Below are 144,179 nucleotides of genomic sequence, written 5' to 3'. Positions count from 1 at the left end.
TCTTTCTTTGCTAAACTATTGAAGAACATAAAAGAAGAATTGATCAAGGATTTCCCCACATTGGGGTTTGTCCCTAGCTGGCACCACATCTTGTGTCCTCTTGTCTTGGCTTTTCTTCTGCGGTTTATATTTATGTTCTATCTGCAGCTTACTTTAATGCTGATGTGATTGCTAATCTGGGAAAGATATTGAGCTAACTATGAAAATTTAAATAAATTGCTCTAGCATAGAACATACCTAAAATTTAACAATAACTAAAGGTCAAAATTTTGTTTTACAATATTTTTTGTCTTAATTGTGATTGCGAGTTTGTCTATTCCATTTTGGGTTATGTTTTATGTGTTTTATCGATATGTTTTCTCTATGCCCCATATCATGAATTTTTTCTTTTCTGTGAGGGGTTCCAGTCACAATATTTATTATTAATTATTTTCACCTACAGATTAGAGAAAAATAATGAATATGCATGTATCTAATGCACATATTATGGTTTAAGCTTGGCGAACAATTTTCTCGTTAATAGTTTCTTGTTTTTATCTTTTGTTTCTTTCCTTTTCTTAATGATCACTATTATCCTTGTCCAAATTTATTGTTACTTCTTCAAATCACTTGAATTAGAATCTCAGGATTCAGAGCCATTAATTTTTGTTCCTCCCTTCTGTTAATGCCACCACCTATTACAATGATCAATTATTTATAACTAGTCCAATTCAGTTTGCTAATTGAAAATCAGTTAGTTTAGATTTCTAGGGTCACCCCTTGTGGTGTGCCAGAGGTAAGCAGTGACACCTAGAGCGAGAGGACTCATTATTCTTGAATCCTCAGTGAATGGGAAAGATTTGAGCACCAACAGGTTCTTTGATGTTTCCTTTTCTTCAAGATGATGGAGTGCACTAGAGAGCCTTCACCAAGAGCTAGTATCCTTCCTTCCTACAATGAGAGCTTTATCCTTCTTCAGATGATGAGGTCTTCAATGAAAGCTTGATGTAGTTTACTTCCTTCTAGGTTAACATTTATTCTTCTTCTTTCCTTGTGTCCTTTTGCAAATGATTTCCCTTGATAAAAAATACCCTCTTATGTCAACAAGATGACCTTCAAGCTGCCTTCTCTTTCTTCACCTTAGGTCTAATACCATGTTGGATAATGTAGTAGGGAAAATTATTTAAACAATTCTCCTTATCCTTAATAATTTCTTGTGAAGTATACTTATCTTCTTATTGTTATTTATTAGATTTTTTTCTTCACTCACTTATCAAGAGCATAAACAATAAAGATAATAGACATAAGATGTAGGCTCCAAGGTAGGGCAAAACCCCTCCAAGGGGAAAGCCTGGAAATAATATCTTCTCTTCTTGTAGAGTATGATCAAATGATAAATCCAAGACCAAATTCAAGACCCTCTCCAAGCACTAAATCAACCCTCCAAGAATCAATTTCAAACAAGTCAACTATTGACCAAGTCAACAAAGGTTAAACCTATTCCAATCTGCTAAACTTCAAATTTTCAGCTTTCTACTTCCAATCTGCAACTTCGAATCCTAGAAAGAACAGAAACCCTAGCTTTCTTACATGTAGTAGCCTTCCAAGAGATCCTTCCTAAAGCAAGTCAAGGTCTTCAAAGTCAACGAAATTCAACTCCTTCAAGTTCCACTCTAATCAAGTTTTTGAGCCTCAAAACGAATCCACAACATTGACCTACAACTTTTGGCCCTGCAAGAACCCTAGAATCTTCATAAGATTGAGAGAGAATGCTCACAAAACTCAGATTTTGGGTTTGTTCTTGAGATGCTTCCTCTTCTTTGATCTTCACATCTTTCTCCTTCTTATTTCTTGCTTGAGATCTAATTGCAGAAGTTTGTGCGAATAAATCGAACTTGCTTCCTTTACATAGCCTTCTCATGAGGCCGAATATGCCTCTTCTAGGCTAACTTGTCACTGGTAGGTCCAACTTGTGCTTGGAGGTCTTTTTGACTTTCTCAGCACAAAAATAAAATATTTTTCAAGTTACAACTTGCCAAAATGGGTCTTATACAAATGATATTGACTCTCTTGACTCATGAAAAAACTTCTTATGACATGAAAATCCCTAGAAGCATGAAGAACATGTTTGACCTAGTTGACCAATCAAAAAAAGCATGCAACCCATGCTTGAAAATAATATTTTATTTTTTTCTTTTTCTTTTTACATAAGATATACATAATGACAATTATGAAGGCCAAAACTATTTATATTTCCAACAACATGCACTTCTAGCTTCATGGATATCTCTTCTATTGGATCACGATGAATGTGAATAAACTCATTGACCATGGTTAAGATTTTGGGACATTTTGCTTAAATTGCTTCTTGGATCCCCTACAAATTCCCATGAAATTCCCTAATGAAACCCATTTTGATACCAATATGATCTATAAAGTACTATGGAGATTCCACTCGATATTACAACAAATCTAATAAAATAAACCAAAATCTATATCATAAAGCTTAAATTCCTTTCGATTCCATATTTGTTAATTATTGATTTTATGCTTACGCATGAAATAGATAAAATGTAGAAAATAGATAAAAACAAATCCAAAGTAGTGCAAACACAACTTGTTTCTTCTATACATAATTGATTTTCATAGATTTGATTCTCACATCCTTTGTTTTATCAATTCTTATATGCACACTAAAGGATATCAACAAAAAACTTTGAGTTCGAGATTGGAGGGGCTACTCACAAGAATGATATCATTAATGATGGTGATGGTGATTATTCTTGCCCAACAAAATTTTTATTCCAAACACACCTCTAATATGTTGTGTCCAAAGGTGTTGTCCACAACTAACTTATGATAAAAGAAATGTGCTTCCTACAACTTAGGATGGGGGAGATCTAGAGAGGTGTATGTTAATGTGGCACAAATAAGACAAATATAATACTTAATATTAAAAGAAAATGCAAAATACACATGCACACACATATCATTCTCAACCTTGAATATTCCAAATTTCAAAAAGATAATTATTTTGAACATATAAATATTTCTCTAAATTTTTAAACTTTATAAAAATATGTATATTTTTAAAATTTTGGTTTCTCTAAATTTTTTATAAACCTAAATGAAAATATATATGTATATCACTTTATGCATACCATTTTTTTTAAGTTTTTCAAAATATATTTAATATCTTCACATATATTTATATTTATAGAAATATTTACGTAATTATAAATATTTATAATTAATTTTTATTATCTTTATTTTCTTTTGATTAAGTATTAAACATTGTGATTTGTGAGTTTATTAAAATCTAGCTATTTTAATTTGGTTTGGTTTGCTCAACATTTAATTTGGTTTGCATTTTGAGCAATTTGAAATTCCCATTTAAATTTAAGTTGAGTGAATAAAAATGTTGTTTATGATTTCTAAATATAAGATTTTGGTTAATTTGAAATTTCTATTTAAATTAAAGTTAAGTGAATGGGATGTTGTTTATTTATTGATTTCTAAATATAACAATTTGCATAGTCTGAAATTCCCATTTAAGTTGAGTGAATGATCTGATATTCCCATTTAAGTTGAGTGAATGAAATATTATTTATTTATTGGTTTCTAATTATAACAATTTTACACCTATTAAATTAGTCAGCTTTGTGTCATTCGAAATGTCCAATTGATTTGAGTGGAGTGATAGAAATGTTTGATCAGAGTTATAATTTTCTCAACATAAAAATATGTATATTTTTAAAATTTTGGTTTTTCTAAATTTTTTATAAATTTAAATCCACAGAAATTTGCAATAATCATTATAAAACTTTTAAATTTTTAAATTTTTTTATTTTTTAAATCACCTAACTCATATATATATATTTTTTAATTATATTTATTCTCTTCACATATATTTGTATTTATACAAATATTTACCTACATCTAAATATTTATAATAAGGTTTATTATTTTAATTTTCTTTCAAATAAATATTAAACATTGCAATTTGGTCAACATTTAATTTGGTTTGGGCTTTTCCAGAAATGCCAGTTTAAGTGTGAGTTGAATAAATGAAATGTTGTGTAATGAAATTTGAGTTAAGTGGAGTGATGAAATGTTTTTGTGAGAGTTATAATTTTTAAATATACTAATTTCAGAGTTTCTTTTCTAAATATATCAATTTGTGTGACATTAATTTTGGATGTAAATATATCAATATATCAATTTCTGTGTGATATTAATTTTAAATATAAATATATCAATGCATGAATTTTCTAAATATATCTATTTTTGAGTTTTTAAATATAGCACATTTAATTTTATTATTTTGAATACAAATTACAAAATAAGGCAGCCTAGAGGAACAATTTGGACGTTAATATTTCAAATGCAAATTACAGAATAAGGTGGCAGAGAGGCACACTAGCGGGAGCTACAATACAGTTTCTGTGACTCAGGATTCCGTTTCTACGTGGGTTCAAGGGATTTGAAGCAATTCCAAGTATGTATTTATATTTCGTTTCCTGCGAGAAAAAGTCGAACTTTGATTAATTTTATATCAAAGTTTTTACATTAAAGTTTACATAGTTGGTGTTGTCCAACAACATTCTATAGAAATTATATATACCATGTTAACATAATCGCATCATTTATAACAAAAAGATAAAACACTGGTCATAAATATAAATATAAATAATAATTTTATTATTATTATTTTTTTTAATTATATAAATAAAACAATATGATTTGCTCGTTTAATTTAGTTTTTTTGGTTTACTATTCAATTTCATTTGCAGATTATGTAATTTGAAATGCTTATTTAAGTTTAAGGTGAGTAAATGAAAGGTTAAGTTGAGTGAACGAAATGTTCGGTGATCAACAATTTTAGACTTGTCCAACTGCCAAAGAGCAAGAGTGTATGAATCCATGTTGTGTTATTAGAAATGTTCATTTGATTTTTACTTAAGTGATGAAATGTTTTCTCCAAGTTATAATTTTTTAAATATATTAATTTCAAAATTTCCTTTCTAAATATATTAATTTCTGTTTTACAATTTTGAATGAAAATATATTCTAGATTTTTCTAAATATATCTATTTTTAGGCCGATAGGCCTTCCTATGCATCAACAATTGTCAACACTTTTACCCTGCTCCGTTGGATGAGGTAAGACACTTTCAATCGTTGATTTAGGCCGATAGGCCTTCCTATGCATCAACAATTGTCAACACTTTTACCCTGCTCCGTTGGATGAGGTAAGACACTTTCAACCGTTGATTTGAAGCGTTACTGCTTTTTCCAAATATGGTTGAGTTGCATTACTGCTTTTTCCCATTCTTTTATGTCACTCTTGAAGATATTTTTACTGCTTTTTCCCTGCCAGTTGTTGTTGCCATTCTTCTTCCCTGGCTTTGGCAAGCACTCTTAGTGACGTACCCTGGATATCATTATTATACTTCGCTTATGAGCGGTCCTCGTGTATCCGTTAATTCCACATAATTAATAAAAATCGTAAGCATTTGATTTCGGTATGAAGATGTCTTGCCTTCGATTCTCTTTAATTCAACATTATCATCAATTTGCAAGCGGTAAGGGTTCCAACTCCTCTCAATTCGCTGTCATTCTTTGAAAAATTTACAATAAACTAATGCTTATCACCATTTGGCTCCCTGTGCAAGTGGCTCTTGTTTTCCATTGTTCTTAATCCTAGATCCTCCTGTGTACTGCTTTTATTGTTGGTATTGTTTGTAAAACTCTGCTTAAAGCGGTTTTGTTTCACATCCTGTTTATTCCACACCGATCTTTTTTCATTTTTTAGTCTTGAGTTTATTGATTTTCATTGATGGCTATTTGTAAGTGGCTTTTGGTTTCAAACCCTGGCAAATCTATACCAGTCTTTGATTTGGAATTAATATTCTAGTTAATAGTAATAAAACATCTTGGCAGTCTGTCTTGGCTTTGAATCTTCTCAATTCCATGTTCGTCCTTTTGTTATTATGATTACCGTTATTGAGCTTCTCAAGGGTGTTGGTTTTGATTCCATGTTGCTGTTTGTATTGTCGTTATGCTAATTCTAGTGAAGTTACATTTACTAACTTATTTGACGATTTTTTGATATGTGTGACAGTCTCTCGCCGAGGAAGCAAAAGCTAGGTATGATAAGGCTGTCTTTAAAGTAGTGGATCTGGTGAGTAAAGCTGTCGATACAAGGCTGTTATATTACTTTTTAAATTGATTATATCTTTCAAAATTTGAATCGCTTGTTACTTGAATGACTGGAATTAAATAACGTGAAATCTTATTTGGTTGATTTTCACTAGGATGATTATGCAGCAGATGATGAGCTGTATGAAGAAAAATTAAAGAAGGAAAAATTAGCATTTTTTATGCTAGCAACGTAAGATACAAACATTCTTTGACCAGCAACATTTATCCAGCTGTTTATGTCCAAATGTTTAAGCATGTTGGGAAGCCTTTGCATATTTTTCGTTGGGACAACATATCCTAGCATATTCGTTAAGATAATTTTCAAAGTCGTTTCGCACTGCATGCTGTTTTTTTAAACTACAGCAGATGCTGCGGCAGGAATGACATCACAGTTTTGTTCAACAGAGGTCAAATAACCATTAAACAGTCCCCAAAAAAATCCCAGCGCAGGCCCAAAACAGATTTCGGCTTTGTCCTTATACAAAACCATCCATTACTTCTCAACCTTATATATTCTATAATATATGCCTAAGATTCTTATAGTCCTGAAAAGCATAGAAATTAACAAAAAGCATAGGGATGAGCTGCTTCTTCCAAACCTGTACTAATTGGCTCAGGGTCCTGATTCACGTTTTCCATTTCCTTGTCAAGCTGGTGCAATGTTTCATCCTCCTTTGTCTCACCCTGGGATGAGTTGGCCGAGAGTCTTTGATATGAGGCCACAGACTAATCCACCCATGCTGAAATTGAGTGCCAGATTTTGTTGGAGATTGCATTCTGCCTCCAAAACTGCCAGCTGTTGCTTCAGTTCCACAGGAGACCCCATGATTTCTGCAGTCTGAGGCGTAATCTGTCACTATTATTATCTCATGAATTTTTGAAGTAACATTGAGAAATTAGGATCTGTTGCAATGGATATGTTCCTTATGACTCCTGAGGAGTCTGCGAATTTCTTGAAGTTCTCTAAAATCGATCAGGCACCTAATCTGACCAATAACTTTTCCTATTATAAAATGCTCCATGTCGCCTGCAGTCCCACTCCCACACCACGTTTCCTGGTTCTTGAGGGTGCTCCAATATCCCATTTTCGAGAACTGGGAATGCTTCCCTGGATTCAGATCGAAGAACTGCAGATTGCCAGGTGGCACAGATGGGTCGGAGTGAAATACTGCTTTCTAGAAACTGACACCAGCCTGAAGCCAGCAGTATCCCTGTGTGCCAATATACCTCCAGCACGAAGGCTCCTCTGAAAACTTCCAAACTAACCAGCAGAAACCCAAACAACAACCAGAAGAAATCGATGAAATGTCTTACCAGGCGAGAACAACCGTATTCTCCCCCCTGCACTTCTCAAACAACATTGCCATTATTCCACTGTGAGCTGGAGAAAACCATAAACATGGACATAAGCATGCACATTGCAAGCCTAATGCATGCGAAGGAGGGACTCATGTCCCTTCACATAACTGCTTGGACACTTGGTGAAGTTACATGGGTTGTGAGCCATGTGACGGATTAAGTGCAGGGTTGTGAGCCATGTGACAGATTAATGGCTCCAAACCTTTCTAGTACTCTCCATTAATTAGGGAGTGACGGATTAAGTGCAGGGTTGTGAGCCATGTGACAGATTAATAGCTCCAAACCTTTCTAGTACTCTCCATTAATTAGGGAATGGTTTGTTGTACTTTCTAGTACTCCCTAAGCAAAATAGGTTTCTGTTGTACCTCTGGGGTCCATGATGACCTTCCAACATCTGCCACCCCAGTGCATGCAGTTAACAGTCCTGTGTAGTTGCTGTTGTCACATTTGACAGAGTTTGAATGAGTATGTTTCTAAAGTTACTTTAAAAGTTTCTTTATGAAGTCCGCTTCAACATATTTAGTCCAAACGTTGTTGGGTTTATTTAATCTTTATCAACAGTGTGTGCAAAATGCCCCGTATTAGGTGGTAGACGTTTGTAACTATGTCTTACGGTCCAATATTTTCTAAGCACTGAAGTACTTGTGCAGGTATGGAGATGGAGAGCCAACTGATAATGCAGCAAGGTTCTACAAGTGGTTTACTGAGGGGGTAAATTGTTAAACCTTTAACATTTGTTTAGATTACTGGTTCCTTTGGCTATTAAGTTGGACTCTTTTAACGGGCTTATTGCCCCTTTTGTATGTTTGACCAGGGAAAAGAGAGAGGGCCTTGGCTTTCCAACCTTACTTATGGGGTATTCGGTTTAGGCAACAGACAATATGAGCATTTCAATAAGGTTTTCCTTTTATCTCTATTGCAAATTCCCATTTGAAATTTTCTTAAACATTAAACATAGAAAAAGATGATTATATCAAATGAAATTGTTGGCATTTTGAATCTTTGGACTTTAGTTGGTCTGTATTGTTGTATTGTTACATTATGTATGAAATTGGTTTAGGGTTTGCCTGTCGTTTGTTGTCATTTTCATTTTTAGATTGATCTGAAGATGTTAAAAGAATGGTTGTGTCAAATAAAACATGAATATTGGTCTTCTATTAACATTTCATCTTTTCTTATTATCATATTATTGCATAAACATTATTTTGCGGTTGCTTTCTTCTTCACGGTATGGATGGTTATTTCATGTTTTAACTTTTGACATAAAGTTTCTTTGGATACTGTAGGTTGCTTGCACAGTAGATGAAGCATTAAGTGAACAAGGTATGTTTGCTTCATGTTTGGATATGTATTTTTAGTGTCATCAAAGTTATCAACTAGCGTCCTTTTGGTATATGACTCAAAACACTACAGAGCTGTCCCAGGAGTACGAGCATTGTTGTGATTGTGGATTTTGGGGCAGAGAATCAAGAATTAAATTTGTAATTACCTTTCCGCAACAGGAGGCATTTTTCCATCCAAAAACTTTTCTGTGTAATGAAAAGTAGCACCTCTGCGCTTGAAAGAAGTGTATGACCATATGATTTATAACTTGCTTGTTTAGGTCCAGCATATTTCTAGGGAAACAATTGTTCTTTTTCTTTTCGTTTCTTTTTCTGAGCAGTGAGGAAAATGTTGTGGGATCCCTGGAGGGTTGTTCATCTACCAGCCATCCACAATAGTGGCTGGTAACCCTGACAAACTCAATGGCCTCCCTGTCAGCAACATGCCTTGGGCATATGGTTTAACCAATTGAACTGACACTTGGGGTTTAGGGAAGCATTGCTTTTATCCTCTTAAATGACAAATTACATTATGAGGAGTTAGTCATGCTGAGGAAAGACCCTGCCTGTCAAATTCAAGTCCTTAATGGGATGTGAATGGCTATTTTGTTCCATCATGTTGTGCTAGTGCTAAACTAAACTTGACTTTTTTGTATTTACAGTTTTAGTTATTTAAAATTTTCACTTTTTTTTTCATCTCATCATTTTCTTCAATACTCTACATTGCATTGGCTTGCCTTGTTTCTTGTTCAAGTTTATTTTCTTTGTTGCATGGCCATGCATTTTGGATTTTACAGCGTTTTATTTTCGTTGTTGTTTTGAATTTAATTTATGTTTTTTTTAAAAGAGTGTTTGCATGGTTTATCCTGGCGATTCTATTTTGTTGCTGTTATGTTGAGCAAAAGAATCGATAGAGCTGAGAGCTCGTTTTGACTATACAATTTGTTTGTGCGATGTCATCAGTTGATCATGCATGACTGGGGCGACGAGGACTGTATCAAGATACTGAAGAGCTGTAGGAAGACGATCCCGGAGACGGGGAAGCTCATTATTGTTGACAGAGTGGTGCTGGACTCTAATCACAGAGGCGGTGATAATAATAATGGTGGCCAGAAAGAGAAGCCGGTTTTGGATCCTAATTTAGTTTTAGTATTTGATCTGGTAATGGTGGCGCACTGCTCTGATGGGAAGGAAAGAACATAGAAAGAATGGAAGAAGATTTTATTAGAAGGTGGATTCGGTTGTTATAAAATAATCACCATTCCTAATTTCCAGTTTGTGATTGAAGCATTTCCTTCTTGATTATCTACTCTTTATGGGCTCATTTTTAGTATTTATTGTGTTAAAATGCAATAAAATTATTGTATTTACAAAATAAATGAAGATTTATCAAGGCCTTATGGAGACATGAAACATCCATAGCTAGTGATTTTCTTTAGTCTTATCTGGCACTCCTTAGAAGACAATGCATTAATGGGTCACGGGATGCTCCTCATCTCCTTTGGAGACATGGAGGATCCTTAGACAGTGTTGTCCTTTTGTCTTACCTCTCTCTGAGTAGATAATGTATTAACGGGTCAGGGGGTTTTGTTTTTTGTGGTTCTGTTATGGCTCATGAATCAATGTGTTTATGGATTGAAATTTAAGGAAAATATGGGTTTACTGTAGCATATGAATGGGATGCATCCAAGCATTGAAATTTCAGAAATTGGGTTTATTGTGCATATGAAATGGCATGTGTTCATGTTTTTGAAATTTTACTCAGAGAAAAGAAAAGATGGATTTGGTATTGCATATGAATGAGATGTATTCTTTTTATATGCTTGGCCATCTATAGAGGTTTCTTGATTTTGGGTAATTAACTTAACCTCTTGATTTTGGGTAATTAACTTACTCTAAAATGAAATAAGACATTCAATGTGTTCCTTGTAATATAGATATAAACAAAACATCTAAAGAAAGGTAATTGCACAATGATCCAGTCCAAGAAAAAGAGGTTTTCGACAAACCAATTAACTCTTCAAGAAAAATTCAACAATTCCAATTTTATAATCCTATCGGCCTCTCTTTGTACCTTTTAGGACAATTGCTAGTTAAATATAACAATTAGAGTTTTATTATTTTGAATGGAAATTATGAAATAAGGCAGCGGAAAGGAACAATTTCAATTTCAGCTTTAATATTTTCAATGCAAATTACGGAATAAGGCTTCTAAAAGGAACACTTCTCTGTGTAATTGAGGGGGATTCAAGGTTAAAAAAAAAAAATACTATATAAAATTTTGTTTTTTAATTTCTAGGCTTTATTAATATATATATATATATATATATGTTTAAATTTTGATTTCTCTAATTTTTTTATAAATTTAAATCAAAATAAATTTACAATAATTATTATAAAAAAATTCAAATATTATTTATAAACAAATAGAATTAAAAATATGTTAAAAGATCTAGATATTGTTTTATGAATTATATTTAATATATATAACATTTATATTTATACACATATATAAATATTTGTAATAAAAATGACTATTTTAATGGTTTTAATTAAATTTATACAAATATATCAATATTTATAATAAAATTTATTATTTTCAATTTTTTAATTAAATATAAACATTGTGTTTTGCTAGTTTATTTAAATCTATCTCTTCTAACTTAGTTTGGTTGAATAATTTAAAATGAGAATTTAAGTTGGTTGAGTAATTTAAAATGACAATTTAAGTTTCACTTGAGTGAATAAAATGTTGATTTCTAAATATAAATGATTGAAGCGTTAGTAGTAGACTTCTCAATTTACTAGTGGAGCAATAAGAAGATCCACCTTCTCCAATCTTATCGTCAATTATGATTGAAGAAACAGAGACAGGTGATTCAGTATTGAGGGGTTGGAAGTCATGATTACCATGATAGGAATTTGAAGTAGAAGAATGTGTTTATCATGTCATGTATTCTTCTTGTCAGGCAGTTGGAGAAGCTTTGGCAGGGGGACACCACTTTCACCTTGAAGTTCTCCGGGGATTGAATCTGCCACTGAGTTGCACACCTCTATTTTTTCCTGAAAGTCATGCTGCACTTCCTTGTCCATCGGCTCTTCTGAAAACCTTCCATCAAGAATATAATTTATACTAGTCGACTTGATAATATGAGGCTAAGACAACTATTTTGGTCTGTTTAATTTCAAACATAAAAGTGGAGGCGGGCCTTCTATACCTTTCAATAACGTAACGCATGTAAAGAGGGCAAGCAAGACATTTTATTTGAAATAAATAATTAGAATACCTGAAATAGTTATGAAACATGCAATTCTCTTTCTAATACATAAATTGGAATCCATAATGGTTATATTATACTAAAGGTAAGAATGGATTGCAACATTGTTATGCATTAATACCTTTGTTCTTCATCTCGGTCTTCTTGTTTAAACTAATGAAGAAATTCCTGTAGCAATAATTCCTTTTGTCTCCTAGTATTAGATTATGGACAATTTATTTTCTCCTATTTGTAACCATTTCTCCATCTTTTTCCAGTAATCTCATCCATGAATTCGACCTTTGAAAATAATCTAACATCTTTTCCAATCCATCCAATTGCATGGTCCAATCATCCATTTCGTATATCTCTTCCTTTAAAGAGGAAAGACGCGTCCAAAATCTCATAGCTTCATGTTCTGAAAGAATCAAAAGAGGTATGCCTTCCATATTTGACATATCTGGCATATATGGCTTTTTCAAAGGACAATACTGCATGCTGAGTAATAACGATTATTCATCTTTCCAATCAAAATTAAGAATATAGATAATGTGAATCACATTCCACAACTTTGTTATTGCACTTAGTGTCATGGAACATGTAAACTCGTTCATCCTCTGATTCCCTCCATATAAGCATATCATTTTTCTTTGAAGTAGTATCTCTTTCACCTTTTGCACAAATGATAACATAAAGAACAACAAAAAAAAAGTCAAAACCACTCATGTCATTTATTAACTTGAGTTTATAGCTTATATCCATTGTAGATTCAAAGATCGAAAGAATATGAAGCAAAATCAACAATTAACTTTACTATATACCTCTTAATACTAAAAATAATCTATATAAAATGGAAAATTTTATATCATTATGTAAAAACATAAAAAAAATGAAATAGAAAAGAATTATCAGCTTTCTTTGACACCTTTTCCACATATCATCTATTGATCAATAGAAAAGAAACATTAAAAAGGAGAATAGAAAAAAATTACCTACATATCATGTATTTATCAATTTCCCTTTAATTTTATATAGTTGAGTAAAAACATAAAAAAGAAACCAGAAGAATTACTGACCTGTTTTGATACATTTTCCAAATGCATGAATAGGAACTCTAAACTGGACATATTTTTCTGTTTTTCCCATTCTTCCTTTCTTAATTCTTTAATTTTTCCATCTTCAAAAGGATAACATTTTGCACCCCACCTATCCAACATAGGGAATACACTAGCATTTGCACCTAATGTTGCAAAGAAAACGCCGTAAGGCAAGCCAATAGAAAATGAACTAGTAGCTTGAAGTGTCTTGTAAAATCAATGCAATCTCTGCACAACATTATAATGTTTCAAAAATGATATATTTACAATGTTCAAGATCATTTAGTCAACATTTATTACCATGAAAAATAACAATATAAAGGCCTAGAAAATAGGCTTTTGATCACCCTATGAGGACACAAATAATAATGTTGAAGGTACATTTGAGATAATTTCACAAAATGGCTACTGAAGATGCAATATCCACCTGCAAAAATTAAATTAACCTGAATAAGCATAGAGGAAGAGTGGGTTATGTAGATGGAAAAATTAAGAAGAAGCCCAAGATCATAAAATGAAGGAGAAATAAACTTCAAATAACAATGTTAAATTGACCCTGATTTTCTGAATACAACCATGACCATGAACAACAATGGTGTGATACACTCCATTCCTAGATCTCAACTATAATATTCTATACAGAACGTTTGTGCCCATTTTCACTGAAGAAAAAACCATTACATATAATAAGGTGACAATAAGACAAAGATATGATAGATATGAAATGGGAAATAACCAATAATTGGCGACAAGACTAAAATAGCTATGATACTAAATTTGACAAATAAACTTCTAATTATAATAACAGTTCAATGAATGGAAAAGGAGCTCTACAAAATCTAGAAATAGATGTTGACTTATGAACTTCCATTTAATAAAAATATCCTATTTACGTTAAGAACTTGTAAAAGTACGGAATCAAGTTGTGGGTGGAAATTACATGCATTGCTTCCCCCTCCTTATCACTAGATTTTGGGCCTTTCATTGGTCCTTCTTCACCAAAAATCTTTCCCTCATCCATAGCAATTTTCTGATTTGTTTCTTTCTTTGTTCTCACTTTAGCCTTTGCTAATAGATACAAAACAACCATTGGCATTTTTACTGCAGAAGTTTTTTTTGGAGGTGTTGTAGGATGAGGATACTCAAATAATGAGGGTGTGGCGTGTGAAAGAACCTTAAATTTTGGCTAAAGAACCTTTTTGCCCATTTTCGTTGAAGAAAAAACCATTACATATAATAAGGCAGCAATAAGACAAAGATATCATAGATATGAAATGGGAAATAAGCAATAGGTTGTGACAAGACTTAAATAGCTATGATATGAAATTTGACAAATAACCTTCTAACTATAATAACAGGTCAATTAAAGTTAAAGAAGCTCTACAACAGGTAGAAAGAGATGTTGACTTGTGAACAGCCATTTAATAAAAAATCACCATTTATGTTAAGAACTTGTAAAAATATGGAATCAAGTTGCAGTGGAAATTACTTGCGTTGCTGCCCCTCCTTATCACTAGATTTTGGGCCACTTTTTTTTGGATTTTTACCTCGACAAACTTCATGTCCATTTGAATCTGTTCAAAAAATGCAAAAATACAGAAGATGATCTAAACATGGTACTATCATTTAATATTCGGTGTGCACCCTGCATTTAATTTCAGTCTCCTTTTATAGTATGGGTATTAACCTATTTGTGATAACATAGTTTCTTGAGCTCTCCCAACCACGTTTTAAATTTATTTCTTTTGTTTCCAAGCACGCATCTTGCTACCTGAGTTGTCTCATCTTCGTGGGATTTCCCAACTGTTTATTGAAAAAAGTACGCATGGCACAAAATTTTGGAGCAACTTTAAGAAGATATTTCATAACAGTAACATTATTACTTCAAAATGAATGTCTGTCAGTAGTTAGTGGCTCCTGAGATTTATTATATTTGACATGAAATATATCTACGATGTACAATAAGAATTCAAAAGGCTAGAATACCAACACTATGCGAGCCCTATTATGACCAGCGTTTGCAACAAATCTTTAGGGCACCTCGTAAAAGTAACAAAATTTGATCTCTATTATAGTAAGATTAGAGGATTAATTTCCTTGATAATTTGATTGGTCTTAGCTGAGAACCATGGATGAATTCCAATCTAAAATCAGGATTTGAAGCGATAAGCACAAAAAGATGAAATTTTAAATGTTGACGATTTAGAAAACTGCAAATCGAGTTGGATAAACATATATTCTATATAATGAAAGAGATTTAACAACGGTAGTTCCCTTTTAGCATATTATATATAACACTTATATTTCATCTTCGGTAGTTCCCTTTTAGCACATTATATATAACACCTACATTTCATCTTTGTCATATCCTCATCGGTCCTGGGTCAGTGGTCATTCAATACACTTCAGCAAGTATAACGATAAGTATTCTCTTACATTGAGAATGTCTGAAGATCGTTTGAGACGAAATGGTAATGGATCTCGCAATTATCAAAACATTCCTTTTTCTCCATCTTGGAATGATCATGAAAAGAAGTGGATGGAAATGGAGGGCGCGACCCCTCTTTTCCATTGTTCATAATCTGCATAAATGGAAAGGAAATCGCCACAAATAAGAACCAGATATGAGATAAATAAAAAAAACACTATCTCTTGTGGACTAAGACGTGTACCCACATCACAAGTTGCCACAAAATCAATCACAACGAAGTACTAAAAATCTTGGAGTTGAAGTTCCTGGGCATTCCCTTGAGGATGCAGTTTGAAAGGTAGTTGCAGTTCTGGGGCATTTCCTTGAGGTTGCAATTTAAAAGGTACATTCTGAAGACTGCTTCCTGGTGGCACCATGTAGTCCCAATTCCTTTGACTAATAAGTCCTTACTTCAATGTATGTGTTGGGTATGTATGAAAACTGAAAGCTTGTGGAAAGTACACAAGGGCATCTGGTACACTCATAGACATTGCCTTTATATAACCTTCATTGAAAGGTAGTACATATCCATGGGGATTTAGTACACTGTCAAAATCTGGTATGCCACATGAAAACAAATCTTTCTCACTCTTTATTGCTATGCAAACTCCAACAGTGCCATAAAAGTTAAAACATGCAATTCTATTTGGTGACCACATTATAGGAACCTCGTGGTTCCTTATAATTTGTTCTGCATTATCATGGAGAAAAAGTTAGAACACATCAGCCAAAAAAACAATTATTTAATACTGTATATTCCTAAGTCAAACCTAGTGACCTATCATATCTTTATGTTTAGGCTTGTAGATGGGAGTTTGGGTATCACATCCTTTTGATTTTTGTTAGTCTTCTTCTGTGGGCTGTTTTGCATTCTCAACTTTGGATTTTGAAGGTGTTTTTTTGGCAATTCTGGCTTTCCTCAAAGTGGTACTCGGTCTGGCAATTAGAGAACTTTGGGCCTGGAAGACTTTGACTTATCCTTTTATATTTGTTTGCTCAAGGGATTCCTTTTGGATGTTTGCCATGTATACTCCATTAGGGCAATTCTGGGAGCTTTGGGATATGGATTACTAGGAAGTTCCGTAAATGCACAAAGTTTTGTGAAGGCATGAAGACTTCATTAACAGCAATAGGACATCTATATTCTTGGTAACATCTAAGGCCCATGAAAAATGAGCACCAATGAATTAGAATAAAATGGCTATTAGATAAAAATAAAAACAATACAACGCCAGAATCTCACAAAAGAAATAATAAAAAGAATTTGACTCTTGCAATACTTGCCAACTTTTGTTTTCCATTTTGACTGTAAATGAAGATTATAGAAGTGCTCAAAACCACTTATGTTGCATGCTTCAAGACATCCTAAATTAAAACCTAGGTTAACAAAGAAAATCCTCCATAGGTTGCATACATATGATAAGTCAGTGCTCCAAGTACTCTGGATGTAACAAATTTAAGGATGTTCAATTTGAACTGGTGATTTTTGGCAAATTTTTAAAGTTGTGAGTGATCTAATTATAAATTACAATTTACTTGCATCAAAGCAAAGCAAACAAATTAAACAAAACTGAAAACCTGCAGCATTATACATTGGATGCAAAGAGGTACACCTTAAAAATCAAATAACTACAAAGCTTTAAACAGTCTACAGTAAAATAGCATGCATCTTAAGCTCCACTAGCCAGAGCTAGCCACAGACTTGACAATCCATAGATTCAACCTACTATTGCAGAAGAGCTCAAATGCTATTATCTGTGGTTATCTACGAAGAGATATCTACAAATCTAGCGTGTACTTTCATCTCTATAGCAATATTAAGATTTGAAATAATTGAAGATAATGTACATGTGATGTTGAACTCTGCAAGAGACGACCAGATAAGAGAAAAACGCTTAATAAAGTGAGATGTGAAGACTATACAGAGTTTGCTTTGCTTCTATGCCAAGCAAGTTGCCATCTACATGAAAGATGTCTTGCAATATCAGAGAACATATTTAGACAGTTTAGACACGAAATATATACAATGTAACCGGATATACTTTTACATCCCTTATAGATTGGAGTTAAAGGGGAGATAAATTCTTCTTAAAACTGTGATTGCTTTAGTCCTCGTGTAGATGTTCAGGGATTTCCGTGGATGCTAATAAAATTTCATTTTAGATAAATGTCCACCTTACCACCCATCACCTTTCAAGTAAAGAAGGCATGGATCCAATCAACTTAATTGACATGACAAAATTGTAATAGAGTTATAAACCTATTTCCAGTCAACAATTCCTTTAAGGGCAAATAACGTCTTCAGCAGAAACACTCCTCTTGACTCTTGATATGGATACTAGGATTCATCTTTGTCATATCCTCGTCGGTCCTGGGTCAGTGGTCATTCAATACACTTCTTCAAGTATAACAATAAGTATTCTCTTACATTGAGAATGTCTGAAGATCGTTTGAGATGAAACGGTAATGGATCTCGCAATTATCAAAACATTCCTTTTTCTCCATCTTGGAATGATCATGAAAAGAAGTGGATGGAAATGGAGGGCGCGACCCCTCTTTCCCATTGTTCATAATCTGCATAAATGGAAAGGAAATCGCCACAAATAAGAACCAGATATGAGATAAATAAAAAAAAACACTATCTCTTGTGGACTAAGACGTGTACCCACGTCACAAGTTGCCTCAAAATCAATCACAACGAAGTACTGAAAATCTTGGAGTTGAAGTTCCTAGGCATTCCCTTGAGGATACAGTTTGAAAGGTAGTTGCAGTTCCGGGGCATTCCCTTGAGGTTGCAGTTTAAAAGGTACATTCTGAAGACTGCTTCCTGGTGGCACCATGTAGTCCCAATTCCTTTGACTAGTAAGTCCCTGCTTCAATGTATGTGTTGGGTACGTATGAAAACTGAAATCTTGTGGAAAGTACACAGGGGCATCTGGTACACTCATAGACATTGCCTTTATATAACCTTCATTGAAAGGTAGTACATATCCATGGGGATTTAGTACACTGTCAAAATCTGGTATGCCACATGATAACAAATCTCTCTCACTCTTTATTGCTATGCAAACTCCAACAGTGCCATAAAAGTTAAAACCTGCAATTCTATTTGGTGACCACATTATAGGAACCTCGTGGTTCCTTATAATTTGTTCTGCATTATCATGTAGAAAAAGTTAGAACACATCAGCTAGAAAAACAATTATTTAATACTGTATATTCCTAAGTCTAACCTAGTGACCTATCATATCTTTATGTTTAAGCTTGTAGATGGGAGTTTGGGTATCACATCCTTTTGATTTTTTTTAGTCTGCTTCTGTGGGCTGTTTTACATTCTCAACTTTGGATTTTGAAGGTGTTTTTTTGGCAATTCTGGCTTTCCTCAGAGTGGTACTCGGTCTGGCAATTAGAGAACTTTGGGCTTGTCTCTTACTCAAGCCTGGAAGACTTTGACTTGTCCTTTTATATTTGTTTTCTCAAGGGATTCCTTTTGGATGTTTGCCATGTATACTCCATTAGGGAAATTCTGGGAGCTTTGGGATATGGATTAAGATGAAATTTTAAATGTTGACGATTTAGAAAACTGCAAATCGAGTTGGATAAACATATATTCTATATAATGAAAGAGATTTAACAACGGTAGTTCCCTTTTAGCATATTATATATAACACTTATATTTCATCTTCGGTAGTTCCCTTTTAGCACATTATATATAACACCTACATTTCATCTTTGTCATATCCTCGTCGGTCCTGGGTCAGTGGTCATTCAATACACTTCAGCAAGTATAACGATAAGTATTCTCTTACATTGAGAATGTCTGAAGATCGTTTGAGACGAAACGGTAATGGATCTTGCAATTATCAAAACATTCCTTTTTCTCCATCTTGGAATGATCATGAAAAGAAGTGGATGGAAATGGAGGGCGCGACCCCTCTTTTCCATTGTTCATAATCTGCATAAATGGAAAGGAAATCGCCACAAATAAGAACCAGATATGAGATAAATAAAAAAAACACTATCTCTTGTGGACTAAGACGTGTACCCACGTCACAAGTTGCCTCAAAATCAATCACAACGAAGTACTGAAAATCTTGGAGTTGAAGTTCCTGGGCATTCCCTTGAGGATGCAGTTTGAAAGGTAGTTGCAGTTCCGAGGCATTTCCTTGAGGTTGCAGTTTAAAAGGTACATTCTGAAGACTGCTTCCTGGTGGCACCATGTAGTCCCAATTCCTTTGACTAATAAGTCCTTGCTTCAATGTATGTGTTGGGTACGTATGAAAACTGAAAGCTTGTGGAAAGTACACAAGGGCATCTGGTACACTCATAGACATTGCCTTTATATAACCTTCATTGAAAGGTAGTACATATCCATGGGGATTTAGTACACTGTCAAAATCTGGTATGCCACATGAAAACAAATCTTTCTCACTCTTTATTGCTATGCAAACTCCAACAGTGCCATAAAAGTTAAAACATGCAATTCTATTTGGTGACCACATTATAGGAACCTCGTGGTTCCTTATAATTTGTTCTGCATTATCATGGAGAAAAAGTTAGAACACATCAGCTAGAAAAACAATTATTTAATACTGTATATTCCTAAGTCTAACCTAATGACATATCATATCTTTATGTTTAGGCTTGTAGATGGGAGTTTGGGTATCACATCCTTTTGATTTTTGTTAGTCTTCTTCTGTGGGCTGTTTTGCATTCTCAACTTTGGATTTTGAAGGTGTTTTTTTGGCAATTCTGGCTTTCCTCAAAGTGGTACTCGGTCTGGAAATTAGAGAACTTTGGGCCTGGAAGACTTTGACTTATCCTTTTATATTTGTTTGCTCAAGGGATTCCTTTTGGATGTTTGCCATGTATACTCCATTAGGGAAATTCTGGGAGCTTTGGGATATGGATTACCAGGAAGTTCCATAAATGCACAAAGTTTTGTGAAGGCATGAAGACTTCATTAACAGCAATAGGACATCTATATTCTTGGTAACATCTAAGGCCCATGAAAAATGAGCACCAATGAATTAGAATAAAATGGCTATTAGATAAAAATAAAAACAATACAACGCCAGAATCTCACAAAAGAAATAATAAAAAGAATTTGACTCTTGCAATACTTGCCAACTTTTGTTTGCCATTTTGACTGTAAATGAAGATTATAGAAGTGCTCAGAACCACTTATGTTGCATGCTTCAAGACATCCTAAATTAAAACCTAGGTTAACAAAGAAAATCCTCCATAGGCTGCATACATATGATAAGTCAGTGCTCCAAGTACTCTGGATGTAACAAATTTAAGGATGTTCAATTTGAACTGGTGATTTTTGGCAAATTTTTAAAGTTGTGAGTGATCTAATTATAAATTACAATTTACTTGCATCAAAGCAAAGCAAACAAATTAAACAAAACTGAAAACCTGCAGCATTGTACATTGGATGCAAAGAGGTACACCTTAAAAATCAAATAACTACAAAGCTTTAAACAGTCTACAGTAAAACAACATGCATCTTAAGCTCCACTAGCCAGAGCTAGCCACAGACTTGACAATCCATAGATTCAACCTACTATTGCAGAAGAGCTCAAATGCTATTATCTGTTGTTATCTACGAAGAGATATCTACAAATCTAGCGTGTACTTTCATCTCTATAGCAATATTAAGATTTGAAATAATTGAAGATAATGTACATGTGATGTTGAACTCTGCAAGAGACGACCAGATAAGAGAAAAACGCTTAATAAAGTGAGATGTGAAGACTATACAGAGTTTGCTTTGCTTCTATGCCAAGCAAGTTGCCATCTACATGAAAGATGTCTTGCAATATCAGAGAACATGTTTAGACAGTTTAGACACGGAATATATACAATGTAACCGGATATACTTTTACATCCCTTATAGATTGGAGTTAAAGGGGAGATAAATTCTTCTTAAAACTGTGATTGCTTTAGTCCTCGTGTAGATGTTCAGGGATTTCCGTGGATGCTAATAAAATTTCATTTCAGATAAATGTCCACCTTACCACCCATCACCTTTCAAGTAAAGAAGGCATGGATCCAATCAGCTTAATTGACATGACAAAATTGTAATAGAGTTATAAACCTATTTCCAGTCAACAATTCCTTTAAGGGCAAATAACGTCTTCAGCAGAAACACTCCTCTTGACTCTTGATATGGATACTAGGATTCATCTTTGTCATATCCTCGTCGGTCCTGGGTCAGTGGTCATTCAATACACTTCTTCAAGTATAACAATAAGTATTCTCTTACATTGAGAATGTCTGAAGATCGTTTGAGACGAAACGGTAATGGATCTCGCAATTATCAAAACATTCCTTTTTCTCCATCTTGGAATGATCATAAAAAGAAGTGGATGGAAATGGAGGGCGCGACCCCTCTTTTCCATTGTTCATAATCTGCATAAATGGAAAGGAAATCGCCACAAATAAGAACCAGATATGAGATAAATAAATAAAAAAACACTATCTCTTGTGGACTAAGACGTGTACCCACATCACAAGTTGCCTCAAAATCAATCACAACGAAGTACTGAAAATCTTGGAGTTGAAGTTCCTAGGCATTCCCTTGAGGATGCAGTTTGAAAGGTAGTTGCAGTTCCGGGGCATTCCCTTGAGGTTGCAGTTTAAAAGGTACATTCTGAAGACTGCTTCCTGGTGGCACCATGTAGTCCCAATTCCTTTGACTAATAAGTCCCTGCTTCAATGTATGTGTTGGGTACGTATGAAAACTGAAATCTTGTGGAAAGTACACAGGGGCATCTGGTACACTCATAGACATTGCCTTTATATAACCTTCATTGAAAAGTAGTACATATCCATGGGGATTTAGTACATTGTCAAAATCTGGTATGCCACATGATAACAAATCTCTCTCACTCTTTATTGCTATGCAAACTCCAACAGTGCCATAAAAGTTAAACCCCGCAATTCTATTTGGTGACCACATTATAGGAACCTCGTGGTTCCTTATAATTTGTTCTGCATTATCATGTAGAAAAAGTTAGAACACATCAGCTAGAAAAACAATTATTTAATACTGTATATTCCTAAGTCTAACCTAGTGACCTATCATATCTTTATGTTTAGGCTTGTAGATGGGAGTTTGGGTATCACATCCTTTTGATTTTTTTTAGTCTGCTTCTGTGGGCTGTTTTACATTCTCAACTTTGGATTTTGAAGGTGTTTTTTTGGCAATTCTGGCTTTCCTCAGAGTGGTACTCGGTCTGGCAATTAGAGAACTTTGGGCTTGTCTCTTACTCAAGCCTGGAAGACTTTGACTTATCCTTTTATATTTGTTTGCTCAAGGGATTCCTTTTGGATGTTTGCCATGTATACTCCATTAGGGAAATTCTGGGAGCTTTGGGATATGGATTAAGATGAAATTTTAAATGTTGACGATTTAGAAAACTGCAAATCGGTTGGATAAACATATATTCTATATAATGAAAGAGATTTAACAACGGTAGTTCCCTTTTAGCATATTATATATAACACTTATATTTCATCTTCGGTAGTTCCCTTTTAGCACATTATATATAACACCTACATTTCATCTTTGTCATATCCTCGTCGGTCCTGGGTCAGTGGTCATTCAATACACTTCAGCAAGTATAACGATAAGTATTCTCTTACATTGAGAATGTCTGAAGATCGTTTGAGACGAAACGGTAATGGATCTTGCAATTATCAAAACATTCCTTTTTCTCCATCTTGGAATGATCATGAAAAGAAGTGGATGGAAATGGAGGGCGCGACCCCTCTTTTCCATTGTTCATAATCTGCATAAATGGAAAGGAACCAGATATGAGATAAATAAAAAAAACACTATCTCTTGTGGACTAAGACGTGTACCCACGTCACAAGTTGCCTCAAAATCAATCACAACGAAGTACTGAAAATTTTGGAGTTGAAGTTCCTGGGCATTCCCTTGAGGATGCAGTTTGAAAGGTAGTTGCAGTTCCGGGGCATTTCCTTGAGGTTGCAATTTAAAAGGTACATTCTGAAGACTGCTTCCTGGTGGCACCATGTAGTCCCAATTCCTTTGACTAATAAGTCCTTGCTTCAATGTATGTGTTGGGTACGTATGAAAACTGAAAGCTTGTGGAAAGTACACAAGGGCATCTGGTACACTCATAGACATTGCCTTTATATAACCTTCATTGAAAGGTAGTACATATCCATGGGGATTTAGTACACTATCAAAATCTGGTATGCCACATGAAAACAAATCTTTCTCACTCTTTATTGCTATGCAAACTCCAACAGTGCCATAAAAGTTAAAACATGCAATTCTATTTGGTGACCACATTATAGGAACCTCGTGGTTCCTTATAATTTGTTCTGCATTATCATGGAGAAAAAGTTAGAACACATCAGCCAGAAAAACAATTATTTAATACTGTATATTCCTAAGTCTAACCTAGTGACCTATCATATCTTTATGTTTAGGCTTGTAGATGGGAGTTTGGGTATCACATCCTTTTGTTTTTTGTTAGTCTTCTTCTGTGGGCTGTTTTGCATTCTCAACTTTGGATTTTGAAGGTGTTTTTTTGGCAATTCTGGCTTTCCTCAAAGTGGTACTCGGTTTGGCAATTAGAGAACTTTGACTTATCCTTTTATATTTGTTTGCTCAAGGGATTCCTTTTGGATGTTTGCCATGTATACTCCATTAGGGCAATTCTGGGAGCTTTGGGATATGGATTACCAGGAAGTTCCGTAAATGCACAAAGTTTTGTGAAGGCATGAAGACTTCATTAATAGCAATAGGACATCTATATTCTTGGTAACATCTAAGGCCCATGAAAAATGAGCACCAATGAATTAGAATAAAATGGCTATTAGATAATTCCGTAAATGCACAAAGTTTTGTGAAGGCATGAAGACTTCATTAACAGCAATAGGACATCTATATTCTTGGTAACATCTAAGGCCCATGAAAAATGAGCACCAATGAATTAGAATAAAATGGCTATTAGATAAAAATAAAAACAATACAACCCAGAATCTCACAAAAGAAATAATAAAAAGAATTCGACTCTTGCAATACTTGCCAACTTCTGTTTGCCATTTTGACTGTAAATGAAGATTATAGAAGTGCTCAGAACCACTTATGTTGCATGCTTCAAGACATCCTAAATTAAAACCTAGGTTAACAAAGAAAATCCTCCATAAGCTGCATACATATGATAAGTCAGTGCTCCAAGTACTCTGGATGTAACAAATTTAAGGATGTTCAATTTGAACTGGTGATTTTTGGAAAAATTTTAAAGTCGTGAGTGATCTAATTATAAATTACAATTTACTTGCATCAAAGCAAAGCAAACAAATTAAACAAAACTGAAAACCTGCAGCATTGTACATTGGATGCAAAGAGGTACACCTTAAAAATCAAATAACTACAAAGCTTTAAATAGTCTACAGTAAAACGGCATGCATCTTAAGCTCCACTAGCCAGAGCTAGCCACAAACTTGACAATCCATAGATTCAACCTACTATTGCAGAAGAGCTCAAATGCTATTATCTGTTGTTATCTACGAAGAGATATCTACAAATCTAGCGTGTACTTTCATCTCTATAGCAATATTAAGATTTGAAATACACCTATGCCTGTTCACTTTAATTCCACTCAATGCTAGTATTGTGTCACCTTAGCGAATAGATCCATTTAGATGTGTATGTATTTCTAATATTTTGTCATTGCTTGCACTAGTAGTACTTATTTGGATTAACAAACTGTTATTGGACTTTATAAAATATTATTTTTTTCCCATGAAGATAACATATGATGGTATGTATACAACAGTTACATTTTATCAAGAAAATCCAGCACAAAAGATTTGAAGAACAAGAGCTAACATGGTTTTACTAGCACTTCAGCGAATGGGAGGTGGGTTCTACAGTTGATGACTGAGCTAGTCCCATTTACTGTTTTGTTATGTTTATGCAAATCATCAATTGCATTTACATATCAGTGATTTGATCTCTTCCTTTCCGTTAAAGTTAAACTTTAAATAATAAAAATCCATGTTTTCAAGAGATGGACTGTGTAGATGCTAATATGACATCTGGATCACAGTTAATAAACATAGGACACAGACATACATTGAGTTTAAGAGGTCAAGGCAGTTGTAGCAAATCAGATTTAGAAGCTACGACAACTCCTTGACAAACATAGGAAACTGAAATGATTTGAGAAGATATGACATGGGAGTGATGACGCTGGGAGAGCTTTGTTTGATTAAAAGAATGAAACACTTACATATGATAGAGCTTGGCATGATCTTGTGTTATGTGACTTGTCTTGAATGGGACAAGACAGGCTTCTTGTGTTATGTGACTTGTCTTGAATGGGACAAGACAGACTTACTTTTCTAAAATTTTCAATAAAATGCATAGGTTCTGCAAACCGTTAAAATTAAAAACTGAAATGTTTTTGTAGACAGTATACACGGTACTTGCCACAGTATTTGGAGTGTATATATCTTTCGATCAATTTTCAGGCCTTTTGCGCAGTGCAGCTACCCCAGCTGCTAAATATAAAACCTTGGGCATTGGAGGTTTTCATTAGAAAGATAATATAGTTGCTAGATAGACAGCGACAACGTCGGTGGCACCAGGATGGGTTGTAGCAAAGGCGAAGGCACATCGATTTCTTATCAGTGCAAATAAGGTTTTTCACAAACCTCTCCTTGTATGAAAATGTCTTTCAATTCCATTAAATAGTAATCCGTCGCGGCAGCCCCTCCTTCAATGACAACCAATCCTCTTCAATTAAAGACCATCCGCCTCAGCAGCTCCTCCTCCAGTTAAAGCCAATCCTCTGCAGCTGGCAGAGATGAGCTATATAGATAGTTAGATAGGCAATTTATTTAATGAAATTCTCTGATCATTGCGATTTTATCATATCAAATTGTGAAAACAATGAGCAGGAAAGAAATATAACTCAGATTTTCAATCGGCTGCCCAGACCCTCCTTCAATGAGAGTCAATACTCTGCAATTAAAGACAATCCGCCGCAGCAGCCCCTCCTCCAATTTAAGCCAATCCTCTGCAAAGAGAAGAGATGAGAAATATATAAGTAATATATATTTAATTAGATTTTAATCTCAACGATCAAGAACCTAAAAATGTGAAAAATATATGATATATTAGCGAATGAAAGCAGCAGCAGGATAATATTAAGCAATTTCTCTGCAAACCAGGATCTAGATTATCCTTCGTGCAAATATTTTTTCAAACCCTTTAAAAAATATCTTTATCACGAGGAACTGTTTATTTACCTGGTTGCCTCCAATATTGCTTTTTCAAACCCTTTAAAAAATATCTTTATCACGACGAACTGTTTATTTACCTGGTTGCCTCCAATATTGCTTAAACTCCATGTCCGATTGCGAATATTCAACTGCAGAACTGTACACGATGAGGGAATTCAAATATATTTAAAGTTTCACTCACATGCGTGAAAAATCCAGAGAAAATAAAAGAAAAGATCATTAAAAATTAAACCGAAAGCTGCAGAGAAAATATAGTGAAGATCAATAGAAATTAAACAGAAAGCAGTACAGAAAATACAATGAACATCAATAAAATCAAACTGAACAATATTGAGAAAAAAGAAATCCACAGCATCTCAGAAAACCATGTTGGAGACGAAAGGAAACCTAAAAGAAACTCGTAAACAAACATAACAAAACCAAACAGAACAAAAGAAAACAGAGAACCGAAAAGAGGAGAGGACGCTGAATGTAAAGATGAGCCAGAAGCTAGTAAAACACGCAAATGGCCGAGAGGCAGTAGAAAAGACACGCAAATGGCCGAGAGGCAGTAGAAAAGACAAATTGGGAACAAAAACTGTAACTTAAGTTGATTTGCATGCTTGCCAGATACCATATGCCATGCGCGGACAAATGCCAGATGCTATGCGCGGGGAGGGATAATGAATCGAACCCCTCGAATCAAACGGCTAATATCAATTCCATCGTCTAACAACGAAATCAAGGGCACAGGAAGGTACAGAGTGGCACTGGAGGGGAGTTCTTCCCAGAGGAACGCCTTACGGCGTAATTAATTCAAGTTGCAAATAGACATAGAACAAACAATTGGACACAAGAATCGTTGACCTAGAGGGAGTAAGGTAATGAGAAAGAGTATGTTCTTGGAGTAAGGTAATGAGAAAGAGTATGTTCTTGAATGGCAACATGCATAGGCCTTTTGAAAGATATCAATGTTAGGATTAGAGAGGAAGGTGATAAATTAATATGGTCCATATTATGTGCCAAAATTAGGTTATAAAACACATGCCAAGGAAGAGAAGAACAATACACATGATGGTGGGAATTATTATAGAAACTAAAATGTCGAACAAAATTAAAAAAAAATCATATGGATGCTTTGAAACAATAGGGATCCAACATGGGACATGCTACAAAGAAAGAAAATTTTCACTAGTTATAGATGGTGCAATGTATGCCAAAAGGCAGAAGAAACAAATAAACATAATTATGACTTGCCCATTTGCAAAAAAAGTTTGGAAAGAAGTGGAGGGGATGATGAGGTCCCATAAGTTTTGGGTAGGTGGGGATGTTGAAATGGCTTTCAAGTCATGGTATGCCAACAAGTTTATAAAAAAAATTGAGCTCTTCCCGTAAAAACTGCATGGGAAGTTTTGTTGGCTAAGTGCTGAAAATGGTTTGAAGACAAAAAGACTAACCATTAAAATGTTTTGTCTAGGCTTTAAACATATATAATGCATAGGAGAAACAATCTTCACATAATCATTCGAAAAAGATAATATACAAAATCTTCCATGCACATATTAATGGTGCTTCTCATGGGACACCTTGGTGTTGAGTAAGAGTTCTATCTATCTCACAAAATCATAGCATAAAATTCAAAGCTGAAATTGAGTTGGAATCAAAAAACAACTTGATCACTCTCAAACTAAATTTGAAATTTAGATTCCAGAATCCAGTGTTTTCACTAATAACGACAAAGCAAAGAAAATACTATCAATAATTTTAGAAATATTATAATATGTTATTAAAAGAAAAACCATTTCTTTATGCGTTACATCGAATCTTTATTTCTACATCACACAGAGACACGTCACTTTCAGTTGCTAATTTATATCCCATCAGAACACCGACTGTAACAGAATATTAGTAACCTCTGGGTTGTAAAGAAAAGCACTGTGCACACTAATTACTGACAGCAAACCAAAATATTCCATCCAAATATTCCATTACAAGGAACTAATTGTTGCACAAATGGCGTGAGCAGGCTTTGCCTCCTCTGCCATGGAAGTGCATTCATACAGACAATATATTTGGGGATGCTGCACAGAATCCCCATAGCACCATCTAAACACAATCCACTAACATAGTAATTACCCGGTAAAAATCATCTACAGCCTGCGTGTATTGCAAAAAATATATATCATCAGAACTCCTGGGATTATGAACCAGTCAACGTATTAAGCGGTCAACAGTTGTCCGAGGACAATTGCAGTCAGGGCTTCCATTTCTCCATGAGGTGCCACAAACGTAACAGAATTCGTCTTGGCACCTGCATTGACCATCACCAACACAAATTACTTACGAACCCAAAAACCCTGATTGCACAGTAACCGATTATTCGGTTTGTAGTGTTTTCTTTAATAAACAAGATGCCCAGGTTCAATTCTCAGCCCTAAGTCTTTATATGGGCTCTACTTTACCTGATAATTCAACAGACAAGCGAAGAATTTCAGAAAATAAACGAAAAAACGTATTCGCAAGTAATGTGATTACACCCATAGATCAATTCAACCATCGATTTGCACTTTCCACAGCGGCGCCACTTATGATCCTCGGCCAGCTTGAGAAGCAGAAAATCCGCTTCAGTTTTGTCGGTGGTCGGCAGGCTCTGAAACTCGGAGCACTGTAAATTTGCATGCCACGGAACCTTGCAACGCGCGCAGAACAACCTGTTGCAGAAGGGGCATTCCGCCATTTCCACTTCCTCCACATCCAACGTTCCAACACTTTCCTTGACAAGAAGTCCAGAGCAGTCGGAAAAGGGGCAGTATACTTTCAGGGCTTCGGGAATTTCTGCCTCCACCATTACAGCCGACCACTGCTCAAAGATCTCCGCAGGCAGAAAATACCTGCACTCATCCAGCGTCAATGCTTCTCTGCAAGTTTCATGCGGGCAATATATCTGATGCCTCCGCTGTTCGAGCATCGAGTGGATGTACCGCGTCATGCACGCCTCGCAAAAACGATGAAAGCAAAGACTGCCCTCAAACATATCGGACGACTCCTCAAAGCAAATCCCGCAGAGTTTCACGGGTACAGACTGCGAAATTATCGAGCGATCCTTGTTCAACAGAGAAAACCCTGAATCCACAATGATATTCTTCCCGGTTTCTCTTTCTCTGGCTGAAAACCCCTGCACACATGAAATAGAACCCCATCAAATTAAATAAACGGAGTGAATTGCACAACAGATAAAATAAAACCCCATAGAATAAAGTGAACGAAGTGAATTGCAACCGTAAAGATGAGCCAGAAGCTGGTAAAACACGCAAATGGCCGAGAGGCAATAGAAAAGACACGCAAATGGCCGAGAGGCAGTATAAAAGACAAATTGGGAACAAAAACTGTAACTTAAGTTGATTTGCATGCTTGCCAGATACCATATGCCATGCGCGAACGAATGCCAGATGCTATGCGCGGGGAGGGATAATGAATCGAACCCCTCGAATCAAACGGCTAATATCAATTCCATCGTCTAACAACAAAATCGAGGGCCCAGGAAAGTACAGAGTGGCACTGGAGGGGAGTTCTTCCCAGAGGAACGCCTTACGGCGTAAAAATGCTTGTAATTTGTAACTCTTCCATTGGATTCAATTATCCATATTATACTCAGATAATATGCTTCCAATTCCTCATCTTCTTGTCCCAATTTCTCACCATCTTTCCATGAGCATTGTTTCAAGAGAAAATACTTCACTGTTGTTGCTATCGTCCATGGCTTTTGGAGTACCAACCAAGGAATTTTTATGAAAACCACCTTTTGTACTTGGTTGTAGAATTGGAATTGATATAATTTCAAAGTCCAGTCTCTCTTTAGCTGTAATATACATTTCAGTGAGAGATTCCAGACGAACATCATAACACACTTCAACATGTCTGATTTCTAATATAATTGTTTTTCCTTTCAATTCATCTATTCCACAGGTAAAATTTTTGGAGTCTTCACTTCGAGCCTACCCGGATCACATAAACAAAATAAATGATAATCAATAAAATGAAATGTGTTATATTAACAAAGAAATTTTATATATAAAACACTTTTGACGGAAATTGGAACTTGAATACCTTATGTGATGCACAATTCTTTTGAAAGATATGATCAATGCTTTCCTCTTCTCTAGTTGCAAACATTTCTCTTAATATTTCTATATTTCTCTCTTGATTTGTCTCTGCAAGTTGCTTCAGCCTAAGGAATTTTCCACATTTAGCCACTACAAATTCCTCCATTTGACGTTTTGACAAACATTTCCAACATGAAAGGTATCTACTATCCTTCACATCGGGTGGAGTTTTGGTGGCACATTGGGATTTCACATGGCTTGCTAACTCGCTAGTTTTCATGGAATAAAGTGGGGTTTTAGATGGGTTTTAGCTGGCCTCGAATATGCCACAGAATGTGCAGGGAAAACTAAATATGTGATCGGGAATTTGAATCGTCCATGGAATGTGTTGGAAAAACTGAAGCGATAGTGATTGAAACGCGGGTTGTAGAAATTCATAGCTCATTCATTCTGTTAGTATTAATATGAGGATGAGGATGCACCAACATTCAGATTTGCATTGGTATTCACTAATATCATTGAGAAAAACTGGTTTTTGGAACTCCAAGCCAATAATTCCCAATTGGGTCTTCATTATTTCTTTGATTAGTCCTTTAGGGCCTGAGAGCTTCAAGGTCTCATATTCATTATTGCCTTGATTATCCCTTTAGAGGGAGGCCTGAGAGCTTCAAGGCTTCATATTCCTGTGACCCAGATGAGTGATTGTGGGTTAACATGAGAGGAAGACTTTGAATCAAAGAAATTCATGCAATGCAACAACCAAGTTTTGTTGTTTTGCTTGTTTTGGGCTTCCTTCTTAGGCTTGCAACAACCCAATCAAGGTTTAAGAACATGCTATCTGATGAAGAAGTAAACTACATTTCCCACAGGTAGCTTTTGTATTACAAGGATGAGTTTGGGGATAGAGGAGAAAGACTAGTTGTAGATCTAAGGTTCAAGTTCCCGAATCCGAAGCTTAAAGATGCCTACATTTATCTCTATTATCAAATTGAGAAGGTTGCATCATGGCATGTATCGATGGGTAAAGCGAGGAAATATTTTAATGCCTATTACTTATAATGTCAGTGAAAATTCTATGGTTAGGTGAACATTTCGAACTTATTTGAAAATTTAAGTGTATAATCAACTAGACAGTACAGTTCATATAAATCCATTTTAATATTTTTTATCAATTTATATCTTATCACATGCAGAAAGGAAAGTCAACCCAATTTTGATAAGTGATATTATGCAGCTATGAATATTTTTTTGTCCAAGGATTGATCTCAATAGCTATGTATGGTTAATTTTGTAGGTATCCTCAAGACCAATTCGACCGCATCTAGACAGTAAGTGATTCAATTTTAAACACTGACAATGAAGATCTTGTGTGGCCTATAAGTTTGCATGTTGCTATTTTAGCAATAAAAACCGAGGACCTTCCTCCAACTACTGTCATGCAAAAATCCTGGGTTGGAAACAATTGGGACACATTCCAATTAGGGAAGCTTCAACACCCCAAGGAACCAAATCATTATTTTTACAGAGCTCGAGGGTCTCAATATGTCTGAGTCTAGATATTTTTACATTGCGATAAATGGTGAAAGTCCGTCTGCAACCATTACTCTCGTGCATGATTATTCTACTTTGGAGTGCACATTCCTTCTCAATCAAATACACTATTATTTTAACGTTATTAAGGACCCTAACTCCAACCATCGACCTATTCTCAACACTTTCGAGTATCACTGGCTATCTAACACAGATCAGGCAACATATTCTCAAGATAGTAAGTTAAATGAGTAAAACTTATTATACTAAAGTTACATCAATTATCATTCAAATCCTAGTCGAGTAGTTCTTAAACTGCAGTTAATGCTCTTTATACTAAAGTTACATCAGTTATCATTCAAAGCCTAGTCGAGTAGTTCTTAAACTGCAGTTAATGCTCTTGGTGCTCTCAAAGGGAGTTTTGACATAAAGGACTGGACTTTTGATCCTTGTTATCTAGTCGAATGAGATGGAATAGGATATGATAACAACTCTTCCTACATAATAATTTTGAAATTGTAAGCTTAATTCATTGATTTGTTCCCAAGTCAAATCGCATAGTTGAACATAAGCAGGGACTGGGTCGGTCCTAATGTCTGTAACTACACTGGTGTGTTTTGTTCTCCTCTACCATATAACAAATACAGTCCACATCCGAGAAACACAAGTTTCACTTACATTCAACTTCGTTATGTTTCCAGTTTATAGAAACACACCATAAGAGAGCTAATATAAGAGCATTCCAACAGATTTATCGAATTTTGGGCTTTTAAAATGACTGAAAAATTGACTTCATGAGAATTTCTGGAAAATTTATTGATTTTAGAATATAGAACTTCATAGATGAGATCCAGACCGAAGGAAGGCATAACTCCTAAAAATTAACATAATATTTGTCTATTGTGCAACAAAAAGGTTGTGCACCTTCCACTATCCACACACAAAGGATTCCATCGCGGTATTTGAACCACAAAGTAGTCGAACTCAAAACGCATTGCAGGAAACTCATAAACCTAGAAGAAAATCTTGCAGGTATTGCCATGGAAACCGAAATGAACACCAAGAATGAAGTTGCTTACCTCGATCTGACAATGCTGCCATGAGTTTTTAAAGATTCTAAGCCTTAGGCGGAATTGAACTGTGAAGTAAATCTTGTAGGTATTACCATGGAAACCAGAATGAACACCAAGAATGAAGTTTCTTACCTCAATTTGACAATGTTTCCACGAGTTTTCAAAGATGTCGATCCAAGACAGGACACTCTAGGACACAAGGCAAATCAAACATGGTTCGAATCAGCTTGAAAATTGAAAATTCGTTGCAGCGCTCATGGATTTCTTCAAGCTTTCCTCATGCAATATTATTAGTAAAAACTCATACCCATTGTTCCTATTGCACCGATCCCCCATTACCCTACATATTTCACCCCTCTTGATTACGCTTCAACTTCCTACATCGCCATCGTGAGAACCAGTGTAAACATCGCTCCACTTGGGGTCCATCTAATGGATTTCCTACGCCAACCATGACCAATTAGTTAAAAGTTGCTTGCGGGAATTTAATTTTCAATTTTTTTTAAGAATATTTGGATTTTCAATAATTAATCCATTTTTTATATTAAAAAATTAAAAATACTTAATCAATTATTGGCTTAGGGGGCCCTAACCTAGGTTCAAAGTTAAGTGCGCCAAACAAAACCCAATAGTATTGGCCCTTTCAGCATCAACCCACATAGCACACGCTGAAGTCTCACCCGAAGCAGTATGGGGGGATGTTGGAACCAAGTTTCCGCATCCAAAGATCAGTGTGATGTCTTTTATTGCCCTAGATCTGCCTTCACGTAGATCTATAAGCCCTTAAGGATCAGTACTGCAACTTCACTTAACGGCCTTTAGACCTTCGCGAAGGTTTATGATATCTTCTTGTGGACCCTTAACAGATGAATCCTCCACTTATGCGCACCATAAAGCAACCCTAGATCTAAGTTTGCACAAATCTACTTAAGTATTCAATAAACATAACATAATGTATTATGACCTTCGTATAAATACTTAGCATGCATTGTGTATATTTAGCAAGACTTATCCAATAGAGTCGCGCATCAATACATTATTATTTCATAAAGATATTATTCCATCACAACATATATCACAAACATAAATAACAGAAGTAAACAGATAACACATGAATTGCTTCAACAATCTTCTCTATTAATCTTCAATATCATGTTGCAGACTCAAAACTGCCCTGTGCACTCAACTACAGGGGTTCGCACACTCAGTTGCAGACTTTACTCTAGGCCTCCATGCACTCAGCTGCGGAGCCTTTTCCCTTCTATCTACCCGATGCTCACTTACCTTTCTTCTCAGACATAGACATAAGCATAAGAATCTCTCTTAGACTCTCTAAGACACCTATTTATAGCTTTTTATATACAATCCCATGGTCCGCGGACCATGGGTGGATCTCAAAATCGACTTGACTTTACATGACTAAGGAGTTAAAACCCCTTTTGAATTCTAACCATCTACGTGCTCCGCATCCACAAATTGCAGAGACTTTACATTTTTTACCAAAATTTACATCAATACTTGGGTTTTCAACCCCAAAATTGACCCAGGGGACCCTATCCCAATAGGTCCCCAGCACAAGGATCGTGACTCACCCTCGAGTCACCTAGTTGGAACTGTGATTTTGCTGCAAAGATTCCCCAACTCCACCTATACTACGACAACCTCAGTAATGCTCTGCGTAGATGGCTTCTTGACTTCTTCCACTAGCTACTATGTCGTGGGTCCTTTTGTGGCCAATGTGATCGTTTGTTGTGTCTGCCATAAGTCGGTGAGCCTTTTCTGAATGTTTTTCGCGACCTGGTAGGCTTCTTCTAACTAAGGCCCCAATGTTGCCTTAAGAAAGGCCTCCTTCTTCTGGGCTGCCTCAACATGCACGAGGAGCTGCTTCCCTTCCTACAACTTGGCTAGGCATTGCGCTGGAGCAATAGAGCGCACCATTGCACTGACTTCCTCATACTGCTTATGTAGCTCCCTTTCTTGTGTATTCAATTTCTACAGGTTTGGGTCTTCCTGCATAGTAGTTACCAGTTCCATCATTTGCTCAAATAATGTGGTGCACTCTGCAACTTTGGCATCCAGAGTGGCCAGTCCTTCCTTGATCGTGGCTCTGCGCTACTCCCAGACCTCCGACGGAGTCAATGGATACACTTTCAATTGCGGCTCAATTATCTTCATGTTAAGGTCAAATTGAACTCGACTAAGCTTGGATTTTGCCTCATGCACACCAACAACCAATTTTCGAACCTTTTCTTATAGTTGTGCATCTTTCAGAATGTGGAGCTTGGGTACTGTTCTGCAGGCCTTGGTGAGCATTGACTCCAATTGTGAGTTCTGCACCTGGAGTGCCTCATTTTCTTCCAAAATATGTGTCTTCTCGGTGAACATCTGCTATTTATTCACCTTGATCTCACTGACATCACTAATTCCTCGTTGTTATTGAAGGCGAAACTCCCCTGCAATTCCCTATAGTAACTCATGCGATGTCTCCAATGTCATCACAGCAAGGTTCAGGCCCATCTTCAGCATGCGATCAAGTTGGGTGTGTTTTTCCACCGTCTTAGCACATACTGAACCTATAGGCAAGGGGAGGACTCGCACATTTGTCATTGGCCATAGAACTAGCTCTGCACCCATAGTTTGTTCTAGCGCCGAACTACTCATTGCTCCACATACTTTGTTGACATCTTCTTGGAGCTTGGTTACTTAGAGTTGCAGCTCTCAAAGACCCATATGCACTCCTCCCAAGGTTGGAATGTACTGTTGTTCCAATTGTTGCAGTACTTCCATGGCAACATCCCAGACTTTATCACCGAGCACGTCTAGATCAGTCTCTTTGAGCATCAGGGATTCATCCTGTGTTTTGTGCGCCTTCTTCTTCTTCCTCGATCCCACTTGTTGTCCTGTCTCGTCTTTTTACCATGAAGGGGGTGTGCTACCCCACCTGGCTTCCCTCATCTTTCCCTGTTTCAGTCTCCATTTCTATCAAAGGTGACTTGTCACCTTTAGGGGTCTCACGCTACTCCTACTCTGCCTTCTCCTTGGCATCACATTCTTCCTCAACCCATGCTTTTTTTGCAGCGTTTTTCTCTATTTTTGCAACCAAGTTCTGCACAGCCTTCTTGGTTGCCTCCTTTCTTCTCCTTGTAGCCACACTTTTTGCACCTGTGCTTGGCACATCTGTGTGGGCAAAGAATACCCAAAAGGCTCGGCTCATCAACAAACAACGAATTTTAGACAAAGCTCCAAGTGTGAAAAGTGTTCTTGTTTGGATCGACACATATAATTTATAGGGGTTTTTAGATTCAAATTTGATCGTTCCCCCCTTAAATGTCGCTAGCCCTCTCTTCATACCTGTCTTCTGGCTATCAAATCATGAACAGTGACTTCAATGGTCACTTTCCTGTTGTGATGTGTGGCACCTCCCTCCACAGCACAACTACCTTCGTGCAGCGTCTTATACTACAACATCGCCAATTTCCGTGCAGCCAATCTGCCACATAGTCCTCCAACCCTGGTAGTGTAGTTTATAGTCCCGTGCTCCCTTACAACTTCCTCAAGCACTAAAACTATCTTGTCGCGATATAGTCATTGAGTCGGGTCTCCTATATATGGCTTCAATCAGTTTCCATTCAACCTTCCTAGAAAAGGTTCTCCATTCAGCTTCGTGAGCTGAACTGCGCCTCCATCTGTAATCTCTTTGATAACATATGGCCCAAGCCAGTGCATCTGAAATTTTCCCAGAACTTAGTGAAATTTCTATCATATAATAATACCAAGTCATTTACCTTGAACGTGCGCAGCTTGATGTGTCTGTCTTGCCATATTTTTTCACGCTCCTTTTGTACTTGCTGATGGAATCCAACCAAGAATCTGTCTTCTTCAAGCTCCATCAGTTGTGAGATGTTATTCCAAGGCTTCATGATCTTCCATACCTGTGAAAGCTGCTATGCGTAGACTAGGCACGATATATTCCATAGGCATCACAACTTCCACGCCATATACCAATCTAAAAGGTGTTTGTCCTGTCAGTTTTTTGCAAGTAGTCCTATATTCCATAGTACTGCAGATATGCACATCCCAGTCATTCCACTGCGCATTACAAATCTTCATTAGTGCATTCTCAAAAATATTAATGAAGGCCTCTATTGTCCCATTAGCCCGAGGATGGTATGGCATGCTATTCTGATGATAGACTTGGAACTCCTTAGTCAACGCACTGATTATTTTGTTTAGGAAGTGCGTACCCCGATCACTCATCAACACTTTTGGGCCACCAAATCTAGTGAATACATATTCAAACAATAAATTCTTCATTGTAGCCCCTATACAATCCTTTACCGGCCGTGCCTCCACCCATCTGGTTAGATACTCTGTCACAGTGACAATATAGCATGCAACTATCTTCTTTCCTCGGGGCTAGATTGGTCCAACGAAATCAATTGCCCATTTTTCAAATGGCTACAACGATACTTGAGGATTCAGTGGAAACTCGTCCCTCCGCGAGGGTCAGCCTGTTCATTGACATGCATCGCATGCCCTAGAATATGCTTTAGAATCTTTATGCAGCGTAGGCCACCACATCCCTGCGCGCAAAATATTTTGTGTTGTCGCTTTTCCTACATAATGTCCTCCTGCATCCCCTCCATGAGCTTTAGCGAGGATGTTATTTCGTTTAAAATATAGCACATGTCGTCGCAATATCTCATATGCACCCATCTTATACAAATTTCCTACAATCGCTGTGAAATCCGTTGCGCGCACTACTAGTTCCTTCTTCTGTTGACTTATATACCCCTCTGGTGTTGTTCCTGTAATAAAAAAGTGAATAATGGAAACAAAGTGGTTATCTTCTACGCACACCGCGAAGAACTATGCATGAGGAAACCCTTCCTCCAAATTAGTAGGCTCCTCACCTATCTCGATCCACGATAGATGGTCAGGTCCTACATTCAACCTACCTGGCTTCACAATCACCTCGAAGTCATACTCCTGGAATAGTAGCAACCATCGACAGATAAACCTCCCCAACATAGGCTTATTGACCAGGTATTTCAAGGCAGAATGATCTGTGTACATTTTGAAATGTCTGCCCAACAAGTAGTGCCTGAATTTTTGAAGCGCATACACCATAGCCAATCCTTCGCACTCTGTCGTTGAGTAGTTCTTCTCAGCCTTTGATAATTTCCTGCTCGCAAAGGCTATAGGGTGGTCCATCTCTCCTTCACCGACCTGTGTTAGTACTGCTCCCAACGTAATGCACGAGGCATCGACATGTACATGGAATTCCTTTTTCCAATCCGGGAAGACCAAAATTGGCGCGGTGACCATCTTTTCCTTCAATACATCCAAACTGCACTGACATTCTTCATCCCAATAGAATGTAGCATCCTTCTTCAGTATTTTCTCCATGGGCACGGTAATTTGATCATAAGCCTTGATGAACTTTCTGTAATATCATATATTCCCAAGCGTTGTGCACAACTATTTGACACATCTTGGGGCCTCCAAATTTACTATCACCGCAATCTTTGCAGGGTCCACCATCAACCCTTGCTTGCAAATCACATGACCTAGGAAGATCGCAAAGGGGACACATAATAGACACTTCTTTAGGTTCAGTGCAATATGGTATCTATAGTACGTATCTAGCATCAGGCGTAAACTTGCTACATGGCACTTAACTAAGCCGAACACAGTCTAGTCATCAAAATACACCTCCAAGAACTTATGGATGGACTCCTTAAACGTTTCTATAACTATGTGAGAGAATATCACGAGTGCATTCTTGAGTCCAAACGGCATGACAGTATACTGAAAACAACCCCATTCAGTCATTAAGTTTGTTTTTCTCCTATCCTCTGTCGCGATCTTGATCTTATGGTACCCTGAAAATTGATTAGTGAATGAGTAGGCCTCCAGCCCTCCAACATTATCCAATACCTCATCAGTAAACAGTGTCAGAAAAGGATCATGGATGCAAGCATCATTGAGTTTCCTTAGATCTACACAAATCCTTATTTCCCCCTTCTATTTATTTTCTTGAACCACCATCGGGCTCACCCAATTAGACTCTTCCACTAGTTCGATGATGTCTGCTTCTAGCATATTATCGAACTCTAAGTGGACCCTTTCCTTGTATTTGGGATTAAGGCGATACGACCTCTGCTTAATAGGCTTCACGTCTAGTTTCAAAGTGATTTTCATCACACCCAAGTCACCTATGATGCCTTTCAGGTCTGAAAACTTGGTAGAAAAAAGATCTTGGTACTCATGGAGTAAATCAACAACTTTATCTACTGTGGCATCATCCTAGTAATCCCCGATCTTCATAATTTTTGGCTCTACTTCAGTACCAATGTTTACTTGCTTGGTTTTCAATGGTGCGGTGATGTCTGGGTTCTCTATTTGTGGATCTTCAACTTCACGATGGCCTTCTGCCTATGGAATATTGATATTTCTTGGATCTTCATCCTCCCCCTTAGCGGTCACATTATAGAATTCCAGCGCATGGCACTACTAGGTGCTCCAAGATCGTTGCCTTAACCGCCTGCAGAGATTCACGAATGCATTCCAACCCATATTAAAAATTGAAGGTCATTAAGAATCCTTCCCTTAATATATCCGACTCTGTGGTGCCATGGCAGAGCTCCGTTTCTAGGTACCTATTGGGAGCGGGATCCCCCAAGGGCAGTTTTGGGGCTAAATCCCATGTTTGAGTCAAATTTTGTAATAAAATTGTAAAGACTCTGCATTTTGTGGTCACGGAGCGCAAAGGTGTCATGTGTCATAAAGGGTAGTCTGCCCTTATTTTTGTAAAGTAAAGTCGGCTGTAAGAAATCCACCCATGGTCCGTGGACCATGGGATTGTATTAAAAGAGCTAAGCTCTAAGTAGTTTTAGACACAAAAAAATGACACACTATATAAGAGAGTCATAGCTTTGAAGCAAGAAGTCTAAGTCTTGGGTTGTAGTGTAGGTAGAGGCTCTGCAGTTGAGTGCACAGAGGTCTAGGGAAGAAGTCCACAACTGAGTGCGCGGACCCCTACAGCTGTGTGTGCAGGGTGGACAAAGTTTGTAAATGCTTGGAAGATATTAATAAAGAGAGATATTCTACAAGTTCTGTGTTTTTGTTCTGTTGATGCATCTGGATATTTTATGTATGAATTTCCTTTATTATGCTTATATGATGCACGAATGAATGCAATTACATTGAATGATTGAACGCATTTACGAATATCTATTTACGCAGTGTTACTTTTAATTATCTGATAAGATAACTAAGACGCTCAAAGTAATTAGGGAATCTTCACGGTATGTTGTCATAGCAGCACTAAAGTATCTGAGCAGTAGGTTAGGGTTGCGCGAAGGTCGATCGTACTCTTTTGCAGAGGCATTGAGGGCTAGAATAGAGTGCTCATCTTGAAATCCCTAAAGCGAGACAACCTATGTGAAGGCGGGGATAGAGGGAATCAAACAACATCACAACCATCTTAGGGTGCGGAATCTTGGTTCCAGCATCCCGCCATACTACTTCGGGTGAGACTTCAGTCTGCGCTCCGCAGGCTGATGCCGAAAGGGATAGTAGTGTAGGGATTTTTTTGGCTAATTAACGTTGAACCTGGGTCAGGCCCCGTCAAGCCAACAAATGGTTCTTTTGCCAGGACCAAAATCTACATAAGAGATGTGTGATGTCGTATCACTGGAATCCAACTAAGAAGGAGATTGGAGACTGGTTGGATAGAAAGATCTACGAATTCGTGGCGTAGGAGAAAAGAAACCCACGATTAACAAAGGAACATTGGTCGGACAGATACTTGTATACAAATATCCACGAGATCCTTTTCTGCTCCTTCCCAATTTAGCTATACAAGTGGATCGCAAAGCTAGCAGATAGCCAAGGAAGGTGGAAACTTGACAATCCTATTGTTTGGACCCCAGAGCTAATACAGAAATTGGAAGCATATGAGGACAAGATCGCCCGCGTTGTTGATCGTTGGCTCGATCACGTTATAGGAGGATTTGTGACTGAATTCGCATCAAAGTCTTGGGAAATGAGGACTCAGACCAATTCTGGTTCGTTGTGAAAGATGTATGGGAAGCTCAAGGTGTTACAGATGATCATATAAAGAAGGAAACATTGGTTAGTGCTCTGTAAGATCACGCGCTAACCGGTATATCAAGCATTCTAATGATAACCCAAATGTTGAAGTGGCATACATCTAGACAACACTGAATAGAGAGTTCAGTAGGCCCAAATCCGAGGCGCAGTCGATAGTGAGATTCAAGCAGATCGCAATGCAACCAGGCGAGATGCCTTGGGAACTAGATCAGAGGTTGAAATGTACAATCCGTGAAGCCAACATGAATTTGATAGACGTACAACATCACAAGTGGTTTGTGGCTTCGTACTGCCACACTTAAGAGTCGTGCTGTCGCAGCAAAAGATAAAAACTCAGGCAGAGGCCTTGGATTTTGCAATGAGACTACATGAAACACCGATGCAAGATCCAAACCTAGGGGTTTAGCAGATCCATGCACGGCTGAAGAATCTATGCCTTGAGATGCAAAGTCTGAAGCAGGATAGGACGGTTTGACCAGAGGTGTACGAGGAGCTATGGTGCTTAAAATGCAAGAGTCAGGGTCATAACAAAGACCATTGCCTGGTCTTTGCAAATTACATTGCAGGAGGAGGACCAATGCCTTTGAGGCCAAAGTGTTACAGGGAAAAGTGTCTATTTAGAACTGGTCTATCCCACTAAGGTGTGACAGTTGCCTTAGAAACAAACAGAGAAAAACTACTTTTGTATTTCCTTTATGAACTATAGATAGAGAGGAATAGAAAGAACCAACCTGTCTCTTGCGCTAATCCTTTGATCCAATCCCTCTCTTCTTTGACAGTCTCCAGCTACCTGCTCCCTTACTTGCCCAGCTTCACAAAGTACCTGTAAGATCACAGAAGAAGAACACTATACAAAGACATGGATCTATATTCATAAACAACTTAGGATCAAATTTAAGTTAACCATACAAATGTAACAAGCATCAATGATACAAAAGCATGGAGGAAAAACTCAAATAGTTTTTATTGATAAACAAGAAAAGATCCAGGAGGAGTTACAACCAGTGGTTCCTAACCCAGCATCAACCTCCCAGCAAAGACGCCCCTCTTCACCTCAAACAAAGCATAGATCACCCAATACTCTGATGTTTGTCTCAAAAACCAACAACAATTCCTTACAATATGCAAAATTCCAGCCTCCGGATCTCTGAGATGAGGGATCCATATATAGATATGTGTAAGGAGGATGAGTCAGCTTGTGATTTGATTAGTGTCTTCTCTCTGTCAGTTCTTACTTCCACTTGGAGACTGAAGGCCTCTTACTCATCCTTGGTCGAATTCAGTGAGGCAAGTGTCTCAGGAGAATATTCTGGAAGCTTCCATTGTCTCTCCACCTCGCGGAATGACATTGCCATTTGTCATTTCTCACCCATCGCACCCCATAGAAGGGACTTTTGAAATGCAATGCACCCTCACAGTGTATTTAGGTGCAATGCAATGCACCTAGCCAGTGGAGCAGCTGAAATGATCCTGTTTTGACTTATTCTGAGCAGTTTCTGGTGTAGAACTTCTGGGAGAAGCTGTAATCTGTTGACCTTGTTCCTTTAAGGGTTAGAACAACACTTTTAGGTACTTAGGAGCCCTTGGTTTATGGACATTTAATGCTTGGAGTTGTAGGGCACAAAAATGTCTATAACAGTTGCCCCCTAAAGTATGAGGCCGTTAAACTTTTGGTGTTGGGTGAAATGCTTTATTATGAGGATCCGAAGTTCTTTCAATGCTGGGAGGAGACCTGTAATAAGATACAATACAATACATTATCTTCATACTGTTTTCATGATCTAGCTGAGGCGGGCATTCCCATGCTCAGTTTTATAAATTCATTTTCATGTACATAGGACAGACAATCGTCTGAGTGTAGACTAATGATTCTGATAGAGCCATCATCCTTTTGGTAGGATGATTATCTGTGCTGCAATGCTGTACATTTGATGTCTTTATTTCCCTGAATATATATCGCAGCCCGGATGGATGAAACTAGATCTGGGGTCTTCAATCTCGTCCGATCTTTACTCGAAGTACAAGTCGATCCATGTGAGAAATGTTTTGAAGTCGAACATGGAAAGACATCGCTTGATTACCAGTCAATGATGTAAACTGTTAACAAGCGCGAGAGGAATCACCGATAATGATAATGATCCTCAAGGTACTGCAGTACAATCCACGTGGTGTGAATAAAGGAATTGGCGTCGAACACCACGCAAATTCTTTCGGTCGAAGGTCATTGATGTAAACCTGTCGCCGAAAGTGAGAAACTTGCCATTGAGGCATGCAAGCTTCAAAGTACTGAATGGGGTGTTCCTAGATCAACTTCTTGGATAATGAGCTGATGTCGACAAGAAGTGATCCGTCACAGGAGGGCCTTAATGAATCCCACATCAATGACACGAAACGGAGCAAATGATTTTGATGGAGGTGAAAACGATCTGATGATATAATGTTCAGGGTGGCGGTCATGAAAGAATGGAGTATAATGTATGGTAGTGGGTGAGACACAGGTGACTTCTCTGGATGACTTCTCTTGAACATATTGGCGACACTGACGTGATGGATTGGTAGCATTAACCCCAAATGTGGATGATATGGCGTGACCATGGCGATGTGACCGGTGAATGAAACAACCCAACCCGACTCAGACACGGAGTGGAAGTGTCATGTTCAAGAGCGACTTGCTACCAATAAAGATTCTTTGAGTTTTCTTCACAATTTTTCCCCAGTCATTGCTGACCAGTACCTCTTTATTTTTGTCAAGCTTGAGGAGGATAACATATGCTTGTTCTATAATTTGCCCTTCGGGCAAACCCATCGCTATGTTTTAACGAGCCTAGCGATAGTGAAACTCGTTCTCGTCTAAAGAAAAGTTTGTCGCTATTGATCTTTTTAACGAGTTTAACGACAAATATAACTCGGCCCTTTTCAATTTTAGAGAGTCTGAAAAGGAACGTAAAGGTAACTCCAAAATTCCTTTTTCGTCATCTAATCCCTTAAGTCCGAAAAAGTATAAAACAATACAAAAGGGATGAATTTTCGATAGTTTTAACGAGCCGAACAAAACAAGCGCTCGATCTTTTTGTGCAATAATACCTCAGGTCCAAAAAGATTAAAATCTAGATGAGGGATAGCACTTCCTGTCCCTTTAACGAGCTGGAAGGCCAAGGACTCGGCAATCTTTTCATATTTTACGAGTCAGTTGAAGAGAGTTTAAAGGAGACTCGTCTTTTGAGGAACGAGTGATAGAACGGGTAGCAGTTGATTCCAGGTAAGGTTTGGAATTTTCCAATCACGGTAGTGTCACAAGGATGGCTAATGAAATCACTCTTCGCAGCTGTTCCTCAAAATGGGTAAACAATCAAATGGAGGTGAATGATCGGCCAATGAAAAAGTGGAGGTGATGGTGCAAACACAACCAAGGCTTTAATGGCTGAAGTACTACATTCACGGTGGTTATTTACCGGGGAATAGTTCATTTTTTAACGAGCTTAAACGCGGGTGGAAACATTTGCTCATGTCTTATGTTTATTTTTTAACGAGCTTGAACTATGTGCTAAAACTGCTCGATGCGGGTTTATTTTTTAACGAGCTTGAACCTTGCGGTAACACTGCTCGATTAGATGGTCTTGTTTTGATCTTACCATAAATAGCTTTGTCCTTTCAAAGATCGTACTGTATTTTCAACTGCTTCATCAAACTAGTCAGAAATGAACAATATTTGCTTGAAAATGAGTTAGAACACTAATATTTTACTTTGAACTACGTAAAAGTAATGAAAAAGTGTTTTTTACCTCTCATTTTACCATTTCATTTGAACTTGGTTTGTTGGAGCTTTGGAGGTGCTTTTCCCCCTCGATTTTCATCAGTTGATTTTGGGAGATTCTGTGGACGATTCTCGGCACCGTCTGGACCAGGTAGGAGCTAAACCTGAGCTCTTTCATTTCATGGTTTCCATTTTGCATTTTGAGCTCGATTCCTAGCTTTTCTGAGTTCTTGGGGTTTGAAGAACTCGTTCTGCCATCAGCGCACCCTCAGTGTATCGAAAACTGCGTTGAATGTTGGCCTGTCTAAAGGCAATCTGACATCCAACGCACCTAGAACACTGCTGCAGGTGCGTTGGGCGCAAAAAGGGAATTTGATGCACAATTTTTGATGGAATTTTTTGCCTGTTTCTCACCAAAATTAGGACCTAACTCCTCTCTTGTTTGTTTTTCAGAGATCTTTGGAGTAAGATGACCATTACATGGCGAGAACGTGAGCATGAAGAAGAGGACATGCTTGCCCTACATGATCCAGTTACAGTAAACGCACTGTGGAACTGTGGCTTGCTGAAGTTTTTCCGTATTTCTAGCATGAGACAACAGATCAACTTACTGCAGTATTTTCTCGATGCTTGGGATCCTACCAACCAGGTTTTCCAGATCAGGGGAAAATCCATCCCCTTGACTGTGGTAGACATCTATTTCTTGACCGGTTTGTCGAGGCGGGGTGCCCCCATCTCTTTATCAGGTTCGGCCCGAGGAGGTGACTCGGTGAGAGATTATGTTCGCCGGTACTGCAGAGAAGGATCTCAGCTGAGTAAAGACGGCAAGATCATCATCCGTGATGTTACTGACAGGTCCCTCAGGACTATTCTGTTTACTTTTGGTAGGATGGCCGGTGGTGCGGCTCTTCATGTCGCCAACCGATCTTATATGCAGTATGCCTTGGAATGCCTCCAACCGAAGGTATTCAACTGGTGTGATGCAATACTTCTTGTGATGAAAGAACAGTTGACCAAGATAAAGAGTGGAAGGTTGAAGAACTTTGGGTATGGTTCTATTTTGACTGCCTTTGCCTTGGAGAAGATACCACTGATGTAGCCGCAGTACATTGCACTCGATTTACCTTCTCCTACTGAACCAAGCATGCAGAGATGGGTTGACCATATGTCTAGGCATGCTGGCCAGTCTCAGATTTCATTTTCTGATACTTTCTTCAGGTGGTTTGATCGTCAGGAGATGGTTTATTCCGAGTATCCATACGCTGGTATGGATTTCCGGGGTGATCCAGATTTGGTACTGCCGGATGGCGAACAGTGGGGCGCCATTGGTAAAATGTCTGACCATATTCCTGTTTATCGTTTTTGCTTATAATGTCCTTGTGCTTTACTCTATCAAGACTTTAATCAAACTCATGTGTTTATGCAGATGTTGGTCCTGTTCATCCAGCAGTTTGTCTGAGAGTACCAGCTGCTGCCCCAGCAGGAGAGGCCGTCGGAAGGGCTATCCTTCGTGACCTCGACGTGGCCGAGACTCTCGCAGCATTACAGGAGCAGGTTGAGGGCCTCACTCTTGGTATTCCAGACGTGAGGACTGATGAGCTACCCTTGAGGCTACAGCGGCATACTACTGGTGTGCCGAGACGATGGACTCGTCTCTTACGCATGATTGCACAGGCTGTGACTTGCTATCACGAGCATCATTAGACTAGGGTGCCCCCTAGCATTTTGAGTTTTTGGGTCGTTTGACCGATTTTGTCTTGGTTACAGAACATTATGTGTAAACCATAAACAGTTATATATATTTTTTATTTTTGGAGTTTTATTTTGGTTGAGCTACATGATCCACATGCAAAACATTGATGGTGTGTTTCCTTTTATAAATGTTGCAAATGTCTATCTAACACATAGTTTGCTAATGAGTTAGTTAATATGTTTAAGTTTCTGGAAATATGTTGATATTGAATAAGATCAAATTGTCTTTCCAAAATCTTAACCCTTTTGAACATGCGATAAATAGCTAGGTTTCGGACGGAATATATACCATTGAGTTGTAGTATTACGAGTTGTGAGTCTAGCCTGACAATTAGTCGGCGTATACCATGAGTGATGGCATCAGAGAGAAGTTCTATCAACGCGCTATACTCAGCGATGTTATTCGTTGATCGACCAATACATACACCTCTGAAACTTACTAACTCGCCGCTTGGATCAAAAATGGCCCAGGCTGCGGAGGACAGGTTCCGCGAACTACAATTCGCTCCATCGACATATCCAACACATGACTCCAATAGGTTTGACATCTGCAATAAATGTAAAAAGTGGATTACTTGACCAAAACAAACACTTTAGTGAAAACAAAAACATAACAAAATCATACTGGTTACCATTACGCATAGTAACGCTTGAGGTACAACCCATTACGAGGTTGCGCTAGTGGAATTCCGTCATAATCCATTAACTCGTAGGCTCCTTTTGCTAACACTCGTTTAACAATATAGGGGCCCATCCATAAAGACTTAAATTTACCTGCTCCCAATTTATCAGATTCTTGGTCGTAAATCAAGACCAAGTCGCCTTCTGAGAAGACACGGGGTTTGACATTTTTGTCGAACTGCGCCTTGACTTGTTTCTTATGGGCTTCGTTAGCCAAAGCGGCGTCACGATGGGTTTCATCCAATTGGATTAATTCCAAGAAACAAGCCTCTTCTTCTGAAGTTCCGGGGAGGAGATCAATTGCGAGTTTGAGAGACGAGATTTCACACTGGATTGGTAAGACTGCTTCTAGGCCATATACCAATTGGAAGGGTATGAACCCGGTTGCATTCCTTACCAATGTTCGGTAAGCCCACAAAGCTGAGTACAGGATTAGGTGCCATCTTCTTTTGTGAACTCCGATCATCCTTTGCAGCATGCATTTCAGGACCTTGTTGATTGCTTCAAGTTGTCCGTTGGCTTGCGGATAATATGGAGTAGAGCTGTCGTGAGACAACCCTAGTTTGGCAACTAATTCGACCATCTTGTGATTGCGAAAATGCGATCCATGATCTGTGACTATAGCCTGTGGTACGCCGAATCTGGCGACTACATGATTGAAAAAGAAGAGGGCAGCTGTTTCACCAGTATTATCTAATGTAGGCATCGCCTCGGCCCATTTGGTAAAATAGTCAACTGCGACTATGATATACCCATGCCCCCCGGTCGAGGTGGGGTTACATGTCATGAAATCGATGCCCCATTTGGCGAATGGCCCAACAACAACTATTGGCTGCAGAGGTGCGGGTGGTCTTCTGGTTTTGCTATCGAAAATTTGACAAGCATGGCAACTTCTGACTGCGGTTATGCAATCTTTGAACATTGTTGGCCAGAAGTATCCTGCTCGTAAATTTTTTTGTGCTGTAGCATATCCAGATTGATGCCCCCCACACGCACCTGAATGACAATCATTCAGGACTTTTTCGGCCTCCTCATGGGTGAGGCACCTTCTCAGAACTGTATCGATACCACGACGGTAAAGTGTATCACCGACGATCATGTAGTCTTTTGCTTGGTATCGAATACGTTTTTGTTCAGAGTGGGAGGTGTTTGGCCTATATTTTTGGGTTTGGAGATAAATGATTATATCCCCATACCACTCATTGCTTGTAGATATCAGAAACAAATTTTCGTCCACGATTGTTTCTTCGGATGTGTCATCGTTGGACGACGATGGGAGATCGCACAATAATTCTGCGAAAACTAGAGCTTTCTTTGATTTGGATTTTACAAATTCCAGATCAAACTCTTGTAGGATTGCTATCCATTTTGAGTATTTGCCCCCCAGCAACTGTCGCGACAATATATAAGTCATGGGGTTGCAATCTGACAGAATGGTAGTTTTCCGAAAGAGGACATAGTGTCGAAATCTCTGTATCACTTGAACCGCTGCAAGCGCTAGCTTTTCAATGTAAGAATATTTTCTTTCTGTATCATTTAAGTTTTTACTTAAATAATATATAGGATGCTCAATTCCATCGACTTCTTGAACTAAAACCATTGCGATGGTTGTATCTGCTGCAACCAGATACAGGTTAAAGTCTTTTTGACAATCAGGAGTGTACATTAATGATGCTTTCATTAGGGATTCTTTTAAAGCATCAAAGGAAGCTTGCGCAACCTGATCCTAGACAAAGGGTACTTCCTTTTTCAAAATACGTGTATAACCTTTAGCAAGTTCGGCGTAATTTGGAATGAACCTCCTCAGAAAGTTTGCTTTCCCTTGGAGTTTCTGAATCTGAAGCAAATTCGAAGGTGGAGGAAAATTTATGATTGCCTGGACCTTACATGGGTTGAGACGAATCCCGTCCTTGGAGACTACAAAGCCAAGTAAACGACCAGAACTGACGCAAAATACACATTTGTGCGGATTGAGTCGTATCTTGTAGTGTCGGCAACGTAGAAATATCGCTCTTAAATGCTACGGATGATCAGTTCGCATTCACGAATGAGCCGGAAGGTCGTCGAGGTACGGTTGAACGATGTTTTTGATGTCATGGAAGGCATAATTCATCGTCCTCTGAAACGTCGCCCCTGCGTTATTTAAACCAAAGGGTAATTTTCGATATGCGAATGTGCCCCACGGACAGATAAATGCAGTCTTTGACTGGTCCTGTGGGCAGATATTTATTTGATTATACCCGGAGAATCCATCCATGAATGAAAAGATTTCGCATCCGGCGCATTCATCAATTATCTGGTCAATGAAGGGTGTAGGGTAGTTGTCTTTTGGACAAGCTTGATTTACATCCTTATAATCGACGCACACTCTAATTGTCCCCTATTTTTTCATAACAGGGACAATATTCGATACCCAGTCGGTTAGAGGAACCGGGTAGATGAAACCAGCATGGAGAAGTTTTTCAACTTCTGCCTTAATGGCAGCGGCTTTCTTGGGGTGCACCTGTCTTAGTCGTTGTCGTACTGGTTTGACATCTGGATACATCTTAATTTCGTGTTCAACGATACTCGAGTCAATGCCTAGCATTTCACTGTATGACCAAGCAAAGACATCTCTGAATTCGTGAAAAAGAGCGTTATATATTTCCAGTTTTGAAGGAGAACAACATTTGCCAACATAAATATTCTCTACAACACCTGTTTTAGTCGAGATATTTATTGCTATAGTCTCTTCAATGTTGGACAAGTTTCGCTCGGAATCCACCGTATTTACAGTATTTGACAGAAAATCAAAGATTGAAGGATGATAAAGGTCATTTTGAGTGTCTTCTCCACAATCCGGAAGAAGAGAACGATGGTGGTAATCATTCCATGGTGCTCCTTCAATTACCATAGATTGGACAATTCCTTCGTCGATGACATGCACTCGCGACCAAGGATCTGAAGGAGTACCATATTCTCTAGACCTATCTATCCAAATGCTTGATGAGCGTTGATTTGGGTTTGCCTCCCATGCTAGGAACATTGATTGCTATAATATTTCCGTTGGGTTTGGGGGCAAAACCACTGCATGATCCATGTCGATATCATTTTCTGAGATCTTTTTAGAAGATATCATGTTGCAGGTTCCTATCGACGCTACTTCCACTAGATTGATTGGAGGTGGAAGAGCGAAAGTTCCCATTAGTATAGGATCTTTTAGTAGGCCTACTCTGATATTCTAAAGCGAATGGGGGCGTCCATGGATCATGGGAATGCTTCCAGTAATTTGAGAACCATTGGGGAGGAAGTTTTGTTGATCGACGATTGTAATCCCTCCCTGAAAGGGAAATGCAATCTTTCTAAAATAGGTCGACACAACAGCTGCCATGGCATATATCCATGGTCTTCCTAGTAGGATGTTGTAATCAAGATTCCCATTGATGACTTCAACATCTATTTCTATCGCTTTCCCTCCTAGTTCAACTTTCAAGTTACTTAGGATACCATATGGGGTATATGTCCTTCCGTCGAATGCTTTTAATGTTGTCAAAGATCGTGACAAGGTTGGAGATCCTAAAGTTTTCCAGCAACTCATCGACATAATGCATGTAGATGCCCCCTCATCAATAATCGTTCGATGAACAGTTTTGTTGAGGGCTTTCACTTGAACAAGGAAAGCTAGTTGAGATGGTAATTGAGGATCGTATCCTTTATGATCAAAGGATACAAGATTGGAATCCTTTGGGTCAATCCCACCAATGGCCGATAATAAAGCCTGCCTTTGGGACGGGCAATTTTGTAGTACTTCAAGAGTCGACATAGTGGATGACGATTGGGCCAAATCTTCCACTATGTTATAATGCTGTGCCGCTCTAGCGCGGGGATTAAATGTTGACTTGTGTACTACTCCCTTTGGCGGTTTTATCGTCAATTCAGGAATGGTGGGTGGCACAACTTCTGTCGAAGTCGTTGTCGAACTACTTGGTTGATCTTTATCCTTGTTGTTCGACAGCTGTGGATTCCCATAATCCTTGTTCCTTGTCGATATCAAAGCATCATTTTGCTGTTTTGAAACCGACAACATTAGCACTTGAGACGGGGAAGCATTTCCACTCTCAACCAGATTTGTTCCTGGATTTGGAAACGGATCAGTTAACACTGCGGAGGTTTTCGAATTCTTGAAGAATTTCTTAAGCTCAGCCCTGTGTGGACAATCTGCGGTCCAATGATCCTCATCGCATATAAAGCATGGATTTTTTGGTTTCCTATTTCCAGGAGGGTTTGAAGAAGATTTTTCAGGTGATGATTCCTCCTGTTTCTTCTTCTTCCCTTTGCCTTTTTTCTTGCTCCCTGGTTGTTTGGTTTCTTTGCCTTTGTCTGTCGATACGGCATTTACTTCCGAAGCAAGAAGTTCGTCTTTTGCATTTTGACCTGAAATCTTACGGGCCTTTTTGGATGTAGCCTTTGTCGATTTCGTGTCTGTCGTGCCAATCACGCCATCGCCGGCATGAGAGTCATTGTTTGATTTAGGAGGAGGAGGAATTGAGAATTCCGGTCTAGGGGCGTTAGGTATTTTTTCGTAGAGCATGCCGGACTGAGTGTAAATCAAGTCCAGATATTGCGCACGAGCGATAACTTGCTCTTCTGTTACGACTCCCCCCTTTGCCACATCTTCCGTGATGGAAGGTAGTAATGACTTGATAAACCATTCAGCTAAGAGCTGATCGGGGACGTACATTTTTACCATCCTACGACGACGTCGCCACTCATGTATATGATCAGATATGTGAGTGGCTATTGTCTGTTTGAATTTGGTAAGAAGTTCTGTTCCCGTTTCGTACCTTATTGGTGACTGAAAATGGGTTAAAAAGGTTGTGGCTAAGGTACTGAAGTTTTCGAACGAAGCTCTAGGGAATTCGATGTACCATTTTGCCGCCGGACCTGTTAACGTCCTCTGAAAGAGGCGAAGTCTTATCGAATCATCATTTAAGGTGTTTGATGAACACCATAGATGAAAGGTCATCACGTGATTCGATGGATCTTCACCCGGATTTCCATTAAATTTAGGAATATCTGATGGAATTTTATGCGGAATCGCTGGCCACCAAGGGGCGTAAGCAATTGGATCGTTCGTTAATCGATTTAAATCAAGTAACTCTAAAGTTGCCACAAAGGGTAACTGTTGGTTCAGGTTAGGTGAAGCATACCCAGGGTAAGATGGGATTGCCTGAGCAGTTGGTCTTTGCATACCGGCATAATGCATATGCTGCTGGTATGTTTGGTAAGGTTGGTGGACATGACCATTGTAAAATGGTTGATTTTGACCGTTTTGAATGTACGGTTGTCCACTGTTAGCAAAGATTTGCTGCTCAGAACCTTGGTATACTTGTTGGAATTGCGGTTGTTGGTATTGTACCAGCCATGGTTGTGAAGCCATGTGTTGTTGCCCGATACTAACAGTTTGACCAAGATGAGGGGTAATTGTACCCGTCTGAACCTGTGTCGCTCCACCAGTTGGCGATTGTGGTTGAGTCGCAGGGTCAAGGGGTTGTTGCATTACAACCTGAGAAACCTGAGGTTGGCATACAACAGGAAGCACTTGAACTTGCGACACCGTCACAATAGCCGGCGTAGTCGGGATATTCGACATAGGTACGCATTGTTGCATTGAGTACACAACTCTTGGTTGTTGAGGTAGTATAGGTACCCAACCACTTGAGGTAATTCCAGTATAACCTGAATGTTGTTGTGAACTCCCGTATGAATATCCTCCCGGAGGGGATAATGAAAGGGTATACTGCCCCCCATACGGTGGTAATCTGGAACTCAAGGGAATTGTTTGCCCTTGGGGACCGGGCTGCCCAAATTGACCTCCAAATGGATCAATTTGTTGAGACTCAACATAAGAGTTTCCGGATATTATTCCGGATGAACAAACAGGAATGGACCATACTGTCGAAATAGCCCCTGAGTGGGCTCCTTCTAGCGGCTGAGAGCTAGTCGGGACAGATGGTATACCGGCGAACATTGTCGGAGTGATAGCAGGGAGTTCTGCCGTCGCTGTGTCAAACGACACAGTCCTAGATGTTGACGGTTGTTCAGACATTTGTAGTCTATCCAAAAGATTACCTAGCGATTCTACAGGAGCTTCCGCTGGTGGTAGACTAACTTCTGATGGAGAAGGATATAGAGTGATCCCGACTCCAAAGTGCGTTGGAGTATTTGTTTGAGGATCTTCTACAATTTCTTCTATTGCAATCAGACCAGGTGGAAGGGGAAGACCGTTAGGTCCGTAAAATATTTCTGGTGCCGAAGAAGGTGTGGCAGTGACAGATGTTTGAAGAGTAAGACTCTCCGAACCGGTTGTAGATGGAACTGGTTCGGTAACACAAGTGTTTATTCTCAAACTAGGATCAGTATCATTGTCCTTCTGTGGTTGTTGAACTTCTTCTGTAGAGGCAGGGATTCCAGAAATTTTTGGAGTAACTGGTGTCTCTGATGTCGTTGGAACACTTGTTCTAACTTTGATAGGAGATTTGGAACCGGTTAAATGAGTTCGCTTTGTCCGTACTAGTTTCGATTCCGGAGACAAAGACGGTTGACTCGTAAGCCTCCGCGAACGACGAGGTTTCAATTGACTTTCTTCCACGATTGCGGATTACTCGATCAACTAAAATAAAGGGAAGGTATGTTTCCGAATTAAATGAATTTTAGACGCTTTGACACAACTTGTTTTTTCAGTTTTTAAGAGTCGAGAAAAAACAAAAGATGACTCTAGTCTCCTTTGATTTTTAATGAGCCTGAAGTGACAAGTGCTCAGATGGACCTTTTCCGTTAAGGAGTCTGAAAAGGAACGAAAGGGACTACTCTGGAGATCTAGGTAGAGGGAGTACCAAACCAATCGCAAAAATGTAGAATACCTTTTACGGTACGGCAGTCAATCTTCCCGAATGCTGTGTTCAGTGCATTGCGATCGATAAGGCGGCAGACACGGCTTCCTAAGGATAAAGGATTTAAGCCTATAGGGGTCTCCCAAAATATACTCGACGGTACGTGGGAGCACAAGTCCGTACTGGCACTTATCGTCTCAAAGTGGAGGAATCACCCAACCATCAGTGAGGACAACAGTTACCAGGCTTTACGACGCCGGAATACATCTCTAGCGTAGACCTCTAAATGTTGTGCGTTAAGTTCCAAAGCGTTGTTAGATTCATTGAATTTATTTTAAGTTCATCTTGCTTATGAAGTTTGCCTTTTGGGTTCACCACGAGATGTAGATGTAATTCCTAAAATGCAATCTAAAGATGATAAACAAACTTTTATCTATTTTGTGCAATGAAAATCCTAGCTACTAGAGGAAAAGAAAGACACAATCTTTTCACAAAGAGCAAAGAGCACACTGTAAATGCACTTTCCTAAATCAAGCCAAACAGACTGTCTATATGCAAATGCACATGCATGTATTTGTTTTCGAATTTCTTAGTATTGATGCTAAAAAGAAAGTTGATGTACAAATCTGAATTTCTTTTCAAGCGACAAATATAAACAAGCTCTTTTTTCGAAATAAAAAACAGAGATGATTACGACACCTTGCGATTTTGAAATGAACACTTGTTCTTGACACTAGAAAATCACAAATTCAGACCAAAGGCAATAGTAACAGTATAATCGACCATCAACAGCAATCAAACTTTCTCCTATGATCGAAATCGACACTTACGACAGATTCAAATCAACGGACGACAGTACGATTACGCTACTTTTGCTAAGGAGAACTGTAAATGACTCAACAAACACACAAAAACATCTATAGTTCTTTTGTACAAAGGAGGTGGAATAACATCAAGGAAAAGGGTTTTTAAACAGACATATACTGATCACAGGCAGCAAAATTCAGAGATAGAACTGGAAAGAATGAAGCACAAGAACCACAGCTGCACAGGGCTAGTCTGATCAGCGCACCTGTAACACAGAGAATCTAAAATGCAGCGCGGGTTGCCCTTTCAGGAAGTGCGCTGAAATTCAGGATCTCTAAAAAGTACCTGCGCTGGGCCAGAAACGAGAATCTGTCCGGGTTCCGGGTCACAGTTTGCAGTTCAGTCTTTGGTTTTTGGCCGAGTAAAAGCAATCAGTAATTCAACAATCAGGGGTAGATCTAAGGAGGATCTAAGAGCTATCACAAGGGCAATCAGATAGTTTGTGAATCAGTTGTTTAAATCATAAACAGATCCAGTGAATGGATTGAAGTAGCGGTTGTCTACTTTGCATTTGTTATGGCAAATGCAGTTCGAAAGCTACTTATAAGTTTATGAAACAAACAACAAAGAGATACACAAACAAACTAATTAGACATTCCCCAGTAGAGTCGCCATTTTGTTATAGGGAAAAGTGTCTATTTAGAATTTCTTTATCCCTCTAAGGTGTGACAGCTGCCTTAGAAACAAACAGATAAAAACTACTTTTGTATTACCTTTATGAACTATAGATAGAGAGGAATAGAAAGAACCAACCTGTGTCTTGCGCTAATCCTTTGATCCAATCCCTCTCTTCTTTGATAGTCTCCAGCTACCTGCTCCCTTACTTGCCCAGCTTCACAAAGTACCTGTAAGATCACAGAAGAAGAACACTATACAAAGACATGGATCTATATTCATAAACAACTTAGGATCAGATTTAAGTTAACCATACAAATGTAACAAGCATCAATGATACAAAAGCATGGAGGAAAAACTCAAATAGTTTTTATTGATAAACAAGATAAGATCCAGGAGGAGTTACAACCGGTGGTTCCTGACCCAGCATCAACCTCCCAGCAAAGAAGCCCCTCTTCACCTCAAACAAAGCATAGATCACCCAATACTCTGATGTTTTTCTCAAAAAACAACAGCAATTCCTTACAATATGCAAAATTCCAGCCTCCGGATCTCTGAGATGAGGGATCCATATATAGATATGTGTAAGGAGGATGAGTCAGCTTGTGATTTGATTAGTGTCTTCTCTCTGTCAGTTCTTGCTTCCACTTGGAGACTGAAGGCCTCTTACTCATCCTTGGTTGAATTCAGTGAGACAAGTGTCTCAAGAGAAGATTCTGGAAGCTTCCATTGCCTCTCCACCTCGCGGAATGACACTGCCATTTGTCATTTCTCGCCCATCTCACCCCATAGAAGGGACTTTTGAAATGCAACGCACCCTCACAGTGCATTTAGGTGCAATGCAACGCACCTAGCCAGTGGAGCAGTTGAAATGATCCTGTTTTGACTTATTCTGAGCAGTTTCTGGTGGAGAACTTCTAGGAGAAGCTGTAATCTGTTGACCTTGTTCCTTTAAGGGTTAGAACAACACTTTTAGGGACTTAGGAGCCCTTGGTTTATGGACATTTCATGCTTGGAGTTGTAGGGCACAAAAATGTCTATAACAAAAAGGCTCAAGCAGGACCAAGCGCGGGGCCTACATTGTGGTGCACTATCTGTCAGGTAGTAGGAAAACATGCCACGGATAACTATCATTTGCTGCAGAAGTTTGTACAAACACCACACCAATTATTCTGCAACTTTTGTAGGTCGATAGGGCATGATGAGCGTAATTGCAGGAGTTATGAATTGATGATGGACAGAACTCCTACCTATAGGGTTCAGGCTGAAACAAGGCCCCCCGACCAGAGCACAGGGATGGCACGGAGAGGATTTCAGGGGTGTGGATGAGGTCGAGGATAGTTGATTTTCTATAATTGCGGAGGACCGAGACACTATCCCCGTGATTGCACTAATCCAACACATCCATCGTGTAAGTATTGCACGTTGTTTGATCATGAAACAGAAGACTATCCTATGCTGATAGCTAGGATACATGACAAAGGAGCACTACCGGCTCAGCCGACTCAGAACCTATAGATGATGAGGTCTGAGCCACGCAAAGAGGATCCAAATGTGAATATTGTGCTCAAAAGTAGAATTGCGACAGGAGATGACAAGGGGAAATAGCCAGAAGATAGTACATGGGTCCTTAAATCTCCAGCAAAGGAGGCTAAGTTCGATTTGGAGCACACACGTGAAACCTTCATTGAAGCTAAGAAGAGCTTCATTGAGGCCTCCACCTCAGGAAGCAAGGATAAGCCTAATCAGGAGATGGACCCCTCTATGCTCACAACTTTCCTGGAGACCTATATGAAGTTACTGCGCAATAGTAAGGTTGTGAAAGCATTGCAAGAGCTCATCAATAGATGTGTTGGAACCGTGCCAAGTGAGTTGCACGTAGCACAGAAGATTGGCAAGCATAAAACAAGGATGAGATAGGAGATGAGAATGACCGTGTAGATAGGAGAGTATGAAATGGATCAGACTATTTTGGACCTAGGGTTATATGCGAATGTCCTACCAAAGCAGACTTGGGAATGGATGGGGAGACCCATGCTATAATGGTCTCTGATTCAACGAAGGATGGAAAATTAGCAAAATATCATCCCCATGGGGCGGCTGTAGGGGGTGATTGTTGATATTGAAGGTGCAAGCGCGCTAGCTGACTTTGAAGTAATAGAGATAGTGGATGACAGCAATCCCTATCCTGCACTCCTGGGAATTGACTGGGCTACTGATATGAACGGGGTAATCAATCTAAAGAAGTGGAAGATGATATTTGAGAAGAAATCGCTACGCGTAATAGTACCCCTAGATCCTTCTAAAGGATTGCACTATACTGAACTAGTCCATAATTATGAGAGTGATGACGATCTAAACTGTATCTATAAGATAACAACATGAGATCAAGATTGGTTGAATCCCACCGCAGATGGTCGAATTACATGGGATCGCAAGAGTTCCTGCACTTTGAACGCCGATGAAGAGTTAGAACGCTGGCAAAATCAGTTACATGAAGTAACTACGCTAAACTACAACATGATGACCCGATTGCTGCAATGTGTGTCCTCAAACATAAGAAATTTTCCTACTTATGATGGTCTGAATGAGGTAGATATATTTTTGGATGCATTTGAAAGGGAGGTACCAAAAAAGCAGTGCTTCCAGGCATTGGACTGGGCGCTATGTGCTATGCCTGCAAGATGGTGGGGTACGCATAAGGGAAGCTTTGATGATTAGCGCGAATGTAGGAGGATGATGAGAACGCGATTCGAGAAGCCTAAGATGCGAATGATAGACAAGTATGATGGGCAAGATGATCCGCGTGCGCATTTGGCCAAATGGACCCAGGCTTATGGAGAAAACCCCCAACCTGAGTGGGTGCACTTGTTCTGTCATACCCTAGATGTTGTCCCGATGAATTAGGACGTAGAAACAGAGCTCCGCCATGGTACGGTGAATGGGATATTTTATGCGAGGGCTTTGTAATGACATTCAGTTTTGAAGATGGGTTTGACTACATCGATGAGGCGCTACAAGAAGTGAAAGCAGCTATCTTTCGGATACCACAAGATCCCTTGGACCTAATTCAGCCTAAGTGGACTACTCAGCTAAGTCATGCGCTGGAATGCTATAGCGTGACAGATGAAGAAGAAGATGAGGATCTGTGGAAGATTAACATTCTGGAAACAAAAGGTCACCACGAGGCTAGAGGACCGCAGATTGAGAACCCTGATATAACAACGCCGTTGAAACGAAACAAGTAAACATCAGTATGGAGGCAGAACCCAAATTCACAAAGATTGGAAACTACTGGGATGATGCAACGGTGGATAAGGTCACTGAATTGCTTCGTGAATACCAGGATTTATTCCCTACCAAGTTCACGGATCTGAAGGGGATAATCAAGGACCTAGGTATGATGAAGATCACATAAAAGCCTGACATGAAGCCAGTTAAGCAACGACCCTACCATCTCAATCCAAAATATAAGGAGAAGGTCCACTTAGAACTAGACAAGATGCTCGCAGCCAGCATCATTGAGCCTGTGGAAGAATCTGACTGGGTAAGCCCAATGGAGGTTCAGAAGAAAAAGCAGAAGGATGAAATAAGGATATGCGTGGATCTCAGAAAGCTTAATGATGCTTGCGTACATGATCCTTTCTCGACTCCATTCACTGATGAAGTGTTGGACAATGTAGGTGGCCACGAAGCATATTCCTTCACTGATGGGTTCTTGGGATACCACCAGATCAAAATCGTGCTAGAGGATACGAGCAAGACAAACTTCACGATTGAGTGGGGTTGTTTCTAGTACACTGTAATCGTTTGGATTGAAGAATGCGTCTACGATCTTTTCGCGTGTAGTTGTTGCTGCATTCAAGGAATTTATTCATAAGTTCCTAGAGGTATACTTTGACGATTAGATTGTATTTGGGCTGGTTAAGCGCCATGTAGCAAGCTTGCGCCTGATGCTAGATACCTGTCACAGATATTAGATCACGCTCAATCTCAAGAAGTGTATGTTTTGTGTTCCTTTTGGGAACTTGTTGGGGCATGTGGTTTGCAGATAGCGACTGATGGTAGATCCTGCAAAGATAGATGTGATATTGAACTTGGAAGCGCCAAGGAGTGTGAAGCAACTGTGCGCTACCATAAGACATATGGGATATTACAGAAATTTTATCAAAGTCTATGCCCAGATCACCACACCTATGGAGAAATTTTTGAAGAAGGATGTCACATTCTGCTGGAATGATGACTGTAAGAAAAGCTTAGATATATTGAAAGAGAAGATGGTCACCGCGCCAATTCTAGTCTTCCCAGATTGGAAGAAAGAGTTTCATGTACATGTCGACGCATCATGTATAGTCTTGGGAGCAGTACTGACACAAGCTGGTGGAGAAGGCTTGGACCATCCTATTGCATTTGCAAGCCAAAGATTATCCAAAGCAAAGAAGAACTATTCCACCACTGAGTGTGAAGAGCTAGCTATGGTGTATGCGCTCCAGAATTTTAGGCACTACTTGTTGGGAGGCCATTTTAAGATGTATACGGATCACTCCGTGTTGAAATACCTGGTCAATAAGCCTGTGTTGGGGGGGAGAATCTGCAGGTGGCTCTTATTATTCCATGAATATGATTTTGAAGTTGTTGTGAAGCCTAGACTACTGAACACAGGACCAGACCATCTGTCATGCATCGAAACAGGGGAAGAACCCACTAATTTGGAGGAGGGATTTTCTGACACACAACTATTTGCAGTGCGCGTCGTGGATGGTCATTTTAAGGATATAATACATTTCCTAATGACAGGTACTGCACCAGAAGGATACACTATCCAACAAAAGAAGGAATTAGTGGTGCACGCGGCAGGTTTCTCTGTCATTGTTGGGTGTCTGTATAATATGGGGACTGATGAGATATTGTGACGATATGTACCTGAGTTTGAAAGAGGCAAAAACTTCATGGACACTCATGGGGGCACCGCGGGAGGACATTATGCAAGAAGAGCAACCGCACAGAAGATTCTACACGTAGGGTTGTGGTGGCCAACCCTCCATCAAGACTCAAAAGTGTATTGCAAGGCATGTGATGTGTGTCGATGGAATGGTAGGGCATCACAGAGGGCTGAGATGCCTTTGAATCCATAGATGACATCACAACCCTTTGAGAAGTGGGCAATAGATTTCTTGGGACCCATTCAGCCTCAAGGAAAGACAGGAGCAAGGTACACAATCACCGCAACGGAGTATTTGACTCATTGAGTGGAAGCACAACCTGTGAAGGATTGCACAGGCACGACTACTGCAAAGTTCCTCTTTGAGCATGTATTGACGCAATTTGGATGTCCAAATATCTTGATGAGTGATGACGGTATGCACTTCCTGAATGAGACGATCAACGTGATGACAGAGGAATTTTAGGTATACCATGAGAAGAGCACACCTTATCACCCGCGGGCTAATGGGAGGGTGGAGGCATTCAACAAGGTGCTCGAAAATATGCTAACCAAGGTTTGCAATGCTCAAAAAAGTGATTGGGACATACACGTACTTGCAGTATTATGGGCTTACCGAACAACATGCAAAAAGTGGACTGGACAAACCCCCTTTAAGCTTGTCTATGCTGTTGAAGCAGTAATTCCTATGGAATATATCGTGCCTAGTCTGCGCATAGCATTGCTCATAGGTATGACGAATAGTAGAGCCCTAGAGGAGAGGCTCACACAACTGGATGACCTGGAGGAAGAAAGATTTTTAGCTGGCTTTCACCAACAGGTCCAAAAGCAGCATGAAAAGGCATGGCATGATTGACATATTAAGCTGTGCACATTCAAGGTAAATGACCTAGTTTTGTTATATGATAGTAAGTTTGATAAATTTCCAGGGAAATTCAAGATGCACTAGTTAGGACCCTATGTCATTAAGGAAATTAGTGATGGAGGAGCGGCACAGTTGGTCAAATTGAATGGAGAACCCTTCCCAAGAAAGGTGAATGGTAGTCGCTTGAAGCCATACACCAGCAATCTGGCCATGTGACTAGATGAAGGTAGCACAGTCTTAGTGCTCCAGGTAGCTGAAAGGAGGCACGAGACTATAAACTAAACTACCCGAGTTAGGGAGCTGCGCGATTGGAAGATGGTGCGAAGCAAGGAAGTGTCACTAGGTCTGTGGCAACGCGGAGGGAGCTGCGCTACCCAGGAAGAAATCACGCAGGTTGGCTGGAAAGTGACCATTAAAGTCAATGTTCATGGTTTGATGGCAGAAGTGAGGCCAAATGGAGCGGGTGGCTAGCATGTAAGACAAAATTTATGGCTTAGATCCTTGAAAATCTACCACCAATCTGGCATTAATGAATCGATTTTGGGGGGAACAATCGGATTTGAATTCAAAATGCCCTATAAATTACAAGTGGCTATCTAGCAAGAAACACTTGGCATTTTGAGTATTCAGATGTTGATCTCTCAGACACCTATGGACCGAGAGTTCTCCGAGGCTTTTAAATAGACTCCCGCATTTGAAAACTTACTCGAGATGTCATGAGCACTGTTAGAGAGTGTTATGTCAGCACCCCCAGAGATTATAAATACTGAACAAGTAGTTGAGGAGCTAGCATGGGAAATGGAAAGAGAGGCAGAAGTAGTTGCTCTGGAAGTGCCTGAAGTATTGGCAGAGGTCCCTAAATCGCCGAGAACACCCAAACCAAAGCCAACCCCAACCAAAGAGACTTTGAAGGACAAGAAGGGAAAGCAGCCTGCCATACTAGTGCACGCGTCGTCAAGGAGAAACCTGCCAAAGCCCACTACACAAGAGAAAGGCAAGGCCATCAATTTAGAACCAAAAGAGGAGGACATTGAAGACATCCCGATGGACGATGAGGATGTGGGAGCTGAAGTGGAGGAGGTTGAAGCCCAGGGTGTGGACCCTATTATGCGATTGCTGGAGTATGTCCCTCCGCACAAGCCTAAGTCCAAGGTCCCAAAGGAAATTTATGAGAATAAGACTCCCCTACAAACCCCTCTACTACCGCATGAAATTGCTTTCAACGGTCTGTGTTTGACACGAGTGCCGATACTGAAGCTTGAAGAATGGGACTTGGCAGACCACGAGAAGTTCCCACACCTAGCAACCGAGTAGTTGATGCACCGTATCATAGACACGAATAAGAAAATGATCACATTGGAGCCATGAAGGTGGATCAAGGGAGTAGAGAAGGCAGGATTTCTCAACTTGCCCTGGGTGCTGCACAATAACCACACCCCGGTGATAGTTTTGGTCATCAAGTAGCTGTTATGCTTGGTGCATGATGGGTGTCTATGGTTGGAGGAGCCAATACCCATGACAAACAGGTTGATTCACCAAATAACGTGCCTGTTGTATATAAGTGAGAATCCAGCGATCATCTTTGGCGGCAAGGGTTGCGAGCAGGCTCTCGCAGAGTCAATGAAGGAAAAATTCAAGCTGGTGAAGAAGCTGCATGAATACGCTATCTCCAACATCTGAAACCCCATTATGAAGGTAGCAACATAGATCCTCACAGGGAAGGTGATGTGGAAGTGTCGCATCGACGAGGTGCCGATGCTTATCGTCACACTTGCACAACAGTGCATTAAAGGAGTCCAATTCAACTGGTTGGACTAACTTCACGGAGAGTTCCTGGCAAACTCCTGCAAAGCACGAGAGCTCAACAAGATGTTCCACTATGCGTGGCTCTTGCTGTCGATTATGTTGGTAGCGTGGGGCTACCAGAGGAAAACCAATTCCCTTCGGTCACGCCAGAACTCCCTGAAGTAGCGAAGTACGCTTCACTGTGGGTGACCAAGGACTTGCAACGATTCCAGGACAACAAGATCTTCTGGATCTTGATGGAGATGAATATTAGGATGGCCATCAACCGCAAGTCGCGATTGTCACCCACGGTGTACGCCAACCTACAGGGCTACGCCAAGTTTAATCTGATTTCCATCAAGCATCAATTAGGGTGCGGAAGGACCTTGCACAGAAGTGGTACGACATGTTGTATTTGGCCATAGATGACACCATTGATGCGGTGCTTTATCAATGGCCGGCAGAGTGGCGCACTACCATGGACTTAGTGGTGGGTGGAAGCGAGTCCGCTGCGCAGAAGAAGGAGGAGGAGGCCAAGCTAAAGATGGCTTAGCTGGTCGAGAAGAGGAAGGATACCACTGATAAGGCCTAGATGGAATAGGAAAAAAAGCAGGAAAGTAAGTAGACAGGTGGAACAAAGCATGGCTCTGACAAAGGCACGCAGTCACCTTCACCTGAGATAGAAGAGGAAGACACAAAATAGTATGGCGTAGACCCTCAGGAGACGTCCACCCGCATTAAGCGCCCAAGAGATCTAGAGTAGGGAGGGTCCAGAAAGAAATCCAAGGCGACCAAGACCTCGTTGGACCCTATTACATTGACAGAGGGTGATCTGCATGATATCGGTGACACAGTCAGGCATGTCACCGCGGAGGCCCTGCAGCAATTTGAACAACAGCAACAGAGCATCCCAGGGGCCATCGAGACCAGGTTGCAGGAGTTACAGACCCGTGTGTCGCAAGTTGGCACGGTGTCTACCAGCTTAGCTATCGGCACTTTAGAGGCTGCCGATATGCTGCGCATGAAGGCTTCTAGTGCAATAATGCTGCCGGATGGAGCACTGACCATAGAAAATGAGGTTGACAGGCCTAATGTCAGCGGCCTGAAGGGAGTTGAGCTGAACTTGGCATTGATTCCACATGAAGCATTCCACCTCTTGCAGGATGGGGTAATTGCAGAGATGAGGGCCCGTGAGCATTGTGCACTCCAGGTAATCAGCGAACAGCAGATCAAAAACGAACAGACAAATCTATAAAGAAATGTTACCATCACCGCTGAGATTGAGGCAACCAATCAAAGCAAGAAGATTATGTAGGTCGTTGAGGAGGCATGCAGAATGGTCCCAGTGTTGGCCATTCCAGAGGAGGAGCCAATCGAGGTATGCATCCGCAAGTTGGCCAGAGGGGTGTGGGACACTCGGACTGAGATGGAGCGGGTTTAGTTGGAGTTGAACCTGTAGATTACAGAGCTACAATTGAGGGACCAGCCTTCAACACCACCAGAGGTAAAGGAAAAATGGTGACCACTGTCACAGAGGCAGTCGCGGTGGTGGAAAGTGTAGAGCAGACTGCACACAGTTGTTCGAGCAACCATTTAAGGTCCTGAAAAGCTTGCAGGAGTAACCAAATACACAGAGGTTGGAGATGGAAGTGTGCAAGCTACAATAGCGCTATGATGAAGTTAAGGGCACACCACGAACCTTCGCGCTAACACAAAGGCTAGCCAAGCTGCAGGAGGCCAAGTAGCTGAAGGAGTAGGCAAATGCAGCGCTGCACAAGGAAGCAGTGTTGAAGGCACGACTAAAGCCCTGTTTGGAGGAAGCTTACATAGTCACAGTAAATATTGAAGGCAAGCTTGTGACTTTGCAAGCAACACAACAAAAGCTTTAGGCTAACAGTGCAAGAGCAGTGACCGAGAAGACAGTGGAAGATGCGAAGCAGACGGTGGCTCAATGCGCAGCCGAGGTAGCGGTCATCTGAGTCGAGCTGGATGGGCTTCATGCAAAGATCTCTGCACCTACTGAGTGACTTGAGGGTGAGTCAAAATGTTTGTGTTGGGGGCCTATTGGGGGTGGGATCCCCCAAGGGCAGTTTTGGGGCTAAAAACCCATGCTTGAGTCAAATTTTGTAATAAAATTGTAAAGACTCTGCATTTTGTGGTTGTGAAGCGCGAAGGTGTCATGTGTCATAAAGGGTAGTTCACCCTTAGTTTCGTAAAGTAAAGTTAGTTGTAAGAGATCCACCCATGGTCTGTAGACCATGGGACTGTATAAGAAAAGCTAAGCTATAAGTAGTTTTAGACATAAAAAAAATGGCACACCATGTAAGAGAGTCATAGCTTTGAAGCAAGAAGTCTAAGTCTTGGGTTTTAGCGTAGGTAGAGGCTCTGCAGCTAAGTGCACAGAGGCCTATGGTAGAAGTCCACAACTGAGTGTGTGGACCCCTGCAGCTGTGTGCACAGGGTGGACAGAGTTTGTAAACACTTGGAAGATATTAATAAAGAGAGATATTCTGCAAGTTCTGTGTCTTTTTTCTGTTGATGCATCTAGATATTTTATGTATGAATTTCATTTATTATGCTTATATGATGCGTGAACGAATGCAATTACATCGAATTATTGAACGCATTTACGAATATATGTTTACGCGGTGTTACTTTTAATTATCTGATAAGATAAGTAAGTCACTCAGCGTAATTAGGGAATCTGCACGGTATGTTGTCATAGCAGCACGAAAGTACCTGAGCAGTAGGTTAGGGCTGTGCGAAGGTCGATCATACTCTTGAGCGGAGGTATTGACGGCTGGAATAGAGGGCTCGTCTTGAAAGCCCTAGAGCGAGACAACTTGCGTGAAGGTAGGGATAGAGAGAATCAAATGACATCACAACCATTTGAGGGTGCAGAAACTTGGTTCCAACATCCTCCCATACTGCCTCTGGTGAGACTTCAGTCCGCACTCCGCAGGTTGATGCCGAAAGGGACAGTAGTGTAGGGATGTGTTTGGCTAATTAACGTTGAACGTAGGTCAGGCCCCCTTAAGCCAACGGTACCAATTCATAGGGATTGTATCCAAAGTATGATAGAATAAGTGCACCCACTCCTGTTGCGGCTTCGTTCCATAAGCTTTATTCCACTTCACTAAATGATCGCATGGATTATTTCTCCCATCGTATTTCTCAGTCAATCAAATTTTAGGACAACCAAATTGCAACATAATTATCCTCCTGTAATCTTGCCATTCATTAAAGCTATCTTTATGCGTACCCCACCATCGTGCAGGCATAGCGCGCAACACCAAATCTAACACTTGGAAGTGATTATCCTCAGGGACTTGTCATTCAAAGGCATTCAAAAAGTTATCTACATCAGTTAAACCATCATAATAGGGTAAATTTCTTACCTCTAATGACACACAACGCAATGATTTAGTCATCATGTTGCAGCACAGCGTGGATACTTCATGTAACCTATTCTACCAATGCTTCAGTTCTTCATCTAAATCTGAGATACAGGAACTTTCTCGGTCCCATGCAATCCTTCCATCAACTTTTGGATTAATCTAGTCTTGATCCCATGCAGTTATTTTGTAGATCTGATCCAAATCATCATCACTTTATTCATAGTCATGGACCGGTTCAGTATAGCGCAGTCCTTCTGCAGGGTCCAATGGTACTACAATCCGAAGCAATTTCATCTCGAATGACATTGTTCTTTTCTTCAGGTTTATGAATCCATTCATATCAATTGCGCAGTCAATTCCAAGGAGTGTAGGGTATGGATTGTTGTTGTCAATAATTTTTATTACGTCAAAATCAGCCAACGCGCTCGCACCTTCTATATCTACGGTGACTCCATGTAGTTGTCCCATAGGGATCATCTTCTGTTGATTCTCCATTCTCAATTGGATCAAGGGACACTACAGTGCAGGTCTCCCCATACTCTCCCATGTTTGTTTAAGCAAAACGTTCACGTCAGACCCCAAATCTAGAATAACCTGGTCCATCTCATAATCTCCTATATGCGTGGTGAGCCTCATCTCATGCCTTGTTTTTGCCTTATGTTTACCAATATTTCTGACTACACAGTGTCCATTAGGAGCGTTTTCCTTTCTAACACATTTGTTTATCAACTCCTGGAGGCCTTTCACAACCTTGCTATCATGTAGAAGTTTCATGCGAGTTTCCAAGAATGTGGTGAGTACAGAGGGATCAACCTCTGTAGGCACGGTAGTTTCTGGTACTTTGTTCTGACTTCCTGAGGTAGATGCCTCAGCGAATATTTTCTTGGACTCGATATATGTTTCCTTCCTGTGCCCCAAATCGAAGCCAACTTCCTTTTTTTGGGCCTTATGAACCCATCCACTCTCTTCAAGCTATTTTCCCTTATCGTCCCTAGTTGTTATGCTACTTCTTAGCACAATATTCACATTCGGATCCTCCTCGCAGGGCTCATACCTCATCATTTGTAAGTTTTGTGTAGGTTGTTGAGGTTGTGCCTTCTTCTCCTACATCTTAGCTATTAGCACAAGGAAATCTTCTATAGTGTCGTCAAATTGGCTGCAGTATTGATAGGACGAGCGCATCTAGTTCTGACACTCCCATACGTAGTGCCCTGGTATCCCATAGTTATAGAAAATAAGCTGACCATGACCTCTACCAGGTCCTCCTCGTCCTCACCCTTGATATCCTCCACACGCTCCCCCAGTGCCCTGATCTGAAGGTCGAGTTTCTGCTTGCATTCGATAGGTAGGTATTCTTTCCATCATCTATTCGTAGCTATGATAGTGGCACCCATCATGGCCCACTGATTTGAAAAATTCACAGAACAACTATTGTGGCATTTGAACGAACTTTTACAGAAAATGACAATTATCCATTACGTGTTTTCCAGCCACCTCACAAAGAATGCACCATAGTGCGAGCCCAACACTCAGTCCTGCTGGAGCTTCCTGTCTCAAGGGAATCAGTCCCCCTCCTGTAATATAATTTTCGAAGATAGGGTAGTGGTCTTTATCCTGCCCCTGGCTCTTACACTTGAGGCACCAAACTTCCTCGTGCACCTATGGCCTAGCCTCCTCTTTTTTCAAGCTCTATAATTCTAAGTAGAGGTTTTGCAACTGTGAGTGAATCTGCTGGACTCCCAAAGTCGCATCCTAAGTAGGTGTCTCGTGCAATCTCATCATGATTTACAAGGCTTTCGCCTGAGTTCCTATCTTCTGCTATGACAAAGGAATCCTCAGTTGGGGCAAAAGTGAGGCTATAAACCACTTGCGGTGCTGACCATCTGTGAGTTGCATATTAGCTTCGCAAATCACACATTTTAGCCTTTGATCTAACTCCCAAGATGTCTCACCAGCCCTCATCATGATCTCCTTAAATCCAACGACTGACTGCGAATCAGACTTAGGCTTACTAAACTCCTTATTTAAATCATCCTTACTATCTACTAGCATTGCTAAAGGATGATCAGCATAGTACTTAATATACCATGTTAACACGTGATCATGTAGAGTATTAACTAAGTGCTCCTTCTTTATATTGTCATTAGTGATCTGTTTCATGGTCCATATAGCATTCGCAACAAACCAGAACTGATCTATATCCTCACTCCCTATACCCTTGAAAATCAGCAGTTTTATCAAGTTTGACATGTTGAATGGTGGTGGTGGTGGCGGAAATGTGGGCGAAGGTGTATGGTGTGGAGGTGAAGGTGGAGGTGGAGCGGATAGATGATGTATTCGCGAAAAACCCTACCTTATCAACTGGACATCACTCTGTGGTGAGGCTTGTGTCGTTCCCTCGTCGTTGTTGGAAGGAGGTCCAATCAATGGGCTATATTCAGGGCCTACTTTCTCTCAATTTCTGAAGATCCATCCACTTTGTGTAGATCCGAACATCAAGGAAATGGAATAACACGTTCTTCACATAAGAGCATCTTAATCCAAGTATTCAAAGATCTCATATACTTACCTCGTGGTCCCTTGAAGAAGCGTTGCTCTGCTTCATTGTAGTTAACTAAGGTATCAACCATGAATTTTGTAACAAATCCTCCTATAAATCGATCGAGCCAGTGGTCAACAATGCGTGAAATCTTGTATCCAGAAGCTTCCAACCTTCACACTAGCTCCAGAGTCCACACTATTGGACCGTCAAGCCTCCACCTTCCTTGGCCATCTGCCAACTTAGCTATCCACTCATATAGTTCAATCGGGAAGGTGCAGAAGAAAATTTCATGTATTTCTATGTACAAATATCTATCCAACCACTTCTCCTTTAATAGGCGTGGATTTATGTTCTCTTGTGCCACAAATTTGTGGATCTTCCTATCCAACCACTTCTCAATTTCCTTCTTGGTCGGATTCCAATGATGCGACATCACACATCTCCTTATGTAGATCCTAGTCCTGGAAATGGAACCATTTGTTGGCTTAGGGGGTCTTGACCCAGGTTCAGAGTTAAGTATTCCAAACAAACCCCTACACTAGTGGCCCTTTCGGCATTAACCCACGTAGCGCATAAAATCTCACCTGAAGCAGTATGGGGGGATGCTGGAACCAAGTTTCCGTATCCATAGATCAGTGTGATGTCTTTTATTGCCCTATATCTGCCTTCACATAGATCTATAAGCCCCTAAGGCTCGGTACTGGAACTTCACTTAATGGCCTTTAGACCTTTGCGAAGGTTTAAGATAGGTTCTTGCAAACCCTTAACAAATGAATCCTCCACTTACGCGCACCATAAAGCAACCCTAGATTTGAGTTTGAACAAATCTACTTAACTATTCAATAAACATAACAGAATGTATTATGACCTTCACATAAATACTTAACATGCATTGCATACAGTTAGCAAGACTTATCCAATATAGTTGCACATCAATACATTATTGTTTCATAAATACATTATTCCATCACAACATATATCGCAAACATAAATAATAGAAGTAAACAGATAGCACATGAATTTCTTCAACAGTCTTCTTTACTAATCTCCAATATGATGTTACAGACTCAAAACTGTCCCGTGCACTCAACTACAAGGGTCCGTGCACTCAGCTGCAAAATATACTCTAGGCCTATGTGCACTCAGCTGTGGATCCTTTTCCCTTCTATCTACCCACTGCTTAGTTATGTTTTTTCTCAGACATAGACATAAGCATAAGCATCTCTCTTAGACTCTCTAAGACACACCTATTTATAGCTTTTTACATACAATCCCATGGTCCACGGACCATGGGTGGATCTCAAAACAAACTTGACTTTACATAACCAAGGAGCTAAAACCCCTTTTGACTTCTAACTATCTACACGCTCTGCATCCACAAATTGCATAGACTTTACATCTTTTACCAAAATTTACATCAATACTTGGGTTTTCAACCCCAAAACTAACCCAGGGGACCCTATCCCAACATCAATTAAAAATCACTTTATTCAAACATATGGTGAGGGGCATATATATAGATTGTCTAATTATTTTATTCAAATATATGGTGAGGGGTATAGATATAGATTGTCTATAGGAATAATGATAGAGGTTATAGCTTATATCTATCTTATAGGTGCTCCTGTGATGATAGTAGTTTGGTTCTTGTCAAAAGATATACATTGGGGTTAATTGATGGTGTGTAGGGACAAGAAGTCATAAAGGGATTAGTCCAAGGGGAATGGAGTAGTGCACAAAGGCGGGTAAAAATATCAAAAGATAAGTGTTGAGCAACCTCAGTTCAAAAGGAATAGGTTAATAAGGGTAATATAGGTGATGACCCAATGTTGGTAAGTAAGGGGAAAATGAGTGTAGTGGATAGTCAATCCATAATATAGTTTCAACCTAATTCTTGCTCCTTCAAACGCTAAACATTACACATGTTAGTTTCCTTTGGGGAATTATGCACTCATAGGGGAGTGTGAGGGTGGGGTTAGAAATCTTATATGTGTGTGTGTGTGTGTGTGTTCAAATTAAAAGTATTTTTAATATTTATTAAGAAAATAAAAGTGGCCCTTGGATGGTGTATATTGCCAATATTATTTAATGTTCATGCATTTGAAGGATAGTCAATTGTGTTTAGTGTTCAAGTTAACGTAATAGAATTAAGAATGATTTGCCTCGTAGGAGCACAAGAGGCCATGATTATGTGACATCAATGATGAGAAATGTTATTAGAATATGTCAAAAAAGATCAAATAATATGAAAACAAATCAAAAGGTTAGACCTCCTACATATGTGTGTGTGTGTGTTCAAATTAAAAGTATTTTTAATATTTATTAAGAAAATCAAAGTGGCCCTTGGATGGTGTATATTGCCAATATTATTTAATGTTCATGCATTTGAAGGATATTGCTAGTTGTGTTTAGTGTTCAAGTTAATGTAATAGAATTAAGAATGATTTACCTCGCAGGAGCACAAGAGGCCATGATTATGTGACATCAATGATGAGAAATGTTATTAGAATATGTCAAAATAGATCAAATAGATTTATGAAAACAAATCAAAAGGTTAGACCTCCTATATGTGTGTGTGTGTGTGTGTGTGTGTGTGTGTGTGTGCGTGTGTGTGTTTTCAAATTAAAGTATTTTTCATATTTATTAAGAAAATCAAAGTGGCCCTTGGATGGTGTATATTGCCAATATTATTTAATGTTCATGCATTTGAAGGATATTTCCAATTGTGTTTAGTGTTCAAGTTAACGTAATAGAATTAAGAATGATTTACCTCACATAAGCACAAGAGGCCATGATTATGTGACATCAATGATGAGAAATGTTATTAGAATATGTCAAAAGAGATCAAATAAATTTATGAAAACAAATCAAAAGTTAGACCTCCTTACTCACCTACGATGGTGTGATCCTCCTATAAAATATAACAAATGTATTCGCATCTCCACACATACATATAACAAAAGGAAATGAGAAAAATGAGGGAAAATGTAAATCTAAGTAGGATATAAAAGATGTCTTTGGTATTTGGCAGAAGGATATCAATCTCACACCTCACAAATATAATTGAAGCATTCCTTTGAGGTGATAATTTAAGGAGAGGATCAAACAAAGTGTGAAGAAAGTATGATTCTCAACACTCAAATAAGCATGCGAGTGCAACATGCCATAGTAGGCTTGAATATAATCCTTTCATTTCTTACAGGGTTTGGCAATAGAATGCAACTCATTATTATAGGTTGGGCATATATGAAAACCATCATAGAGTGTCTGGCTATGATAGACCATCAAATGTTTGTGTCGTGTGGGAACTACATCAACGACATGAACGATTGGCTCATAGGGTCCCTGTTGTGTAGCCATTCATCGACAAAAGCTACTTCCCCAATGGGATAGAAGTGAAAACTGATAGTTGCAAAGGTAGGAATAATGGTGTCAGAGGTAATATTGTTTCCATAAATAAGAGAACCAGAAATAGGCTCATGAACACCATCAATATCTATTAGAGGTGTTATGATGAAAGCAATAATGAATACAAAAGTTGCGGTCAATAGGATATGGATCATCAATATGTTGAACCATCCAATGTAAAGATGGTTTTCAGTGCTAGTGATCTAGTCACATAAAAGACCTTATAAATTTGTGCTTTGGGATACCCCCAAGATTCAATAAGTAATCCAAAATGAGAGGATTTGTTTCTAAGGTGATTGGTTCCATATCAACAACCATTGTGTTTAGCTTGAACATTTTAATAAAGCTATAATGATATCCTTTCGCATCCTTAAATTGTAGCACCCCAAAACATATATTTTCCATCATGTATGAGAATTCAAGTAAAACCATATATATCATAAATCAGGGCATATAGTATACTATCCTAACAATATCTACTAAAACAAAAATTATCAAAACAGGCCAAAAATGACCCAACAGGTATCAAATTATCATTATGAAAGAGAAAAGTAATAGAAAAATATATTGCCAATGCAAGAAAGTGCTTGTAAGACTTCAAACAAAACTAAGGAAGGGATGTTAACATACCAAGATTCTAAGAATTCCCAAACCATTTGCTCATTAGATTGGCTAGCCTTACATTGATGAAAACAACCCCTGATTCTCTTGTTATTTCCTTTTCAAGTAATGTTTTCCTAGTTCCAGAAGGGCCATACACCAAAACATATTTTGGAGGACTAAGGAACCCTCACAGCCCAAACAAATTAGACCTCTCTAATGGAAGAATAATCAGCTCATAAAGTTCCCATTTAACCTATTCTAATTCTCCAATTGAGTCAAAGGTTACATCAATATCATTTATATTTATAACATCACAAGCTATCACAACATGTAAGAGAAAGGAATCGCAATCTAAAAAACATGGTTGTAACAATCAAACTAGAATAAGAAGGATACAGTTATTAGAAAAATACCATATGTAATAACATTGGGATGTGTAGCAAAAAAAATATTGATAAGTCTATGTGGAGATAAAAAAAATATTCACAATTAATGTGGGGAAGAAATTATAGATAAATTTATATATTTATTTTAAAATTTTCATAATTATTAAAGAGTAAAGAATGTATAAATATATTTATAAGTGTTGTTGTTGTTTTTTTTGCAATGTTATATTAGGTGTTAATCTAATATTGAGGAAGATGAGTTGTTTTACTATTCTCCATAATGTATTCTGCTCTTTGCAGGTATTTTTCATAATGTACTATTTGACTCAGTTGTAAGCCTTTGAATTTAATTCCTTGTGAATGTGATCAAAGGATATAACCTTGAAGGTTCCAATCAACTTGATAACTCTAATCATTTATTGATCCAATAAAGAAATTTTCAAGGAAGTATAACCTTTTAGCCAATTTATAACAACATTTGAAACCCTTATCACTTGTAAGTTCATATTGTTGAAGTGACACAATTAAAATGACTAACAGAAATGACTAATTTGTATTATTGTAGCACTTTTTAAGTTGTCTTATTTTTGTTCCTAAACTAAATTAATCATTCATGTTAGTCATTTTTAGTTTCATTACTTATTATCTAGTAGTATATTTTAATCAAAGACTAAATTCATTGTTTATGTTAGTTGTTTTTAGTTAGGTCACTTAAGATTGCTCATTTTTGGTAGTATTTCACTTGGAAAATTAGTGGTGACTAGCTTTTTTAGTTACTTGGTCACTAATTTCATCATTTTCTACTAGTGTTGGTATGATAGCCGAAGGTTTATTTCACTAAAAAACTCACAGGAAAGAAGGGTTCCTCATTCGAGTGGGAGAAATGGCAGAAGATGGTAGGTTTAGTGTTGAAAACTTCGACGACCAAAACTACCAGCTATGGAAGATGGAAGTGTAGGACTATTTGTATCAAAAAGATATTTATCTACCATTGAACGAAAAATAAAAGAAGATGACAAGTATGATAGATGCAAAATGGGAGATTCTTGACATAAAGGCACTTGGAACAATACAACTGTGTTTGGTAGCATCAATGGCATTCAAAATTTCAAAGGAAATGACAATAGAGGATTTAATGTCAACATTGGCCAAAGTATATGAAAAACACTTAGGCTCAAATAAGGTATTTATTATGAAGCGCTTATTTAATATGAAGATGTTAGAAGGTGGATCTGTTGTCGATCATTTAAATGAATTTTATACTGTTACCAGTTAGTTACATTTTGTAGGAGTAAATTTTGATGATGAGGTTAGGGCTATGTTATTTCTCTACTCATTGCCAAAAGGTTGAAATGGATTAGTCATGGCTATTAGTAACTCTATCTTTGGATCTATTACTTTAAAGTTTGATGATGTTTTTGGTGCCATCCTTGGTGAGGAAATAAAGTGGAAAAGCTCTGATGAGACATTAAATAATGATTTAACTACAGAGACAAGGGGAAGAAAAATGGAAAGAGGAAGGAGCCTAGGAAATCACAGTAAGTCAATAAAAGGTAGATACAAATCCAGATCATGGATAGTGTGTTGGAAATGTTGGAAGAAGGAACACCTAAAGAAAGACTATAAGTATCGAAATGGAAAAGAAGGAGACGCACAACCTGACAACACTCATGAAGTGAATGTAACAGGTGATGTCTTATAATATGCATTGGTTCTTTCATTAAAAAATATTATTGATGCCTAGGTAGTAGATTCAGGGGCTTCTTTCCATGCCACACCCAATAGAAAACGTTTTCATGACTATGTTCAAGAAAATTTTGGACAGGGTCGTTTGGGTGATGATAAACTCTTTAAAATCGTTGGAATGGGTATGGTTTTTATGAAACAACAAAATGGAAACAAATGGTTAGGAAAGGAAGTAAGGAATGTTCCATATTTGAAGAAAAACCTAATTTCAACAGGGCATTTTGGAGGTGAATTTTGTGTAACCACATTTACAGAAAAAACCTGGAAGGTCACTAAAGGAGCCCTGGTAATAGAAAAAGGATAAAAGGTTGGCACATTGTATTTACGCAATGGTATTTCTAAGTCCGCTAACCCCTACAGCAAAAGATACAACATTGTGGCATCATAGGATTGGGAACATGAGCAAGAAGGGGATGCAAATTCTTCACTCAAGAAATTTGTTACTAAGTTTGAAGCATGTTGATTTGGATTTATGTGAGAATTGTGTTTATGGAAAGGAAAAGAGAGTCAGATTTCTCAGAGTTGGGAAAGAAAAGAAGAGTGAAAATTTAGATATTGTGCATAGAGATGTATGGGGACTTTCTCAATTATCATATCTCAGTGGATCTCACTATTATATTACTTTTATTGATGATGCAACTAGGAAAACTTGAGTTTATTGCATTAAAAAAAATATGATGTTTTTGATACTTTTAAGAAATGGAAAGTTTTGGGTGAGAATGAGACAGGAAAGAAGTTGAAGTGTTTCATATCAGATAATGGAGACGAATATTGAAGCAAGGAGTTTGATAATTATTGTTTAGAGCATCAAATTCATAGAGAGAAGACAATTCCAGGAACACCACAAGAAAAGGGTGTGTCAGAAAGGATGAAAGGAATAATCATGGAGCATCCAAGGTGCATGAGATTGCATGCAGGATTACCCTTACAATTTTGGGTAGATGTTGTAGATATTATTATTTATATAATAATAGAGGGCCTTCAATTTCCTTGGATGGTGGTATTCCAGAGGAGGCATGGATAGGTAAAAAGTTAAACTACTCATTTCTAAAGACTTTTGGATGTGAAGGCTTTGTCCACATTAATAAAGAAAATAGAACAAATCTTGATGAAAATTCAAAGAAATGTACCTTTATTTGATATCGTGTTAATGGTTTTGGTTATGTATTATATGATTATGAAATTCACAAAAATATTTAGGAGCAGAGATGTCATATTCAATGAAAAGGTCTTGTATAAGGGTCAAATGCAGGGAAAGAAACATAAAAAGGAAAACCAAGAATACACAGTGCTTGATGATATCACAGAAAAAGTTAAGGTGCCTAAAAATAATAGTGATCAACAACCACAACAACAACATGCACCTCAAACATATGAAAGTTTTGTTAGAAGATCTACTAGGATAAGTAGACCCCTCAAATGATGCTCTTCTTCATTATGTGTTGTATCATTGATTGATTCTGGTGAACCAAAATGTTATGAAGAAGCAATGCATGTAGAAACTAGGAAGAAGTGGGAGGATGACATGAAAGAAGAGATGGACTCCTTGGTACATAACCAGACTTGGGACTTATTCAAGTTTCCTGCAAGTAGAACAACATTGCATAATAAATGTGTTTATAGGTTAAAGGAAGAAGATGGAGGAAAACAAAGGCATAAGGATAGACTTGTGGTTAAGGGGTTTGTAGAAAAGAAAGGTATAAACTTTGATGAAATATTTTATCCTGTTGTTAAAATGACTTCAGTCAGAATAATTTTAAGTTTGGTGGCAACATAAGATTTGCATCTTAAATAGTTAGATGTAAAGATGACCTTTCTCCATGGGGATTTGGAGGAAGATATTTATATGAAGCAGTCACAAGGGTATGAGGTAAAAGGGAAGTAGAAATTAGTATGCAAGTTGAAGAGGAGATTATATGGCTTAAAACAAGCTCCAAAATAGTGGTATCTAAAATTTGACAGGTTTATGTCTAAACAAGGTTATACTAGATGCCACTTTGACCATTGTGTTTATCTTAAAAATAAAAATTATGGAAAATATATTATATTGTTATTGTATGTAGATGACATGCTTGGTGTAGGATATAACATGCAGGAAATAAATGTGCTTAAAAGAAAATTAGTTGATTCACTTGCAATGAAGGACATGGGTGCTACAAAGCAAATCCTTGGTATGAGATTAACTAGATATAGTAAAAATCATAAATTCACATTGTCTCAAATTGAGTACATCCAAAAGGTGTTGGAAATATTTAATATGCAGAATGCATAACCAATTAGTACACCTTTGGCTAGCCATTTCAAACTAAGTAAGGAGATGTGTCCCAAAACTCAAGAAGAGATAGACTATATGTCTCAAGTTCCATACTTATCACCAATTGGAAGCTTAATGTACATAATGGTGTGCATAAGGCTTGATATTGCACATGCAATGCGATTTGTGAGCAGGTATATGAACAATCTATCTAAATAAAATTCGATTGTTGTCAAGTGGATTCTCAAGTATATGAGAGGTACCACTCATAAAGAATTATGTTTTGAAGGCTCAAATGCAGCTTCACACTAATATGTTAATTTAGGTATGGAAAGTGATCGAGATAATACGAGGAGAACCATAGGGTGTGTTTTTACTATAGGTGGATCAAAAATAAGTTGGGTTTCTAAGTTGTAAAGTGTTGTTACTCTTTCATCAACAAAGGAAAAGTACGTTGTTTCTATATTGTCTAGCAAAGAAATGGTTTGGTTACAAAGGTTTATGGATCAATTAGGTAAGAAGAAGGAGGCTAGCAGGTTATACATTGACAGTCAAAGTGCCATTCATCTTGCAAAGAATTTAGATTTTCATTATAATACTAAACATATACAACTCAGGTATCACTTCATACAATCAATTTTGGATGATGGATAGTTGAAGCTGGAAAAGATACATACTAGCTAGAATCTTGCAGACATGTTGAGAAAGGTTATAACTAGGGATAAATTAGCCTCTATGTAGTTTCAATTGGCCTTAAAGAATGCTGATCAATATGAGAAATAGCGAGGTATTAGTGGGAGCATTTTCCAGCAAGTGAAGCATTAGTGGAGTTGTTATAATCAGTCTCTGAGTGAGAGATTATTGGGTGTGGATCCTGATTATATTTTTGATTCAGGGGTCTCATTTTGGCCGTGTTAGACCCAAATTCTTAAGGGGTGGAAACTCCACTCGTAGTTAGGGGTTGGCTTCCCCTGAAGAAAAATTTTGATAAATGTTTCCTTGTAAAATATTGTAATTTTGTAGTTAATACAGGACATTAGTTAGGAAAAATATTTGACAGTAGAAGTTATGTTAATTTAGGGTTTTTTGACTTAGAAGGAAACCCTTGGTTTATATGAGGAAATTGTATTGTGGCTATGTATTATTATTCTATGTGAGAAAGACAAACGAGACTGCATGGAAGTGAATACGAAATTACAAAAAATTTGTCGTAGGTTGTATCTCTTGATTTTGTTGGATAATATAAAGGAAGGAATAGTTTTTTCTCCATGGACATAGCCAAAATTGGGTGAACCATGTATATTTGTGTCTCTCTTGTTTTATGCCTTTCTGTGTTTGTGATTTTGCAATACTTTTCTATTCCATTTCTATGTTAATTAATTTCTAACACTACAATTTTGGTTTTCCAAGGGAATTGGTGACAAACCAAGGCTCCCATTTCACCTCCAATCCAATCAAGGGAATAATGAAGCAACATCGCATCAGACACCATGTTGGGTCCCTATAATACTAGTAATTACCCCATTACTATTGTAGTTATACCCCTTATTTATATTATTGTGCCCCCATTGCCCCCATATTGTTATTAATGTGCCCATAGAATCCCTCTATTGTTATTTTTGTGGCTTTATATTATTATTGTTAGGTCGGCTGGATTATATTGTGACTCCATAGACTCCTATATATAGAAAGGAGGTTTTTTCATTTGAATCATCCAAGAATTGTTCATTTATGTAATGTAAAGGAGGTTGCCCCCTCGAAGAGGCTAAATTCTAAGGCGTGGATCTCTCTTTTCTATCTTTTCTAGAGCTGGTTTCATAACACACCATATGTCTACTGCATATCAAACTCAAACAAATGGAAAAGTGGAGGTTACCAACAAAGAATTAAAATGAATTTGACCATGGTAATCAACAACAACAAAAATGATTGCGCGGAGAGACTTGTTAAGGCCACCTAGGCCTACAACACCACCTAGAAGACCACTACTAGATTTACCCCTTATGAGTTATTCGATTGTAGTAGGACTTGTTATCATTTGAATTTGAATATAAAACCTTAAGGATGGAATCCCAACCTGATGTTAATCTAACTAAAGCACATAATGAAATATTGCAGTTATTGAATGCATTAAATGAATACAAAATGAAGACCTTATTACACATCAAAGTAATCTAACTTCAAAGAAAACTATGGCTTGAAAATTAGATCACAATTAAAACCTTCCAAGAGGGTTATTGGGGCTTCTTGTATGACTCCAAGTTTGAATATTTTAAGGGTAAGCTCATGACCAGATGGTTGGGGCCTTATCTGATTCAAAAGTGCTATGACAATGACTGAGTTAGAATTAGGACTATTATAAAGAACAAGTTCCACTCTTGATAAATAGATACCAGTTGAAAGTATACAATAAGCCCATCTCTAGGGATGATTTTACTAATTCAATAAGCAAGGAAATAAATATGATTCAAATAATCAAGGCTCCCAATCCATTCATTCCTTGACCAACAAAAGAGAGAGAGTGTGTTAGGCCCCTATACTACTAGTGTAACCCCTTATTGTTATTAGTACAACCCCCTTATTATATTTCTATACCCATGTAGTCCCCATATTGTTACTATTGTGCCCCATAAAAGCCCACTATTGTTATTATTGTGCCCTTACATTATTATTGTTATGTCGGCTCTGATTATATAATGACCCTTTAGACTCCTATATATAGAAAGGAGGTATTTTCATTTGTATCATCCAAGAATTATTCATTTGTGTAATGTATAGGAGGTTTTCCCCTCGAAGAGGCTTATTTCTAAGGCATTCATCTCTCTATTTTATCTTCTTGTGAGTTGGTTTCATAACATTTGGTATCAGAGCTTTGGATTCTAGGGTTTTGCTGCTCCAAAGAGGTCATCGTGGGATTTGCGCTATAACTTTTTTTCTGAGATGTTTCAGATGCTAAAAACAAAACTCATTTGGGATGAAATCATTCTGAACCTCGGGTCCAAATTTCATAGCTTTTCGTGCTATATTTGCGGCAATATGATTTGAGGAAGTCGGCCTTTTTGTAGCCTCCCGAATTACATTCCAAACAGGTAACCTGGGGAAAATCGTCATAACTTTTGTTTTGAGCATCAGATTGAAATTTCGTAAGAAGTTACAGAAAGAGGACGGACTTTAGTTTCTTGTGTATATTTTTCAGATCTTAAGGTCAAAACAATGACACGTGGCACTTAATACAAGTGTTCTCTTTTGAAAAGGTATATAATCAGGTCATCTTGGGATATTGTGCATAACTCTTTCTTGGAGAATCCAAATTTGCTCAGATGGGTGGCATTGGAAAGAGGACACAGAGGGCTACTGTAGGTCGCAATTTCAGAACTGGAAGAGCCTAAATTACAGAGTTATAGTCATTTCAATATCGATCTCCTAAAATCAAGAAACAATGATATGAGGAAGTTTGATGGCAAGGATCCAGTAAATTGGATACGACAGATGGAGAAATATTTTGATCTACATGGTGTACCACTGTTACAAAAGGTATGTATTTCATCTTTATATTTAGAACCAGATCAATTTTTATGGTATAAAGGGCTTTATTCTCGTAAACAACTTGTTACATGGTCAATTTTCATGGAGGAAATGATAGCACATTATGAGGATACAAAGAGAAACACCTTCTTTAGCCAATTGATAAATCTCAAATAAAAGTGTTCAATGGCAGAGCACATTGAGGAATTTCAAAAATTGAATATAAGGGTAAATGTTATTCCAGAGAAACAAAGGATTGATGTCTTCATAGGTACTTTAAAGGATAATATTCAACATGAGGTTCATCTTTGGGAACCTGATTCATTGGAGAAGGCATTTAGGTGGGAAAGAAAAATTGAAAGCGAAATTATGGAAACAAAGAATCCCACCACTCACGACTGTAATTATGGAAGTGTTTCTTCTCCTAGCCTTCCACAACCTACAAGGGTTACACCACAACAATTGGAAGAAAAAGGAGAAAAAGGGCTTTGTTACAATTGTGATAGCAAATGCACTAAAGGCCATAAGTGTGCTGAGAAGAAACTATTTTACATAGAGTATGAAGAGGAGGACGAAAAGGATCAAGAAACATAAAAAGAAGAGGATATATGCCAGGACCCAACCCGAGAGAAAGAAGAAATGAATCTGACCATATCTTGTAAAGCATTGGCAAAAATTACCACTCCTAAAACTCTCAAGATAGAAAAACATATCAAGAAGAAAAAGGTTCAAGAAGTGAAAGATCACATTGAGAAAGAAGAAATGAATCCAAACATATCATGTAATGCATTGGTCGGAATTACCACTCCTTAAACTATCAAGATAGAAGGACATATCAAGAAGAAAAATGTTCAAGAAGTGAAAGATCACATTGAGCAACAAGAAATGAATCTGACCATATCTTGTAAAACATTGGAAGAAATTACCACTCCTCAAACTCTCACGATAGGAGTACATATCAATAAGAAAAAGGTTCAAGTAGTGAAATATCACATTGACCATCAACAACAAGTTCTCCAACTTTTAAAGGATAACACCACTTTGGTGCAGAATCGAATGAAACAACAGGTAGGTCAACATCGCAGTGAAAAAGGTTTTGATGTAGGTGATTGGGTAATTTTACAGCTACATCTCAAGAAAGTTATTTATGAGAAGGAAATATTGGCAATACTACATGCACTTAAGAAATGGAGACCTTACTGAATGGGAAGACACTTCAAGGTAAAAATGGATCATGATAGTCTTAAATACTTTTTAGAACAAATATTATCTTTAGAAGAATAGAAAGAATGGGTCACAAATATGTTGTGTTATGACTTTGACATCAACTACAGAAAAGGGAAGAAATTTTTTGTTGCAAATGCACTCTCAAGAAAGGATGAGGATGTGGAAGCATTATTTTGTGTCATTTCTACTATCCAACCAGATTGGATAAACGAGGCAAGGGATGAATGGAAGAAGAACAAAGAAGTGTGGCCACTCATTCAAAAGTTGCGGAATATCCCAATTCAAACAATATTGCCAGAACTTGAAGAGGAAGGAAAAATCATATTGGAACCTGGAGCAGTCACAGAAATAAGAACTCGACAGCTACAAAATCGATCAATTTCAGAGTATCTCATAAAGTGGAAGAACTTACCCACTGAAGATTCCACATGGGAGGACAAGAATCTTATACAGAAGCATCAAGAACTACTCAATCGTTGAGGACATAACTTTTTGAAGGAGAGGGGCATGTTAGGCCCCTATACTACTAGTGTAACCCCTTATTGTTATTAGTACAACCCCCTTATTATATTTCTATACCCATCTAGTCCCCATATTGTTACTATTGTGCCCCATAGAAGCCCACTATTGTTATTATTGTGCCCTTACATTATTATTATTATGTTGCTCTGATTATATAATGACCCCTTAGACTCATATATATAGAAAGGAGGTATTTTAATTTGTATCATCCAATAATTGTTCATTTGTGTAATGTATAGGAGGTTGCCCCCTCTAAGAGGCTTATTTCTAAGGCATTCATCTATCTTTTCTATCATCTTGTGAGCTGGTTTCATAACAGAGAGATAGAGAGAGAGAGAGAGAGAGAGAGAGAGAGAGAGAGAGAGTAAATAACCTCTAGCAAAAACCTCCTTTGAGGCACTTGACATAGAATCATTGGCTAAAAACGTCCATGGGGCAGCCTGTAATTCTAGTAATAGTAATAGTAATAATAATAATAATAATAATAATAATAAAGAAACCCAAGTGAAAACATCTTCCAAGGCACCTGGGTAGACCCACTCGCTGAAAAACTCTATGGGGCAGCCAGTGGGCCTTAGAGAAAAAAGGAGGAAGAAGAAGAAAAAACAAAGGAGAAAAAAACACAAAAAGGAAGAAAAAATAACAAAAGAAAAAGAGAAACAAATGATTTTGCCTTACCTTAGTCTTTGGGCAGGTTCTATAGGAAAGGAACCACAAATAAATTAAGTTTTCATATTTGACCCAAACATCTAATACAACACTTCAAGTGGGCTCAAATCATGCCTCTTGCACTATTTTCCACTTATTTTCATCTCCACCATACCACAACTCCATCATCAATTATTTACCATCCATTTTATTCAGCTTCCCTAAACTATTATAGGAAAGTCATGTAACGCTAGAGGGTAGCCTAGATTTAAGAAAAAATTGTAGTTTGAATGATTTCTTTGCATCTGAGCGAAGATACAAGTACGAACAACATCCTAAAATCTAACTCCTTTATCACCATGCATCAAGTGTTAAATTATCGCTCACTGTTTGTCATTTATAGCCCCATAATAGATCAATTACTTGTCTTTTGCACTACAACCACAATAAAAACCTTCTTTATCAACACCATTAGTTCCTCCATGAATTATCGAGTCCCCATGCAATTTCATAAAGGAATTTTTGTGAGAATAAAATACCATTATGACTGTTACATGAGATTTCACAATCATATAGCAACCTACAGAGATTCTACATGCTCAATCTATAGAGAAATAAGAACACTCTCGATGTAGACTATAACCTCCAAAAAAATATCAAACAACTCTAGCAACATCATTGCAACCACTAGCCCGTTGTTTTGAAAAATAAGCCTAAGAAACTACAATATTTCTTGTAAGCTGCAATAGTACTACTTTTTTCTCTAGCAAGACTCTACAAACATCTGCAAGTACACAAAAACAACCTTCAGCATCATGAAAAGGTAACACATTAGGCATGGTAACTGTTAGATACTCACCTTATGAATTCACTTGAGCGTATGGAAACATTATTTTTGCAAAAGGATCAACAGGTTTATAGCTAGATTAACTAGTAGAACACTTGGACCAATTTCACCGAAAGAATGCACTTTCACTAAAATTTCTTCCCATATGTGGGGGGTGAATGATGCAATTCTAGTGATCATTTGAAAATGTGAACATTTTGTATCATTATGGAAAATGAAAGAGAAGTACAATCCAAAAAGCTCGATAAGGGGTAGGTGGGACCAATTCATGCAATTCACATTAGGCTCTTTTCCTTCCACAACTTAGGATCACTTCCACATAAGTGAGATATAAACTTAGAGTTCACCACCTATTCCCACTCCAATGTCTTGCATTCAAAGAAGAGTTAAAAGGCCCATGATAACGCTTCCCTTGATACAAGAAACCACTATAAGATATTAGGTCTAAAATTTCAAAGCTCCATGAGTAAACTATAAGAAACTATAGGAGGGAGGGATTTTTTATAGGAAAAACATGGCATTGTTGAAAGTTGTCAAAATGACCCCTTATTAGACTACAAATGATTATCTTAGTCCAACAACCATAAGACTAATCTCTTTCCCTCATATTCATTCACATTTTGCATTGAACATGCTACTTGGTTTTTTGAAATTACCAACCATTAATTTTTTTATATCGAAAAGAGAATTAAATAGAGGAACGTTCATTGGTTTTACCTCTCCATTTTTCTCGCTTATACACATACTTGGGTAGTCTAAATTGGAGAGATAAGTTGTTAGTTTTGAATGTGATTAAAGGATTGTACATTTCTTTTCAAGGTAGAATCCACTGCTACCACAGGAAACCTTGATCTACAGCAAAATTATTTTCCCTTGACTAAAATTGTGAAAAGAAGTAATAGGACCTTGCAAAACTTGTCATAAACCATGGTAGGGTATTCAATAGAAAATAACTAACTAATACCACAAGGAATAATAATAATCTTGAATTCATGAGAATCTTAGAAACCCATCATAGGGTTGTTAATATATATTGATGAAGACTCAATCCGTAGGGCCACTACCATTCCAAAATGGTCAATTTGGAGTAAAGATGAAAGGCATGAAGAAATGAAAAGAGAGGATTTTTTTCTCCCTAATAAATATCCGAATGAGGACAAAAATGGGATTAGAAGGGAAAGCTTACCTTAACCCTGAGATGAAATAGCCTACATGTTCTTAAGTATATTTCCTATGAGGGAAGGCTAAGCATAGTGTATTCTTATCAATTTATAATCCTTTACCAACTAATATTTCATATTGATCTACTAATTCATGAGAAGTTAAGTGCCCCATATTTCCTCCTCCAACCCTTAAAAGAGATGAGTGCCAAGGTGAGGGAGGGTAAACATAATTAACTAGCACATCATGACCTAATTGAATTAACATTAATGGACGAATTAAACACATTCAATGTTATATTCCCTGGGAATACTTTGTTGATATGGACAAACATGCCTTATTAGAGGCTCGAGCTATCTTGGCAACACCCCAGACAGAGTTGGCAGAACCCTAAACTAAATTGGTAGAACTTCTGATAGAGTTAGAAAAACCTTGGGAATAATAAGTAGAACCTTAGATAGATATTGAAAAACCACAAAAGAGGCCAACTAAAAAGAGGATAGAAAAGGTAGTGGCAAGCCCGGTAGCACAAAAAGAAGGAGAAGAAATTTTGGTAGAAGAAGAAAAGGAAATTTCAGCTACATTGGAATCAATTAGCACTCCGACAAAGCTAAATACAAGCATACATTCCCAACATAATACTTATAATAGGAGGATAAAAAGCACCAAAATACTGTATAGTGGCAAGCCAAGACCTCCTTCTCCCACTCCTATCACTATTGAAGAAACCCCTAGCCCAAAAAAGGAAGAGCTTTAGGATGCAAAGGAGCATAAATTAAAGGAACTAGAGGTACAAACAATAGAATTAAAAACACCTCTTGAGGAAATGAGGAAACAGATATATTTAGAGTGGAAAGATGGTCAGTTTTAGGGACATGTTTCCCTACTATAGGAACAACTTACAAAATTACAAGACATTAAAAGGACAATAAAGAAACCAACTCCAAGGAGGTACACGTCCTTTTATTGTTGGATTGAGGCAAAGAAAACACTTTCTATCCACCTAGCACCATAGCTATTCCTCATACTAAAGCAGAAGAAAGTTGAGAATCATCAATGGAAGAGGATAACCCAATCTAAAGGTGTCGCTCATATCACCAATAAGGAAGATTAGGTGAAGATAATGAAAGAGGAAATGGAACACCTGAGTTTTGATGTAGAAAATAGAAGGGTGAACCTGGAGAAAGAAAACAAGTAGCTAAAAAACCAATTGTTGTAAACAAAAATATTGCTACAAGAGAGGGACACTCAATTTGCAACGATGGAAACATAATTGGTAGCATGGAACACCCTTTTTAGAGGCACTTAATTGTAGGAAACCCTCAAAAACCTATTCCTTGTTCCTAAAAGAGAAATGGTGTTGGTTTCTGATAAACATATTTACACAAAAAGGGGCTCTCCCTCTACAATAAGTCAAGGAATTCATTAAATTCTACCTACAATACAACATAAAAGAAAACACCATGGTTTCCGAATTTTATGTTCGCAAACTTTTGCTTCTAGATCTAACCATATGGGACCCAAACGCATACTTGGTAGATGTAAAATTATTGGTCCTAGCATATTGGATAAGGAATGATGAAGCCATAGATGAAAAAGTAAAAAGGGTCATGGACGGAGAGCTAAAAGAGCCACTATGGATTAAACCAGAACACCCAAATCCATACATCCTCACCTCCACTCATACGATCCTAGCAAAGGATCCTAAAGTAGTGGAAATTTACAAATAAAGGAACTTGGAGGCAATCCTCCAATTTGAATATACTTTCAGGTTGTTTGGAGAGGAAAGATCATAGTATTTCCAAACTAGATGGGAAGTATTGCCTCACAACATGAGAAATAAATAATATCATTCCCCTAATATATTAGAGGTTGCACTTTTGAAGAATCCTTTGTATAATAGGATCATTAAGACAGGTGGGGTCCAATGGATTGGACATAGGTCCAAGCTGCCCCTACTATTAGGACTATAGGAGAATAAGAGTTAGGAAGATGATTCAAGGGAGTAGCAATACATTGAAGAGAATGCAAATTTCAATTTAGCAAACATCACCACCTCTAGCTCGACATAGAATGAAAAAAAAAAGGAGGAGTGGGTTACTCAAGGGGTGAGGAATAGTTTTAGTATGGCATATGATGGGACTCCCAAATAGGTAAAACATAAGATCGATATAACCATTCCTAGGCAAATAAAGACTACATTAAACCTTCCATTTTGCACTTAATAACACTTTCCTAGCTCAAAATTTTCTTAGGTGGGTCAAGGATATGTTTATTGTTTATGTGTCTAATGTGATTAATGTGTAAGATATTAAGAGGATTTTGCAAAGATTTCAAGGAAATCCATCCAAAGGCAATTGTCGGGCCTTCTCCTTGCTATAGAAGACCTCCAATCCAACTAGTTGATAACAACAAATACTCCTTCCTACTGCTATGTTGAGACTCGGGATACGTGATCCAACTTTTTAGGCAACTTGGAGGGAAAGAAGCCTTCTCCTCAAGGAGGTTTCTCCCTACCCATTTTATATAGAGGGATTGAATAGACTACCATAAAAAAGTAGGAAGAAGCTTTAGAATAACAACATAAGAGTATTAGGAGAAGTTTAGTATTATTGTATAACTTTTTCCATGTACAACAATTTTTTTAATTAATAGAAATGATCTCTGGTTTTAGTTCTTATTTTTCTTCTCCTTCATGGTTTTGAGACTTCTTGGGTTAGGGCCCACCCCAAGTGCTCAAAACCTATATGTACCATTACTATTTATGCATTTCTTAGTTTCTATAGTATATTTCTTAATATTGCTTTTATGCATGGTAAGTTAAATGACTTATGAATAGTCTTTCTTTACAAAGCATTTGAGAATTAGGTGATAGTATTGATTGTGGTTACATACATCAAGTATCATTCTTGTTTATGCATTTTAGTTCATTTTGGTTGCTGCTATTTATTTGATATCCATCATTTATTATTTCACTATGTATACGCAATCCCATATTTTACTGCTACAAGAAACCCTACAACCACGTATCTTGCTAAATACATCCTACAGCCACTATTGTTATGACTTGGAAATGTGTTCCTTATCATTTCTCTTCCCTTCCTTAACTTCTTTCACTTCCAACCTCACCTTTAGCACATTTTGTTACTCAATGGACTGTCTCATGTAGCAAAACAAAGACTACTACAGTAGTTTCTGATTTTCTTATGAATCTTACCCGCATTTGCATCTAAGACGTGATTCACCTTCTTTGATGTGTTTGAACATCCCTAGAACCTTGATATTTTAATTTAGAAATAGATATAGCAAGTAGATGCCTTCAACTATATCATTATAGAAATTGCTTCTCTCCTACATAATTAGTGTTTATCATTTCCGAGCTTTCACTTTAGTAGTGTGTTTTTATTTATTTTCACAATATATATATATATATATATATATATATATATATATATATATATATATATATATATATATATATATATTGTGAAAATAAATAAAAACACACTACTAAAGTGAAAGCTCGGAAATGATAAACACTAATTATGTATATATATATATATGTGTGTGTGTGTGTGTGTGTGTGTGTGTGTATACTTAAGAAGGTTTTCCTTCCATTACTACAATTAGCATAGGTTTGCTTGTTGTTTTTCATTCCCTAAAATTTCATTTTTTTCTTGTAGCATAGAACAGTTAGAATGGTCTTTGTATAACCATTTTTTATCTTAGCACTTACACCTACATAAGACTCAACAAAGAAAGATATAGTTCTTGTTGCATATATAGTTCTGACCCTTCTTAAATTTGTATGAACCTTGGGTTGACAATTAAAGTTGAGACCCTTGGGAGTTCCAACATTGTTGTTGCAATACTGAGGGCCATCAAGTTCCCCTGAGGATGATGCATATGTACACATCAAAATTATTTTAGCTACAACATTATTAACCAACTTTCAAAAATTTCATCATCCCTACACATGAGCCCCAAGTATACAATATGTTATTATAATGTATATGGATATTTTAATTAGCATGTGAAATTCCTAACTTGTTTGTAAGATATCATTTGAACAAGGGAGTTCAACTCTTTTCTGGTGGGTTTAATCACTTCTCCATGGGACATCCTTTCCTCTTAGTCACAATTCTCTCCATAAATATAATATTTCATAAGCTAAAAGTGGATGAAACAAAAAAACAAGGATTTATTTTAGCTATACAATAGCTCCTAACCTCATATGTCAAGGAACAATTGTTATCATCTAAATTTCACTCACAAAGACATTCTAGTGATATCTAAAAATATCATCAATACAACATAAGAATTATACCTCATTTATACTTTATAACACCCAAAAGGATCTTAGAGAAAATTTGTAAGAGTGTTTTTTCATACACTTATGAAACATTCCTTAACTGAAAATTGCACAAACTAAATGGAATTTCCTTTAAAGTTCATGCAATTCTACTCACATGTGTAAATCTAATTCATCTAGTGTGGTTAAGGAGATATTGGTGGTGTTGGACCCGCCAACATTCAAGGGGTATTCTCGATATGTGGTCCAAATTATACCTCACACCATTTTAGATAGGAACCCCATCCAGAATATGCCCTGGTTGTTAGTTATCTTAAAGATATGCCTTAGCTCTAACTGTCAGCAAGAGAGAGGAGTGAAAATGTGCCTTCAAAAAGAAAGGGGGGTGTGCCTGGTGAGTGTACAGTCATATGTGTGTCAAATTTCTTCCACTATGAAGGGGAGGAGAAGTATGCCTCTAAAAGAGAGGTAGTAGTACCACCCTAGTAGAGACACACATGAACAAGAAGGATCCATACAACATCAAGCGGAATAGTTCACAGAGATGCAACAGTCATTGCAACCAATGTAACAGAGGATATGACTAATATCCAATAGAATAATCCTCGAGGATGAGACAATGATAATAGAAATTATAGCACATTCTCAATATGATAAGTACCAAAATAACGGAAATAGTTCAACTACCTTAGCACAGCTAAAAAAACATGAATTAAAACATTCACATAATAATATTACAAATATCCATAATCCATGCAAGAAGAACATGCAGGCCCATAAGGCTTCTTATATTAAGTAAAAGTTCCAAGACACATGAATACAATGAACACCACTAGCTCCAATAGTGGAGCATTGGTGCCACTCCTTTCTCCTCAAAAGCACTAGCTTATATTTGTAATGCCTTGTCAGAGGAGCCAAGGTGAAAATTACCTTGCTCTTATAATGAGGATGTATATATAACAATGAGGAGTTGATGCTTCACCTTCCTTGTGAATCTTCATTTACCCTCATGACTGTTTGACCTCTATTACTTTTCAACTTTAGATGACTCTTCGTTTTCCATACATGTCCTTGAAATTTCACTTTACAATACATTTTGAAACATGAAATACATAATCCACCATAATGGTGTGGCATGTGACAAGTCATGACATGACATGACATGGCATGACACTCCTGACATGGATTGCTTGATGGTGTGGAAATGTTAAGCCACCGATGCTATTGTGTGTTGAGTGTATACTTGAGAATTCTTTTCTTTCCACCTCAACATGGCTTAGTGATAAGGAATCTTCAACGATATCAAGTCTTGAGTTGTGATTGCAAAATAGTGTCCCTTTGCTTTCTCTTGTTTTATCAGCTTGCATAATCAACTACAAATATTTCTTTTAGCATTTTTCCCTCCTCCATATCCTTCTTCATCATATTGCAATGTTATTATAAGGTAACTGTATTTGTAATTCACTCGTGATGAGATGACATCAACTCAGAAAACCCCTAGTTTAAGATAGTGCATATTGATCCATTGATTGAGCCAGAACCAGGGAACAATTTAAATAGTCAAGGGTGAACCTTGAGCCTTGAGACTACGCAGTGCATAGTCTAGGCTAGGATGAGGATGAAAACTATGCAATTCTAGAGGTCAGTGTGACAAGATGAGGGGATGAGCACTGGATCAACATCTGTGAATTTATGAGAGACAAAGGAGCTTGGGCCATGTTGTGCTATTCAACAACCCCCCATTTATTAATGGTAGTAGTTAATATTACATTAATAAATGGGGACCCTTTAAAAATCCATCCAAAAAATAAAATTAGCATTTAGGCATTTCTTTTATTTTGGAAGAAAGCAAGATATTAATCAAACCCCCTTTTTTCACAAGAGCTACTAAATGCTTACCTTCCCATATACAACATGATTAAGAATCATCAAAAGACCTTGCTAACCCACCAAATCCAGTAAAAAATGATTGAAAGAGGACTCTATGCTTGAAACTATCATATTTTTGACATAAACTAGGTCCTTAAGATTTTCTCTTCAAAGCTAAGTCTCGCATCGCATATCGCCATTTATAAAGGACCTGCCTTAAAAGGTTATCTCAAAACAAGCGAGATGTGAAATTGTGATGCCATCATAACCCTTATCACATCACATTTCAAGCATTCAAAAGAACACTGCAAACTTACCATTAGCAGATATTGCGAAACATGATCAAGACCTGGACCCACTCCTTAAATATATCACGAACAAATGTTTAGGTCTGCCACTCATTAAGAAAGGTCTTTTACATAGAAAATCCTGACAAGTAGTTATGATTTGAAAAAATAAACGAGCGGCTTGCATCTCGCATCTCGCAGAAACACAAGAGAAGGTAAGAAAAGCGAAAAGGAATAATGCGATATTGCTTCGCAAATTGCAAAATCGCCATTATCGCAGTTCAAAGGCTCACCACCCTAGAAGCTTTATTCCCGATTTACAATGCAGACATTTATGAGCATTGAAGCTAAGGGATAATGAAGCATTAGTGGCCATTTAGTAAGAGCTAACTGCATTTATGTGTGAAAATCCATTTAAAGTGATATGATATCTTCTTATGTGTGTTTGAAACCCCTTTTATCACCTTTACAATTTATCCGCATTATTTCATTTCACGTTCATTATCATCTTTGTGTATCTGATAGCTGTTGTTCTTCACTTTCAGGGAAAATCCATAGAGAAAATTGTTGAGAGCAATGGTGAAGAAAGGCAAGGTAGTCGCCTCTGAGAAGTCAGAAATGACTCCTCTGTTTACGGATACTACATGCAACAAAGAGGGAGGAACCTCTACATGGGAGGCCATGTATAATATACTGGAGGAAGAGCAACCAAGGATTCTAGAAACGAAGGTTACAGTTGACGGATGTGATTCCTCAGACGCTTCCATGTTTGAGACAGCATGCTCATTTTTGCATCACATAGTCGCGCGCCCGAAGATAATCCCTTATACAAACATGGTTAAATGGGTTATTGATGAAGCTGACATCTCAGATAGAGAATTCAAGACAAGAAGCCAAGAGGTTATGGGATCTTTTACGCCAGACAACCTGTGGCTTATGTACCACCTACCAGAGCCACAAGTCATCTACAACAAGCAGTTCGTTGAGAAGTTTGCCAAAGAGAACGAGGACCCAACAGACTGCACCTGGACCTGGTCAAATAATGAGGACAAAATAAATAAATACAAGAATTGTATGTACACTACTGCGTCTATTTTCCCCCCTCATAGTTTTGCAGCAGCCATGCTATGTAGACTATTTGGAAAACCTGATAGTAGTAAATTCTCCCTAGAATGGTTTCCATTAATAGATGTAATCGTTAACGCAACTGTAATGAATTGGGCACAAATTTTGTCTGACAATTTAGCAATAACAATAATAGAGTATAGAAGGAAAAGAAGTGTTGCTTCAAGGGTTTACCCTCCATTTTTTATGAGCGCCTATGTAATGGATTCAATTTGTTTCGGCTCAAAATTTCCTGTCATGGGATGGAAATGGACTATTCAAAATCCATTTCCCATTCACATATACCATAAATACATGTGGGAATCTAACTTTCAACCACATTTTTTCAAAAATTGTCATGGAGTTATGCTCCCTATTCACAAACGGCTCTATAAACGAGATGCCCCCAGTTTTTCCCAAGATGCTGAAGTAGATATCCTCCCAGTGGCCAGATGGTTTGGGGAGGAGACATTTACGTATATTAGGGTATTTGGCAGGATTACCTCCCCTCATGTCCTCCCATACTATGTTATGGACAAATTGATGGCTAGAGAGATAGCCTATCAAACAGCTAGTGAGGGAGGGATGAGAAAAACATTAAAGGAAGCAAAAAAGGCCATCTAGCCTACATTCGCTTTGCAGTGTGGAGAATTTGTAGTACACAAACTAGGGATGCATTTAAAGAAGCAAAGAATATGTTATCTCTACAATTACCTAAATTCCCTAGAAGGAAATATGACCCGTTCAGCATTGTCAAAGACTTTACCACCATGGTAAAAATAAAAGTATTCAGTAATGAGGAAGATGCATTTGATGACATCTTTTTGCATAAAAACTGTTTCACAGAGGTGAAGCATATGGCACAATTACTTTTTGACCATGAAGATCTTGAAACCTCTTACAAGTACAAAGAAACGAGGCTAACAAAGGTCCCATTGGACTAATTATTGATTCAACCAATAAGGGAGACTACTCCCAGTGTAAGTACAGAAGGTGACTCCAAAGAAAATTCCAAAACTAATTTTGGAGAAGAATCCCAAGAGAAGTCTACCAGGGAATTAGAGAAGTCATCAAAAAATGGGAAAAGCAGAAGCAGAGAGTTGGAAAAGGATACAACCCAATCTACAAAGAAGAGAGTTAAGAAAACTTTAGCTAGAAAATAGGCTGAAATCGATGCCACTTCCACACAGCCAATAAAACCCCTGGTGATTGATTTAGAGGAAGAATGGGACAAATTTAATAAAAGGCTCAATATAGAGGAACAAACGCCAGAGTTGAAAACTCCACAATAGAAAACAACTCAGGAAATTGCAACAGAGGATACTGTAAATACTCAAGAGGTAGAACAATCCTTGTTACCCCCACCTCCAAAATTGTTTTGAGAATAGAGTAGATTCCCCCTCTAGATGTGTTTTATAGCCCACAACACAAGGTCATTGTTAAAAGACAAAGGAAGAAAAGGAAGTTGGATTCTACAGCTGTTACTACCCCTGATAATGAATTGATGGATGTTCTCTGGAAAGACTCACCCATCAACCCGTCTGCCAATCTTACTAGACTCTCACAGTTTGCAAGTCCCTACGCTACAACGACCATCGACAAAGCAACAGAGGTGCAAATGTTTCATAAAGAAAAAGAAGATAAAATTTTGTCTCTTGAACAACAATTACAGCAAGCAAAATTTGACCAGCAGGCAGAGATACAGTTAGCTAAGCTACAACAAGAGTTCGAGCAGATGCAAATAAAACATCAAACCAACTTAGCAGAGAAGGAAGTGCAAATAAAAGGAATAACTAATCTACATAAAGATGATCCAAAAATTGATCAGTTTATTATTGAAGTGCTTGGCCTTAACTCCCAGCTGATGCACCAAAAAGAACTATTATGCCAGAAGATTTCGCAAAGGAATTCTTATTGCAAAGCAAGCGATAAATTGAAAATTTAAGTCATGGAAATGAGACTTGAATATGATGAAATATTTAAAAAGGTCTCCGACTTCATCACCTGGTAGAATTTAGAAGATGGGAGAAAAGTCGCCTTGCCTAAATTAGAGGAGTCTCATAAAGAAATCTTATTTGCAAACTGGGATTCTCGGCTTAAAGAGGCAGAAAAGGCAAAAACAAATGCGGCAGTAGCAACAAATAGTGTCATCGAAAATATTAATGAAAATTTACATAGCGCCAACCTTGTGGTAGAATCCATTCCAAGTTTTCTTCCTAATGTAAAACAACTTGAACTACAATGGAGACAAGCAACAGAAGAAAAAGCAGAAACAATTAAGCAAAAGACCAGGTTAAACTGGGAATCATATTGGCAACATTTGGTAAAATATCACAGACAGTGGATGACCCTGTGATGCCTAACCACTTCTACGGAGAAAATGGTGCCAGCACTGACCGACGTCGTATTCACTGGACAGTTGAAAGTTGAAATCGGCCAACCGACACAGCTCAAGCCCATGACAAACATTTGTGATCTAAAGGATCAAATGCAGAACAGTTAGTCACCATGCTCATTTCTATTTTGGTTTTATTTTTCATAATTTGAGGAAGGTCGTTTAAACCTCCTCAACTATTTTTGTAATAATCTATTTTTAGTTTTATAGTTTAATTATTTAAACCCCTCTCATGCATTTAGAGAGGGGTCCAGAAATTTTATCAGAAACAATCTTCAAAACATGCACTTCTGTCCCTTTGAGGAAGTTCTGGTGAAATTAATGGAACAAGATTTATTTTTATCTGATCTAGCATCTTCTACTGAAATTGCACTTTTGTACTCTTAGATGGTGTTGAATGGACTGAAAGTAGATCAATATTGTTGAAGCACATGAGTAGGACATATTATAAATGGTACTTTTATTTCGAAATTATTTTTACTTATATATCAAGCAATAATTTCTCTTCAAGTTGTTTATGTATGAAAGTTTGAATCGATTGCCATTATTGCACTTCTATAAGACGATGATCTATATTTTATGCTAAATACATGAATAATTTCTTATGCTATATATCTTTCACAATCATTTCAGCTAACTTTTTATACGAAATGATTATTGTTAAAACGAATTCATTTCTCATTGCAATTGAATGATCTTTATTATTAATTTCTTTTAGATATTATTGTAGATTTCATACATCAATTTACTCCCGGGTATAGTTATAATTAGATAGTGTTTAAATTAGGATAAAATGCATGTGATTATTAGTTTATATTATATTGCTTCTAGCTTAAACATTACTCCAAAACATCACATATCACCCCATCAGCACAATCATAAAATAGATTGGGAAACTGGTCCCATTATCCCCAGTCGGAGCCACTACTCCAAATGGAAAAGGAGTTTCCAACCAAGGTCTGGACCGGGTGGTTTTCCCCCATGTTGAAGCAACAATTTTCGAGGCTTCAACATTTTGGCACTAGAAGGAGGGCCTGACTGTGAATGGAAATTAAATCCAAATCAACAAGCCATTCTAAGAGTAAAACTCTCTCACCAACACCTCCAACTTCTCGAAAGCATTCCAAATCCCCTGACTCTAAGCGAGAAGTTGCAAAGAAAATTACAAAACCCACTGCTGAAATCCCAAAAAAGCCAGATCATTCTTCTTCTACCGAAGCCCCTGAAGTCCAATATTTGATTCATAAATTATAGGGGATTTCATTATCTCAAGAAGAATCTGAGTTATCCCAAGATAGTGTTACCTCTCAGTTTACCCCATCTCAACGGTTAACTAGAGTACAGAGTGAAAAGCTTGGAATCCCTTTATTCGAATTTCCTCTGCCAAGCCGTAAGAAAGCTAAGAAAACACCATATGAATCTCACAGTGAGGTTCTTTCATCATCTTCATTCATTCTGTCTATACCATCACAAGATCAATCATTCACCTTGCCACTCGAGATCGTGATTCACAGAGGTACAAGAGCTACATCTTCCTCTACCAATCACCTTCAACCACTGCTACACCTTCTCCTACACACATACCAGCAATGGCATAGAATCCTCCAAGGCCATGGACAAACCCAGGAGCTGTTAGGATGGCTAGGCCTTTACATTAATTGCCATCTCATCTAGAGAAATGGTTACCCAAATTCAATCCTGATAATGGCCTACTAGTTGAGGAACATATAAACAATTTCATGTTGTCAATTAACTTGAATGAAGTAGTGGAAGAAGACGCAATTGTAAGATTATTCCCATATAGTTTACAGGGAGCAGCAGGATCATGGTACTTATTGTTACCGTCAGGTTCTATTAATAGTTGGGATGCTTTCCAAGAACAAATTTTAATTAAATTTGGGGATGATATATCCAGAACTACCCTAATCAATGATCTCTCCAATTTGAAAGCCGAACCGAAAGAACCGATTAACGACTTCAACTCTCACTTCAATAAATTATGAATAAGATACCAACGGTGTCTAAGCCTAGCGATGAGGTCCAAAATCAGTGGTATATTTCTGCTCTATCGTCAAACACATCTATCTTCATTGATAGAGCTACCAAACCAACTTTAGCTGAAAAATATGAAAGAGGCAATAGCTGTGGAAAAATGCATTCTAGCTATAGGAAATAAAAATGCATTAGAAGAATGAAAATCTAAGAAAGTAACCTTTAGGGACAACTCTAAGAAGAAACCACCAAAAGATCCTTTTGATCTTGAAGGGTTACAAAAAATCCTCAAGACCATGTCCAACGAAATGGTTGATAGTAAACAATAGGTAGCAGAGACTTCCTCTAAGAAATATTTTAAACCATTTAAAAGGAATTCCCCTCCTGATCCTAAACCTCCTAATGATATATCAAATGCCGAATCAGATGGAGAGGAGGAAAAGGTTTCAACAAATGAAGAACAAATGGACGATGAAGAAGTGGCAGAATTACAAGGAATGTGGGATTTTATCCTTCCCAATGAAGAAACTCAAGAAGCATTACCTGTCGCTACCCGAAGTAAAAGCCCTATTGAATTGTCACAAACAAATTCAAAGCAGAAGGCTTCAATGCCACCTCCCAGGGACAAAGCAATAGGTAATAAATATTCACCAAAATCCACTCAAACTACTCCTACTCAATTGGATTCTTCACCTTCACCTAAAACTCTGATAGTTTCTGATGAAATGGAATATAATATTATTGATGATATGAAGAAAACTAGGGCAAACATCACCTTTCATGAGCTTAGTAAATTGAAGCATCAACAGAAGCTACTTCTTAAAGAACTCAAAGCAGTACCTACTGTGCCGCTTCCTACCGCCGTGATCTCACAAGCCACCCAAGAAATGGAAAGGCCCCTAGCACCTCTTTGAACAAGATTGATCCAACCGATATCACTCTAATTGGGGGAAGATCTAAATCCCATACTCCCCCATTTCTCCTTACTTTTGAAGTCTTTAATAAGAACTTACACAACTGTTTAGTTGATTCAAGAGCTTCATCTAACATCTTACCTAGAACATTTTGTGCAAAGTTGAATGTTCAGCCTTAGAAATCTGTTGTACGAATAGTACAGTTAGATCGATCTCAAGTCGAAGTTGTTGGAGAACTTAACTAGGTAACCATCAAACTTTCATCAAATCCTAAAGTTTGTCAAGTCATTGACATACTTGTAGTTGATATTCCTGAGTTCTATGGCTTAATCCTTAGTAGAGACTGGTCAAAAAAACTTCATGGTTATTTTGCAACTGACTGGTCTTGTTGGAAATAATACTGAGAGGGGGGGTGAATCAGTATTATCAAGTTCTTTTAATAAATCTTCCTTATTTATTCTTTGAATTATTTTTGCATGTCAGTACCATAAAATAATGAGCATGAACAAAGAAAATAGATAGTCACACCAAAGAACACAAGATGTAAGGTGGAAACCCAATGTGGGTGAAAACCACCTGCTGCAATATGTCTCTATCTTCTTTCAAATTAGAAACTCCTTTTACAATGGTTTTGTACTGGTGCAGTCCTTTACCAGTACGCAGGCTACAACCTGCAGAGAGCTACAACTCTCTCTCGTTTTCCAGTCTCTCCTGGAAGGGAGCTACAACCCCCTACTTCTTTTCTTTCAAGGACCACTTTTCATAAATTTTGAAACTGGATCCAATAACATCAAAAACCCATCAACTACACTTGCATCATCAATCTTTGATTTCACCAAAGCCAACCCGCATACAGATCTGCAAATATTTCCTTATAACTTTGCAGTTGTTACATCAGACATACCCAGATCATAACATGTGTAAAATAAAACATGCATCAATAATTCAAACCCATATTATTAGATTTATAGATCAAGCGTATGCCACATATCACAGATCAAAATCATATAGAGATACCACTATTCCAGCCTTAAGATTTTGACCCATCAATAGAACTTATCCTTCTCCTTACGCTCAGGTTCCTTCTTCATTCAGATCCAGATCTGCACCAAAACCCAATCACAATATTCCAGATCTAGCACTTTATCAGATATTCGATAATTCAGAAGATGCTTTGCCAAATGATCTCCTTCCTCTTTTATAGTCTTAGGCCTTTCACAATACCACGGGCCAAAACCATAGGATCAAAAAACTGTTGGACTAATACCATGAACCAACCATGAAAGTACGTGAGATCAACACTTTTGACGAGGTACCATGGTCCAAAACCATAGGTTCAAATACCAAGGACTAACTACCATGGACCAAAGGTAAGTTCTCCAACATATACGCGCTTTTCCTCATAGGTTCAAATACCAAGGACTAACTACCATGGACCAAAGGTAAGTTCTCCAACATATACGCGCTTTTCCTCATAGGTTCAAATACCAAGGACTAACTACCATGGACCAAAGGTAAGTTCTCCAACATATACGCGCTTTTCCTCATAGGTTCAAATACCAAGGACTAACTACCATGGACCAAAGGTAAGTTCTCCAACATATACGCGCTTTTCCTCATAGGTTCAAATACCAAGGACTAACAACCATGGACCAAAGGTAAGTTCTCCAACATATACGCGCTTTTCCTTGCATGAAAGTGCGTGAACTTTTTCTCTACAAGAAATAAACTTTTCTCTGCATAAAAGTGCGTGAACTTTTCTCTACATGAAATAAACTTTTCTCTGCATAAAAGTGCGTGAACTTTTCTCTCCATGAAATAAACTTTTCTCTGCATATAAGTGCGTGAACTTTTCTCTACACTATAATTTATTATCTGAGATGAGTGGGTTGCCATCAAGTACAACATATGTATCATAATGCCAACAATCTCCCCCTTTGAACTTGATGGCAACAACAACCAATCACTCTCCCCCTTTGACATCAAGGGCAAAGGGTTATGCTCCCCCTAAGAACATGCTCCCCCTGACTATAAACCAGATCTGCAAAGAAGAACCATAATCCATGACCATGAAAGAGATAGAGACGTATTGCAGCAATATTCAGACCAGCATCCATGATCTCCTTCTGTACTTCCTCCATAATGCCAACAATGCATGATATGCTCCCCCTGAACCTGTGCCATTCGATCTTTGACCAATCCACAACCCAGCACATGTACGCATATACTTCAGATGAATCTTGCGTGCAACCAACAATCAGAAGAGATTCAACAACAAGATGATGCATCAACAACCCCCAGCTTTTGCCTGAGGTATTCAAAGGTCTCCCTAGGCAATGGTTTGGTGAGTATATCAGCAACCTGTTCCTTAGAAGGAACATACTCCAACTTGACCTTTTGTTCAAGCACTTGTTCCCGGAGAAAGTGATACTTGATTGGTATGTGCTTGGTTTTTGAATGCATGACTGGGTTCTTTGAAATGCTGATTGCACTTGTATTATCACATAAGATGGAGATGGGTGGTGTACAAGTGATTTGAAAATCCTGCAAGGTCTACATCATCCAAAGGAGTTGAGTGCAACAACAACATATTCTGCTTCAGCTGTAGACAAGGCAATCGAACTCTATTTCTTGCTGAACCAAGATACTAATCTAGAACCCATAAAGAATGCACCACCACTTGTGTTTTTCCTGTCATCCACGCTTCCGGCCCAATCTGCATCTGTATAAGCATGAAGTGTGAGATCTGTATCTCTAGGATACCATAAGCCATAGTTTTGAGTCCCTTGAAGATATTTGAAGATTCTCTTTACTACCTGAAGATGAGTTTCCTTTGGATTTGCCTGAAATCTTCCAACTATTCCCACTGCATGCATGATGTCTGGTCGGGTACCTGTCAAATAAAGTAGACTTCCAATCATAGATCTGTAAGTTGGTTGATGCACTGCTGCTGATTCATCATTTGCACTGAGGTTACATCCTGTGACCATGGGTGTACATACTGGTTTTGCTTCTTCCATACCATATTTCTTCAAAATCTGCTTGAGATACTTGGTTTGAGACAAGAAGATCCCTCCTTCATTTTGTTGGATTTGCAAACCGAGAAAATATGTCAGTTCTCCCAGCAAGGACATTTCGAATTCTTTCTGCATCACCAAGGCAAAGCTTTGACTCATAGCTTCTTCATTGCTGCCAAAGATAATGTCATCTACATACACAACAAGTATCAGCAATTTGTCATTTTCAACTTTTATATAAAGATTGCTGTCTGCTGATCCTTTTGAAAAACCTTGTTGATGAAGATATTTGTCCAAACGATAGTACCAAGCCCTTGGAGCTTGTTTGAGGCCATAGAGAGCCTTTTTCAATCTGCATACAAGATTTGGATCATTTCCAAGAATGAAACCATCTGGCTGCTCAATGTATACTTCTTCTTCCAAGTCTCCATTCAGAAAGGCTGATTTCACGTCCATTTGAAATACTTTGAAGTTTTGAAAGCTTGAGAGAGCAAGGAACATTCGGATGGCCTCAAGTCTTGCAACATGAGCAAAAGTTTCTTCAAAATCTATTTCTTCTTGCTGCACATACCCTTTACAAACAAGTCTGGCCTTGTTTCTAATTACTTCTCCATTTTCATTCAATTTATTTTTGAAGACCCATTTTGTTCCTATAACATTCTTATCCTTTGGTCTAGGAACCAGCGCCCAAGTGCTGTTCTTTTCGATCTGCTCAAGTTCTTCATCCATTGCTTTGACCCAACATTCATCTTTGCATGCCTCTTTCACATTTTGTGGTTCAGTGGAAGAGAGTAATGCCAAATAGATTGAAGCTTCTGCAATTGTTCTTCTTGTTTGTACACCTGCTTCTTTCTGTCCCAAAATCTGAGATTCTGGATGATTCTTCTGAACATATCTAGATGGAGTCTTCTCTTCTATCCTTATCTGCTCCTCTGGTTCTTCTTGAGGTTCTTCTTCTTCATCATGCTGTCTTTGAGGATGGCCTTCATCTTCTTCGATATCTTCATGATTTACTTGCCTAGGAATGTATCCCTTCTCATCAACCACTACATCAATGCTGTCAACAATTCTTCCAAGTCTTTTATTATAGCACTTGTATGCTTTGCTGTGTGGAGAATAACCAAGAAGGATGCCTTCATCTGCTCTAGGTTCAAGTTTTCCAAGTTGCTCATCAGTATTTTTAATATAGCATTTGCTCCCAAAGATTTTGAAGTGCTTTACCGAAGGAGTCTCACCATACCAGAGCTCATGAGGGGTTTGAGTGCTGTTCACTCGGACATTTTTTTTGTTGAGAATAATAACTGTAGCATGTGCTGCTTCACCCCAGAAAGTTGCGGGAGTTCGAGATTCATCAAGCATAGAACGAGCCATTTGTTGGACAGTTCTGTTCATTCTTTCCACCACTCCATTTTGCTGAGGAGTTCTAGCTGTAGAGAATTCTCTTCTTATCCCATGTTCTTCACAGAAAACGAAAAATTCATTTGAGGTAAACTCCCCACCTCTGTCGGATCTAAGACACTTAATTTTGTATCCTGATTCATTTTCAACCAAGGCTTTAAAGGATTTGAATTTTTCGAATGCTTCATCTTTGTGCTTCATAAGTCCTAACCAGACAAACCTGGAGAAATCGTCAATGAATAATATCAAGTATTCTTCTCCTCGAGGTGTCCTTTTCCTGAATGGACCACATGTATCTGTATGTACTAGCTCAAGAGGCATGCTAATTGATCCTTCCTTTTCCGGAAAGGTAGTTCTGGTTTGCTTTCCAAACTGACATGATTTGCATATGGTGTTGTCTGGAACTTTGATATCTGGAAGACCACGAACTGCCTAATATTTGCATGCTTTCCTTATTTGTGAAAAGCTTAGATGCCCCAACCTCCGGTGCCATAACCAGTGCTCATCATCCTTGCTCAGATAGCATTGTTGTTATCCTTCTTCAAATATGTATAGATTATTTGGAGTTCTTTTACCTTTGATCACTGTTTTACCTGTATCAAGATCACGAACAAGACATCCATTTGATCTGAATATCACCTCGGTTCTTTGATCACACATCTGGCTGACACTTAGAAGATTATGTTTCAATCCATCAACATACAAAACATTTCCAGCTTTGACCTTTTCTTTTAACTGAGCAGTGCCTTTTCCTTTTATAGTTGCAGGAGTATCATTTCCAAAAGAAACTTTCTTTCCTTTTTCTAGAGCAGAATATGATTCAAGTTTTTCTTTATCACCTGTCATATGCTTCAAACATCCACTGTCAATGTACCATAGATTTTCCTGTCCCTCTGCATAAAATGCTATCCCACATCTTTCTGTTTGTGGTTCCTTTATTCTCCATGTTTTGGTGCTTGAGGCTTGTTCCTTTGTCTGCTGAAACCTGCTCCTGCATTCAGAATCTTCATGACCAAAGTTATTGCAAATAGAACATTCAACTTCATTTTCAAGAACCGAAAAGTTGTTATAGGTCCTTTTTGTAATCCCGGTCATACTTCTTTGTTTTTGAGCTTCTCTAGTCATGATCGTTTTATATGCAACACATTGAGTTGCTTTGTGACCAAAGTTATGGCAAGAAAAGCATTGTCCATTGAAGAAATTTCTACGGTTATCAAATCTTCCGGCCAAACGATTGTAATTTCTATTGTCATTCATTCTTGAAGCAAATTGAGAGGATTTTACCTGTGGCTGGTTGTAGCTTTTGTTCATCCTTAAGACAGATTGCCCCTGATTTGCCTGATATTCTTTGTTTGTAATTGGTCCCTGCTTTACTTGGTGATCTCCATTGTGCTTTTGCTCATTCCTTCTTGCTGCATCAAGATAACTCTTTGAGGTGGATGCTTGAGAAGTTTCTCCATTATAGCCCAGACCTGTCTTGTTTAGAGGAGAGCGTTGTACATTGATGATCTCATCCAGAGTTTCAGATCCTTTGACAAACTTAAGATTAATAGCCTTTGTTTTCTCAATCTCTTTTCTAAGACCAACAATTTCGCCTTCTAACTTTTCAAGATATTTTTCTTTTTCATCAATTTGAAGTTGTAGTGTATCAATGATCCTATTCTTTTCTTCTATACATGTCTTGAGTCTAGAAATTTCTTCACAAAAGCTATCCACATCTATAGCATCCATGTAATCATCATATTCAAATGCCATTAAGAGTTTATAGTCATTACCTCGTTCATCTTCGTCACTATTTGATAGACCATCACTATCTTCATGAGTGTAGTAGCTTTTCTTATTTGCAATCTGTTTCTTGTTCCATCTAGCAGGTTCCTTTCCTTTATCCTTATGAGGACATTTTGCAGCATAATGACCTACTCTTCCACAAGCAAAGCATTTAAAAGGTAACTTACCTCTGAACCTTCCAGTTCCCCTTTGAAGATTTCTGACAAAATTTGATTCTTCTTCTTCTTCTTCTGGCACGTGACTTGCTTCATAATAGTCTCCTTTGCCTGAAGCCTTGAAAGCAGCTTCTCTTCTATCTGATGGACCTCCCTTTCTCATTTCATAAGCAGTTAGAATTCCGTGTAGCTGAGACATAGTAAGAATTCATAGATTTTCCTTTTCTTCTATTGCAGACACTTTAGATTCAAACTTGGGGGACAATGATCTTAGAACTTTTTCAACCACAATAGCCTCTTTTATTTCTTCACCCAAGTTTTTCATGCAATTAACAATCTCATCTACCCGAAGGAAATAGTTAGCCACACTTTCATCATTATACATTCTGAGATTCTCATACTGAATCCTGAGGGTTTGAAGTTTAGCACGCTTTACCTGTTCATCTCCTTCGTAGCTCAAGACAATCTTGTCCCATATTTCTTTTGTGGATTTATATTGCATAACCTTCACGAATTCTGTTTGAGATAAGCATCCCAGCAGAGTATTGACTGCTTTAGCATTTGTTTCATATTTCTTCTTTTCGGTCGTATCTGTAGGAGTAGCTGAAGGAAAAGTGTAGCCTGTATCTATGTTATGAAACCAGCTCACAAAAAGATAGAAAAGAGAGATCCACGCCTTAGAATTCAGCCTCTTCGAGGGGGCAACCTCCTTTACATTACATAAATGAACAATTCTTGGATGATACAAATGACAAAACCTCCTTTCTATATATAGGAGTCTAAGGAGTCACAATATAATCCAGCCGACCTAACAATAATAATATAAAGCCACAAAAATAACAATAGAGGGATTCTATGGGGCACAGAAATAACAATATGGGGGTAATAGGGGCACAACAATATAAATAGGGGGTATAACTACAATAGTAATGGGGTAATCACTAGTATTATAGGGACCCAACATGCCCCTCTCCTTCAAAAAAGTGTTGTCCTCAACGCTTGAGCAGTTCTGGATACTTCTGCATAAAATTCTCATCCTCCCATGTGGAATCTTCAACGGATAAGTTCTTCCACTTGATAAGATACTCTGAAATTGATCGATTTCGTAGCTGTCGAGTTCTTGTTTCTGTGATTGCTTCCGGTTCCATTATAATTTTTCCTTCCTCGTCAAGTTCTGGCAATATTGTTTGAATTGGGAGCTTGTCACCTATAACCTTCTTTAAACATGAAACATGGAAAACTGGGTGCAATCGAGAAGCTGCAGGAAGCTCCAATTTGTATGCCATAGTACCAATCTTTTCCAACACCTTGTACGGACCATAATACTTTGGTGATAATTTATTATCCTTCTTAGCTTGCTTTAGGGACATTTGCTTATATGGTTGTAGCCGTAGGAATACCCAATCACCTACATCAAAACTTCTTTCACTGCGATGTTGATTTTCCTGTTGTTTCATTCTATTTTGTGCCAACACGAGGTTATCCTTTAAGAGTTGGAGGACTTGTTGTTGATGTTCGATGTGATGTTCCACTGCCTGAACCTTAGAATTTTCTCTTAAATATGATGTGATGGATGGTGGTTGATACCCATAAAGTGCCATAAATGGGGTCATTTTTGTTGCTGTATGGAAGGAAGTGTTATACCACCATTCAGCCAGAGGCAACCATTTGACCCATTGTGTCTGTTTATCAAATACAAAGCAACGAAGATATCCTTCCAAACATTTGTTTACTATCTCAGTTTGCCCATCAGATTGAGGATGATAAGATGAGCTATGAGCTAACTGAGTACCAAGACAAGAAAATAATTCTGTCCAAAAATTTCCAGTGAAAATGGGATCTCTGTCACTTACAATAATCTTTGGGTTTCCATGTAGCTTTTGAACTGTTTCCATAAATGCAGTAGAAACTGTACTGGCTTTAAATGGATGTGATAATGCACAAAAGTGTGCATACTTGGTAAGTCTGTCAACTACCACCATGATGACACTCTTTCCCTCAGACTTGGGTAAACCTGTGATAAAATCCATTGAAACCTCCTCCCAACGTTGGCTTGGAATGGATAAAGGTTGTAATAGACCTGGTGTCTTAATTGTTTCAACTTTATTTTGTTGGCAAACCAAACATTCCGCCACAAACTTTTGAATATCTGATTTAAGGCCATCCCAAAAAAATTCCTTCTTAACCCTGTGGTAAGTTTTTAAAAATCCTGAGTGCCCTCCTAAGGGAGAAGTGTGCAATTCCATAAGAATCTTTTGTTTTAGCTGGGAATTCTTACAGAGGTATAAGCGATCTTTGTACCATAACGAATCATTTTGCCAGCTAAATGTATCAGAAGTACTGGAATCTTGTTGTAGCTTTTGAATAAGTGCCCACACTTCTTCGTCATTCTTCCATTCCTCCCTTGCTTCGTTTATCCAATCTGGTTGGATAATAGAAATGGCACACAACAATGCTTCCACATCCTCATCCTTTCTTGAGAGTGCATCTGCCACCACATTTTGCTTCCCTTTTTTGTAGATGATTTCAAAGTCATAACCCAACATCTTTGTGACCCACTTTTGTTGCTCTTCAGAGGATAATCTTTGTTCTAAAAAGTATTTAAGGCTATCATGATCCGTTTTTACCTTGAAGTGTCTTCCCATTAGGTAGGGTCGCCATTTCTTAAGTGCATGGAGTATTGCCAACATTTCCTTCTCATAAATAGCTTTGCTTAAAAACTTTCCCTTGATTGGACGACTTTCAAAAGCAATGGGTCTTTCATCTTGCATTAGAACAACACCAATTCCATTTCCTGAAGCATCACATTCCACAATAAAGGTTTTTGTGAAGTCCGGTGTAGCTAAGACCGGTGCTTGGCACATTGCCTCTTTAAGATGTTCAAAGGCCTTTGTTGCTTCCGAAGTCCATGAAAATGAATCTTTCTTCAATAATGTTGTTAGAGGTGCTGCTATTCTCCCATAATTCTTAACAAACTTGCGATAATACCCTGTCAACCCAAGAAATCCTCGCAGATGCTTTATGGATGTGGGGATTTTCCATTCCTTAATGGCTTTAATTTTGCTAGGGTCTACCTTAACTCCTTCATGAGATACAATATGACCCAAATATTCCACCTCCTGGACTCCAAAGAAACATTTGGATCTTTTTGCATATAATTGTTTCTCCTCCAATAGTTGTAGCACCCTGTCAACATGTTCAACATGATCCTTCCAAGACTTGCTGTAGATTAGTATATCATCAAAAAATACTAACACAAATTTTCTAAGGAATGGTTTGAAAATTGAATTCATCAAACCTTGAAATGTTGAAGGTGCATTGGTAAGGCCAAAAGGCATGACCAAAAATTCATAATGACCCTCATGAGTTCTAAATTCCGTTTTCGGAATGTCTTCAATCTTCATTCTAATTTGATGATATCCCGAACGAAGATCCAACTTGGTGAAGTAAATTGATCCATGCAATTCATCCAGTAATTCATCAATAACAGGAATGGGGAACTTATCTTTAATAGTGAGCTTGTTGAGCTCCCTATAATCTGGACACATGCGCCATGATCCATCCTTCTTGTGCACCAATACTACTGGAGCTGAGAAAGAACTTTGACTCGGTTGAATTATACCAGCCTCTAGCATTTCTGCAACCATACGTTCAATTTCACTTTTTTGGACATATGGATATCTGTACGGCCTGATGTTTGGAGGAACACTTCCTGGAATCAGATGAATAGCATGATCATGATCACGCATAGGTGGGAGACCTTTGGGAGTCTCAAATACCTTGGAATGATTGTCCAGGACTTTTTGGAGATCTGGAGAAATAGATGATTCCAATGTGGAAACATCTAGCGAACATAATTGTGCAATTACACCTCTTTGCTCCTTTTTTAGAAGCTTTGTCATGCCATTAGAGCTGATTATCTTTCCTGGTTTCCCTGCAATACCCCTTAATTCAACTTCCTTTCCTTCCACAGAAAATTTCATGAAAAGTTCTTGAAAATTAAAAGCTATTGTACCCAAGGATTGTAGCCATTGGACTCCTAGTACAACATCAGCACCTCCCATTGGAATGGAAAGCATTGGGCTAGTCAATACATATTCTCCCATGGATAGCTTGATATTATGGCACTTTCCAGAACAATTTATTGTTCCTCCATTTGCAATCATCACTTGACACTCTGGTGCTGGATATAGGAAGCAATTCAATTCTTTTGCTACCCTACAATGAATAAAATTGTGGGTGCTTCCTGAATCAATCAACACTATTACCTTTTTCTTCTTGATTTGTCCTTCTATCTTGATGGTTTGAGGAGTGGTAATTCCCGCCAATGCATTACAAGATATGGTCGGATTTATTTGTTCTTCATCTAGGCTTTGTTCTTGGAATATATCCTCTTCTTTTGACCTTTCTTGCTCCTTTTCTTCTTCCTCTTCACAATCTATGTAGAATAATTTCTTCTCAGCACACTTATGACCTTTTGTGTATTTGCTATCACAATTGTAACAAAGCCCTTTTGCTCTTTTTTCTTCCAATTGTTGTGGTGTCAACCTTGTAGGTTGTGGAAGACTATGGGCAACAACACTTCCGTCTTTATAGTTGTGAATGGTATGCTTCCTAGTTGCCATAATTTTGCTTTCCATTTTTCTTCCTTCTATACTCTATTATTGTTATTGCTAAATTGTCAGACAAAATTTGTGCCCAATTCATTACAGTTGCGTTAACGATTACATCTATTAATGGAAACCATTCTAGGGAGAATTTACTACTATCAGGTTTTCCAAATAGTCTACATAGCATGGCTGCTGCAAAACTATGAGGGGGGAAAATAGACGCAGTAGTGTACATACAATTCTTGTATTTATTTATTTTGTCCTCATTATTTGACCAGGTCCAGGTGCAGTCTGTTGGGTCCTCGTTCTCTTTGGCAAACTTTTCAACGAACTGTTTGTTGTAGATGACTTGTGGCTCTGGTAGGTGGTACATAAGCCACAGGTTGTCTGGCGTAAAAGATCCCATAACCTCTTGGCTTCTTGTCTTGAATTCTCTATCTGAGATGTCAGCTTCATCAATAACCCATTTAACCATGTTTGTATAAGGGTTTATCTTCGGGCGCGCGACTATGTGATGCAAAAATGAGCATGCTGTCTCAAACATGGAAGCGTCTGAGGAATCACATCCTTCAACTGTAACCTTCGTTTCTAGAATCCTTGGTTACTCTTCCTCCAGTATATTATACATGGCCTCCCACGTAGAGGTTCCTCCCTCTTTGTTGCGTGTAGTATCCGTAAACAGAGGAGTCATTTCTGACTTCTCAGAGGCCACTACCTTGCCTTTCTTCATCATTGCTCTCAACAATTTTCTCTATGGATTTTCCCTGAAAGTGAAGAACAACAGCTATCAGATACACAAAGATGATAATGAACGTGAAATGAAATAATGCGGATAAATTGTAAAGGTGATAAAGGGGGTTTTATTCAAACACACCTAAGAAGATATCATATCACTTTAAATGGATTTTCACACATAAATGCAGTTAGCTCTTACTAAATGGCCACTAATGCTTCATTATCCCTTAGCTTCAATGCTCATAAATGTCTGCATTGTAAATCGGGAATAAAGCTTCTAGGGTGGTGAGACTTTGAACTGCGATAATGGCGATTTTGCAATTTGCGAAGCAATATCGCATTATTCCTTTTCGCTTTTCTTACCTTCTCTTGTGTTTCTACGAGATGCGAGATGCTAGCCACTCGTTTATTGTTTCAAATCATAACTACTTGTCAGGATTTTCAATGTAAAAGACCTTTCTTAATGAGTGGCAGACCTAAACATTTGTTCGTGATATATTTAAGGAGTGGGTCCAGGTCTTGATCGCGTTTCGCAAGATCGGCTAATGATATGTTTGCAGTGTTCTTTTGAATGCTTGAAATGTGATGTGATAAGGGTTATGATGGCATCACAATTTCACATCTCGCTTGTTTTGAGATAACCTTTTAAGGCAGGTCCTTTATAAATGGCGATATGCGATGCGAGACTTAGCTTTGAAGAGAAAATCTTAAGGACCTAGTTTATGTCAAAAATATGATAGTTTCAAGCATAGAGTCCTCTTTCAATCATTTTTTACTGGATTTGGTGGGTTAGCAAGGTCTTTTGATGATTCTTAATCATGTTGTATATGGGAAGGTAAGCATTTAGTAGCTCTTGTGAAAAAAGGGGGTTTGATTAATATCTTGCTTTCTTCCAAAATAAAAGAAATGCCTAAATGCTAATTTTATTTTTTGGATGGATTTTTAAAGGGTCCCCATTTATTAATGTAATATTAACTACTACCATTAATAAATGGGGGGTTGTTGAATAGCACAACATGGCCCAAGCTCCTTTGTCTCTCATAAATGCACAGATGTTGATCCAGTGCTCATCCCCTCATCTTGTCACACTGACCTCTAGAATTGCATAGTTTTCATCCTCATCCTAGCCTAGACTATGCACTGCGTAGTCTCAAGGCTCAAGGTTCACCCTTGACTATTTAAATTGTTCCCTGGTTCTGGCTCAATCAATGGATCAATATGCACTATCTTAAACTAGGGGTTTTCTGAGTTGATGTCATCTCATCATGAGTGAATTACAAATACAGTTACCTTATAATAACATTGCAATATGATGAAGAAGGATATGGAGGAGGGAAAAATGCTAAAAGAAATATTTGTAGTTGATTATGCAAGCTGATAAACCAAGAGAAAGCAAAGGGACACTATTTTGCAATCACAACTCAAGACTTGATATCATTGAAGATTCCTTATCACTAAGCCATGTTGAGGTGGAAAGAAAAGAATTCTCAAGTATACACTCAACACACAATAGCATCAGTGGCTTAACATTTCCACACCATCAAGCAATCCATGTCAGGAGTGTCATGCCATGTCATGTCATGTCATGACTTGTCACATGCCACACCATTATGGTGGATTATGTATTTCATGTTTCAAAATGTATTGTAAAGTGAAATTTCAAGGACATGTATGGAAAACGAAGAGTCATCTAAAGTTGAAAAGTAATAGAGGTCAAACAGTCATGAGGGTAAATGAAGATTCACAAGGAAGGTGAAGCATCAACTCCTCATTGTTATATATACATCCTCATTATAAGAGCAAGGTAATTTTCACCTTGGCTCCTCTGACAAGGCATTACAAATATAAGCTAGTGCTTTTGAGGAGAAAGGAGTGGCACCAATGCTCCACTATTGGAGCTAGTGGTGTTCATTGTATTCATGTGTCTTGGAACTTTTACTTAATATAAGAAGCCTTATGGGCCTGCATGTTCTTCTTGCATGGATTATGGATATTTGTAATATTATTATGTGAATGTTTTAATTCATGTTTTTTTAGCTGTGCTAAGGTAGTTGAACTATTTCCGTTATTTTGGTACTTATCATATTGAGAATGTGCTATAATTTCTATTATCATTGTCTCATCCTCGAGGATTATTCCGTTGGATATTAGTCATATCCTCTTTGTTACATTGGTTGCAATGACTGTCGCATCTTTGTGAACTATTCCGCTTGATGTTGTATGGATCCTTCTTGTTCATGTGTGTCTCTACTAGGGTGGTACTACTACCTCTCTTTTAGAGGCATACTTCTCCTCCCCTTCATAGTGGAAGAACTTTGACACACATATGACTGTACACTCACCAGGCACACCCCCCTTTCTTTTTGAAGGCACATTTTCACTCCTCTCTCTTGCTGATAGTTAGAGCAAAGGCATATCTTTAAGATAACTGACAACCAGGGAATATTCCAGATGGGATTCCTATCCAAAATGGTGTGAGGTATAATTTGGACCACATATCGGGAATACCCCTTGAATGTTGGCGGGTCCAACACCACCAATAGCTCCTTAACCACACTAGATGAATTGGCTTTACACGTGTGAGTAGAATTGCATGAACTTTAAAGGAAATTCCATTCAGTTCGTGCAAGTTTTAGTTAAGGAATGTTCCATAAGTGTATGAAAAAACACTCTTACAAAGTTTCTCTAAAATCCTTTTGGGTGTTATAAAGTATAAATGAGGTATAATTCTTATGTTGTATTGATGATATTTTCTAGATATCACTAGAATATCTTTGTGAGTGAAATTTAGATGATAACAATTGTTCCTTGACATATGAAGTTAGGAGCTATTGTATAGCTAAAATAAATCCTTGTTTTTTTGTCTCATCCACTTTTAGCTTATGAAATATTATATTTATGGAGAGAATTGTGACTAAGAGGAAAGGATGTCCCATGGAGAAGTGATTAAACCCACCAGAAAAGAGTTGAACTCCCTTGTTCAAATGATATCTTACAAACAAGTTAGGAATTTCACATGCTAATTAAAATATCCATATACATTATAATAACATATTGTATACTTGGGGCTCATGTGTAGGGATGATGAAATTTTTGAAAGTTGGTTAATAATGTTGTAGCTAAAATAATTTTGATGTGTACATATGCATCATCCTCAGGGGAACTTGATGGCCCTCAGTATTGCAACAACAATGTTGGAACTCCCAAGGGTCTCAACTTTAACTGTCAACCCAAGGTTCATACAAATTTAAGAAGGGTCAGAACTATATATGCAACAAGAACTATATCTTTCTTTGTTGAGTCTTATGTAGGTGTAAGTGCTAAGATAAAAAATGGTTATACAAAGACCATTCTAACTGTTCTATGCTACAAGAAAAAAATGAAATTTTAGGGAATGAAAAACAACAAGCAAACCTATGCTAATTGTAGTAATGGAAGGAAAACCTTCTTAAGTATACACACACACACACACACACACACACATATATATATATACATAATTAGTGTTTATCATTTCCGAGCTTTCACTTTAGTAGTGTGTTTTTATTTATTTTCACAATATATATATATATATATATATTGTGAAAATAAATAAAAACACACTACTAAAGTGAAAGCTCGGAAATGATAAACACTAATTATGTAGGAGAGAAGCAATTTCTATAATGATATAGTTGAAGGCATCTACTTGCTATATCTATTTCTAAATTAAAATATCAAGGTTCTAGGGATGTTCAAACACATCAAAGAAGGTGAATCACGTCTTAGATGCAAATGCGGGTAAGATTCATAAGAAAATCAGAAACTACTGTAGTAGTCTTTGTTTTGCTACATGAGACAGTCCATTGAGTAACAAAATGTGCTAAAGGTGAGGTTGGAAGTGAAAGAAGTTAAGGAAGGGAAGAGAAATGATAAGGAACACATTTCCAAGTCATAACAATAGTGGCTGTAGGATGTATTTAGCAAGATACGTGGTTGTAGGGTTTCTTGTAGCTGTAAAATATGGGATTGCGTATACATAGTGAAATAATAAATGATGGATATCAAATAAATAGCAGCAACCAAAATGAACTAAAATGCATAAACAAGAATGATACTTGATGTATGTAACCACAATCAATACTATCACCTAATTCTCAAATGCTTTGTAAAGAAAGACTATTCATAAGTCATTTAACTTACCATGCATAAAAGCAATATTAAGAAATATACTATAGAAACCAAGAAATGCATAAATAGTAATGGTACATATAGGCTTTGAGCCCTTGGGGTGGGCCCTAACCCAAGAAGTCTCAAAACCATAAAGGAGAAGCAAACTGAGAACTAAAACCAGAGATCAGTTCTATTAATTAAAAAAATTGTTGTACATGGAAAAAGTTATACAATAATACTAAACTTATCCTAATACTCTTATATTGTTATTCTATAGCTTCTTCCTACTTTGTTATGGTAGTCTATTTAATCCCTCTATATAAAATGGGTAGGGAGAAACCTCCTTGAGGAGAAGGCTTCTTTCCCTCCAAGTTGCCTAAAAAGTTGGATCATGTATCCCGAGTCTCAACATAGCAGTAGGAAGGAGTATTTGTTATTATCAACTAGTTGAGTTGGAAGTCTTCTATAGTAGGGAGAAGGCCCAACAATTGCCTCTGGATGGATCTCCTTGAAATATTTGCAAAATCCTCTTAATATATTACACAATAATCACGTTAGGCACATAAACAATAAACATATCCTTGACCCACCTAAGAAAATTTTGAGCTAGGAAAGTGTTATTAAGTGCAAAATGGAAGGTTTAATGTAGTCTTTATTTGCCTAGGAATGGTTATATCGATCTTATGTTTTACCTATTTGGGAGTCCCATCATATGCCATACTAAAACTATTCCTCACCCCTTGAGTAACCCACTCCTCTTTTTTTTTTTCATTCTATGTCGAGCTAGAGGTGGCGATGTTTGCTAAATTGAAATTTGCATTCTCTTCAATGTATTGCTACTCCCTTGAATCATCTTCCTAACTCTTATTCTCCTATAGTCCTAATAGTAGGGGCAGCTTGGACCTATGTCCAATCCATTGGACCCCACCTGTCTTAATGATCCTATTATACAAAGGATTCTTCAAAAGTGCAACCTCTAATATATTAGGGGAATGATATTATTTATTTCTCATGTTGTGAGGCAATACTTCCCATCTAGTTTGGAAATACTATGATCTTTCCTCTCCAAACAACCTGAAAGTATATTCAAATTGGAGGATTGCCTCCAAGTTCCTTTATTTGTAAATTTCCACTACTTTAGGATCCTTTGCTAGGATCGTATGAGTGGAGGTGAGGATGTATGGATTTGGGTGTTCTGGTTTAATCCATAGTGGCTCTTTTAGCTCTCCGTCCATGACCCTTTTTACTTTTTCATCTATGGCTTCATCATTCCTTATCCAATATGCTAGGACCAATAATTTTACATCTACCAAGTATGCGTTTGGGTCCCATATGGTTAGATCTAGAAGCAAAAGTTTGCGAACATAAAATTCGGAAACCATGGTGTTTTCTTTTATGTTGTATTGTAGGTAGAATTTAATGAATTCCTTGACTTATTGTAGAGGGAGAGCCCCTTTTTGTGTAAATATGTTTATCAGAAACCAACACCATTTCTCTTTTAGGAACAAGGAATAGGTTTTTGAGGGTTTCCTACAATTAAGTGCCTCTAAAAAGGGTGTTCCATGCTACCAATTATGTTTCCATCGTTGCAAATTGAGTGTCCCTCTCTTGTAGCAATATTTTTGTTTACAACAATTGGTTTTTTAGCTACTTGTTTTCTTTCTCCAGGTTCACCCTTCTATTTTCTACATCAAAACTCAGGTGTTCCATTTCCTCTTTCATTATCTTCACCTAATCTTCCTTATTGGTGATATGAGCGACACATTTAGATTGGGTTATCCTCTTCCATTGATGATTCTCAACTTTCTTCTGCTTTAGTATGAGGAATAGCTATGGTGCTAGGTGGATAGAAAGTGTTTTCTTTGCCTCAATCCAACAATAAAAGGACGTGTACCTCCTTGGAGTTGGTTTCTTTATTGTCCTTTTAATGTCTTGTAATTTTGTAAGTTGTTCCTATAGTAGGGAAACATGTCCCTAAAACTGACCATCTTTCCACTCTAAATATATCTGTTTCCTCATTTCCTCAAGAGGTGTTTTTAATTCTATTGTTTGTACCTCTAGTTCCTTTAATTTATGCTCCTTTGCATCCTAAAGCTCTTCCTTTTTTGGGCTAGGGGTTTCTTCAATAGTGATAGGAGTGGGAGAAGGAGGTCTTGGCTTGCCACTATACAGTATTTTGGTGCTTTTTATCCTCCTATTATAAGTATTATGTTGGGAATGTATGCTTGTATTTAGCTTTGTCGGAGTGCTAATTGATTCCAATGTAGCTGAAATTTCCTTTTCTTCTTCTACCAAAATTTCTTCTCCTTCTTTTTGTGCTACCGGGCTTGCCACTACCTTTTCTATCCTCTTTTTAGTTGGCCTCTTTTGTGGTTTTTCAATATCTATCTAAGGTTCTACTTATTATTCCCAAGGTTTTTCTAACTCTATCAGAAGTTCTACCAATTTAGTTTAGGGTTCTGCCAACTCTGTCTGGGGTGTTGCCAAGATAGCTCGAGCCTCTAATAAGGCATGTTTGTCCATATCAACAAAGTATTCCCAGGGAATATAACATTGAATGTGTTTAATTCGTCCATTAATGTTAATTCAATTAGGTCATGATGTGCTAGTTAATTATGTTTACCCTCCCTCACCTTGGCACTCATCTCTTTTAAGGGTTGGAGGAGGAAATATGGGGCACTTAACTTCTCATGAATTAGTAGATCAATATGAAATATTAGTTGGTAAAGGATTATAAATTGATAAGAATACACTATGCTTAGCCTTCCCTCATAGGAAATATACTTAAGAACATGTAGGCTATTTCATCTCAGGGTTAAGGTAAGCTTTCCCTTCTAATCCCATTTTTGTCCTCATTCGGATATTTATTAGGGAGAAAAAAATCCTCTCTTTTCATTTCTTCATGCCTTTCATCTTTACTCCAAATTGACCATTTTGGAATGGTAGTGGCCCTACGGATTGAGTCTTCATCAATATATATTAACAACCCTATGATGGGTTTCTAAGATTCTCATGAATTCAAGATTATTATTATTCCTTGTGGTATTAGTTAGTTATTTTCTATTGAATACCCTACCATGGTTTATGACAAGTTTTGCAAGGTCCTATTACTTCTTTTCACAATTTTAGTCAAGGGAAAATAATTTTGCTGTAGATCAAGGTTTCCTGTGGTAGCAGTGGATTCTACCTTGAAAAGAAATGTACAATCCTTTAATCACATTCAAAACTAACAACTTATCTCTCCAATTTAGACTACCCAAGTATGTGTATAAGCGAGAAAAATGGAGAGGTAAAACCAATGAACGTTCCTCTATTTAATTCTCTTTTCGATATAAAAAAATTAATGGTTGGTAATTTCAAAAAACCAAGTAGCATGTTCAATGCAAAATGTGAATGAATATGAGGGAAAGAGATTAGTCTTATGGTTGTTGGACTAAGATAATCATTTGTAGTCTAATAAGGGGTCATTTTGACAACTTTCAACAATGCCATGTTTTTCCTATAAAAAATCCCTCCCTCCTATAGTTTCTTATAGTTTACTCATGGAGCTTTGAAATTTTAGACCTAATATCTTATAGTGGTTTCTTGTATCAAGGGAAGCGTTATCATGGGCCTTTTAACTCTTCTTTGAATGCAAGACATTGGAGTGGGAATAGGTGGTGAACTCTAAGTTTATATCTCACTTATGTGGAAGTGATCCTAAGTTGTGGAAGGAAAAGAGCCTAATGTGAATTGCATGAATTGGTCCCACCTACCCCTTATCGAGCTTTTTGGATTGTACTTCTCTTTCATTTTCCATAATGATACAAAATGTTCACATTTTCAAATGATCACTAGAATTGCATCATTCACCCCCCACATATGGGAAGAAATTTTAGTGAAAGTGCATTCTTTCGGTGAAATTGGTCCAAGTGTTCTACTAGTTAATCTAGCTATAAACCTGTTGATCCTTTTGCAAAAATAATGTTTCCATACGCTCAAGTGAATTCATAAGGTGAGTATCTAACAGTTACCATGCCTAATGTGTTACCTTTTCATGATGCTGAAGGTTGTTTTTGTGTACTTGCAGATGTTTGTAGAGTCTTGCTAGAGAAAAAAGTAGTACTATTGCAGCTTACAAGAAATATTGTAGTTTCTTAGGCTTATTTTTCAAAACAACGGGCTAGTGGTTGCAATGATGTTGCTAGAGTTGTTTGATATTTTTTTGGAGGTTATAGTCTACATCGAGAGTGTTCTTATTTCTCTATAGATTGAGCATGTAGAATCTCTGTAGGTTGCTATATGATTGTGAAATCTCATGTAACAGTCATAATGGTATTTTATTCTCACAAAAATTCCTTTATGAAATTGCATGGGGACTCGATAATTCATGGAGGAACTAATGGTGTTGATAAAGAAGGTTTTTATTGTGGTTGTAGTGCAAAAGATGAGTAATTGATCTATTATGGGGCTATAAATGACAAACAGTGAGGGATAACTTAACACTTGATGCATGGTGATGAAGGAGTTAGATTTTAGGATGTTGATCGTACTTGTATCTTCCTTAGATGCAAAGAAATCATTCAAACTACAATTTTTTCTTAAATCTAGGTTACCCTTAGCGTTACATGAATTTCCTATAACAGTTTAGGGAAGCTGAATAAAATGGATGGTAAATAACTGATGATGGAGTTGTGGTATGGTGGAGATGAAAATGAGTGGAAAATAGTGCAAGAGGCATGATTTGAGCCCACTTGAAGTGTTGGATTAGATGTTTAGGCCAAATATGCAAACTTAATTTATTTGTGGTTCCTTTCCTATAGTACCTGCCCAAAGACTAAGGTAAGGCAAAATCATTTGTTTCTCTTTTTCTTTTGTTATTTTTCTTCCTTTTTGTGTTATTTTTCTCCTTTGTTTTTTCTTCTTCTTCCTCCTTTTTTCTCTAAGGCCCACTGGCTGCCCCATAGAGTTTTTCAGCGAGTGGGTCTACCCAGGTGCCTTGGAAGATGTTTTCACTTGGGTTTCTTTATTATTATTATTATTATTATTATTATTACTATTACTATTACTAGAATTACAGGCTGCCCCATGGACGTTTTTAGCCAATGATTCTATGTCAAGTGCCTCAAAGGAGGTTTTTGCTAGAGGTTATTTACTCTCTCTCTCTCTCTCTCTCTCTCTCTCTGTTATGAAACCAGCTCACAAGATGATAGAAAAGATAGATGAATGCCTTAGAAATAAGCCTCTCAGAGGGGGCAACCTCCTATACATTACACAAATGAACAATTATTGGATGATACAAATTAAAATACCTCCTTTCTATATATATGAATCTAAGGGGTCATTATATAATCAGAGCAACATAACAATAATAATGTAAGGGCACAATAATAACAATAGTGGGCTTCTATGGGGCACAATAGTAACAATATGGGGACTAGATGGGTATAGAAATATAATAAGGGGGTTGTACTAATAACAATAAGGGGTTACACTAGTAGTATAGGGGCCTAACATGCCCCTCTCCTTCAAAAAGTTATGTCCTCAACGATTGAGTAGTTCTTGATGCTTCTGTATAAGATTCTTGTCCTCCCATGTGGAATCTTCAGTGGGTAAGTTCTTCCACTTTATGAGATACTCTGAAATTGATCGATTTTGTAGCTGTCGAGTTCTTATTTCTGTGACTGCTCCAGGTTCCAATATGATTTTTCCTTCCTCTTCAAGTTCTGGCAATATTGTTTGAATTGGGATATTCCGCAACTTTTGAATGAGTGGCCACACTTCTTTGTTCTTCTTCCATTCATCCCTTGCCTCGTTTATCCAATCTGGTTGGATAGTAGAAATGACACAAAATAATGCTTCCACATCCTCATCCTTTCTTGAGAGTGCATTTGCAACAAAAAATTTCTTCCCTTTTCTGTAGTTGATGTCAAAGTCATAACACAACATATTTGTGACCCATTCTTTCTATTCTTCTAAAGATAATATTTGTTCTAAAAAGTATTTAAGACTATCATGATCCATTTTTACCTTGAAGTGTCTTCCCATTCAGTAAGGTCTCCATTTCTTAAGTGCATGTAGTATTGCCAATATTTCCTTCTCATAAATAACTTTCTTGAGATGTAGCTGTAAAAATACCCAATCACCTACATCAAAACCTTTTTCACTGCGATGTTGACCTACCTGTTGTTTCATTCGATTCTGCACCAAAGTGGTGTTATCCTTTAAAAGTTGGAGAACTTGTTGTTGATGGTCAATGTGATATTTCACTACTTGAACCTTTTTCTTATTGATATGTACTCCTATCGTGAGAGTTTGAGGAGTGGTAATTTCTTCCAATGTTTTACAAGATATGGTCAGATTCATTTCTTGTTGCTCAATGTGATCTTTCACTTCTTGAACATTTTTCTTCTTGATATGTCCTTCTATCTTGATAGTTTGAGGAGTGGTAATTCCGACCAATGCATTACATGATATGTTTGGATTCATTTCTTCTTTCTCAATGTGATCTTTCACTTCTTGAACCTTTTTCTTCTTGATATGTCTTTCTATCTTGAGAGTTTTAGGAGTGGTAATTTTTGCCAATGCTTTACAAGATATGGTCAGATTCATTTCTTCTTTCTCTCGGGTTGGGTCCTGGCATATATCCTCTTCTTTTTATGTTTCTTGATCCTTTTCGTCCTCCTCTTCATACTCTATGTAAAATAGTTTCTTCTCAGCACACTTATGGCCTTTAGTGCATTTGCTATCACAATTGTAACAAAGCCCTTTTTCTCCTTTTTCTTCCAATTGTTGTGGTGTAACCCTTGTAGGTTGTGGAAGGCTAGGAGAAGAAACACTTCCATAATTACAGTCGTGAGTGGTGGGATTCTTTGTTTCCATAATTTCGCTTTCAATTTTTCTTTCCCACCTAAATGCCTTCTCCAATGAATCAGGTTCCCAAAGACGAACCTCATGTTGAATATTATCCTTTAAAGTACCTATGAAGACATCAATCATTTGTTTCTCTGGAATAACATTTACCCTTATATTCAATTTTTGAAATTCCTCAATGTGCTCTGCCATTGAACACTTTTATTTGAGATTTATCAATTGGCTAAAGAAGGTGTTTCTCTTTGTATCCTCATAATGTGCTATCATTTCCTCCATGAAAATTGACCATGTAACAAGTTGTTTACGAGAATAAAGCCCTTTATACCATAAAAATTGATCCGGTTCTAAATATAAAGATGAAATACATACCTTTTGTAACAGTGGTACACCATGTAGATCAAAATATTTCTCCATCTGTCGTATCCAATTTACTGGATCCTTGCCATCAAACTTCCTCATATCATTGTTTCTTGATTTTAGGAGATCGATATTGAAATGACTATAACTCTGTAATTTAGGCTCTTCCAGTTCTGAAATTGCGACCTACAGTAGCCCTCTGTGTCCTCTTTCCAATGCCACCCATCTGAGCAAATTTGGATTCTCCAAGAAAGAGTTATGCACAATATCCCAAGATGACCTGATTATATACCTTTTCAAAAGAGAACACTTGTATTAAGTGCCACGTGTCATTGTTTTGACCTTAAGATCTGAAAAATATACACAAGAAACTAAAGTCCGTCCTCTTTCTGTAACTTCTTACGAAATTTCAATCTGATGCTCAAAACAAAAGTTATGACGATTTTCCCCAGGTTACCTGTTTGGAATGTAATTCGGGAGGCTGCAAAAAGGCCGACTTCCTCAAATCATATTGCCGCAAATATAGCACGAAAAGCTATGAAATTTGGACCCGAGGTTCAGAATGATTTCATCCCAAATGAGTTTTGTTTTTAGCATCTGAAACATCTCAGAAAAAAAGTTATAGCGCAAATCCCACGATGACCTCTTTGGAGCAGCAAAACCCTAGAATCCAAAGCTCTGATACCAAATGTTATGAAACCAGCTCACAAGAAGATAAAATAGAGAGATGAATGCCTTAGAAATAAGCCTCTTCGAGGGGAAAACCTCCTATACATTACACAAATGAATAATTCTTGGATGATACAAATGAAAATACCTCCTTTCTATATATAGGAGTCTAAAGGGTCATTATATAATCAGAGCCGACATAACAATAATAATGTAAGGGCACAATAATAACAATAGTGGGCTTTTATGGGGCACAATAGTAACAATATGGGGACTACATGGGTATAGAAATATAATAAGGGGGTTGTACTAATAACAATAAGGGGTTACACTAGTAGTATAGGGGCCTAACACACTCTCTCTCTTTTGTTGGTCAAGGAATGAATGGATTGGGAGCCTTGATTATTTGAATCATATTTATTTCCTTGCTTATTGAATTAGTAAAATCATCCCTAGAGATGGGCTTATTGTATACTTTCAACTGGTATCTATTTATCAAGAGTGGAACTTGTTCTTTATAATAGTCCTAATTCTAACTCAGTCATTATCATAGCACTTTTGAATCAGATAAGGCCCCAACCATCTGGTCATGAGCTTACCCTTAAAATATTCAAACTTGGAGTCATACAAGAAGCCCCAATAACCCTCTTGGAAGGTTTTAATTGTGATCTAATTTTCAAGCCATAGTTTTCTTTGAAGTTAGATTACTTTGATGTGTAATAAGGTCTTCATTTTGTATTCATTTAATGCATTCAATAACTGCAATATTTCATTATGTGCTTTAGTTAGATTAACATCAGGTTGGGATTCCATCCTTAAGGTTTTATATTCAAATTTAAATGATAACAAGTCCTACTACAATCGAATAACTCATAAGGGGTAAATCTAGTAGTGGTCTTCTAGGTGGTGTTGTAGGCCTAGGTGGCCTTAACAAGTCTCTCCGCGCAATCATTTTTGTTGTTGTTGATTACCATGGTCAAATTCATTTTAATTCTTTGTTGGTAACCTCCACTTTTCCATTTGTTTGAGTTTGATATGCAGTAGACATATGGTGTGTTATGAAACCAGCTCAAGAAAAGATAGAAAAGAGAGATCCACGCCTTAGAATTCAGCCTCTTCGAGGGGGCAACCTCCTTTACATTACATAAATGAACAATTCTTGGATGATTCAAATGAAAAAACCTCCTTTCTATATATAGGAGTCTAAGGAGTCACAATATAATCCAGCCGACCTAACAATAATAATATAAAGCCACAAAAATAACAATAGAGGGATTCTATGGGCACATTAATAACAATATGGGGGCAATGGGGGCACAACAATATAAATAAGGGGTATAACTACAATAGTAATGGGGTAATCACTAGTATTATAGGGACCCAACATGCCCCTCTCCTTCAAAAAAGTGTTGTCCTCAACGCTTGAGTAGTTCTGGATACTTCTGCATAAAATTCTCATCCTCCCATGTGGAATCTTCAGCGGATAAGTTCTTCCACTTGATAAGATACTCTGAAATTGATCGATTTCGTAGCTGTCGAGTTCTTGTTTCTGTGACTGCTTCCGGTTCCAATATAATTTTTCCTTCCTCGTCAAGTTCTGGCAATATTGTTTGAACTGGGAGCTTGTCGCCTATAACCTTCTTTAAACATGAAACATGGAAAACTGGGTGCAATCGAGAAGCTGCAGGAAGCTCCAATTTGTATGCCATAGTACCAATCTTTTGCAACACCTTGTACGGACCATAATACTTTGGTGATAATTTATTATCCTTCTTAGCTTGCTTGAGGGACATTTGCTTATATGGTTGTAGCCGTAGGAATACCCAATCACCTACATCAAAACTTCTTTCACTGCGATGTTGATCTGCCTGTTGTTTCATTCTATTCTGTGCCAACACGAGGTTATCCTTTAAGAGTTGGAGGACTTGTTGTTGATGTTCGATGTGATGTTCCACTGCCTGAACCTTAGAATTTTCTCTTAAATATGATGTGATGGATGGTGGTTGATACCCATAAAGTGCCATAAATGGGGTCATTTTTGTTGCTGTATGGAAGGAAGTGTTATACCACCATTCAGCCAGAGGCAACCATTTGACCCATTGTGTCTGTTTATCAGATACAAAGCAACGAAGATATCCTTCCAAACATTTGTTTACTATCTCAGTTTGCCCATCAGATTGAGGATGATAAGATGAGCTATGAGCTAACTGAGTACCAAGACAAGAAAATAATTCTGTCCAAAAATTTCCAGTGAAAATGGGATCTCTGTCACTTACAATAATCTTTGGGTTTCCATGTAGCTTTTGAATTGTTTCCATAAATGCAGTAGAAACTGTACTGGCTTTAAATGGATGTGATAATGCACAAAAGTGTGCATACTTGGTAAGTCTGTCAACTACCACCATGATGACACTCTTTCCCTCAGACTTGGGTAAACCTGTGATAAAATCCATTGAAACCTCCTCCCAACGTTGGCTTGGAATGGATAAAGGTTGTAATAGACCCGGTGTCTTAATTGTTTCAACTTTATTTTGTTGGCAAACCAAACATTCCGCCACAAACTTTTGAATATCTGATTTAAGGCCATCCCAAAAAAATTCCTTCTTAACCCTGTGGTAAGTTTTTAAAAATCCTGAGTGCCCTCCTAAGGGAGAAGTGTGCAATTCCATAAGAATCTTTTGTTTTAGCTGGGAATTCTTACAGAGGTATAAGCGATCTTTGTACCATAACGAATCATTTTTCCAGCTAAATGTATCAGACGTACTGGAATCTTGTTGTAGCTTTCGAATAAGTGCCCACACTTCTTCGTCATTCTTCCATTCCTCCCTTGCTTCGTTTATCCAATCTGGTTGGATAATAGAAATGGCGCACAACAATGCTTCCACATCCTCATCCTTTCTTGAGAGTGCATCTGCCACCACATTTTGCTTCCCTTTTTTGTAGATGATTTCAAAGTCATAACCCAACATCTTTGTGACCCACTTTTGTTGCTCTTCAGAGGATAATCTTTGTTCTAAAAAGTATTTAAGGCTATCATGATCCGTTTTTACCTTGAAGTGTCTTCCCATTAGGTAGGGTCGCCATTTCTTAAGTGCATGGAGTATTGCCAACATTTCCTTCTCATAAATAGCTTTGCTTAAAAACTTTCCCTTGATTGGACGACTTTCAAAAGCAATGGGTCTTTCATCTTGCATTAGAACAGCACCAATTCCATTTCCTGAAGCATCACATTCCACAATAAAGGTTTTTGTGAAGTCCGGTGTAGCTAAGACCGGTGCTTGGCACATTGCCTCTTTAAGATGTTCAAAGGCCTTTGTTGCTTCCGGAGTCCATGAAAATGCATCTTTCTTCAATAATGTTGTTAGAGGTGCTGCTATTCTCCCATAATTCTTAACAAACTTGCGATAATACCCTGTCAACCCAAGAAATCCTCGCAGATGCTTTATGGATGTGGGGATTTTCCATTCCTTAATGGCTTTAATTTTGCTAGGGTCTACCTTAACTCCTTCATGAGATACAATATGACCCAAATATTCCACCTCCTGGACTCCAAAGAAACATTTGGATCTTTTTGCATATAATTGTTTCTCCTCCAATAGTTGTAGCACCCTGTCAACATGTTCAACATGATCCTTCCAAGACTTGCTGTAGATTAGTATATCATCAAAAAATACTAACACAAATTTTCTAAGGAATGGTTTGAAAATTGAATTCATCAAACCTTGAAATGTTGAAGGTGCATTGGTAAGGCCAAAAGGCATGACCAAAAATTCATAATGACCCTCATGAGTTCTAAATGCTGTTTTCGGAATGTCTTCAATCTTCATTCTGATTTGATGATATCCTGAACGAAGATCCAACTTGGTGAAGTAAATTGATCCATGCAATTCATCCAGTAATTCATCAATGACAGGAATGGGGAACTTATCTTTAATAGTGAGCTTGTTGAGCTCCCTATAATCTGGACACATGCGCCATGATCCATCCTTCTTGTGCACCAATACTACTGGAGCAGAGAAAGAACTTTGACTCGGTTGAATTATACCAGCCTCTAGCATTTCTGCAACCATACGTTCAATTTCACTTTTTTGGACATAGGGATATCTGTACGGCCTGATGTTTGGAGGAACACTTCCTGGAATCAGATGAATAGCATGATCATGATCACGCATAGGTGGGAGACCTTTGGGAGTCTCAAATACCTTGGAATGATTGTCCAGGACTTTTTGGAGATCTGGAGAAATAGATGATTCCAATGTGGAAACATCTAGCGAACATAATTGTGCAATTACACCTCTTTGCTCCTTTTTTAGAAGCTTTGTCATACCATTAGAGCTGATTATCTTTCCTGGTTTCCCTGCAATACCCCTTAATTCAACTTCCTTTCCTTCCATAGAAAATTTGATGAAAAGTTCTTGAAAATTAAAAGCTATTGTACCCAAGGATTGTAGCCATTGGACTCCTAGTACAACATCAGCACCTCCCATTGGAATGGAAAGCATTGGGCTAGTCAATACATATTCTCCCATGGATAGCTTGATATTATGGCACTTTCCAGAGCAATTTATTGTTCCTCCATTTGCAATCATCACTTGACACTCTGGTGCTGGATATAGGAAGCAATTCAATTCTTTTGCTACCCTACAATGAATAAAATTGTGGGTGCTTCCTGAATCAATCAACACTATTACCTTTTTCTTCTTGATTTGTCCTTCTATCTTGATGGTTTGAGGAGTGGTAATTCCCGCCAATGCATTACAAGATATGGTCGGATTTATTTGTTCTTCATCTAGGCTTTGTTCCTGGAGTATATCCTCTTCTTTTGACCTTTCTTGCTCCTTTTCTTCTTCCTCTTCACAATCTATGTAGAATAATTTCTTCTCAGCACACTTATGACCTTTAGTGTATTTGCTATCACAACTGTAACAAAGCCCTTTTGCTCTTTTTTCTTCCAATTGTTGTGGTGTCAACCTTATAGGTTGTGGAAGACTAGGGGCAACAACACTTCCGTCTTTATAGTTGTGAGTGGTATGCTTCCTGGTTGCCATAATTTTGCTTTCCATTTTTCTTGCTAACCTGAATGCCTTCTCTAATGAATCAGGTTCCCAAAGGCGAACATCATGTTGGATATTATCCTTTAAAGACCCTATGAACACATCAATCCTATGCTCCTCTGGAATATCTTTTACCCTTATGTTCAATTTTTGGAACTCCTCAATGTGCTCCATTATTGAACCCTTTTGTTTGAGACTTATCAATTGGCTAAAAAAAGTGTTGCTTTTTGTATCCTCATAATGTGCTATCAATTCTTCCGTAAAAATTGCCCAAGTGATAAATTGTTTACGAGAACAAAGCCATTGATACCATACAAACTGATTTGGTTCCAAATATAAAGTTGCCATACGTACCTTTTGTGTGTTTTGCACATTATTGAGATCGAAGAATTGCTCCATCTGTAATATCCATGTGGCGGGATCCTTGCCATCAAACTTCCTCATATCGATTTTTGGAATATGGTGAGTCTTCGATCCAACATTAGAGTCTATGGAATCATGATTAACATTTCTTTTGTTCTCATCATGAGTTTCCTTTACTACCTTTTCACCATTAGTGACCCTTTCTTGTAGCAACTTCTTCAATTCTTCCATGTCTGTCTTCAAATCTATCTTCAAATTTGCCATCGAATCCTCCATCTTAGCTTCCATGCCCTTTATCTTAGATTCCACGCCATTTATCTTAGCTTCTGTTAGCTTTTGTGAGCGTGACATTTGTTGCACTTGTTCTTGTAATTTTGATATATCATGTAGCATTTCTTCCTCTTCTTCATGAGTCATGCTAGAGCTTTCAGGTTCCTTACTAGGTGTTTGCATTTTCTTTCCTCGGGGCATCAGTTACCGATAATAATGCTTTACTATGCCCTTTGAATTCCGTTAAACCAAGCTTACACAAAAATTAAAAAAAAACTACACACCTTTTTTCACTTTATAGAAGCCTGATATTGAATCTGATGTATCTCTGTAATTTCGGATCATCCAATTCTAAAATTGCTACCTGTAGTAGCCTTCTGCGTCCTCTTTCCAATGCCACAAGTCTGAGCCAAATTGGATTCTCCAAGGAAGAGTTATGTGAAATCTCCCACAGTGACTTGCTTTTAGACTGGTTCAGTAGAGCGAACTTGTACGACGTGCCACGAGTCACTGTTTCAACCTTTGAATCTGAAACACACATACAAGAAACTACAGTCCGTCCTCTTTCTGTACCTTCTTACGAAATTTCAATCCGATCCTCAGAGAGAAAGTTATGACGATTTTCCCCAGGTCACCTGTTTTGAATGTAATTCAGGAGTCTGCAAAAAGACCAACTTCCTCAGATCATATCTCCGCAAATATCATGCGAAAAGCTCTGAAATTCGGACCCAAGGTTCAGCGCGATTTTTTCTCAAATGGGTTTTTTTTGCGACTTCTGAAACGTCACAGAAAAAAAGTTATAGCGAAAATGCCACGATGACCTGTTTGGAGCAGCGAAACCCTAGAATCCAAAGCTCTGATACCAAATGTTATGAAACCAGCTCACAAAAAGATAGAAAAGAGAGATCCACGCCTTAGAATTCAGCCTCTTCGAGGGGGCAACCTCCTTTACATTACATAAATGAACAATTCTTGGATGATACAAATGAAAAAACCTCCTTTCTATATATAGGAGTCTAAGGAGTCACAATATAATCCAGCCGACCTAACAATAATAATATAAAGCCACAAAAATAACAATAGAGGGATTCTATGGGGCACAGAAATAACAATATGGGGGTAATAGGGGCACAACAATATAAATAGGGGTATAACTACAACAGTAATGGGGTAATCACTAGTATTATAGGGACCCAACAATCTATGATATCCCAAACTTCTGTACCAAGAGATTGAAGATAGGCAGTAACTCTTACCTTCCAATAATTGAAGTTTGTCCCATCAAAAATTGGTGGCCTGATTGATGCTTCCCTCTCGTAGTTGCTCATGATGAATGATCTTCCTTCAAGCGATCAAGCTTCTCTGAAGGACCTGCTCTGATACCAATTGTTGGAAATAATACTGAGAGGGGGGGTGAATCAGTATTATCAAGTTCTTTTAATAAATCTTCCTTATTTATTCTTTGAATTATTTTTGCATGTCAGTACCATAAAATAATGAGCATGAACAAAGAAAACAGATAGTCACACCAAAGAATACAAGATGTAAGGTGGAAACCCAATGTGGGTGAAAACCACCTGCTGCAATATGTCTCTATCTTCTTTCAAATTAGAAACTCCTTTTACAATGGTTTTGTACTGGTGCAGTCCTTTACCAGTACGCAGGTTGCAACCTGCAGAGAGCTACAACTCTCTCTCGTTTTCCAGTCTCTCCTGGAAGGGAGCTACAACCCCCTACTTCTTTTCTTTCAAGGACCACTTTTCATAAATTTTCAAACTGGATCCAAGAACATCAAAAACCCATCAACTACACTTGCATCATCAATCTCTGATTTCACCAAAGCCAACCCGCATACAGATCTGCAAATATTTCCTTATAACTTTGCAGTTGTTACATCAGACATACCCAGATCATAACATGTGTAAAATAAAACATGCATCAATAATTCAAACCCAGATTATTAGATTTATAGATCAAGCGTATGCCACATATCACAGATCAAAATCATATAGAGATACCACTATTCCAGCCTTAAGGTTTTGACCCATCAATAGAACTTATCCTTCTCCTTACACTCAGGTTCCTTCTTCATTCAGATCCAGATCTGCACCAAAACCCAATCACAATATTCCAGATCTAGCACTTTATCAGATATTCGATAATTCAGAAGATGCTTTGCCAAATGATCTCCTTCCTCTTTTATAGTCTTAGGCCTTTCACAATACCACGGGCCAAAACCATAGGATCAAAAAACTGTTGGACTAATACCATGAACCAACCATGAAAGTACGTGAGATCAACACTTTTGACGAGGTACCATGGTCCAAAACCATAGGTTCAAATACCAAGGACTAACTACCATGGACCAAAGGTAAGTTCTCCAATATATACGCGCTTTTCCTCATAGGTTCAAATACCAAGGACTAACTACCATGGACCAAAGGTAAGTTCTCCAACATATACGCGCTTTTCCTCATAGGTTCAAATACCAAGGACTAACTACCATGGACCAAAGGTAAGTTCTCCAACATATACGCGCTTTTCCTCATAGGTTCAAATACCAAGGACTAACTACCATGGACCAAAGGTAAGTTCTCCAACATATACGCGCTTTTCCTCATAGGTTCAAATACCAAGGACTAACTACCATGGACCAAAGGTAAGTTCTCCAACATATACGCGCTTTTCCTTGCATGAAAGTGCGTGAACTTTTTCTCTACAAGAAATAAACTTTTCTCTGCATAAAAGTGCATGAACTTTTCTCTACATGAAATAAACTTTTCTCTGCATAAAAGTGCGTGAACTTTTCTCTACATGAAATAAACTTTTCTCTGCATATAAGTGCGTGAACTTTTCTCTACACTATAATTTATTATCTGAGATGAGTGGGTTGCCATCAAGTACAACATATGTATCATAATGCCAACAGGTCTCACATGTGGCTTCCCTTTAATGGCAATCCAAATCAAATAAGGGTTTATCGCAAGAAACATCAAAAGCACATAGCAACAAAACTAGAAGGAGAAAATGAACTAGTCGCGTATAGCAACAATATCATCGGAAAATACTCTGTAGAATCATTTCTAGGGAATTTCAATGCTCACACTTCACCTTTCTTAGAAAAATATGTTGTATCTCAAGTCGAAAATTATTCCCAAACGGACACTTCTAAATGTGTAAATTTTGTAGATAAGCTTGTAGTTAGATCTTTATTTTGGAAACTATTTTTTGATGGATCTAAATCCAATGATGGAGCAGAAGCAAGATCCATATTACTTAGCCCAGAGGGGGAAAATACTATGTTAGTATGCATACTTGAATTTTATTTTATTTCACAAACAACACCGTTGAATATGAAGCACTAGTTCAAGGTTTGCATAAGGCAATTGGCCTTAATATCAAACACCTCCAAGTATTCAGAGATTCAGAAATTGTAATAAAACAGGTGAAAAATAATATACAATGTTTTTTAGGACATTTGAAACACTATCAGTCATTATTCCAAGACCTGACCTTTCACTTTAAAGCGTTTAAGATTTCCCCTATTCCAAGACTCCAAAATGCTAGTGTTGATCTTCTAGCTAATGTCACTTCCAAGCTTATCCCACCAGAGGATTATAGCCCTAATCGATTTTCCATTGAATTAATTTTTAGGCCTTTTATTCCTGATAATATCACCAACTGGAGAGTCTTTAATAACGATCTAGATATCATAAGCTTCCTGACTTCAGAAGGCTCTTATGATGACCAGATAGTTGATGAAGACTAGCATGATAACCAACTTAAACAAGAAACAATCAATAACGCTATACCAAAATCTGTAGTTAAGTTGGAAGATTTATATGACCTCAAAGATAGATTTAAATGATCCACCAATTCAAAACTTCAGAGTTCAACTCTGAGGTTTGAATTGATCAATCTTGAGATTGACCTAAAACCTCAAAATATTAATCTAGGTCTCGGACTTACGTCAGACGAAAAATCAACCTTTATAGGTTTGTTGAAGAGGTACAAGAATGTCTTCGCATGGAACTATGAATATCTTAAGACATAAGACACCTCTATTATTCAACATACTATTCCCATGAAATCTGATGAAAGACCTATTCAGTAGAAATTGAGGAAGATCCATCCTAATTTAGAAATTCAAATTAAATCTGAATTGAATAAATTGCTAAAAGCCAAAATAAATTTTCCGGTCAAACATTCCCGATGGGTCTCCAATCTTGTCCCAGATAGAAAAGAGAACGGTGATATTCAGATATGTATAGACTTCCACAACCTCAATAAAGCTTGCCAAAAGGACAATTTCCCATTGCCCCTTATGGAACAGATATTGTAATCAGTTGCAAGCTCAGAACTAATGTCTTTCCTGGATGGATTCTCAGGTTATAATCATATCTTAGTACATCCAAATGACCAGCTGAAAACTACATTCAAGACAAAATGGGGCACTTATGCTTATTAGAAGATGTCATTTGCACTGATTAATGCCGATGCCACTTTCCAAAGAGCCATGGACATATCGTTCAAAGGTTTAGTAAACAAATCAGTAGTAATCTACTTAGATGATATAACTATATATTCCAAAAAACACAATAATCATCTAAGGGATTTAAAGCAAATATTTGAATGTTGCCAAAAGTATCGAATTTCTATTAATCCCAAGAAGTCTTTTTTCACATTAAGTGAAGGAAAGCTCCTTGGATTCATTATGTCCAAAGTAGGAATTCATATTGACCCTGACAGAATTAGAGAAATTTCTAAAATACCTTTACCGCATAACAAAAAATCAATGATATCTTTCCTAGGTGAAATAAATTTTGTTAAAAGATTTGTCCCTAACTTCTCAAGAATTGTTTTACCTCTTCAATCCATGATAAAGAAAAATTCTCTATTTAAATGGGGACACTCGGAACATGAAGCTTTTAACTTGATAAAACAAGCAATCATAAACGCCCCATCTTTAGCAATGCCAAATTTTTCAAATCATTTCATTTTATACACTTTCTCTTCCGAGAAATCATATGCAGCGATATTGACACAAGTAAATCAAGAAAAATTTGAAGCCCCAATCTCTTTCTTTAGCTCCAATTTGCAAGGAGCTGAATTGAATTACTCAGATGTTGAAAAACAAGCTTTTGTTGTTTTCAAATCAATAAAACACTTCAGACCTTTTCTCCTCAAAACCCACACCAAAGTAATAGTACCATTCTCAGCAGTGAGAAATCTTTTAATACAAAGGGATGTAGGTGAAAAGAGAGTTAATTGGGTTATAGCTCTGCAAGAATATGACATCGAAATCAAACCAGCAAAAATTGTAAAAGGTCAAGGTTTTTGCAGGATGTTGGCAGGAGCATCAAATCTATTAGCATTACAGCATTCAAGTGACGATGTACAAATCTATGAGGTAAGCCTTAATGATACTAATTCAAGATATCATATTTTACTTGAGAAATGGAGATTCCCCAACCCAATTAAATTACACAAAGAAAAGGGCCTTGAGATTGAAAGCTAGACAATATCAAATTGTCAATGATGTGTTGTTTAGAATAAATTATGATTCTGTTTTACTTAGATGTCTTGAAAAATCTGAGGCAGAGAAGGTGTTGCAGGAACTTCATGATGGACCAGCTGGTGGTCACTTTGGAGGGGATACTACAACACATAAAATCCTGCATGTCAGCTATTACTAGCCAACTCTATTCAAAGATGCACACAATTATGTAAGGAAATGTAAGATTTGTCAGACAACTGCTGGAAGACAGAGGAAACCCGCATTACCATTACAGCCAATCAACATTGACCAACCATTCGAACAATGGGGATTGGACATAATAGGTGAGATCGTTCCTCATTCTTCTAAGCAACATAGATATATCCTTACAGCCACTGATTATTTCACCAAATGGGTAGAAGAAATTCCACTCAAGGTAGCCAATTTTGAAAACATTATTGAATTTATAGATCAATATATCATTACCAGGTTCAGCCTACCATCTGCCTTGATGTTTGATAATGCAGCTTATTTTTCAGGCAATGTTATGACAGAGTTTTCTCTTAAAAAAGGTATTAAGCTTAGGTACTCTACTAATTATTATCCGCAAGGAAATGGGTTAGCCGAATCCACAAACAAGAATCTCATCAGGATTATTAAACAAACTGTTGACCAAATCCAAAAGAACTGGCATAAGTCTTTAGTGTTTTCTCTATGGGCAGATCGAATAACTCAAAAAGCCTCCATTGACACTTCTCCTTTTAATTTGGTCTATGGGAAAGAAGTCGTCTTGCCAACAAACGTAGCTATTCCCTCTTTAGCCTTAGTTAAATTCATTGAAGAAACTCCTTCCTCATCTATGCAGATTAGACAGTTACAAATCCTTAAGCTTGAAGAGGAAAGACAAAAGTCCAGGATCACACATGCACATCATCAACAGTTAGTCAAAGCCTCCTTTGATTCAAATTTTGTAACTTCAAAATATTTTCAACTCGAAAGACCTAGTATTAAAATGGGATAAAGCCCACGAAGAGAAAGGTAAGCATACCAAGTTCCAACAAATGTGGCTTTGCCCATTTCAGATTGTGGAACAAATAGGCCCATCAACTTTTCTATTACAAGATTTATCAGGTAAGAGAGAATCTCTACCTATTAATGGGAAGATTTTAAAGAATTACTTTCCATAGAATATAATCTCTTCTATTCATTGTATATTATTGCCTTTAGTTAATTTTCTTTTAGAAAGAATAATACGAGTTGAAAAACATTTACTTTTGGCTTTACAAAGGATAGTCTCTTTTTAATTTTGACTTTTCGCTTGTGTAAGTAAAGATTGTTATGAAAGTAATCTTCACATATGAAATATATAGTTAAGTTCTATCGCTCCAAAACTACCTATTTTCTGCCAAAATTATCTGATCTTTGATGAAACTTAGCTTTAGAAAGAAATTTTTCCTTTACATCAGTCAAGAAAAGTATCAATAACAAAGCAAAGTCTCTCTGCAGAAAAGCATCTTTAAAACTCTACAATTGTCGTCCAGAAGCTCTTAAGGAGCCAATGATTCTCCCCACTTAATCAACTTTCATTTTTAGAGTGTAATTCTAAAATATACTTAAACTTAAAGGATAAGAGGTCTCATCAAGAGCCGGCTTACCATGATCATAAGATTATAACTAACTGACATTACCAATACTGCATATCAAAATAGGGTAATGGCTTAAGATTATATTAATCAAAAGACAAGGGGTCTCATCAAGAGCCAACTTGTTCAGTTAAGTTATAAATCAAGTGAATGGCATTGTCAATTTTGGTCACCAAACCAAAGCATTGTCCTTTAAGAGATAAAAAATGAATATTTGAAGGAAGAATGAATTACTTCAGAAAATAAAAATAAAAACAATAAGTATACAAACGAGCTTATATTTAAGATTGCGTTATGATTTAAGTGGGATACTAAATCATTGTTGGTTAAAAGGTAACCCTGTCAAGGCTATGAACGTCTGCTAGCAGCAGAGGCTCTACCTACGATAACTGAGTATACCAAAAATTGATGTGAGGAGATTCTCCTTGCTTTTATCTTTAAAACCAAGTAATGATTGATGTAGACAAAGTGACTTTCTTATGAGAAAAGTATAATCAAAAGAACAATAGTTAAGTAGATGTTGTTTTATTGATAATAAGCAGTATTACTTACCTTATATTCCATGTAATTTATTTTTATTTTTCAAAACTATCTTTATCTCAAAAGTTTTAGAAATTTCAAAGAACTCTCAGAGATAACTGGTTCTTCCAAGTGAATTTCCAATTGTTGTGCTATTCAACAACCCCCCATTTATTAATGGTAATAGTTAATATTACATTAATAAATGGGGGCCCTTTAAAAATGCATCCAAAAATAAACTTAGCATTTAGGCATTTCTTTTATTTTTGGAGTAAAGCAAGACCAGTTTGTTACTTAATCGATATTTGTTCCATAGTGAAGTACATTCAAGAATAAGAACTAAGTAGTCGTTTGAAAGTTTAGGTCAAGCAAACATAATTGGTAGGCATCAATCGGTCTGTGGAATGTATCAAATCTTTTGCCAAATATCGTAAGTGAATAAGCCCTGGCTATCTAATGATTTGATCTCCAAATTCTCGAGGGCCGATTTCCGTTCGGCCTGAGGAAACCTTTGCACGCCTCCGTTACCTTTTGGGAGTTACATCATGGTCCAAGCGAGTCTTTCTCATGTTTCTGAATCGCCATGTCCTCACACTTGATACTCGTTATATAGCCTTAGCGCGTGATTTAGACACCTCGTGACTAAGCTGCATTTCGTCGTCGCGCAAGCAAGGAAATTGGTTGAAACAACAGATCACCTCCTTTGGATCACCCACTTAGCAAAATTTCAATATAAATTTATTTTGACTTCATATTTATTAAGTATTCAGAGTCATTTTACAATATAATTTAGTATTGAAGAGACATTATAAAATAATAATTAATAGAGATATTTACTTACAAAAACATGCCCATATATTACACCATCAATAAAGTAATGCTAGTCACCTTCAGCGTTAACTTACTTTATTCTAGTCACCGATAAGTTTGACCACTCTCGTAGTTGTGTTCTATTTGAATTAATTCGAACTAGATTTATTAGAAAAATTAAGAGGTTGTTATGGATCTTTTAAATTTTATAGGTGTGACTTTTATTAATTTTATATAAAATTTGTTTTACAAATTTAAGAAGACTATTAGAAAATTATATTCGAATACTCAGTATTCTCTTAGTTTAACCTTAAAGAATATTTTAAAATATTAAAAGCACAGGTATATTAAGATATTTTATCAAGATCTATAGAAATAATTTTTGAATTAGTGGAGAATGTTTACTAAGAGAATGAGCGTTATGAAATAAACTTAGATAAATTGAGTTATTTATCATATTATATTACATAGTTAGGCTATGTTACAATGATTTAAAAAAAAAAGAGGGTTTATAAAGACTCATGCATTAGAAAAGTATTATTATGCATTAAGATAGATTCCCTGCATTAGAACAAGGAGGTCACGAAACCACCCTCCTTGACCTAGGTACCAATAAGATCTGCCTAGCAGGTAAAAATAGCAAAAAAAAAACTATACCCATTTGTAAATGTGAAATTGCAAAAACTATATGCTATATCCGAATGTATACCTCAAACTTTTACAAATTTTATTATGTATACAGAAAACATTACAATGGTAAGGACATATGAGTGATGACGACGTGATTGGGCAACATCACCGTCATTAATACCACCACTGTCAGCATCACCATCTCCATCGCCACCACCATCATCATCGCCTCCATCGAGACCATCACCAACACCAATCGCTCTAGCACCAGAGTTGATCATGATAATGCACTCATTAGAAGCCTTATTGGAAACATTAAAAGGGTCAACAATGGCTAAAACAAAGAATAACCTCAACCCTTAGCAACCAATTCAGTGGAACCAAAGAATTTTGAGTATAAAAGATTAAAGGAAGATATTTCTAGGGAGCTACAGAAAATTAAACTCCCAAAATTTTCAGGAGGATGAGCTAGAGAACGTACTGAGGCATGGTTAGAAGGAATGAATAGATTTTTTAAATTAAGAGAGTATTCTTCTTTTGCAAAAACAAAAATTGTTGTATTTCAATTAAAGGAAAGTGCCTTGATTTGGTGGGGAAATCTGGAAAAACAACTACACCTCACAATAGATAATGTCCCTTGGGAATTGTTCAAGAAAAGATTCTGTGCAGTAAGTATTTACCTCCATATTTCCAAGAACAACAAGCCAGAGCCTTTTGTACATTAATTCAAGGTAATAAATCAGTGGAAGAATATGAAATAAGGTTTATGGAGCTTGTGAAATACATTCACTACTTAGATTCTGATGAACGTCAGGCTGAACGCTTCATATTTGGGTTAAATCCTCGCATCAAGGTGTTGGTTAGGATGTGGAAACCATCATCAGTAGCTAAGGCAGTAGAATGTGGCCGCTATGTAGAGGATCATCTAGGAACTAAAAAGGATGTCGGACCAGCAGAACCTCTACAATCAGGGTTTTCAGGAAAGACTCCCTGAAATTTCTTCAAGGGAGGTAGCTCAAGACCACCTTATGGTAACAGATTTACCCCAAGAAATGTAGGAACAAGAGCTCCCATGGTAGTTGATACTATAGTTTTTGAATCATCAAACACAAGTCCATGGAAATCTCGTGGAACTGCTAATAGAGGAAGAAATTCGAGAGGAATTGGTATGAGAAGGTGAAGCTCTTTATCTAGAAACTTACAATTTGATTCAAGAGGACAGGCCCAGGTAAATTTTTGGAGATGTGGAGGACCACATTTTCAATGTGATTGTCCAGAAGCTTCATCAAGTATATTACGAAGGGCAGGAAAAGAACCAATATCAAATACTCAAGGCAATCATAGAATCCATGTTGTAGTCAACAACAATCAAGCAGCACACCAGTCCACTGTAGTGGAATCCTCAGGTATTATTAATGGTATAAAATTAAAAATCTTATTTGATATTGGTGCCACAGATAGTTTCATTTCGTCATATGCATTAAATAAATGTGGGCTGGCAACTCACAAGCAAAATGATTTCAAACATGTAGAAATGGCCTTAAGAGAACTCCAATCTGTAGACTTAAGTGTGGATCAATGAAAAATTGATCTGGGAGTCTATTAGACTAAATTGAAAGTTTATGTTACAACTCTAGGAACTTATGATCTTGTCGTAGGTATGGATTGGTTAGAAGCTCATCAATCTTGGGTAGACTGATATGGGAAAAGAATTCTCCGTATAAATGATGAAGGAGGGGCGATCCAAATTCAAGGTATCAGGAGAAAAGTATCTTTACGCTGCATATCAGCAATGAAAATGAAGCGTTGCTTAAGGAAAGGTTGTTAGGCATATCTAATTCAAGAAGTAAGTAAAGAAAAAGGACCATCCTTAGAACAATATCTGGTGTTAGCCAAATTTCCAGATGTATTTCCAAAGGAACTACCAAGATTACCCCCCGAAAGAGAGATAGACCTCACAATAGAATTGAAACTTGGTACTCAACCAATTTCTAAAACACCTTATAGAATGACAGCTCCGAAACTTCAAATTCAATTGAAAGAACTATTGGATATAGGACATATTCGACCCAGTATATCACCTTGGAGTGCTCCTGTAATTTTTGTCAAAAAGAAAGATGGAACCTTAAGATTATGCATAGATTATCGAGACTTGAATTGAGCTACGGTAAAGAATCGATATCCTATGTCTCGAATTGATGACCTCTTCGATCAAATGAAAGGAGTTGTTGTCTTTTCAAAAATTGATCTTCGATCAGGCTATCATCAGCTAAGGATTTCTAAAAGGGATATTTCTAAGACTACATTCCGAACACACTTTGGGCATTATGAATTTACTGTGGTACCATTTGGATTAACTAATGCACCAACAGTATTCATGAATCTTATGAACAGTGTTTTCCGCAAATATCTTGATCAATTTGTACAAGTATTTTTAGATGATATTCTCATCTACTCCAAGAATGAGAAAGAGCATGAAGAGCATTTACAGATAGTATTATCCTACCTCAAAAAACACCAGTTATATGGAAAGTTATCCAAGTGTTCGTTCTTTCAGGAAAAGATTCATTACTTAGGTCATATCATATTAGGTGAAGGGATCTCAGTAGACCCTGAGAAGGTAAAATCAATCATGGAATGGCCAATACTGAAAAACGCACATGAAGTATGAAGCTTTATGGGTATAGCCGGTTACTACCGAAGATTTGTGGAAGGATTCTCCAGAATTTCAAAGCCGATTACAACTCTTTAACATAAAGGTGTTAAGTATGAATGGACCGAGGAATGTAATAAAGCATTCTCTGAACTCAAAAGACTACTGAACAGTGCACCAATCTTAAGAGTCCCTGATATGGACAAAGATTTTATGGTATGTACTAATGCATCCAAACATGGGTTAGGTGCAGTATTAATGCAGGATAGAGGAGTAGTAGCATATGTCTCAAGAAAGTTAAAATCTCATGAAGAACTCTACGCTGGTCACGATTTAGAGTTAGTCACTATAGTACTAGCTTTAAATATTTGGAGACACTATCTAGTAGGGCAAAGTTTTACGCTTAAAAGCGACCATCAAAGTCTACAATATTTGTTCACCCAAAGAGACTTGAATGCTAGAAAAAGACGATGGAGTGAATTCCTAAGTGAATATGACTTTGGAATATCATATATTAAAGGAAAAGAAAATGTAGTAGCAGATGCTTTAAGCAGAAGACCACGGATATTCTCCCTCATACCTATCAAAGTAGACTTAAGGCAACGAGTACTAGAACATATTATAAAACATAGCTGGTATTTAAAGGTAAGATCTAGTCTTGATAGTAAAAAGCCAAAAGAATCTAAGTTTGAAGGATATGAACTAGAAGATGATGGAATCTTACGATTTCATGGAAGGATGTATATTCCTGATAATAGGGATCTTCGAGACACCATCCTTAAGGAAGCCCACAGAGCAGTATATTGTGCACATCCTGGAGTAAAGAAAATGTATACTGATACCAAGAAACTCTTCTTCTAGTCGGGCATGAAACGTGATATCGTTCAATTCATTGCAAGATGTTTGGAATGTCAACAAGTAAAAGTTGATCATTGTCATCCAGCAGGTCTCTTACAACCTCACGAAATTCTTATGACCAAATGGGAGATCATTTCTATGGATCTTATCACTGGGCTTACCTCTTACTTCTCAAAGACACAATGTTATTCTAGTGGTAGTGGATAAATTAACAAAAAGTGCCCATTTCATTCCCGTAATAGATACTTAAGAAGTGGCTGATGTAGCTCAAGTATTCATAAATAAAATTATCAGATTTCATGGAGTACCTAAGAAGATCATATCACATAGAGATTCATGATTCACTTCAAGATTCTAGACTTGCATGCAGTCAGCCTTAGGAACTCAACTAAATTTGAGCACATCTTATCATCCTGAAACTGATGGGTAAACAGAAAGGGTAAATCAAGTACTTGAAGATATGTTGAGGATGTATGTTATGTATCAGCAATCGCACTGGGAAAAGTATTTATCCTTAGTCAAATTTGCATACAATAACAGTTATCATAGTTCAATCAGAATGCCTCCATTTGGAGCATTATACGACAGACCTTGTAGAACACCATTAAGTTGGGACAAGTTAGAAGATCGAGTGATAGTAGGGCCAGAATTAATCCAAGAAATGGAGGAGCAGGTAAAAAAAAATTAGATAGCAGTTAAAAGAAGCACAGGATAGACAAAAGAGCTATGTTGATGCTCATAGAACTGATAGGAAATATGAGGTAGGGGATCAGGTTTTCATCCGCATCAAACCAAATAAAAGCACTATTCGATTCGGAAAAGGGACAAAGTTGTCACCCCGATTTATTAAACCATATAAAGTTATGGAAAGAGTTGGACCTTTCGCCTATTGTCTTGCACTGCCACCTCACTTGCATAAAGTTCATAATGTATTTCATGTATCTGTATTAAGGCATGACATAGCTGACCAATCTCATAACCTTCAATGGAAGGAACTGCAGGTATCGGACAAAGGAATCATATTGGTTGAACCATTACGTATACTAGAACGTAGGGTTTGACAGCTTAGGAATCGTCTGGTAGACCAAGTTAAGGTCCAGTGGAACAAGTATAGTCTTGGATCAGCTACTTGGGAAGATACAGAAATCATATGTCAAAAATACCCCAACTTGTGTCAATTTTGAAGAACTTTAAACCATGTTTTGTATATATTTACTTTACTTTAAATTAGAGACTCAGAACCATTTTGGAATGATCACATATAAATGTGAATTTTTAGGATTTGTTATCTGTTTAATCCCATTGGTACGTGGATACCAAGACGGAATATGTTATTGATCTTACTAAATTATATTTATCAAAGTAAAGTTTAAATATTTGATTAATTTTGCTTCTAATGGGAATTAAGATATTATAATTTTGTTTCATTTATGCATATCGATATGACTGATGAGATAGAAATAAAAGAATGATTACATTTTAAATATGAAAGCTAATAACATGAGTAGAATATGGCCAAGTATGTTATACTGTAGTTAACATGTTGAATTATACATAAATTATTTGTTTTGAATATGTTGATGCATATTTTATAAATGCATGGACAAGTGTTTATGTTGCAGATAATATCGTTACCAAGATGACCACGTGATGACAAAAACTTCAAAACAATTAAGGCTCAAAGAGATTCCATGATAGGGTGTTAACCCTGGTTCCACTAGGAGGGGTGGAGGTATTACCCACCATTTATCCTCTGAAACCTGGAGTCATGGGAGGACTGTGCGAATCAAGCTCACCTAGATGTGTGATGATGACTGCCAGATGCCTACTGGGCAATTAGGTTGATATAATCGACGCTGATACCCTTAAAAGCCTATGAATGGTTAGTCAGTATAGCTGATGCCATGGCATACTCTAGTAGAGGACAGATAGGATGGAAGCGGAAGAGATTAGGAAGGATAGGATGATTATAGAATAGCTGGGAAACCAACTGGGGCAAAACATGGATATTATAGTTGTAAAATTTTAAAAATATTAAAGAAAACAAATTCAATTTTGTAATTGTATAAAAAACAAAAAAAACTTATATACTCATGATAATCATTAATATATTTTAGAAACCCTGACTTCGGGACGAAGTTTTTTGAAGGAGGGATGTATGTAATGACCCACCTATAGCTATAAATAAAATACAAGTATTAACATACATACGAGGCCTCCATACGATAGTTACATATGCATGGACCCGTATGTAACACACTATATATATAATAAACCCTTAAACAAACAAAAAATGTTAGTTTTAATGTTTAAAAATTTAATTTTTAAATTAAAATTTATGAAATTAAATAAACTTAATTAAATTAAATTCAATCATTAAAATAAATAAATAAACTTTTTTAAATCAAATTTAGATATTCAAATAAAATCACCAAATCAAATTAGGTTTTGTTTATAAAATCAACATGTATCCAAATTAGGACACAGACATGGAGGAAGTCGGTGAACGAAGACTTATAAGAAGGAAGGGGCGGTTGGAGGAAGGGGGGTCGAAAAGGAGGAAGAAAATTTGGGAACACAAAGTTTTTCAACAGAAAATACTGAGCCTTGTTTGTTCTGAAGTTTTTAGGCATGGGGGAATAGAATATAACAATTGAGAAGCATTCTGGACTGAGTACCTAGGTTGTACTTAGTTTGACTGGGAGGTTATGGTATTTTGGTAATGGGAGAGAGATGAAGAAATTCTGAAGCCAATTCATCCGTAGGAAACCAACTAGGTATTTCTCATCAAATCAACCAATTTGAAATATGAAATTTTGTTAAATTTTAAAGCAGGTTCATAAAGATTTCATATGTTGTTCAGAGTAAATAGCTGTTTAAAATTTTTACAGTCTTTACATTAAAGATTTCATATGTTGTTCAGAGTAAATAGTTGTTTAAAATTTTTACAGTCTTTACATAATGAATTACTTGACACAGTTTGCTTGCTAGCTAGAACCCGTGAGGCTATGGACCTTTGTTGCTCTTCATGGTGCTTTCGGTCTAATAGGTTTCATGTTACGTCAATTTGAACTTGCTCGATCTGTATAAT

The 144,179-nt window shown here is 37.5% G+C and overlaps 2 protein-coding genes across 2 annotated transcripts in view; one reads left to right on the top strand and one right to left on the bottom strand.

Annotated features, from left to right (window-relative positions):
* LOC149239202 (NADPH--cytochrome P450 reductase-like) overlaps nucleotides 1-8,957 on the top strand; it is a 13,143-nt gene extending 4,186 nt beyond the window's left edge. The window contains exons 2-6 of the mRNA XM_089369789.1: nucleotides 6,103-6,162; nucleotides 6,296-6,372; nucleotides 8,192-8,252; nucleotides 8,356-8,439; nucleotides 8,828-8,957. Coding sequence (XP_089225915.1) covers nucleotides 6,103-6,162; nucleotides 6,296-6,372; nucleotides 8,192-8,252; nucleotides 8,356-8,439; nucleotides 8,828-8,899 — 354 coding nt within the window. The 3' untranslated portion in view covers nucleotides 8,900-8,957. The remainder of the gene's footprint in view (nucleotides 1-6,102; nucleotides 6,163-6,295; nucleotides 6,373-8,191; nucleotides 8,253-8,355; nucleotides 8,440-8,827) is intronic.
* A 20,495-nt stretch (nucleotides 8,958-29,452) lies between these two features.
* On the bottom strand, nucleotides 29,453-137,858 carry LOC149239201 (E3 ubiquitin-protein ligase RSL1-like). The gene is made up of 3 exons (XM_089369788.1): nucleotides 137,747-137,858; nucleotides 30,241-30,347; nucleotides 29,453-30,136 (listed from the first exon to the last, which is right to left on the bottom strand). Exons 1-3 carry the CDS (start codon nucleotides 137,856-137,858, stop codon nucleotides 29,453-29,455), a joined length of 903 nt encoding a protein of 300 aa, XP_089225914.1.
* Between the last annotated feature and the right edge of the window lie 6,321 nt (nucleotides 137,859-144,179).

The sequence above is a fragment of the Pinus tabuliformis genome, chromosome 8 (genome assembly GCF_031772625.1).
Source record: "Pinus tabuliformis cultivar Carrire ecotype Pingquan chromosome 8, CPIR1, whole genome shotgun sequence".
Lineage (NCBI taxonomy): Eukaryota > Viridiplantae > Streptophyta > Pinopsida > Pinales > Pinaceae > Pinus > Pinus tabuliformis.
This window is presented reverse-complemented; position numbering and strand designations above follow the sequence as displayed.

Coding starts and splice junctions, on each gene's coding strand:
- LOC149239201 (XM_089369788.1), bottom strand. CDS start 137,858: ATGATCAACTCTGGTGCTAGAGCGATTGGTGTTGGTGATGGTCTCGAT. Junction 30,348..137,746: donor CAGTGGTGGTATTAATGACG/GTGATGTTGCCC, acceptor CTTAAGTTACAG/TTTTTGTTCCCAATTTGTCT. Junction 30,137..30,240: donor GCTTCTGGCTCATCTTTACG/GTTGCAATTCAC, acceptor TCATGTGTGCAG/GGGTTTTCAGCCAGAGAAAG.